Genomic DNA, 144,179 nt, shown 5'->3' with positions numbered 1-144,179 from the left:
AAACATATTTTCTCATGTATTGATATAATCAATAATCCCACATTCAATTTAATTTTTTATTGTAAGTTCTTTTATATGTTATTTATAGAGACCAAGAAAGGTACTGTTTCTTCCATGACAAAAGGAATATTTTTTACACAACAGAATACTCAGACTGGATTTTTTCTTCACCTTATACAAGTATTTTGCTAGACTGAATTTTCAAATAAATCACACTATGTATTTGTAGGCAATGACTGCTTCTTTTCAAATTTTTAATACTTACTACAATGTGAAATTTATGAAGACCTGCCTCAGGCTTGGGATGTAAGCTTAACGTGTATACAAATTATGTGACAAATTTTAGTATTATACTAGAATTATTTTAAGTGCTTACTTTCAGGAGAAGTTAGTTTTACGTTTTCTTTAAGATTGCATAAATCAAAAGAAAAGAGAAAATCTGACAAAGAAGGTGAGCTACTTCAGCAGGTGTACTCTTCCGGGAAATCTTCCGAAGAAAGGAAAGAATAAAGGACGCCAAGAAACAGAACAGTCAAGAGTGGGTTATAGGATCATCTGGAAGTTAAGCCAAGATGCAGAGGAAAAGTGGTCAAAGGAATAGCCAAGAAGTACAGCCTGGAAAAGGAGCAGTCCCGTGGTGTGCTGGAGACCGCGTGGTGTGGCGAAGGCCAGGGCAGGTGCTGGACGATCCAGCCTTTGGCAGCAGGGTTACTGCTGGCTGGCCTCTTCCAGTCACAGGCTCGGTTTGTGTTTTGTTGTCCCTAGAAATTAAAAGCTAGTGAAATAAGAGGTACCTTTCCCCAGAGAGAAAAATGCTGGAGGCCAGAGAAATTAAAGAGAGGAAGGTGCCTGAGAGACTGTGCTTCCATGAGGCATCGTGTACCTGCAGATGAGTTTAACAGTTGGGCTCCCTAGAACAAGGACCTTGTATTTATAGTGATGCAGCTGGAGGCACAACCGCCTGGGGACTGAGTGGGTTTTAGGAGTGGGAACCTACACTGACAATAAGTTGGCTGGAAACTGCACTTATCTTCGAGTTAATCTAACTGTCAGCGATGGATCCTATCCTATTGGAATGAAAACGGCAGAATCAGCTGGTGAGAAGAAGAAGTTGAGTATACCTTAAGCTCTAAGTGTTCCGTGGCACAAGCCCTCCACCCCACTTGTCTCACCAATGTCCAAAAGCCACTTTGTGGTAATCCAGCATGCCAGAAGTCTTCAGGTCCACTCGAGTTTTCCTAAACTTAATAGCCAGGAATGAGCTATTAGGATCATAACTAAAATTAATATGTGGTATGGATAAGCAAGACTCTGGGGGAGTTATTATCTGTCTTCCAGATGCTGGGGGTAAGGGAAGTACAGGAGTAAGTGTGCATCTTAAAATATTCATATTCTCTTGGCTCCTGCCCAGACCCTGACTAATAATTTTGAAATGCTGAGGACAGAAGTTAAACAGGCAAGTAGATCCCTGTCCACTGGGGAGCCCTTGATCAGTGCGCCCAAGACCAGCAGCAAGAAAAACTAGGAATGTTGAAGCCAGGCCAATAAAATAAAGCCCAGTGGATTTGGGCTCATTGCAGGTACTAATGGAGGGACTGAGTTCAGGGACAGCAAAGTCCAGAGTAGAAGAAACACGGGTTGACGGAGATGCCCAACAAATGTGAGAATGCAAGGTGCACGGACTTAAGGAAGGTCGTCATTGTTCGTGGTGACCAAGAGATAGGAGCAGAAGCCCCAAGAGTAGCTCTACTGCTCCTCTAGAAGTGCCAAGGAGATAATGATGGGAATAAATGTGAAGACAGAGAAGCAACGGGTCAAGAGTCAGCTATTTGGAGTCAGCTGTTACAATGTTCCAGCATTTGGGAAGGGAATCATTATGATAATTAACATTCTATTTGCTTGAATCTTCAAGCCTTTTCTTAAACCTTCTCTAAATATTATCCAGTGAGACTTATATGTGAAATGCTCCTGCTTTGTTAAAGACTTTGTCCCAGCTGCTGGTAACATTGACAAGCAATGGAAAGTTTATAAACTGGGCCCTAGTTCAAAGAAGGTCAGAGAGAATGTACTCCTGAGGCTATAGGCTGTTTCTGCTTCCCCCGTCTCTCCCTGTGTATTTCCTAGCCACCATTCAGTGTGCAACTTCCCTGCGCCTCCCGAACAAACTTCTGCTGGTAAAGGTAAGTGATAATTTAAGCCTGGAAAGTATGACCTCAAATAAACCCTCTTAAGTTGTAACCTCCTAAGTACTTTGTCACAGAGATAGAAATTTAACCGGCACATCAATTATACTGTAATTTCCCACAGGACATTTGGTTTTTCACTTTAATATCCTGAAACTCATCAAGGAAAATATCTGAATGTGTTGCTTACTTTCAGTGTGTCAACAAACTATTATGAAGAAGGGAATATTTAAAATGAAAGAGAATACTTAAAAACTGGAGCTGGGTATAACACATAAATTACATATTATAAAAATACATACATTATACAGTGTGCACGTGCTATCTCTCCCTCTCCCTTTCACTCTGTCTTCCATCTACACTAACAAGGATGACAGACGCTTAAGAGGCAGCACCAGAGAAGGTCTTAGGTCTTGTTTTCCAACCCAAACTATGCAATCCTGAAATGTTAATAATTTAAAGAGTAGTAAGCCCACTAGGCCACAACCTAAACAAAGGACTACAGGCAAATAAAATGCTGAGAACAGAAGAAATAGCCTTCTCCAAGGAAGAGCACACTGACTGATTATCTAATACAAAATGGTCCACCATGAAAACATATATACAAGTAACATACAGACTTGGCCGGTAGTTAGGAATATACATGTATATACACGTAAATATTTACATGTCATAACAATTCATGTGAAAAGAGGCCATGAATTTGAACGAGTGCATGGAGGAGTACATGGGAGGGTATGGAGAGGAGGAAAGGAAGGAGGAAATGCCAGTGGTTGAGAGCATTTACTGCTCTTGCAAATGACAAAAGTTCAGTTCCCACATCCACATGGTGGTTAAGGAACCCAATAACCTTCCTGAATTTTGCTGGCATTGCATTCATGTAGTATACATACAGTTACACACACACATGGATAATTTAATTTAAATTTTTATTTTTTAAATTAAAATATAATTGCATCATTTTCCTTCTTCCTTTTTTTCTCTCCAATTCCTCCTATGTACCCCTGCCTTTGTTCTCTCCAAAATTCACGGCCTCTTTTCTTTAATCATCACACACACACATACACACACACACACACACACACACACACACTCATCATTATCATCACCATCATCATCTTTTTTAAAAAGTCAAATGAGCAATTGAATGTAAAGTGAAGAGAAAAATAAGAATGTTATACCAAATCCAAATGAAAAATTGGTGCATATCTAGCTCATGAATGTATTTTATACGGATAATACCCCTTATTCTTACACATACCTAATGAGACAAAGTAAACACAAGTGATCAGATATTCTATTCACACCAGTACATTGAAATGAATTTTTGCTGTTTATTATGGTTCATTAGCCACATGTGATGCTATTATAATTTTCTCAGAACTGTAGATGCCAAATTAATACATTCATTTTATTTAGTATATTATTAATGTTTTCAAATACTCTTAAAAATCAAATTATATTTTACCATCAAAAACATATATGTATAATATGAAAAACTAACAAACACAGAAAAAACAATTATGTGAATGCTCAAGCATCTGTATCTTTTTGGTTCACCCTCTGTGTATCTGAGATAGAAGCTTATGGATTTGATTGTCCTGTTCAAAGAGCCAGCAATTTTTTTCATTATTGTTTCAATGATTTTCTTTTTAATTGATTGATTGTTTATAATTTCATTGATTTCTACTTTTTTGTTCCTTTCCATATGCTTGCTTTGAAATGCAATTGCTCCTTTGTCCTGTTTGCTAAGGTTGGACCTTAGCTTTTCTGAGCTCTTCACCCACCCAGGCTCCAGCAATCACATCAGGCTCTCTTTAGATCCCTTCTTTACTGAGGTCAGTCTGCTCCCTGATGCAATGCACGTCACTATGCCAAAGCCAGAGCGTTCCTTACACCGACCGGGCATCAGCACCCTCTTCCTCTAATTCTGCTGCCTCTCTGGCACAGTGTCACCTAGTGGCTTTGGACTTAATTATCCAAGGAAAGGAAGGAACTGGAAAATGCAAAGTCAGGGGAGAGAATGAGAGGAAATGAGAAAAGGATGAGAAAGAACAGAAATGCCATTAATTCTAATTCAGTAGAATCTCAGACTGAATAATTTTTCTGTCAGTATGTGCTGTGAGGCCACATGTTTTCTGATCTCATATCCTTGGATGATTTAATTATAATTCATAAACTCACAACATGGTTTTCTTTTTGTGGAATTCTGTAGTCATAAAAAGATTTTAAGAAAAAAAATGTGCCCAGTCATTTGTGACTGACACAACAAAGAGAGAAAGAAATTAATTTTTGGATTCTTTAAAAATAAACTTTTATAAACTTAATATTGTACTTTACATAGAAGATTCTAATAAATACCCATTTAATTTCTGTGCCATATGCACAGGCATTGAAATTCCTTTAGTCACCAAAATACAAAAACTGCAATTGCACATTTCTAGAAAATAATTTTTATAGTATCTATCAATGGCACACATTTTCATGTACACACATGAAATTTAACCTAAATTGTAGATTTTTATCACATGTACAGCAAAAAGAAATGTTTTAAAATTTCTACTCCATTTTAAGGTATTAGCAATACCTTAAGTCAGTGCATATTTTATTTAATTGTTAAATGATCTAAGATGACAAAGATATTTCCATGGTAATTGACAAACTATTGAAAAGTATTTATATGAAACTAAATCTTCCCTTTAATTGTGGCTTTCAGCTCAGCAGAGAAAATCACTATTTAGGACAGGAAGATCACTCAGACAGTAAAGCTCTTGCCATGCAAACCTGATGACCTGATTTCAGACACGGGAACCCATTTAAAAAGCCTGGCGTGGTGGCACACACTTATAATCCCAGCGCTAGGGAGGCAGACACAGGCTGATCCATGAAACTCATTGGCCGTCTAGCCTAGCCTGATTGGTGAGTTCCAGGCCAATGCTAGACCCTGTATCAAAAGTCAAGGTGGACTGCACCAAAGAGTGTCCTCTGGCTTCCATATGCATGTGCATACAGGAACACACACACACACACACACACACACACACACACACACAGAAAGAAAATCACAGTTACCAGTTTCTTTGTAATAATACAAATTATTAATACACAACAGAATACATTAACTTAAAAGTTAAAATATATCAACTCATATTTTCAAAATTCTGTGAGGCTTAAGTCTCTCTAAATACTTGACTTAAACTATTGCATAGGCAATAGCTTTCTGTCAGCATGAAAGGACAAAGATTTGAATGAAAGTTGGTATATAGAGACATAAACAGAATTCTCATCTCGTCTCTCACCGTAAGACTAGGCCTGTGGTGGTCAGTTAATAGGAGTGAGAATATGGATACATCCTAAGTGGACTCTTCACCTTTGAATAAAATGCTGCACACAAAACAAATAAACAGTTCCACTATTAAAGGCAAGTTCCATACCCAGCAGTGGATGGTCAACACAAAATAAACTCAATGACAGTTTGGGGAAGTTCTTTCTCTAATAAAGCTTTTCTGGGTTTTTCTCCCCCTACCTTATACCTTACAGTCCTCTATGTGTGAGTGTGCGTGTATGTGTGTGTGTGTATGTGTGTAAATATATATAATATAATATATTATATAATACTATATTATATATTATAGTTTCCTGTTTTGTATTTTTATGGAATTTCTGTGTGTGTCTCTGTGTCTATATGTGTTTTGTGAGCTTTTTCTTTGGCTCTTCTTCTGTTTATTTTGTCCTATTCTGCTTTATCTGTTTGTATTTTATCTAATTTTATTTTATTATTTTTCAGATGCCTGTTTGTATTGTAATAAGAAAGAGAAATATTTTGTGGGTAGGTAAGTGGGGTGGGTATTGGAGTTGGGAGAGAGGAACGTATATTCAGGAAATACTGTATTCAAAAAACCTATTTTCAGAAAAAAAAGGAAAAGAGAAAAAATGGTGCATACAGTGAAGAAAAAAGTGATAAAACAAAAGCAACCAGCTTCACATTATTCATTCATTTCTTGATCAGACAAAACATGAAAACAAACACACTTGGGCTTTTAAGACTACAAAATACTGACTGTTCATGGTTCAGTATTAATAACACAGTGGTGTATGAGCAGTGCGTGTAACACTTGTTTATATTGTAGTGGGCATTTTGTTACATCAAGTGTAGATTTCTTTTGTTCTTTTATTTAATTATTTTTAATTTCATACATGTGTGTACTGCATTACATCCTTCCCTCCCTCCACCTCCTGACGCTTCCCATGTCTCCCCCACCCATCATCTCATCTCAAGTTCAAGACTTCTTTTTCTTCTTATTACTTTTATATCTACAAATTAATATACAAATACAACCTGCTGAGTTCATTTAGTGTTGCTCATATGTATATATGTTTCTGGGGCTGGCCACTTGTTATTGGAAAAGAAATCAGGGGGCTCTCCCCTGGGGCAGGCTGATCCTCCCTCTCTTGGTATCGGTTCCCTGTAGCTCCTCACCATGTGTGCTTTCTCTTTTGTGGTTCTTAGCTCTGAGCTTTCAGTCCTGAGTATGCAATCTGGAGTAACGGCAGTAACTAGGGAAGTAGGAAAGGACCATGAGGCAAGAGGTGCTCTAGAGAGAGTCATAGCACGACACAGGTGCTATGAAGAGAAAAATCAGAAAATAAGAGGAAGTGAATTAACTGAGGGGGAATTAATATTTAGAGAAGGGGAGGGAATCAATGACACTAAGCATACCTGAAAAGGTCATTTTCACTCTAGTTACATATAACATATACATAAGTGTATATGCATACACGCATATATAAATGAAGCTATGCCATTGGGGTGATGCCCTCAAGATTCATAGACTATCTAATTAAAAAAAAAAAAAAACAGTAGCAGAGACGGAAAGCCTTCTTTTGAGTTTCTGGTTAGAGGAATCCAAGTAACTCTGAAAACAATGTACCTACTGCTGTTGTCCTTGGTTTCCTACCACAAGCTGAAGATACTTCTTTTCCTTTCTGTTTTAATGATTTATTCTGATTTAATGTGCGTTGGTATTTTGCCTACATGTGTGTCTGTGTGAAGGTGTCAGATCCCCTGAAACTGGAGTTACAGACAACTGTGAGTTGCCATGTGGATGCTGGAAATTTTTTTTTTTTTTTTTGTTTTTCGAGACAGGGTTTCTCTGTGTAGCTTTGCGCCTTTCCTGGAGCTCACTTGGTAGCCCAGGCTGGCCTCGAACTCACAGAGATCCGCCTGCCTCTGCCTCCCCAGTGCTGGGATTAAAGGCGTGCGCCACCAACGCCCGGCGGATGCTGGAAATTTAACCAGGGGTCTTCTCGAGAAGCAGCCAGTGCCCTAACTGCTGAGTCAGTATTTCTCTTTTTAAAAAAATATTGATTTATTTTATGTGAATGTGCTTGAGTGAATACAGGTACACCACATGTGTGCATGTGCCTACAGAGGCCAGAAGAGGGCATTGGATTTCCTAGAACTACAATTTCAGGTGGGTGTGAGCCACCATGTAGCTACTAGGAACAGAATTCCAGGTCCTCTGGAAGAATAGCAAATGACCTTAACCAATGAGCCATTTCTCAGGTCTCACCATTTATTTCTCTCAATTCTGTCAGCAAATTCTCTAGAACACCTGTTTAACTCACCTCAAGAGTTAGGTAATTAAAACATATCATCCTAAGCCTACCATGCAAAGTGTGTCTATTAAAATGAAATTTAGGAGCTCTCCGTTGTTTGGAAAACTGGCTACAAATGAACTTAAATCTCCACTCCAAGAAGATTCTGCTCAACTGAATTGGTAGCACCACCCCCTGCCTGCTGTTCCTCCTCCAATGCATCCAGGTGTGAAATTGTCTATGAACAAATTTAATTAATAGAAAAAAATGTCAAAATTGGTTAACATTTAAAGCAAAAGACTAAAGTGCTTAAACAAGAAGGTGAAGGGAGAAATGAATTGTGTGAGCACTAGTGTGTGAGTGTGGTGGTAAATTGTGTTCCCCAAAATATTGTGTGATATAAGTTTATCCTAATAAACTTATCTGGGGTCAGAGACAGAACAGCCACTAGATACAAAGGCTAGAAAATGGTGGCACTCACACCTTTAATCCTAGCATTCCAGAGGTAGAAATCCCTCTGGATCTCTGTGATTTCAAGGCCACATTGGAAACAGCCAGGCATGGTGACACATGCCTTTAATCCCAAGAAGTGAGCCTTTAATTCCAGGGAGTGATGGCAAAAACAGAAAGATATATTGTAGCAGGAATCTTAAAAGTTCTTATTAATAAAATCAAACCTGAGGCGAGTTATCGGGGGTCCATGCTGGTAGATCAGAGAGACAGAACAAACCACAGCTATCTCACCTCGCCGGATCCTCAGCTGGTCCTGTTTCCTCAGACTGGAAGCTTCTGTGTCCTCATCCTGAATGAATCTCAGCTGTACTGTGTTGCTCCATAGCCTGAAAGCTTAACCAGGCCACATGCTTAACCAGCCAAATGCCTCTCGTTTCTGGTCCTCACGCCTTATATATCTTTCTACTTTCTACCACCACTCCCTGGGATTAAAGGCTGGCTTTCTGGGATTAAAGGTGTGTGTCACCATGCTTGGCTATTTCCAATGTGACCTTGAACTCACAGAGATCCAGAGGGATTTCTATCTCTGGAATGCTAGGATTAAAGGCGTGTGCTATCACTGACTAACTAGTGGCTTGTCTGTTCTCTGACCCCAGGTAAGTTTATTAAGGTACACAATATTTTGGTGAACACAATACCACCACAATATATAAGGTGTGAAGACCTTCTTGTTGAAAACAAGAAGCATTTGGCTGGTTAAGCATTTGGCTGGATAAGCTTTCAGGCTTCTAGCAGCAGTTCAGCTGAGAGCCATTGGGATGAAGACACAGAAGCTTCCAGTCGGAGGAAACAAGACCAGCTGAGAAGTTGGCCAGGTGAGGTTAGCTGTGACCTGTTCTGTCTCTCTGATCTTCCAGTGTTCACCCCAATAACTGGCCTCAGGTTTGATTTTATTAATAAGAACTTTTAAGATTCCTGCTACATGTGAGGAAGTTTTTTTTTTTTTTTTTTTTGGTTTTTCGAGACAGGGTTTCTCTGTGTAGCTTTGCGCCTTTCCTGGGACTCACTTGGTAGTCCAGGCTGGCCTCGAACTCACAGAGATCCACCTGGCTCTGCCTCCCGAGTGCTGGGATTAAAGGTGTGCGCCACCACCGCCCGGCATGTGAGGAAGTTTTAAGTGAATTAAATTTTTAGAAAATGAAGTGGAAAATCAATCCTGTTGACCAAACCACAAGGATGATCATTCTCTGGTAAAATGCTGCATGCCACTACACCATTACTTTCTGGACACTCTTTTTCATAACTTTTTTTCTAAAATCTTTGTCATTCAGATCAGTGTTATTCAGGAAAACATTTATAATGATGAAATAAACTGTGATGTAGCTTACAGAGTCTGCCAACCGTGACAAATGTATCATGAAAACATTTTGCTTTGAAAAATCAGTTTTTATTTCCAGATTGTTACAATTTTAGGTTTTTTTTTTTTTTTTTTTTTTTTTTTTTTTTTTTTTTTTTTTTTGGGTTTTTCGAGACAGGGTTTCTCTGTGTAGCTTTGCGCCTTTCCTGGGACTCACTTGGTAGTCCAGGCTGGCCTCGAACTCACAGAGATCCGCCTGCCTCTGCCTCCCGAGTGCTGGGATTAAAGGCGTGCGCCACCACCGCCCGGCTTCAATTTTAGTTTTTTGTAATCTGTGAATCTTGAATGGTTGAGATGATTTTTATTTTCCTATGTTTTTCTGTAGTGTTTACCTTCTGTAAAATGTATGACTATTATTTGGAAATAATAACTATTTTGTCTCCTAGCTATATTGTAAATAATACATTTATCATGTATTTAGTAAACGTCAGGCGTTTTAATTGTTTCTCTTTCTCCTTTCAACAACATTTCGTGGTCAGTGCTGTTGTTATTCTCCATCTCTGCCAAACAGGAAAATTAGCTTGAGAAGAGTGACAAGTTCATTGTGCACAGTTAGAACGTGGTGAGACCACAATTAAAACATGGAGTTGCTCGATTCCAAGCCCCATTACAAGCTACTACAGTTTTCCTTTAACCTACACAAGTGATTTCTCTGCAGGCAAAAAATGGCAATGTGTGGACTTAAGAATTTCAATAATGAAGACCACGGCTGTAGATATTAGGAATGACTGCCTTGACTAAGGTTTATGGGACATAGTGCTGTGGGATTTCCTGTATGCGGTGAATATATGTTGCTAAGACTGATTGATAAAGAAAATGCTGATTGGCCAGTAGCCAGGCAGGAAGGATAGTGTAGGTGGGACAGGCAGAGAGGAGAAGGCTGGGTAGAAGCGGGCTGAGGGAGGAGACACTGCCATCCACCGAGATGTAAGTTACTGGTAAGCCACGAGCCATGTGGCAAGGTATAGATTTATAGAAATGGGTTAATTTAAGATATAAGAACAGGTTGCAAGAAGCCTGCCATGGCCATACAGTTTGTAAGTAATATAAGTCTCTCTGTGTTTACTTGGGGGATGCTAGTGGGAGAGATTTGTCCCGACTGCCAGCAGGCCGGGACACAGAAAAACTTCAGCTACAGCACAGTGCCTGAAAGGATGTGTTCCTTGCATGCTTCTATACTTTCTTACTTGCAGGGTGAGCAAGGACAACTGCCCATGGCCGTGTTTAAGGTTTTATATGAAACTGCATCAGACAGAGTTGAGGAATTCATGGGGTGCTGCAAAGTTGAGAATCACTTAGCAGCCTGATCTTATCCGATTACTTCTTCTTCTTTCCCTGTTTTACTCCATATCTACAACACTCCCTATCCACCAGAACATGTTCTCTAAGATAGAAAGATGACTGACCTGGCCTTTGCACCTCCTTATGCTGTTTACTAATTTCTTTTTCCAAGTGCTGATGAAATGATTGCATCACTTGCTGTCCATTGTCTGATGAACCTAAGAAAGAGATTATTCATTTTTCGTAAGGCTCATGGTAGAGATGCCTGGAATAAAAGGCAAAGAAAATTATAAATATAGATAGATGGGTTATAAAATTACCATGATACAGGAACCTTCAGAAATGAAGAAACAAAAAAAGAGAGAATATTTCATGGAAAGTTGGACAGAAATACAACTGAAAGACAAGAGACAATATCTAAGAAGAAACTTGAAGAAGTTTAGGCCAGCCTTTTCAGACCTCCTGTGTCTCTGTGTCCTTGGAAACAAAGACATTCTTTTCCTCTTGGTAAAGGGAAGGCTACTCTGGAATGGAGATTTTTATGGTCTCAGAGGCCAGAGATTCTTTCATGGTCTTTTGAGGGAAGAAATGAGAGAAGAGGTAGAAATCACTTCCCTGCATCTGCTATTTCCTCAACTGCCAAGAGCCCTACTTTGGGGTGCCAAGCCTTTAACTCCATAACTCTCATGCAAATATCCTTCTAAAAGTATATTATTGATCACACACTTAACATCTCCTTTTTTCTATTTCTACTATTTTTGGTGTTTCCTGTTCAGAATCAAAGACATCAACAAATCTATTTTAGAATCTAAGTACATTCCAGATCAAAAGTAAGGACTTGGCCAGTATATATTTGGAAATGTATTTTATATAACTGTTTTTAACAGCACTATCATAAAAATGGTGCATGCTTCATAGGTAAATTTAAATGTCCTAATATATACATTAAAAACTTAAGAAATGAATTTATATTAATAACAAATTTTATTTTGCTCATCAAATCAAAAGTATAATTTTAAATATAATAATTAAAAAATAACGAATAAGATACCTTAGGCTCTGTTTTCCATACTATGTCTTTAAAGTTCAGTATTCATTTTTTAATCACAAAGTGCTTCAATTCACAGCAGCTACATTCAAATGTCCACAATCTCATGACACTTTTGACTTTCGTATTGGAAAACACACATCTTTAATAGACTCTCTCGAGTGACTAACAAGCAAATAGAGGTTCCTGATAGAGCTTTTGTGTGAAATTTTCCATACAAGTTCATCTGATTGAATGCTTGGTCCCCAAATGGTGATGCTACCTAAGAAGCTGTGGAACTTTTTAGTGCCTACCTGGGGGAAGTTTGCTGCTGGAAGATGGGACTAAATGTTTCCAACCCAGCTGTGCTTCCAGTCTCTCTGTGTTCTCTAAGAGACATGGAAGATGAAGAGTTACTGTGACCAACTGTATCCTAGCAAATTATAAGCCCAAGTAGAATAAACCCACCTACTTCACACTGATTTGTGTGACAGTAACAATAGCATAAGCTAATACGATTCTTTACTTCAGACATACTGGAAAAGTCTTAGAAACAAAAGGAGATGCAAAAATAATACTCTAGAATGATACCAAAAATAAGTGAAAAGAATACAAAGAAAAGAACATTAGAAGGGAGGAACCAGAAAGAAAAGAAGCCATTCAATGGCCTTTTAAAAAACACCAAAGTAAAACTAAAAAGGAAAAAAGTTTAAGGTGAGAAATTAGAAAAAAAGAAACAAAAGAGAGAAAAAAATGATCTAGTTGAAGTAAAACTTGGAGAAAGAAGGAAGAAAAGATTAGAATTAAAACTTGCATACCTGTAACCTCACTACTTGGCAGGCTGAGACAGAACTATGAAGCTGAGGCCAGCTGACGTCTCACAACAAAACGCATCTCAAAACAACACAGAGGACTATGACACTCATCCTTGTTGCTGCACTATGTACAATAAGTAGCTAAGATGCTCACCAGAAGATGATCAAATAAAGTAATGTGTACATACTCTGGTCATAGAACATGGTGAAATGAAGCTGGTACTTACCTGGAAGCTTCATCTCTACTTGCTAATGTTCACAGTGCTGTTAGGTGTTATGCATGCTACTGGAGGACAAAAGTAATCAGTTTTCCCCAATTGCAAACCCTGTGAGCTACAATTGACAACTAGCCTGACAAGATACACTCACTGAAGCAATAGTGGTACCAATGTTATAGGAATAACCAATCACTTTCTGATTGGATCTAAGTCCCACTCCATGGCATTGAACGCATACCTACCACTGTTAAAAGGGCCCAAAATCATGGCTAGTTGAGTCATAGACCCTGGGGGAGAACCTAATACTATTATTCTGCTAAATGGACATAGCATTAAAATGATTCCTAATGACTTGTTTCTAATTCCCATGTATCAACACATCTCTCAGTTCTCTTCAGAGAAGCTTCTTTCAGTAGATGACACGAGATCCTTAACTGTTCAACATGTGTAGAATAAGAAACTATGAAGTCCCCAGTCTTAAGTGGAACATACATATTACCCTTTCCCCCAAGGCTCAGATATCTTTAGAGAAGATGGAATGGGAATATTGTAACAGCCAGAGGTAAGAATGACTTCAAAGAAATGATGTTTTCAGGACACAACCAAGCATCATAACATATGATTTCATAGTGATTGTGCAACACACATAACCTGGGGAAACTCAATCCAGACAAAATTCAGCATGAAGCAGAGAGTGTAGGAAAGAAATACTACCACTAGCTGAGGATCTGTTGACATTAACTAGCTTCTGGAAAAGGCACAGTAAGTTTTCTTTAACAGTGTGACTGTTGGTAGGTTGACTACACTGCAGGCTAGACCCTTCACCCAAGAGTAATTGGCCAACACAAACTGAACTCAATTCAGGAAGACAAAAGAAAACTAAGTTAAGTGAGTAGGGAGACGTGGATAGATAGGGTGGATCTGAGAGGAGTTGGAAGGAGAAAAATGAAATCAAAATATATTTGTGAAATTCTCAAAGAATAATAAAATATTTTTTTAAATATCACATAGATAACTTCAATTTTTAGTTAAAATACAATTATATATTCCCCCCTTCCCTTTCCTCCTTCCACTCTCCCTTATCCTCCCCTTGATCTCTCTCAAACTCATGGCCCCTTTTGCTTTGTTACTGTTATATGTACATGTAAATGCCTAAATGTATAAATACAACCTGCTGAGTCAGTTTAATGTTTCATATGTATGTATATATACACTCATCCCTGGAACCAACTATTTCTCATGCTTCCCTCATTCCTTAATTGCTTGTAGTTCTTTGTCTAAGGGTGCAGCCCCATGAAATTCCAAGTTAGCATATCTATTGATGTTATAAATGTTCATGTCTTGTTTAGGGAGCCATATTGTTGGGGTATCATGGAGGGAGCTTCCCTATCAGTTCTAGGAGACACAATTGCACACAATTTTTTTCTGGTCCTCTAGCTTCTACAGTCTTTCTGTACTTTCTTCCACAATGTTCCCTGAACCTTAGGTGAAGGGGTTGTGTTGTAGGTATAGCCACTGAGTCTGGACACTGCATGATCACTTAATAAAGAAAATGTGGTTGAAATACAGTAGAATGTCTTTCCACCATAAAATGAAAACATGGCCTTTTAATGAATGGAACTGGAAATTTGTGTGTGAAATGAAATGAGCTAGACTCAGAAAGGCAAATACCATGATTTCCCTCATATGCAGAATCTTTACTTGAAGTGTGTGTGTGTGTGTGTGTGTGTGTGTGTGTGTGTGTGTGTGTATGCATGGGTGTGTGGGGGGGGTTATGAAAGTAGAAATGGGACCATCAGAGCAGAAAAAGGGACGTTAATGCAGTGGGGAGGGGAGAAAAAAGACAGTGAAGGTATTGATGTGACTTAAAACAGAAAGGGGGACTGTATTCAGGTGGAAGGAGAACAGCCAGAGTGGGGATGGGGATAATAGTGGGCGAGGGAGATGAATAAGAACAAAGTATGGCGATATGTATGTATGTATGAAAACAGCATAATGAAATCTATCATCTCTACACTGAGAAAATTCAGCTTAAGAAGACAGAAAAATATCCCCAAGCAACTCTGTCATTAGACATTGAAAGAAGAATGAGATGTAAAGGGAAGAGTGAAAACAGTCGCAAGATAATACAACACAATGCAATGCAATGCAACACAACACAATACAATACAAGAAAATAAAATATATGTAGGGGCCATAGAGATGGTTCAGCATGAAGGGGACTTGGTTTCCAGCACCCACAGGACAATTCACAACTAATCACCCGTAACTCTGCTTCCAGCAGATCTGACACCCTCTTCTGTACTCCCAAGCTCCTACAGACACATGGCACACATAAACACACAAGTACTCATGTCCATGTGTGTGAGTGCACGCGCGCGCGCGCGCGCGCGTGCACACACACACACACACAGAGTAAAACTTTAAAATTTTTATATGTTAAAAACTCTCAATAGAAAAATGAACAAATGAGCAAACAAGAAGCATAACGCCAAGGAAAAGCAAGCAAGCAAGCACGCAGGAAAGTGCATGTTTCCTCTGCATTTGAGCAATCATAGAGTTCAATCCATGGGAAATAGACTTCTGCGTATGATCGCTTTGGCTCTGCATCCTTTTCTGAGACAGAGGCTGGATATTTTCTTTCTCCGATATATATATTTTTTTTTTTTGCGTTTCTTCTTTGAAAATTTCACAGAGTTTCAAGGCTAAAAAGAAAGGAAAGGAAAAAGCGTTTCTTCCCTGCTGTTGTAAAGTCTTGACAGCATTTGGAGGTAGAATGTCTCAGGAGCCGGTTCTGTTCTCCTTGCTTGGTCTCCCACCACTGTCTCAGAAACCTTGGAAGATTGGGATTCCTTCTCTTCTCCTTCCATTCAGAAGCATCGAGGATGTTTACAACAAGGTCTAAACAGATTGTGCTTAGCATGTTCACTGTAGTGGGGCCGGATCCTTCGTGGAGCTGGGATGCAGGGCTGCGGTTCAGAGCTGAGCTGAAAGCGGAACCAGCGCCCTCTGCTGGATGAACATTCAGCGTCCTGTTAACGGCGGGCCCGATTCTCCTGAGCTCTTAAGTTGGAGTGGTTTTGTGACAAGCTGATTAAACAACATTGTTAACACGGAATCCAGCTTTTCAAACGGAATTCGGATCCTAGGTTACACGGGTAACATATTTTAAACTTTATTTTAGAACAAGAGACACTACTACATATCTGTGGAATATGTTCACAAGAGTAATGTGTGTGTTTCCTACAACATTGCGTGTATATGTGCAATGAGTTTTTCTTTGATTTGTGACTGCTTCAGTTGTTGCTATTTTTGTTTGAATTCAAAATCCCTTTAGAAATAATTAGTAGTAACATCTACAGCAATAGCAACTTCACTGTTAATATTTACTTTTCCAATTTCATGGTTTATTATGCTTAACATATTATTTTCCTTATTCTTTCTCTTCATAAATCCATTTCTGTCATTGACACTGGTTCAAGGTGGGATTTATTTTCTACAGAAAAGGTGATTCCTGGAATAATAGTCTTCATCACAAGGCAGATACTTTTCAATTTCCTTTGACTTTTGTTAGTGGCTTACCAATGGCCATCACAATTCTCTGATAGAGAGATTGTCAGTGCTAGCTGATAATTCGAAAGATGTAAAATCATGACTTTTAAAAAAAGATAAAGTTATGAATCTCATAAAGGTTAATTTTTAAAGAATTTTGAAAACAAGTATCCTTCATTTTCAAACTAATATTAAGGAAACTGACAGAACCTATCAGATCTGACAGAAAGTGGCTGACAGAACTTGTCTCTCTGAAGCATGCTAACTTGAGTTAAGTGTGCAGTTCCTCAAAGCTGTTGTTGGTGGACTGGCTGTGCCTTTAGTCTGAGTGATGAGAACCATGCGTGGTGAGTCTCCCTCACATCTGTACTGTGGGAAAGAAGAGCATCCTCTCTCTCCATCATTGACTCTGGAATTTCACTGCTAGTGCTCTTTCTCAACACACTTGTTTATTCTACTGGAAATTTATTAAAATGAAATAGTCAGTTCTTAGCCAGCAGCCTTATTGATGAATCAGAGGATGATTGGTGGTCTTCTTCAGTCAAGATGATGATCCACCCTTTACAGAACCTCCACTCCGGCTCTCAGGATTTGAAATGCCAGGCAGCAAATCTCCCTGAACAAAAGATCCCCAGTCAGGAGCACCAAGAAGAGAACTGAGAGGGAAGGAAGTTGGAAGCAGTTTATAAATAGGATATAAAGTATGCAAATAAGGAGCTTCTTCCAGGGTAAGATGCCAGGGAATGAGCTGGGCAAGACATGAATGTTCTCACACTTGTTTTAAACAAGAGACAAAGGCAAACTTTGCACCTACTTGATAGAGAGGAAAGGAAATAGAATATGCAATTACCTGAGGGGAAAGCATGTGTTCCTGGAAGACATGGTGTGCATTTAGCAATCTGAGAGCAGTGTACCAGAGGCAAGAAGCAGCAGAACAGGAAACTGAAGGGTGGAAAGGACCTTTATTTTACAAGTAACCTGGGGCTGGAGAGGTGGCTTAGTGGATAAAGGCGTTTGCCACCAAGCCTGATGACCCGAGTTCCATCCTTAGGACCCACATGCTGGGAAGAAGGAAATGACTTCTGACCTCCAGTGTGCCCCATGGCACATGCACCCACATGTGTTGTTTGCCTACACAAGCACACACTAATTAAATAAGGAAAAGAGAATAAATGGATTGACATTAGAACATTAGTCAACAAAACTATGCAAATGGGATTTGTCACAGAAATATCATCGTCTATAATAGGAAAAACAAATTAAAAGAAAGGCGTGACAATAAAATCAAAGGATACTCCTGTGGATAATGGTCCAGACTAACAATCCTTCCGAATCCTCAGCACTTCATGGTTCATTGAATTTGGGGAAGGGATAAATGAGCTGTTTCCTGGAGATTTTTACTTGAATAAACAGAGGGATGCTGATGTGAAAATAAATATGAGTATCTAGTGCTGGCAAAGAAGAAGAAAGAAGCTTAGTTGTTACAAGCTAGGGTAGAAGTGTCTGTGACATAGGCCAAGAGTCAGGATCCCCAAGATACTTGGCACACACAATAAGACTCCTTAGCAGCAGACATGGCTTGTTGACATGTGGGTCATACATGTTATTATGGCCCATCTGACATCCCTTCTCAACTTGCATGAGCCAGTTAGCCACTTCTCTTTGAGAAACCGCCACTATTCTACTGTCAATTCATTTTATTCACCGTTTCTGGTCAAATTCAAAGGCTCTGAGGGGAACACATGAAATTATAAATTCATAGATAAATGGATAGGGCAGAAAACAATCATTCTGAGTGAGGTAAACCTAGACCTACAAATACAAAGGTGATATATTTTCTCTCACAAGTGGATGTTTCTTTTGAATCTTCTCTCTAGCATATGGATATTAATTTTGAATCTTCAGACAGGTGTTTTTTATTTGGAATACCCACAGAGGTCAGGAAATGACTAAGGAACAATGGGAAAGAGTGTTAAAGGGATGAGAGGTAAAGCACACTGGTATGAAGTGTTAAATAGGTAACAATGGAACAGGAAGTGTTAAACTAGGGCAAGGAAGCATTGCGTGGGGTAGAGGAGGGAATATGGAGAGAGAGAAATATCATTAAAGATATTTCAAAAAGACATATGGAAATCTACCACTGTAGAAGCTACAGAGAGGGGGGTATCAAATGGGGCTGCCCTATATGTAGTTTGAAAGAATATGCCCCACAAAGGGAGTGGCACTGTTAGGAGGTGTGGTTTTGTTGGAGTGGGTATGACCTTGTTGGAGGAAGTGTGTCACCTCAAAAACAGGCTTTGAGGTCTTCTATGCTCGATACTGCCCAGTATCACAGACCACTTTCTGTTGCCTGCAAGTCAAGATATAGAACACCCAGAAACTTCTTCAGCACCATGTCTGCCTGCACAACACCATATCACACCATGATGATGATGAACTAAATCTCTGAAAATGCAAACCACCCCATTAAATGTTTTTCATAAAGAGTTGCTGTGGTCATGGTGTCTCTTCACAGCAATAGAAGCCCCAACTAAGACACTATAACAACAATGCCCTTGTTAGACACCGGGGGTAATGAATAAAATGCCCAGTGTCAGAAATGGGTTACTTGTTGTGAGGTTGTTGGCCAGTCGGGTCCCATAGATCTACAGATATTAGAGGCTATTTCCAGGACTCTTGGTTATGCTCCAGTCCTTAGCAGTAAGACCATATTGATGAAAACACCACATACTTGAGTTATAGAACACAGTGAAATCAAGCTGATATGGACTTGGACTTCATCCTTACTGACTAGCTTTCAGAATATTGGAAGGTGCTATGCAAGATACTATGGGAGACAGTAATCATCAGCCATACCACACTATGAACTCTATGGGCTACAATAATGGCATATCCACTAGTGCCATAGGAGCATGAGCACATAGGAAGAACCAACTACTTTGTAGTGGTATTGAAGTCTAGCTCCACAAGATGACACCCATGTCTGGCACCATTATCAAGCTAAGAACTCATGGCTAGACAGGTCATAGGCCCTAGGAGAAACCTATTACTATTATTCTGCTTAATGGGTAGGATATCAAACTGGCTTCTGATAACATGTTGTTATTTCCACAGATCAATGCATCACTTAACACTCATTGGAGAGGTTTCTGTTTATAGTACATGGTTATTAACCCAGGGACTCATAGTTGGTTAAGGTACAGAGAATATGAGACTGCAAAATGATCAGCCCTAAAGGAGCACTTATACCCCATAACCCCTCCTTAGGCTCAGGGATCATTGTAGAAGAGGGAGCAGAGGCAGAGGCAGTGGCTGACTACAAAGAAACAGTGTCTTCTGAAAATAACAGGAAAGCTGCACATATGAACTCACAGTAGTTGGGACAGAATGTACAAGATCTGTGCAAGCTCAAGCCAGACCGAATCCCAGTGTGGAGAAGGGAGCTGGGTGTACAATCTTATCCCTAGCTGTGGAGCTATTAGTAACTGTTGGCTGCCGAGAAAGGGCTGGTTAGTTTTCTCTAGGAATATAGCCCCTGGTTATAACTTGAACAAACTCTAGAAGAAGACTGAATATCCAAAAATATTTGAGTGCACACATTGATCCTGAAGGATTAAAAAGGGGATGGAGACACAAAGTAGTAGGGAAGAGGGAGGATCTGAGAAGAGTTGGGGGAGGAGGGTGAATATAATTAAAAGATGTCTTTGACATTCTCAAAGAACCAATTAAAGAAGAAATTTAAAAACATTCAGATGTATCAATTTAAATGATTTATTTAAAGGAAACATTTTCTTGTTAATTGATTGTCTATCCCTTTCTACCCTTTACAGTGTGACTCTGCTGCTTTTCCCATCAACAGACAGACAAAATCTTCCTCTGCTTGAGGTTCTTGTTAGTTGTATAACTTACTTTGCCCACCAGAATGTGGAAGTGGTGACAGTTTCATGTATGGTTAGAATTCAAAGACTTTGAGTGTAGTACTCTGTCTACTGAAACCCTCCTATCTTATGGAAAGCTCATACCCGTCTACAAGACAAGGAGAAGTGAGATCTCAATTGTCCCAGGACTGACCATTTTGTGGTTTATCAAACTTACAAATTTGGAGGAAGGATGCAATCAACAGAACATTTCAGTCAAACACACACTGAAGAGGGCTTGGCCAAGATGAGGGAACAGAGGCAATTGGATGACCTGAAAGTACCTGTATTCGAGTTAATGTGTTGAGTTCTAAGATCTCAAGTTTTGAGGTAATATACCTATTACTTAGTCTTCCTAATTCTAACTTTTCTCTACTTATTTGAGCCCCTAGAATACATCAAAATATGTTAGGGTATAACACTTTTCCTACCAAACACAGATACAGCTGTAATTTCATTCTAAATAAAAGCAGTGTTCTTATAAAAGCCCACAGCGAATGCTGGCAGGTACCTCACTGTTAGCATCTGTTATTCCCAATAGTCATTTTCTGACATGGTACTAGATACTTCGACATTTTTTTTAGCTTATCTTAGACTCAGCATTTGTGTTTGATGTTTCCTTTGCTCATAGTATTCTTCTGTGGCAATCCCATGGCTCTCCTTCATCCCCTTAACCCTTTGACTCAAATATGCTCAAGGAGGTATGTTCCTATCTTTTAAAATTAGTAATATTCGCCAATCCAGCCCACCCACTGTCTTCTCTTTTTTGCTCTATTTGTCTCCATATAACCTACCCAAATCTAACATACATTTTATTTACATACTTAAATTTTATGTATGTATTTTATGGTAAACTACTTATGTAAAGGCATCAGGAATTGTTAATCAGTTTTCGTTTTCATCCTTGGTTTTAGAACAGTCTTTGTTTTAATAAGTCTTCTTTAAAATAAAAACTGTTAAACAAATGGATATGGTGAGAACCTTAATGTGCTTGAAGCTAGCGTTTTTTTTTTCTCCAGATGATAATCCAATAAATATCTGATTTTAAAGTTGATTTGCCTTCATTTGAATTGGTGTTACTAGCATATTACACATTCCTGACCAGACAATAACTTTTCATCAGACAGATGGAACATAAGGCCAAGCAACAGGACAGGTTCCCTCGGACAGTCTTCAAAGTGGAAGAATAAAGATCCACAGATCCTTGAAACAGTTCAGAGTTTGCAGGTAGAATAGAAGCTTGGATGGGAGGCAAAGTATTCAGGAGAAGAGAATACTCTAAGACAAGACACTCAAAATCATTCCAATCTGTCCCAGGGAGTCAAATAAGATATATTTACAAGCCGGGTGGTGGTGCACGCCTTTAATCCCAGCACTCAGGAGGCAGAGGCAGGCGGATCTCTGTGAGTTCGAGGCCAGCCTGGGCTACAGAGTGAGATCTAGGAAAGGCAAAAGATATATTTACAGATATGATTGAATTTCCAGTTCATAATTTCTTGTCCCACATGCAGTTTTTTCTTTTATGAAAATTGTTTAGGGGCCATTACTCCCCTCTATTACATATGTAATTTTGTGATTTGTTTTTTGATTATCTGTACTCTTCCACACTGGTAATGAACCTCTTGAAGGAACTTTTGATATTTTTATTATTCCATATATAATGTGTTTGGGTTGGTACATTAATGAGAGAGACTATTACCACTTCACCATAACCTGACTTGTAATATATTAGAGACAGAATGAGTCGGGAGGAGAGACTATCAATGAATAGGATTCATTCACACCAGCCACTTTCAAAGACTCCAGGGAAAAGTTTCTCCTTTTAGGATTGTAATTACCATAGTAACCACACAAGGATTCTGTAGATGAAATCCATGAATTAAAAGAAAAGAGAACCCCTGCAGGGAGGGGGACACTCTAAGTGCCAAGTGTTACTTTTAAAAGATGAGCAGCTGGAATTTCCATATCAGGCAATTAAAGTTAAACCCCTGTGTATTAATGCACTAATGCATTTGAAAGATTCTCTGGAAGTGTTTTAAAGTGGAGTCCTGCATACCCTCTCACTCTGTCTGGGAGATTTCAGGTGCATAGCTTCTAATAAAGATGAGTCTAGCTCCCTTCTCCCCCATACCCAAGGGAATAGTTCTGCTGAATAAAATTTCTCAGCTTATCCATCATCTCTCCTTAAGGACTCTGATATGAAGGCTGCACATGTAATCATTCTATCTTTCCAAGTGATAAATTTTCTATTTCACTATGCTCCCCAAAGATAGCACTAGGCCTTGTGAAGGACTTCTTCAAAGTCAGGTCTGCCACAACCTGGGTCAGAGTGAGACTAGGGTCCTGGCCACCACTTCTCCAGAAGTGACCACCAGAGTCCCCTTCACTCATCTGGAGATGGGCCCTGTCAGTAAGAAGGAAAAATTGTGTCCCCATAGCCCGTTTCCAGGCTGATTCTTTTTTGACGGAACAAAGACTGCCATTTGGGCCAAAGCTGAGGTCTTTACTAATACACCGGGAGCTTTAGTTCTCTGGGAATAGTGCCAAGACCACCAGACGCATTGAGCTCACCGAGTTTTACCATCACATCATCAGAATGAGTTCCAGTCCCTCTGGCCAACATTGGATTCTGACCAACGTGAGTCAGGTGAAAGGTTACCAACTTCAAGATTGCCTTGCCCCGCCCCCACCTCCCTGCATCTACTTCCCGTTGTCCCAGTAATTAAATTGTGTTTATCATTCCTTAATACAAGTTTATGTCACTCTGTGCTGAATTTCAGGCTACTGGTTGACAAATGGCTGCTCAGCTCCATATGACTATTTAACTTGAATTCTTACAGTCTTATTTAAGAGGGCTTATTTTATGGGAAACTTTCAAATTAGAATTAAAAGATAACTTGAAAATCTAACTCTCATGTTTTACTCTATTGAATATCACCTTTCTGGAAAATGAAATAGATATAGTGGATTCATTACTTTAGCTAATTTCAGAACTGCTAATAGGATGAAAATGTTTAATTGAGTTTAATGATACTCTAAAGCAGTGGTTCTCAACTTTCCTAATGATGCAACCCTTTAATACAGTTCCTCATGTTGTAGGGACCCCCAATCATAAAATTATCTTCATTGCTATTTCCTAACTATAATTTTTCTACTGTTATGAATTGTGATGTAAATATTTTTGGAGATAGAGGTTTTCCAAAGGGGCCATGACCCACAGGATGAGAAGCACTGCTCTAAAGTCAGTAACGGCATCTGCATTTGTATGAGTATTAACACACCTCACAATATTTTGTGTTGCTATCAAATAATTCTTTAGAGTCACGTACAGTGTGGTTCTCCTATAAAATAAGTGTAGGAAAAGCACATCTTCCATAGGCATGGATTTCAGCAGTAATTTTTATTGTAATAGTCCACAAATATTTATTGACAGCCTATATCTTAACTGGAAATACAGATAGAAAAAAAATCATGTGAGAATATGTCTCCTGGAAATGGCAGAGAAGCTGCACTCATGATATCTCAACGAATATGGCTTCCTAAAGAGGATGTGAACAATGACAACATCAACAGACATGCTAAGGAGGGAAATCTCAGAGAGTCCGATCCCTAAAGAAAGAAGCACTGGCAACTAAGGACTTCTGAGATGTGGAAACTAGCCTCTCCCAGGGTTGAGCCCCACAACTGATTATTCAATATAAAGTAGCCATCTCTGAAATTATATATACACAAGCTGCACCAAACAGACTCAGAGATTATATTTGTATATTTATGCATATATATTTGTATATGTGTGTGTGTGTGTGTGTGTGTGTGTGTGTATGTATGTATGTGTGTATATATACACATATAGAAACAATGACAAAAATGAGGCCATCAATTTGGGAGGGGGTAAGGAGAAGATTATGGGAGGGATTGGGGGAGGACAAAGGGGATGAGGAAAAGGGATATAAATATATTTTAATTAAAAAAGAAAAATAAAATAAATACTTGTAAAGCTAAAAATAGGTAAGTAATATTTTAATAATCAAGAAAGTCAGATAAAACTATTTGAATTAAATTAATACCTGAAAGCTCAAAATAATTAGATTTATTTACTTTATGTCTATGAGTGTTTTGTCTGCACATAGGTTTGTGCATCTCATGTGTGCCTAGTTCCTGAGAAAGTCAGAAGAGGGTATGAAATAGCCCACAACTGGAGTTACTGGTGGTTGTGAACTGCCATGTGAGGTTTGGGAACTTACCCTGGGTCCTCTGCAAGAGTAGACAGTGCTCTTATCTACTGAGCATTTCTACCCTCCCCACAATTATTTTCTTTGTTGATTTGTTCTTTTTATTTTGGAGGTGAGGAAGTTTGTCTGGAATCTTCTAGACAGGGTGGCACTTTCTCCAGCTGTTGCTGTCCCTTTTTTTGTGGTATGAATTTTGCCTTCATATTTCTATTTCAAACAATGAGTAGTATTGTCTTTGTCCTGACAGAAAAAGTTCTCAGCAAAGTCAGACCCACCTATGAACCATGTGTGGATGTCTGAATGGGATGCTAACACAGAGTGATGAAACCTAACTGTGCTCCCCTCAGGAAAATCTCTTATCTCATTTCAAAGAATGCTTCCTTCCCTGGAGAAACAATCTGAGTGTTTTCTAGCTAGGACACATTAACAAGAGATGGGTTCTCTGGCTTCTATTTTCCAGTTACATCATCAGAGTCACCGTACATAATTCAGCTTCTCTGTGGCACTGTGGACAATGCATACCAAAAGCAGAAAAAAGATAGGACATAGACTTAATGTTTAGTCCAAATACCTTGCCTGAAATGTGTAAGCTCTTGAAGAGAGGAAGGTCAGCACATGATGTCATTGCTTCCATCACAGACTCAAATGACTGAAAAAGGAGGCTAAGTAAAACAGCAGTACTTTCTGGGAGGGTATTGGCCAGTATTGAAGGAGGAGTGAGCAGTTAAGTAGGCAGCAGGCTGTTTTCCTACCGTAAAACACAATTTTAGCATCATGTCATTCTGACAAAGAGGAATTTTAAAACTATTTCTAGTAAGGTGTGATGTACATTGGAAAATTTTGATGAAAACATGGGGAAGTGATTGGGGACCTGGAAATATGGACTTGATTTGAACCCTTGGATGAAAAATCTTCCTTTCTGAGCCATTTCCATGACTTGTAACATTACAGTGATGACATTTGCATTCTCCAGCCCAAGATTATCTAGAGGGGAAGGAGGGCTCAGTTGAATTGCTTTAGTGAATGCATAAACCATGACATCTCCTGAAAGATAATTCTGATTAAAGGATCATAAACCCTAAGTCCATTTGCTTCTCAGCATGGGCAGCAGAATTATACACAAATGCAACATTTGCTGGAGTTGAAAGAGGAAATTCCTCTTCATCATCATCTGCATTCTGGTTCTGGGATAGAGAAGCCATAATTTTCAGATGGTGATGTCACATCCATTCCCACAACAGAGATTAGACCGCACCACAAACACAGATTTATGCTTTCATGGGAGAAATCTTGTGTTTTCAAACATTTGTCTTTAACAATGGGCTACCAGCAGGAAGGAAAGCTACCAGTCACACATAAAAGTATGCATTGTGTTGTCAATGATAGACTGCACAGACACGGGTGTTGGTTACTTCTGTGGAATCCACTCCTGTGATTCATACACATTAGCTATTCCATCCGAATCATAAGGTAAGTAGTTTTATAGTTATAAAAATGCTTACCACAATAAATGGCAAAATTGTAATTAAATATCAATGAAACTTCTGTGTCAAGAACTTAGAGGTACAATTTTTAAATTCCATATTTAATAAATGAGGAAATGGCAGCAAAGATAATGTTGTTTTACCCGTAAAAATTCAGTTGGCTAAAACATCAGAACTCTTTCTAGCTTTAAAAGTATTGTATTACACAGGTTTTTCATTATTAAAAGTTACAAATTTTTAATAGTATCAAGACATTGGTCTTAGTGGTTTCAGAATAAATTACCTTGGGAAGTCATTGCTCCCATTTCAGTATCTGTTGATGATTCTGTGTTGATTATTATTATTATTATTATTATTATTATTATTATTATTATTATTATTTCCTCTTCTTGTTTTTGGAATGAATGTATGTGGTGTGTATGTGTGTGCATTATGAGTGTGTATGCAGGTGTCATTGTACTTGTGTACAATGCCTAGAGGTCAATGTTGGGTGTCTTCCTGGTTCTTTGCCTTATTTTTCTTGAGACAGAGTCTGTTACTAATCTTGGAGCTCACAGCCTGGCTAGACTGGCTGGCCAGCAAGCTGCAGAGTTCAGTCTCTGTCACCCAGCTCTGGGATTACCCACTAGTGTTAGAGCACTCAGCTTGCTGATTGAGGGGAATGCCAGAAATCCAAACTCAGGCCCTCATCTTGCATAGTAAACACTTCGTGGGCTGGGATATTTCCTCAGACCTTGTGGTTGCTGTTTCTTTAAATCCTAAGTTCCATCTTATTCTAAAAAGAATGGAAGTGGATTTGTAAGTATGTATATCATATAGTCAGATGAAGTAAACATAGAAGAAAGGAGAAAATAGGTACTGAAATTATGGAGGGTTTCATGATTGATGGACACACTCATGAGGATGACTCTGCTTTCCAGAAATGAGTCTCACATTTGAATCTCACCTTCTCAAAAGCCAGAAACAAATGAGAAAACATTATCAATGACAAGATTTCATTCATTCATGTAAACAAAATGTTTGTTTTTATTTATGTGTATGAGTACTTGTCAACATGCATGTATGTGTACCACATGAGAGCATCAGGTCCCCTGAAACAGGAATTGCAGACATTTCTGAGTTGCCATGGGTGGGTTGGGAACAAAAATTGGTCCTCTACAAGAGTAGGATGTGCTCTTAGCTGTCTCTCTAGCCTTATTTCATTTTCTTTAAGATTTTCAAGATGCTCCTGATAATACGTGAGATTACCTTGGTCCTCCAGGGGCTATAAAAGAGAAACAATTTCTTGAAATAGGACAAAACTGTGGTTATCATTGATTTCTCATTCCTTCATGATTACATGGTGAAGCTCTCCTGAAGACATGGGGCATGTGGTAGTGCCATAAGTCTATATGTCCAAGGAGTATGTGCTGGTATGTAATTTCCTTTCCTTTACAATTTTCTTGTTTCAGTTTTCATTACAGTAAGCATCAAGAAATGTAGCCAATAGAAATAAAAGCACTTTGAAGGTTACAATCATTTTTTAATTAAACAAATATTATCTTGTGTGTATAAAGATACATGTGTGTGGAGGTCAGAAGACAAGTCTGGAGTTGGTTCTCTCCTTCCGCTGTAGACTCAAGAATCAAACTTGGGTTATTGATCTTGTATGGCAAAGGCTTTACCCACTAAGCCATCTCTCCAGCACCCCAGTCATTTTTGAGAGTATGAAAGGGTCCTTCCCAAATGTGTGAACATTTTGCTTATTTTCACTTTCTTGACAGAAAAACTTGAACTGTTAACATCACAGAAGTTGAATATTAGGTTTAACAAAGAACACATAGAATCTTGAAAAGAATTCCATAATGCTTTAAACATTGCAGGGTTTGTTTGTTCACATCAGAGTTCTGAGAACTCTTCCACAAGAAAAGGAAAATTAAATGGATATCCTGGTCCCAAGAATCGTTTGCTTAAATTATATGAAAACACAATTTTTAATTGCTTTAATTTTCTGATATTATAATGTATATTGGGACTTTCTTGTTGGATTTTCTTGGACCACCAAGAATAATGACACAGAGACTTATTTATTACAAAAGCTTAGCCTTTAGCTTAGACTTGTTCCCAACTAGCTTGTATAGTTTAAATTAACCTGTTGTGGGAATTCTGTCATTGGGTTCATTGACCAATTGAATGGAGGTGTGTGTTGTTTTTTTTTTTCCTTAGGGACATGGTCTTCTCTGAAGATAATGCAAACCCTTAAAACTGTGGATCAAGGGTCACAAGCTCTCTCTTTGGCTGGTCAGAGCAGGAGCGAGAGGCGGAGAAGTGTGGCTTGCAGTCTCGCTTCCATCCCCTTGCACAGAGCTGCAAGGGCACCAGCAGCTGAAACAGTGGTGGCGTCTCAGCTCTGTTCTGTGTCGTGATGTACCTTATTGAATTCATTCTTTAATAAACCTTACCTGGTCCTATACTTCAGTGCCCCACATTATTAACCTGCTTTTATTAATCTACATTCTGCCACATGGCTTTTTCCCTCTCTTTCATGCTATGCACTGGCCCTCCTCTGTGTCTCGCTGTCATCTCCCTGCCTCTCTTCCTCCCAGAGTTCTCTCTCTTCCCAGAAGCCCTGCCTATTCTTTCCTAGTTCTCTATTGGCCATTCAGCTCTTTATTAAACCAATCAGAAGGCACCCCGACAAAGACACATCTTCACAGTATACAATAAGATTGTCCTACAACAATAACGTTATATCATTTCTCCCTCCCCAGTCTTTCTTCCAAATCCTCCTATATTCCTCTCCTTTCTTTCAATTTCACAACCTTTTTTCCTGGTAATTGTTATTACATGAATATATATATATATATATATATATATATATATACATATATATATATATATATATATATTCCCAAATATAATCTGTTAGATCAATCTAATATTACTTGTATGTATACATTTAGGGCCGACTGTTTGGCATTAGACAAAAAATTGGTGTGCTCTTCATTGGGAAAGATTCTCAGCATCCCTTAGTTGTCTATAGTACTTTGTGTGTGGTTGAGGCCTCTTAGGCTTTTCTCTATCCACTTCGGTATGCCTCTCATTTTAAATAACCACAGTGGTTAGCGTGTAGAGTGAGGGACTGGGTGGGAGAGAAGGAGCTCTCTAGGAAGAGGAAATAGAATAGATAGTTATGGATTTATTTGGGTGGGTGAGGAGCTGGGGAGGCATTGGAGAAGAGGAAAACATAATAAAATATATTGTATAAAAAATCTATTTTCAATTAAAAATAAATAATATAAAATAAAGTTTAAAACACCATAGGAGCCTGGAGAGATGACTCAATGGCCACTAGCAATCTTTGCCTATGCAGACCTGGGTTTGGTTCCCAGCACCCAAATGTTGGCTCACAACCATCTCTAACTCCATTTCCAGGTGTTCTGGCCTCCATGAACTCCTGCTTGTCTATGGTACATATACATTTATATACTCAGGCACACACATAAACATATAAAAATTAAGCTTAAAGTACCAGCAAAACTCCTTTCTTACTACCTCTCTAGGCATGAATTAAGGTAAAGCATTTCACGTCACACTGCCAGTTAGTTCTTCTATCACAGAAGGAAGTGATGCTTCCAGTTACCCTTGCCTGTAGAAGGCTTGGCAGGTTCAGTTTTCCTTCACTGGATCCTTGTTTGCAATAATCCCATAATATCAAAATAGAAATGCAAAAGCCTCATAAAGTGGAAAAGCATGGCTCCCTTCAGTCAGTTTGGTGAACTGGTATGCAGCAGCAGATGCTTATGAAAGCTGTTAAGTACCAACTGTGGCTTCTGAAATGACTAAAGTAGATTTATTGTTTCCTAGAGTGTAGACCTGGACACTGTAGGGGTTGAATGGAGGATGACATTCGTCAGAGATTCAACTGATTTATAAGATATCATTAACAGGTGAAAGTAACCTTTGTCTGTACTTGATTTGCAATGGACTTATGTTTTTATGAAACCACTGTGAACTGAGAATGTTACAACAAAACTTCATTTTGTACTGGAAAAAGGCTCAAAGTTCAAAGTATGATTTCTACGGAATTTGGGTTGCTCTCATACCTTGGTGAAGCAGAAATAGCTTAAATTGAACGATAGTTATTGAACAATAGTTAGATCAAGGACAGTGGGTACAAGAGAAAGGACAATGTGACCAAAGCAATCTTCCAAAGAGAAAAAAAGTCTCCAAATTCAGAAACCCAAGTGGGTGCTCTCATTTACTAATGCCACTTAGGAAGATTATTTAAATCTTACCAATTGAACTCTCAGAAGAGGAGTGTCACATGTGTAGTTATTGTGAAAGTGAAATGAACACACACACACACACACACACACACACACACACACACAAAGTGTGCTATAGAACAAGTGCTCAGCAAATGTCATTACATCAAGAGTTGCAGAGTGTGCTCGGTGAGAAATAGAATATGAATGCAGAAGAAAAGGCTCACTGGGGTCAGCTTGGAAGAGCTTGCAGGGGAGTTAAATATTCATCTTCGGGGCTACTAAGTGGAGTGGGGAGTTATAAAGGTCTTGGTGAGCTATAAATTTAAAATCTAATGGATGCGGGAGGATCAGTCCCAACTCATACATGCACGAGTGTCAGAAACATGGAAAAGATGCTCGTGTCTCCAGAGATGAACCTGGAAGTGCTAAAATGCAGGGAAATGAGAAGGAGAAAGGGAGGGTGTGGGCTGTCTCAGCGGCCGGAGTGGGGCTGAGTACTGAGCACTATTTATGGGACCAACTTGCTCCATTCATCCCCCCAAATTAAATCTCACTTTACTCTGGGGAGTCTTTGAGAGTCATGTTCCAGAGGGAGGGTTTGCCTTTTGTTTTATTTATTTTATTTTTATAAAACATACATTATGAACATAGGAAACGTACTGACTTTCACAAACACATACAAAGATATAAATCCCAGCAAGTGTTCAAGATTATGTCTATGTGCTTTTTAAGACATTTATACTTCTTTGCCTCCTCATTAAAAGAACTAGAAAAATAAAAAATTATGGAAGGGAAAGACTCGCATTAATGGAAATGAGCATTAATAGCACAAAAAAAAATCAGGGATTTTTAATGGCCATGGTGAAATACCTTTGCTTTATTATTGTACTTTTCCAGGTTACAAAGCATCTTTTACTCTAATTAAAATAACATCCTTGGGTTTCCATAGTGCACAATAACTCTTATACCCCTAATCCCGGGGCTGAAGGAGCAGTCACAATCTGGACCATTTAGAGGTCATACAGTATTGGTTCACTTGGTGGTACAAATTTATGGATTTGCTAGATGTTTCTGGAAGGTAGTGATGTTGAAGTTTAGAAAAAGAGAGACAGGTCAGTAGAAAGTAAGACTAGGACAAGATATGGGAGTGTTATGCACACAGGTGAGATTCTTCTTTCATAATAGAGAACATCAGAGTAGCAAGGACTACCATTTTGTAAAGATACAACCTGGCAATTCTCTAGGAAGTAAGGGCAGCCACCATTTCTGTTGTTCTTGTCTAAATAGAAACATCACAAGCAGAAAGGCTGAAGCGGGGGAGACATTGAAATTTAAGGATCCAGAGAAATAAGCGTGGCTGGAGGGGCCGAAGAGAGCAAGAGAGGCAGGAAGTGAGGTCAGGAAGAAAGGCCAGAGTGTGCGATACATGGAAGCCAGTTGACTGGCCAGAGTGCACAGTACATGGAAGCCAGTTAGAGGCAACAGGAGCCCTTGAGTACAGGTAATAAAAAATTGTGTGACAATTCTTCCTTAGTGTTTCAAAAGGAAAACACCTGCATTGATACTAAAAAAGGAAAGTAAAGGAAATTGGCACATGGACTAGCAGGTGGTGGACTGTTGCTGTAGGGCTTCTCTCCAGGTTCCACCAAGCCCCGCAGTCCCACAATCCACGTATAAAATAATCACTCAGACGCTTATATTACTTATAAACTGTATGGCCGTGGCAGGCTTCTTGCTAACTGTTCTTATATCTTAAATTAACCCATTTCTATAAATCTATATCTCGACATGTTGCTTGTGGCTTACCGGTGTCTTTACATGCTGCTTATCCTGGTGGTGGCTGCAGTGTCTCTCCCTCCTTCTTCCTGTTTCCCCAATTCTCCTCTCTCCTTGTCCCACCTATACTTCCTGTCTGGTCACTGGCCATCAGTGTTTTATTTATATAGAGCAATATCCACAGCAGTGGACAAATCAAAAGGTAAGGCAATGTGGCTCTCTCAGCACTCTCTAATATTAGAAGAAATTCAGGATCAGAAATTTCCTATTTTGTTTTGATTTCTGTTTTGTTTTGCTTTGTTTTGTTCTTTAGGCACACCTAAAAATCCACATTTTACAGAATAAATATGTAGTTTTCTAACTGTTGTCAAATGGATACAACGTTTCTTATAATTGGCAAATAAGGCAGCACTCTGTAGATAAAATAGAACGTTCTTGGAAGCCGGACAGAGCCCTGGTTTTGATTATCTATCAACCTGATGATGTTATGTCCTGACTCTCATAGATGATGAAGGAGAACAATGAGAGGGGAAAGATCGGAGTCAGGTTTCAGTGTGGCATCGGGCAGGGAGCATGAGACAGACAGGCACAGAGGGAGTGTGGGGCTGATTAGAGAACTGTTTATATGATGGGACCAGGATTGGGAGCAGGAAGTAAGGGGGGCTGAATTATCAGGACTGAGAACACAGGATGTACTGTCACTGGGCCCAGAGGAGCCCATGCTGAAACTCACTAGGCGCTGCACACCCCAGTCTGTGCTGATCTGGAGTACAGCCTCCACCAAACTACACAGGTCAGGGATAAAGCTCAGAGGTTGGGGATTCTCAGTCCACTTTTCTCACTCTTGGAGCTTCCATGGGCATTTCCTGTTAGCCAAAATCAGTATGCTTGAGGAACAGGGAGTCCTGGGCATGAAGCAGGTATCCATCACTCTCCCAGGATATAGGAGACAAAGATAGATAATCCAGCACAAACAGATGCCTTTATCATTTCCACATTATTTGTTTCAAGTACAAGTGACTTCAAAGATACTAGTATTTCTAAAATGATATCAGTTGAATGAGAAATAAAGAGCTTTAGAATTTTTAAAAATAGAAACCAGTTATAAACTGGCCAAAACCAGCTTAAAGTTTTACTTGTTTAACATGCACATTGTGGGAAAATTATGGCCAGACAAAGCCTTTTTCTTTTCCAAAACTGATTCTTTAAGTTTTTCCTTTCTTTGAATCAAAACAAAACAACAATAACCTACTTTTGTGTACACCTTTCAGATTCTAGTGAAAAGTATTCTTCAAATATATTGCTTACATTTTTTTTTAATTTTTTAGATTTGGATGTTATGTATTGTGTTTGTGTGGGAGTATGTAAACATGAGTGTATGTGCTCACAGAGGCCATCAAAGGGGGCCAGGCCCTCTGGGGCTAGAGTTTAATGTAGGAGTATGTGTACATGAATGCTTGTGCTCACAGAGACCATCAAAGGGAGCCAGGCCCTCTGGGGCTAGAGTTTAATGTAGGAGTATGTGTACATGAGTGCATGTGCTCACAGAGGCCATCAGAGGGGGTCAGGCCCTCTGGGACTGAAGTTTAATGTAGGGGTATGTGTACATGAGTGCATGTGCTCACAGAGGCCATCAGAGGGGGTCAGGCCCTCTGGGGCTGGAGTTTAATGCAGTTCCAGATGCCTAGTGTGAGCGAGGGGATTGAACTGGGGTCCTCTACAAGAGCAGCACATGCTCTTAATCATGAGCCATCTTTCCAGCCCCCATCCACTGCTTTTAAGGAAGCAGCATCTGAACTTATGAAACAGTCTCACTTCCAACTCACAGAGCTGAACTGACTTGGTGGCTGATAAGATGCTACCAACAAAATGAGGCGAGAAACCTCTAGCCTCTCAGAAATGGACGGATTTTTTAACCACGCTATACTATATAAAGGAACAAAAAACAATGATTTTAAAGCCTATGGAAGAGAACTCAGCCTCAGGTAAATTAGGAGTGTGGAGTCCAAGCCTATGGGTCATAGTTTGGGGACATGTCCGTCTCTGCTTCCTCTGACCCCCAAGCCAGTGACCTTGGCAAGTCATTTTGTCCACTCGGCATTTTATTTTCCCTCACAGAATGATATGCAGGCAATTGTTTTCATTATGTTTAGTCAATCTGTGTGTTCCCTAAACAGAAATTGATTTGAAGATGGCCGGCCATTGGACAGAGAATGAGGTCAGTGGAATCTTCGACTTTTGAAAAAAAAATGGTATTTTCAAGGAAATTTTCTAAAAATATTACTTTTAAAGACTATCTGAAAATCTTCCAGAATTTTTCAAAAATTTCAATTAATGTTTTTAAAATGCAGATTTGGCTTTCTGCTGAATTCTGCTGTCACAGCAGCAGACTGTGGTTGAGGTTCAGCGGCTGTCAAAGAGTCTTGGCCTTAGCCTATTCCTAGCTACATACTGTAAGTCCCATTTGAAAAATCCTATTGCGGTTTTTCACTAGCCTTGCAAAACTTGGAACTTTTAGATTAGCCTTCAATTGCCTTCATGTCCGTTGATTGCAAGTTGGACACTATTAATACCCTCAACCTGCTTTTGTTAACACTGTCCAGAATACTGACATACAGTCAAATTTGTCCTCTGAAAACAAACCACCAAGAAGGACTATTTACTAGGTAGTGGAAAGAGGGAAGTATGTTTGCCCTAATTTCAGCTATAGCTGCTCTGTTTTTGGAGAAAGTTCGGAAAGATGCTTTGGAAAACAGTGATGGTACAGGGCAGTGATAGCTATGGACCAAGACAGCCTTAAGCATACGACTCACATGACTGTGTGACAGCAAGAAGGCCACATAAAAGGCCCAGTTACTTCAAGTAGAAACAGCCTAAGTTACTGAAGCCATGGCCTCAGAGCATTACAGTTTCAAACTCTGACTCTACTTCTTTTAGCTCCAAGATGGTTGCTATCAACAATAAAATGTGGTGCTGCAGATCTTCATCAACCTAGAAGTGTGGCGCACAGTAAAGGATCATCAGGAGGAAGGACTGGCTCCTTGTAAGCACTAGTGTAGGGACGCAGAAGCAGTGTGAGGTAAATTCAAACCACTACATCAGTGTAGGGTTACTGTCACTGACACTGTGCCTGTATCCTACAGATGAGTCCTCGTGAACACTCCTTGTTCGTAGAGTGTGAGAAGAGTTAGAGTCTCAGTAAATGACTGCTATAATCAGAAAATCGTATTGAACCATAACAATATGGTTAGGTATTCCCTAAGTCACTAGATGTCCTACAGTTCCACCCCTTGTATCCAGTGTTTCCATGTTCAGTCCTGTTTAGCACTTCCTTCTTTTGTCTTGTTCAAGGCTACTGAAACTTTGTTCCTATGAGGAAAGTCTGCATGCTTGAATAGTTTCTTGGATCACCTTTATCTACTTGTTTCTTTCAGAATGTCCACCTCTTTGGCCTTTTCTACTATTAAACTGAATACATTTGCTGTGGGGCTTGTTTTTTTTTCCCTGTATGAAGTATCTATTTCTGTAACCTGAAAACAGTATTTTGAGTGATGTCATACTATTGAAGAAAGACCTTTAACCCGTATTCTGCACACACACACACACACACACACACACACACCATCTCTCCATAGCTAAGGTTAATTTTTAAGTCTCAAATGGAATTCCAGAGTATACTGGAGTGTTTACTACCCATGAGAATTCCAGATCCCTTGGAACATGTAAAAGAATCTTTCTGTGTTTTCTTCTCAAACATCATAAAAGGATCTTGAAAACTTGCAAGACATGAATGTGTGTTAAACCAATTGAATATGAGATTCCCATAGACATTACTTGGTTTTACTGATGTCTAAATCAGCTTTAAGAAGTATCCAGTTGGCACACAACTGGGCACCAAATCAACAGCTGTTGGAACAGAAAGAACACAGCTGGCAGAAATGATAGGGTAGAAAAAGAAATGGAAGATAAAATGATCTAAATTTCAATGTTCGTCTAAAACACTTAAGTAGGACTTAGAATATCTTACATGTGGTATGACGATCTGATGGTCTCCATCTGTTATGAGACCCCAGAGGCTGACTGGCCATTAAACAACAAGATGATGACTGGTGGAACAGGTGCAGTGAAGTGGGAAGGTGTGGAGCAAATAAAACAAGTCCATGGCATCTATAAGAAATGGTGACCCCCAGGAAATTTTAAAAGGTTGTGTGCTGCGGTATTCATGACGTATGTGTGAGAGGCGTGATGGCAAGTGTATTTCTCTTGAAAGCACTTCAATTACTTGCATATTGTTATTTCTTTAGAATTCCCAGGCCCAGCACTATACACTTACTTAATGCTCAAAGAGAGCTATGACTTGCTTTGACAAATTGGCCTTTAATGTAATTCATTGGCGAGATGTCAATGGGAATGTTGCCTGAGCTACACCCTTTGCTAAAGTAATTTTCTAAACCTACCGCTGTGAGTCAACTGGTCTCGTTGTGAGTTTTCCTTGACACCCTTTGACATCTGTATCAAATTGAAATTCCTTATTAGCACCCTTCAGGACTTCCAGCCTTAAAACGATGCATCTCATGTTATTTCCTCACTTGAAATTCTGCTTGGCCCGCGCTCTATCTTAGGTTTCATGTCTTCCCTAGATCATCTTGCCCCTCTCACATCCATCCCTCTATTTTTCCACAACCACTTCCTTCAGTACATCTAACAAACTATTTCTGAATAATATGATCCATTCTGCATAGAATCTTTTCAGATATCAGGATGGCCTGTGAAAGATTTACTAATGGCAGCTTTATAAACATTTATTTGTACTGTACTAAGGTAATTATTTTATATATTAAACACATAGAATATTCATATAATAACTATACAGTGAGAGGATTGTTTAAATTCCTCTTGAGAGCAGTTCCTCTTCCTCTGTTCTTGTTTATCATACTAGACTTAAAGGTTTCCTTCTTTCATGAATAACTTTCATCTAGTCTAAAAGTCCAGGTAATTCTCCATACCCTAAATCCAGTCACTTCTCATGAATACTACCTTTCCTTACTACTGTACGCAGCCATGAGATCCTGCCTACGTGTCCGACTGTCCAACCTCTGATCATCAGCCCGATCCTTGCAAACCATGCCAGTTTATGTCGTCCCCTTCCAAAGCCATTACCAGCTCCATCTCCTTCAAAATAACACTGATGGTAACAACACAGTTCTCTACCATCTGACCCCAATCCTGCTTTCTTTGTCTCATTCACCTTGTCCCAATCTTCTCCAGTCAGCTGCATCCCATTGACAAATATATGCATTTGTTCTTCTGTGGTCTCATTGTTCCTTTAGGTCTTCAATCATCACCCCTTCAGTTCTCTTTTAGTTCTTCGGTTTGCCTTAGTTCACTCCATTTGTTGCAAACTTTATCCTAAGAGGCATTCATTGACTAGTAACTTTAACATGTAAATACCAATCATTTTCATTTTCTTCTCTCCCTTACTCTGGCTTCATTCATAGTGTTCATTGTTGTCTCCTATATTGTTAATATATTTGCTATTTAGTTTTTTCTCCCTATCCTTCTTGGTAAAATATTAACTGCTATATAAGGATGAAATCATTGACTTCATTAGTTTGCATGGTGCCTCTATCATTTCAGATCTGTTTAAAGACCTTGTGGCAAAGGGTGGATAGAGATGGCAGCGTGTCTGTCAGAGTATGTGGCCTCCAAAAGTCACAGAGGATCTCACAGTCCCTTCTGTAGGGCATAACCTCAGTGGCCTAAGGACCTTCAACTAACACTCACCCGATACTGGCCCACATCATCACTGTAAAGATCAAATTCCCCAAGATGTAAGCCTCTTGGGAGTACAAACCATATTTAAGCTACAGAGAGAATATCCCCTGGGATCATTGGAGTATGTCATTTCTGAAAATATTTTTTCCAAAATATTAGTAACAATTTTAGCTCAGGAATATGTCAATGAACCTTACAATGAGAACAATGTAGGAATGATGGAATGCATGTTTCAGCAACATGAGTCACTGAAAATTCACACAGAGACATGGACCTAAAGAAATCAGCTCGTAAGAGATTATGGAGGCTTTGTCATTCGACAGAACCTATTTTCAGTTAAGCACTAGCTGTACTCTGAGTATGTAGGCCTAGGAGAAGGAAACACTACTAAGATTACCACCATGGCAAATCCCTAAACTTGACCAGTCTTGTGTAAAAGAAGGAATAACTCAAAGCCTACACATTCTTAAAAGGAAAAAGATTGTATGGGTAGATTCTCTTCTCGCCATACCATGTGTTCAAACATAGAGCCATCATGCAGGTTTAATAAAGCAGCAGCAACTTCACCAGCCTGGATAATTGGCGAGGTTTCCAGTACCAGGCATGATTTCCCTTGTGGTGAGCAGCTCTCAGGTCTAATCAGAGAGCTGTTGATTACTGACTGCCAAAGTGTATGTGCCACAGTTAAACCCTTGGAGTAATCATGCTGTGCTGGGCATAAATATGGTTCATAGGTTCCATGGCAAGATAGGACAGTTACTTGTTTCCCTCCTTTGGAAGCTTGCATGGTACCTTCTGGTACCATGAGAGCTAGTCCTCCCAGAGAAGGCTTTCAGGTCAGAGACAGCTCAGGGACAACTAAGGAACACTGAGGGCAGAAGAAATAGTCTTCCCCAAGGAAAAGCATAATTGGTAATCCAGTATCAAATGGTCAGCCATGAAAACATATCTATAGGTGTAACATTATACAGATTGAGCAGGTTATATCTATGTGTTTAGGAATATATTATATTTTGTAAGATATATTAATATGTAATCAATATTATATATATATATATCAGAAATTAAAGAAAAAGTGATCATGAATTTGAAAAAGAACAAGAGGATACATGTAAGGATTTTGAGGAGTAAAGGGAAGGAGTAAGTGATGTAATTATAATATAATGTCAAAAATACTTTTTAAAGAGAGAGAGAGCCATATTTGTTTGATAAAACACCCCCCCACATACTTTTCAATTAATATGTCACAGTTCCAGATACCTGATTTAGATCAGTAGACAATTTCACAGAGTAAAAGGGAAGACTTATCTTCAATCAGTGCTATGCACCTCTATGGCAGCCTTTGAGAACTCCTAAGCCTTACATGTGCTGACTGAACTTTGACAGAGATATCAGAGAACCAGAGAACACAGGTGGAGCTCCAGGAGTCCAATTGATGAGAAAGAGGAGGGTTTGTATGAGCGAAAATTGTTGAGACCAAGGTTGGAAAAAGCACAGGGACAAATATCCAAACGAAAAGAAACACATGAACTATGAACCAATAGCTGAGGGGCCCCCAACTTGGATCAGGCCCTCTGGATAAATAAGACAGTTGATTAGCTTGATCTGCTTAGGAGGCATCTAGACAGTGGGATCTGGCCCTGTCCTCAGTACATGAACTGGCTGTTTTGAACCTGGGGCTTATACAGGGACACTTGGCTCAGCCTGGGAGGAGGGGACTGGACCTGCCTGGACTGAATCTACCAGGTTGAACTCAATCCTCAGGGGAGTCTTTGCCATGGAGGAGATGGGAATGAGGAGTGGGCTGGGGGGAAGGCAGGGGGGGGGGAGAACAAGGGAATCCATGGCTGATATGTAAAATTAAATTTAATAAATAAATTAAAAAAAAAAGAACCAGAGAACAACTTGTTTTCAGTGTGGTAGCACCTTTGTCTCAGCATTTTGTGCCCTCAAAATTCACCAGACTTTATTGATGGCTGGCAGTGTTAGAGACTAAATGAATAAATTCTTGATGTCCTACTGGATCGTCAGCTAGAAGAACATCTTGGCCACAGCTGCTCAAGGAGTTCTAGTTTTGCCACCAGGAACCCTTCAGAATACAGAATAATGATGAGAAAATTTTGTTATTAACATGAAGATTTTGAAGTTTGGTTGTTTGGGACTCATTTTAAAAGGCAGATAATGATTGCACAATTTAAATCCTTTGAACCTCAACTTGTTTTGACTTAGTTTAACATGCAAGATAATTTACTTTTTGAAGTTCAGTTCCTCTCTAAGGAATTTTAATGGAAGAGATTCAGTTTTCAAATGTGGGGTTTCTCTGCATTATAATTTTATTGTTACTAAAATACACTTGTGCATTCTATTGTTGGATACTTAATGTAGTATTTTTACTGCAAAATCTCTGAAAGGTTATGTTAGATGATGTGACAAACATACTTGATATGGTAAAAAAAAAAAAAAAAAAAAAAAAAAAAAAAGGAATTGGAGGTTATTTTCCAGATCTGGAAACAAAGCAATCTTGGAATTGGTTTAATTAACAAGTTTCATCCAATTTGCAAGCTGAAAGTTCAGCAGTATAATACAAGCATGTTGTGAGGACTCTCTCGGTACTTTATCTTCATTGATAATAATGATAATTGATAATAACGGTGGGTGTACATCTGGAAACAGATTGGTATATCTCAAACCAGAAACCAAGAGAGATTTGAGTCCTACTATACTTCCTGAAGGCACGCCGCCACTGACTTATGGGTATTCCACTAGGCCCATCTCTTAAAAAGATTGACACCATCATCAGGTACTGCCCCTCAGGACATCAAGTTGCCATCACATGGATTTTGAAAGGGACACAAGTCATATTCAAGCCATGGTACTTGGCTTGATGGCAGGTCACATTTTAGTTTAAAGCCACGTCTTTCATAATATAGGAATGGTTTTATACAATGGGATGCAATGGGGAAATGGTGTATTTGGTGTGGTGGTTTTCTTTTATAACTTGAATACTTATTTAATATGGAGTATAGTAGTAATGTCCACTTCGTTACATCCCTCACTTACTTCTCAAGATGAGTTTCCAGTGTAGGGGAATTTTGAATAAAATTCTTGCATGGGAAATGCATAGCTCACTTTTTCACTCCTTCACCTTTGATGCTAACTCTGGAAGGAAGTGTGCCATTCTGATCTGCCTGTGCATGTTGGAAGTTTGGAGGGAAAGTTCACACAGTACAAGACTGATGTAGTTCAGTGTCACGTGCTCACTGTCTCATACTAGTGCTTAGTTTTTGGAAAGACCCTTGTCCATAGATGTATGTCATGTTCTCTAATTAATTTCATCTACAAAAGAGTACTGGTAGGTCATCTGGCCTTTTAAAAGACCTTTGTTCTTAATTAGCCTGAATTTGAAGGAAGAAAGAAATATAATTAAATAATTGTTCCCCAAATGATAAAAGGCAGTAAGGTACTTTTTGGTTAAAAAAGGAAGATGAGGACATTTGTCACTCCTCAGAGCATGTCATTTAGTGGAAAAGAACAAGAATGTCACTCATAGGATTGCTGGAGTCTAAAAATACATTTTCACAAGGAAATACAAGTGGTCTCAATTTGAGGGAATGAATGACTGAGAATACCCTAAGTGACTGATTAAAATGATGTGGGAATTGTTCAGTCATGCTTCTAAGATCTTTAACTCTTTCCTGCAGCCCTGGGACTATTCTGGCTTCATTAAGCTGCTATAGCTACATGTGAACCATCCCACTTTGTCACAGAATGTCTGCTTTTTGCATTTCTACACACAATATAACATGGGCTTTTATATCCACCTCAGTCTCATGCTGAGCATTGTCAATCAAACATTCCTGACCCTTAAGGCTCAGAAAGCAGCAGAAAAACCAACTTGCCAGGAAGTAGATTGGGGTTAATACTGATTTCCCTCCACAATTGTAGCAATTTCATAGGATACAGAAATGAACGAATACACTAAACATACTAGGTCTCCATTTTGGAAAATTTCTCCTAAGAGAGAAGATTGTATGGACTATGGCAGCTGTCTTCAAGTGTATTTGAAGAACTTTGTGGAGAATGAATGGATGAAATCACAAGTGGGAGTATGTTGGTTTAACTTTATAATAGCAATTACAGCCATTTTGTCTTGGTAACAATGAGCTGGGCCACCCCGTGGTGCTGACATTCAGATGACTCCCTTTCAGGCTGAAGACTCATCCCACAGCCAGTTGAAACTCTAAGAACTAAGGATTCTGTGAGCATTTTTCCCCATAGGAAGACACAAGGCACTTTGCATTCAATTTTTTGAAAGAGAAAAATTTAATATATTTTATCTTATTATACATTTCCCCTAAATTACAAAGTCGACAGCTGCAAATATATTCTGCTACAAAGCTTTCTGTAAGAAACATCTCTATAAGAAAATACATCTCATTAACATTTCCTGTAAATAAATTATTTCAAATAATAACTTTTGGGAGGGTGAATATAAGGGAAATAATGGGGGAACTAGATTGTGTCATTGCTGTGTAGGAAATTCTGACCCAAATGTTCCATTCTCACCTCACCAGGCTCGTACAACAAATTTTGGCTTTTGGATACATTAGCGTATGATTTTTTGCTCTAGGATACATATGTGGAGCACAAATCATCATCATCTGGGCAAAATGCATGTCGGAACCTGAAACTCCTAAGGGGCTGTACTTTGAGATTGCACATGGGATTTAAGTAAAGCAAGAAAGTGATGTGGGTATTCAAGACCTCAAGTGATGGCATGATAACCTTATGTTTTTTCCGTCTTTTGTGCTCTATACATAATATTTAGAGCTGTGTTAAATCACAAAGTAGTAAAGTGGTTTCAGAGAATTTCTGTAGATTGGAGATATGTTGATTTCACTTGTTATTGCTTTTAAATTCTCTCAATAGTTGCAGAAAATAGAAACAATGTCTTTGGTAAAGAAATTCTATTGAAAGGCTAGTGTAGAAACTTCTGAAAGCATCATCATTTCAAAGCTTAGGGGGGACATTGGTTCTTCCTGTATTACTTGGTGTAAGAGAGCCCACTCTTTAATGGCCTCTCATATTAGATTTTACAACCTCAAAACTATGAAGTATTTTGAGGCTAGGGAGGGCAAGTTTCACTGCACTGAACTCATTTGCATGGTAAGTATTATGAGGAGAACAAACTCTATACAGAGCTTCGAGTTTGCTTGTGGAGCCTCTGGTGTCAGCCATAAAAATTCAGCCTGTGCTTCAGACATGTGAAATTAAAGCCTGGAAAAATGATGAGGTTTCCTCCACTTCCCCGCTGTGCTCCACACAGTACAAATATCATTCAAGTCCCTAGTGTCAGCCTCACCCTACTGGTCTCTAGCTATGCAAAGATAAATGAATTTAGCAGTCTAGTTCTATCACGTGTAGGGTATGTCAAAGCTTTGGCAAAACAATGGTTACTTCATTATTCAGTTCCCCACATGTGTTGGACATCTTTAATGTTTTTGCAATCTGTGAAAATTCTGCCCTGTGCTTGTACCACACAATTAATAGCTCTAGCTTAGATAGTCATACATTTGAAACACAATGCCATTCCTTCACAATGCAGGATCTGTTTGTGTCTTATATCTGTCTTCATTAATTCAGGTGAAATTAAGTTTTGGAGAAAAGAAATGAGTGGTATGAGGAGACACGTGTTTATCTTTTTCTAATGTCTAAAAGACATGCCAGTGTCTTGAAGTGATATGGGAAATATTGACTGCCTTTTTCTCTTGTCTACCAAGGCCTTTATTTGAGAAGTCAAAGCAAAGTTCCAAATTAAAAGGTGCTTTTTTGTGATGCAAATTAATGATGTTGCATATTTTCACTTCCTGTTTATCTTCTTTTCCATGTTTTAGAAATTATCTTATGTCAAGGGACAGTGAGAATAATTTATTAAACTATAACTTTGAGCAGAAATATGGCTTTAGATTATTTTTATAGCCACTGCCAGTCTGAAGAAAATGTCCGCTCTAGCTCAAGCCAAACTCTTGGAAAATCCCATGGCATTTGTCAGTAATTTCCGTGGTGTGCTTTCTTTTAATAATAGCATTTTCACAAATGTGTACATTATTTACATAAACAAGTTGCATAATGGAAACACTGGTTGTGCTTTGGTTTTCACTGTCTCGACTTCATTCAGTCCCACCTCTCTCTTGTGCTCCAGATTCTTACCACATTCCTCATTCTTCTGTGTTCCAAACTGGATTTTTCCATCATGCCATAATGCATTAAATACACAAATTCACAGTCTGATAGGGCTAACTTTCCCAGTGTCTGTCAGATCTTCTGGCACACGTGGAGTCTGGCTTTGGAGGAGTAGGTAGCATCTTTCCACACTTTGCAGGACAGGCCCTTTGCACAGTCACACCTCTGGAAAATCTCCAGCCCGTGAGAACCTTTCTTGCGTTGTTTGGTACAGACTTCCCCCTGATGGAGCACGGGTTTGCAGATTTTGGTCCAGAAGTGGCGAGCACAGCAAAATCCATCAATGCAGTCTGATGATCGCAGACAGGGGTCTCCTTCATGTCCTACAGAAAACATGAGCATAAAGGAGTACACAGTGCTTGAGAGCAATTTCTCCTTTACAATCAGAATCACAGGAAATGCTTTCACTTATATTATATTGCATTATATGGCCACTGATAATGAAAAGTTTTGGATTCCTACCAGTTTGCTATCTCTTTATTCTCATAAGTTTGCTTTTGTCTCTTTCCATTTTCTGCCATCTGACTATGGCATTTGTCGAACAGCCAGACTGTGTTCATTTTCAATTTGTCATAGTCTACTTTTTTCTATTTTTCTCTCTCTGTGTGTTAATGTGTGTAGTGTACATACATGCATGTTTTTTGCTTGTGTGTGAGTGCATGTATGGGGGGGTGTGGAAGCACGTGTGTACATGTGAATGTGAAGGACCAAGTGTGAAGCTAGGAAGTACCTTTCATCATTCTCTCATCTTATTCTTTGAACCAAGATCTCTCAGTCCAAACCAGAGCTAGCGGATATGGCAAGATTTGCCAGCCAGCTTGTTAAAGGGATCTCCTGTTTCAGTTTTCTGAGACTGGAATTACAGACAAGCTGCCACGCCTCACCTCGTATTTATAGGGGTTCTGGGGATTGAGACTCCTGTCCTCGAGTTTGCATGGCAAGCAATTTAACCCTGGAGTCAACTCCCCAGTCTACAGTCTAACTTCAGATATTTTCCTGATGATTTTTCACGTACGGGGTGAATTGGGGCGGGGGGGGGGGACTTGGTTTCAAACTAATTAACTTGCTGTCTTTTCAACAGGCCTAAACAAAGCTATGACTCAAGAAAGCTGAAATTTTCAGGGACTCTTGACACCATTTATCAGTTGAGTCCAGCTGTGAAAGCAGAATTATTAGCACAGGTTATTTAATACAGAGAATTGGTCACATGTGTGGTGGTTGAACTAAGAATTATAAGAGATGGATCAGCTGCAGGAATTTACTAGCACATTTAGGCCAAGAGACCCCCAAGGAGCAGGTGATGTCAGCATCCAGGGGCTCGATTCACTAGCCAGAACCTAACAGCTCCACCTGGAAGCAACTGGAGACTGAACGAAACACAGTCACACTAGAATACCAATGCAGGCATTGAGAGTAGAGAGTGGTTTAGAGCCAGCTAAAGGCATCTGACAAGGGATGGTAGGAAATACAGCCTACAAGAAGCTGTGAGATAGAACAGAGCCAGCTGAGCTCAGAGCCATCAGGCTCAGGAGCAACCAAGAACTTGGTTAAAAACATGTGAGATTCCAAATCGGGTTAGTGTGTGCACACACAGAAAGATTAAGTCACCAAATAGCACCCTCCCACACACATCTTGGCTGTATCGATTTGTGTTTCAGTGTAAGGCAGGAGTTGTCAGACGTTTGTGTTAGTTGCCCAGCTAAAAATACATTAGGGTTCTGAGGCTAAATGATCTGTTACAGCTACTCAGTTTTGTGATACTGTAAAACTTAGCCATAGAAAAAGTCTATATGAATGGGTAAGTTTGTGATTTTATGAACCGTTATTTAGAAAATCCAGTGATGCAGATTAGGTTCAAAATCTGTCATGTGACTACCTGTGGTCTAAAGGATTCTCTAGCATCCTTGATGTAACTACTTCCACTGTAAAATTTTGATGCAATTCACTAGCCATGCAATGTGGTGTTATTTTGTTTGTGCTCTGACAAATAAAGCTTGTCTGGAGATCAGAGTGCAGAGCTAGCCACTGGAGGCCAGGCAGTGGTGGCGCACACCTTTAATCCCAGCACTTGGGATCTCATGCCTTTGATCCCAGTACTTGGGAGGAGGAAACAGGAAGTGATATGGCTACAGGGAGAGGGGAAGTGATAAGGTGGTATGGAGACAGGAGCTGGGCCCCTTTTGGTCTAAGGATTTGGCAGAGATAAGTCTCTCTAGTGGCTGGCTCCTTTACTTCCCTGATATTTCAGCATTTACCCCAATATCTGACTCCAGGTTTTTATTAAGACCAATTAGGATTCATGCTACAATGCAACACAAGATTTCTAGTTAGATTGGTAGATTTTGAATAGTGCTGTAATGTAGATATCTAATGGGATGAGGAAAGACAAACATAATGGCAATTATATAGGAATTTAATGAAACAGAAATAAGAGGTTTGGGAAATAATTCAGGGTCTTGATAGGTAAAGCAAAATAATAAAAGAAATTACTTGTCAACATCTTTAGCATTATACATGTGACCACTATTGGTCCAAGCTACACCAGTGGGTCAGATCTTGTCCAGGAGACTGGCTCTTTAGAAGATGAAAACGTGGAGAAATGGTTGTGTGGTGAGAGAAGCTATGGAAATAACAAGTTTAGGAAAGGAAACTAGGTTTTCACATCATGGATTCCCAGAGCACCACAGGTCATCAAAAATTCTCAACAACAGGGAGATTATTTATTACAAAATTCTTGAGAACACTGGGCATTTTTAATCATGGACATCTTGAAAGAGGAGTGCTTCACAGATACACATATAAAAAGCTCCTTTGAGTATAAGTATATTTCATGTATTCAAAATTTTACTATTAGTAAAATAATTTACTATTACTAAAATAATTCACACTATTCAAGCTTGTTATTGGTGAGTAAGAGGAAGAAAAGGACTTTATAATGATGCATCACTCCACTACAAACCAACTGTTCCTCATAGGTTGGCTATGATAACATGTCATATGATTGCTTAGTGATATCTGCTTCCTGAATCTGCAAAGGTGAAAAAATTGGCAGAATTTAATTGCCAGCAGCAATATTTCCTCATGCATTTCCCACATGTTTGGACCATACAAGTTTGTTTAGAAGGTTTATTCTCAGTTTTCATATGAAAAGAGAGGCATGCTTAGAAAATAGCATGGCAGGTCAGGCTACTGCCTTTTTCATAATATATACTTTTCAACAATTCTATGAAATCTCCAGCATTTTCAAAATTAAAAATTAATAAACTCAGTTTAAAATTGCCCATTAATGAACATTTTCATAATTTTCTATGGATTCATAGAACCAAAGAGAATTAACTATCTATGTGTGGTGGTTGGAAAGAAAAATGGCCCCCAAAGGGAGAGACACCATTAGGAGGTATGGCCTTGTTGGAGTAGGTGTAAGTTTTGTTGGAGAAAATGCATCACTGTGGACATGGGTTTTAAGGTCTCATATATGCATAAGGTACCACTTCCTGCAGCCTGTGAATTAAGATGTAAGAACTCTCAGCTCCTTCTCTAGCACCATATCTGCCTGCATGCTGCCTTGCTTTCTGCCATGATGATAATGGACTAAACCTCTGAACTGTAAGCAAGCCACCACAATTAGATGATTTACTTTGTGAGAGTTGCTGTGGTTATAGTGTCTCTTCACAGAAATAGAAACCCTAAGACACTATGTTTTCTTTTACTTCTTTATAAAAGAAAGAAAGAGTAAACAAACATGCAAGTAGAGGGAGTCCTACCTTTTATATGAGACATCTTGGTGTGTGGCCTTCCTAGATTCTGCCATCCCAGGTCATGGTTGGAATAGTGACCATGGTTCCGATCTCTATGCCGAGTGCCATCCAGAGCTGGAATATGAGGGGTCAGGATGCTCTCAGTGACTGGGATGCAGATACCTGGAAATGAGATTGTAAACAGATCACTATAACTGGTGATATAACCTGTAATGTTCATCCTGGTCTGTGTTAGGACATTTATATCTGTGTATAGACATTTATGTGTCTATTTCTTAATCTACCTACTACTATGTATCTATCTTTTTTATCTGTTAGTTCATTCATTCATTCATTCACTTACTTATTAAGGATAGAATAATTTGGCTCTGGAGCCAAGCTTCCTAGATCTGAATTTTTCCTTTTCAAGATCAAATGACATTTTGCAAAGAACAACAAAGCAGAATGAATCTCATCAAATTATTGTAAATATATGAAAAGTACTTAGAATAGTGACGTGGTGTAGAATTAAGTCAGTGTCCACTGTTTCTTTTTTCAAAAGTCATCTGACCAAGGACTTGTCCAAGGTCCTTTTTGTTTATGAGCTAAACAATCTCAATCCAGCCTACCCACTTCTCACATGGTGTGAGGTCTTTGTCTGCCCCTTCAGTTCCTCTTTAAGATATTCACAGTAGGTTTATTCCTAGAGACCAGAGAAGGCATGACAATATGAGCCTGACTGTGTCATTTTTTATGACTAATGCTTCTAACCATGTTCTGCAATTATTTAATCAAGTGTCTGTGATTGTTTTCAGTACATTATTAGTGCTGAATAGATGTTTGCCTGTCAGCTCATTAGGCTTGAGTGCAGCCAGGCTGCAGGTGGACCAGCTATCCCCTCACCTACTAAGGATGCCCCGGGACATCTTTAATATAAGAACTATAATATAAAATTCCTGTGAATCTGGTCAAGGGACTCACAACTACATTTCTTGTCTTGGTATTCATGTGTTTAGGAAACAGAACATTTTGTGATTTTGCACACAACACTGCAATTTTGCAATAAGAAATAGCCAGACCTCAGGAAGCCTGTTTGGAAGGTGACTCTGGTATCTAACGCTACCCAAACACTCAAAGCCTCCCAGTCCCAAAAGGCTTATAACTCAGGAGTCCGGATAAAGAAGCATTAAATCACCTTAGCACAAAGCCTTCTGAGAAAGAAAGAGGCTGTCTAACACTTGATGAGATCTCTTACCATTATTGCAGCGGGTACCAGGGCAACACATGCCATCTCTATGGCATCGTTTCTTTTTCCTCCGACACACCATACAGGCTGATGATCCTTGGTGGGGACTGTGACAGTATCTTCCAACTTCACATTCCTTATCACTGCTGCAAGGGTAGGCCTGTCATCAGATAGGACAGCAAAGAGAGAAAGGTGTGAGGTCCTTGGACACTGAGAAGGCATTCAGGCAGCAACCTTAAGAGAAACTCAGTCACATTTGCAGGGCCTGAATGAAATACACCCTAAAGTAAAAAAGCACCTTGAAATTAACATGCCCTGTGCATTTTCACTGGCCACCTTTATACTGCATACTGGCAGGCACCTGCCGTGAGTGACTCCGGAGGCTCACGAAAAGGTAACTGTTGAATCGCCACTAATTGCAGAACACACAAGCAACCTCTCACTCCATTCCCACCTGCTATTGAGAGACAAGGAAGAGTAAAATGGACAAATGATTGTGCTGATCGGTATCTGCCCAGAGAACAAATACATCTAAGAAAAACTCACAATCCCTGCCTGTGAAAGGTAAGGAGAAACTGTTACAGATGATCTGAGAAACAACCTGTCTGCACACAACACATCCCTGCCCCTCCACCCAAAAAAAAATAAAGGACCTTGCCCGAATCCCTACTTTCTCTACAGAGCAACAGCAGTGTCCGCATAACCAGAAGGATGCTGGACTTCAGTTACTGAGAGTTCTCAGGAAGCCCAACAGGGTATCCTCTCACGATCTCCTTGCAGCAACTATAGCAACTATGTCTTCAGTTTGTTCAGAAAAAACAGGTTATTAATGCATTTCTCCACAGTAGTAAGTCCTGAAAACTACGTGAGCCGTGTGTGATAGTAACTCAAAAGATCAAAGTCAAATACGGACTCCAGTTACATACAGCCTGCCTTTTGGAAGTTCTTGGAACATTTGACATGTACACATTCAGAGACTGTGATATCATACAGCACACTTAGACTGAGCATTGAGATAGGTTCCCCACCCCGACCCCCTTTTTTTTTAAAACAAGGTCTAATTACGCAACCTATGATTGCTGGAACTCACCTTAGACCAGATTTGTCTTGAACCTTAGACTTGTGACAATTCTCCTGCCTCTGTCTTTAAGTAGTGGGATTATGAGCAAACATTACCAGGCCTGGCCTCCTTTTATTTCATTTTTCCAATTTTTCGAGAAATACATTAATTTTTAACTACAAATACAAATCTTATTTTTGAAAACTTTGACTTTTGCTTTGAAGTGTGCACAGATGATATAAGGATGAAACTGTGGATAAGATGTTTGTGTCTCTAAAATAATTATTTTGGTTTGGGTGTTTTCATTATGAAATCCCACTTGATGTCCTAACCCCACACATTGCTTATTTCCTTTATCCTCTCTGTCTTCCTTCCTCCCTTCATCCCTCCCTTCTTTCCTCCCTCCCTCCTCCCCCCTTTCTGCTCTGTATCTGCCAGGTATGTCTGTCGCATCATCTTCAATTAGAGACAGGAAGTAGAGATGAAGTTTATGTGTGAGTCTGAGGGAAAATGGATTTTATCACCATTACAACATCTTATTTACCCTTGAAAAAGTAGCACTGGGAGCCACTCACTTGCCTTTGAAAGCGATTTTAAATGATTGCCCAGTGGCAGTGTGCCATGAATCCATAAGATGAATTTGTGCTATCAGTCCACTTTACGATTCCTAGGTTGACTTTCAAGAATCTGAACGAAGTTGAATACACAGTAGTGGGATGTTTTTCAAGAACCCAAGACTGAAGAAAACCAAACCAATGTCACTTCCCGCCTGGCCTTGCCACACTCTTGCCCCCAGGAACTTTGCCGTCTTCCTATTTAGAGTCATTAATTTTAATTGAAACACAATTCACATGTTTCTGATTCATTTACATTCATTTCATCAAATTGTTTTGCAAGAAACATTTGATGTCTTACAAGTCTTTCCTTTCTCAAAAATAGGACATGTTCTCTCGTCCGAAATAAACATGTGCTACCTAAAACATCATGTGCTGTTCACAACTCAGCAAACTCTCACACAGTTCTGACAAGAAGTAACGCTGGGCTGCATTCATAAAGAACAGACCGCATTGGAGGAACAAGCTGATTGCTAAATTTAGTTTATTTATCTGGAAAAATATTCTTAGGTTGAAGAAACAGTGACAAAGGCAAAGACAGTATTTGGGATGTTTTTGAAATGTTATAAATGTTCTGTGCTTGGGACTGAATGCCCATACCAAGATTCTAGAAGGAAAAGTTTCAGAATTTGAAAGCGATGTTTAATAATTTTAAATAAAAATATAACTTCTCCAAAGCTCATAAAACTTTTGGCCACAGTAAACTATATGAAATAAAATATATGAATATGAACACACATATATTCTATAAATGTTTTCAAAAAAGGGGGCATAATAAATTGAATGAAGTGAGTTTGAGAGAAGCAACTGATCTTAGGAGACATGCCTTGCTTTCAAAAATCAGTGTCCCCAGCACAGGTTTACTGAGGCATAAAGCCTTTTTAGCCTGATCATTATCAAGAAAACAACATAAACTGTAGACCTAACATATTAGTGATACATATGTACCAGCATTGGTGCATCACATTTCAGCAATTTTGATTCCCCCCCCCCCCCCCGCCGCCCCCGGAGCAAGCGCTCTACCACTGAGCTAAATCCCCAACCCCACAATTTTGAATTTTGGACAAAGGTATTTCAGCACTACCATGAGGGCTCAGTCACGTCATTTCAGAGGTGTTCTTTTGTGTTTGTTTTTCTATTATTAAACTGTGTCACAGTAGGAAAGCAAGGGGAGACATGCAGACAGAGAAACAGGAGGCCTGATGGAATGATGGGCATAGGAGTGATTGAAAGGACTTCTGGTGAGAAAAATATACATAAATATAACTGCCACTTAGGAACTTTCACAAGAGGATCTTTACTTCCCGTTACGTTTGGTCTCGAAAGGTTGTCACTTGGCTCCCACTTGAGGGTAGCGTTGTGGTTAAACATAGAGCAAGCTTAAGAGCCTTAGCCAAAGTGTCAATTTAAAGTTAATCACATGCTCGCCTGGTACTTGTTTTAGAGATTTAAAAGTAAAAGGCAGATATGTTTCTTACTACAGCAATTAATAACAGTGGTGTTTTCATGGCTTTCTTGACTTGGTCTTTAGGTGAAGAGACTAGATAACCATGGTATGTGAGGACCAGTGGCAGTCTACTGGAACACCAATAGCCAAGTGTAAGAGCCAGAATGAGACTTGCATTCTCTCTCCACTAACTACTTCCAGAACTGATTAGAAATCCCATTTTGTCAGCATTCACAATCACTCACTACCCAGACTCAGGCATGGTTAGGATGTAAGTTAATTAGGGGCACCTAAGAAAAGGAGATGATTTGCCATAAATTAAGAGTGTATAAAAGCAGTCCAGAATCAGGCCAAAAAACAAAGACATTTGTTTTGCTTCTTTTTAGTCTAAATATAAAGTCACTTCTATAAATAGCTACACCAGTGATCATTATAACCATGACAGGAGCTTTAAAAACAAAAGAGTAAACACATTGGACACAGATTGAATTAAAGTCTATCAGAAACCAACATTTCTCCTTAGTATGAAGAGTTTGAAGTCCATTTCCACCATGCTAGTTTGGAATAATTATTTATAGTTTTAGCATTAAAGTGAGGAAAAGACATTATGTAACTTTTAGAGATAAATAGTATGCTCAATGGTAGAGAATTTGAGTGTGCTGAACTTGCCATGGCATCAGGCCTGGGATATCAGAACCAAGAGCATGTTATGGGGAAGCTTTCACACCCATAGAGATGAGGTTGTGCATTGGTGACCTCTGTGCTGAACACAGAGATTGTGAAAGTAAACTTGCCCACATTTTTCTAATGCCAACAGCCTGTCCTGCAGCAGCTCTTGGAAATTCAGAAACCTGTAGGGAACCACAGCCGAAGCTATAACAATGATTCCAGTTCCTGACAACAGTTTTAACTGATTGTAAAGCAGAGTTATAAGCAGAAGCCTGCCATGCAAATAATGACAAATAGAATTCTAAGGAGCAAAGCAAAAAGGAAATGTAGCCATTCCCTCTTATTTGAAACAATTAAGTCCTTTCCCCCGCCCCCCTCACTTATTGTCAAAACTTGCCCTCACTTATTCCAAGAGTAAGGGTCTATTAATTCAGTTTTACATATAGGATTGAATTTATTATTGTGTGTGGTTTTTTTTAACTCCCCATCCCTTTGAAATGTAACCACTAGATCAGTTCTCTGAAATCATGAGGAATATTGCTTCAGGTTTCTCTACAACATTGACCAACAAATAGACCTTTGGCCACAACCGAACCTCCCACATTCTCAAAATAATGATATTTTTCCTGTTTGATGATGGGGGTTGGGGGTGGGAGAGAAAGAGACAGAAACATCACACATTGTTCATGTGGGATGGCTGGCCACCCATCCGGATTCTTGCAAGATCGACCTACTTTCGTTGTTGTTTTAATCTAGACAATCTTTTGTCCCCTTGAGCACTGTTTGTAACAAGCACGGAAGTTGGCTGGAGCCAGGAAAACGTCATCAGCTGGGCAGGCAGAAGACAGCCTGTGGGGGTTGGGGGTGGGGTGGGGACAACCCAGCTGTGTGAATGAAAAACATTTGAGTGGATAGAGGGCGTAACAGCGGACGGAGGGCTGGGGGTAGGAACAGATCTTGGGGCTCTGAGGTCAAAGCAGAGCAAGGCTGGCCGTCACACATGGGAAACCACAGCCTTTTCCTAACTTCTTAGAGGAAAGGTTAATTTCCCAGGTTATGACACTCCACCTGGTAGATTTTTGTTTCTTCGAGTATATAAGGCACACTACTGCCAAGACATGCATTTCAAAACTGCGTGGGAAACCTGCACCACGGGAGTTCTGTGTGGACGGTACCCCAGTCTGGCTATGGGCAAAGTGCTCATTATCTCCTCTGTCCACTGTTATCTCTGGGTAAAGCACCTTTGAGGACTCATGAGTCAGGATGGGAGGAATGAGCAGTATTAAGTTTGAGATAAAGAATTCAGATTCTCGTGGTGCTATGAAAGCCCGGGTTCTTTCAGACAGCTGTCTGGCTCTGCACTCGGCAGTCGGCCGTCACTGAGCCCAGGTGGACAGACTACCAGCTATCTCCCGGGTACTTCTAAGAGCTAGATCTGTAATCTGCAAATGTGTGGCTGGCTACTCCGAAAATACGCTCTTACACAGTCAACATCTAAAATTTGTCAACACGTGTTTTTTTGTTTGTCTCATTAATATAATGCTTAACGTTAGATATTTTGTTAACATTAACTTCCCAGTAATTTAATATGGCTCAATAAAATAGATAAAAAAAAACAGTATATTCATCATAAAATTAATTGCAGTGTATTTTCCCCTGATCACTTCCCCTTCAATTAAATATTGTGGCTCACATTTAGTTAAATTTTGAAATGCAGAAGTCATCATCACAACTTTGAATGCTTTGCTTCCAGATTTTCCATGATTTCACTTCAGAATTCAGGATAGGGGCCAGCAAGATGTCTCAGCCTCTATGGGCACTTGCCACCAAGACTGATGACCTGGGTTCCATCCCTAGTGGAAGGAGAGAACAGACTCCCCCAAGCTGTACTCTGACCTCCACATGTACATGTACGATATGGCACATGCACACCCATTCACACATATAATAAATAAATAATAAATGTGGCAAACATTTTTAAATGAATGATAACACAATGAGGAAAAATTTTTTAGAGAGACTATTAAAAATAATCATTCTGAGATCTCCTGAGTAAACTGGGGTGGGGGGGATATAGAGGGTAGGGTATGGGAAATGAGAACATAATGGAACTGGATGGTTGAGCTGGAATAGGGACAGAGCAGGGGAGCAATGAAAGAGCTATCTTGATAGAGGGAGGCATCATGGGGATAAGGAGAAACCTGGTGCTAGGGAAGTTCCCAGGAATTCACAAGGATGACCCCAGCTTAGACTACTAGCAATGGTGGGGAGAGGGTGCCCGAACTGGATTACCCCAGTAATTAGATCAGCAGGTACCCTAACTGTCATCATAGAGCCTTCATCCGGTAACTGATGGAAGCAGATGCAGAGATCCACAGCCAAGTACCAGGTGAGCTCCAGAAACTCCAGCTGAAGAGAATAAATAGGGATTCTATGAGCAATGGGGATCAAGATCATGATAGGGAAACCTACCGAGACAACTGAACCAAGCTAGTGGGAACTCATGAACTTTAGACCAGCAGTTGTGGAGCCTCCATGGAACTGGACTAGGCCCTCTGCATAAGCCAGTTTTATACCTTGGACTGCTTAAAGGGCCCCTGGCAGTGGGTGCATGAACTGGCTTTTTGGAGCCCATTACCTATGGTGGGACACCTTGCACAACCTTGATGCAGGGGGAGGGGCTTGGACCTGTCTCAACTGAATGTACCAGGCTTTGCTGACTCCCAAAGGGAGGCCTTACCTTTTCTGAGGAGGAAATGGAGAGTAGGTTGGGGAAAGACTGGGAGAGGGGGGGAGCAGAGGAGGAATGAGAGGGAGATCTGTGGTTGGTATGCAAAATGAATAAAAAAAATTCTTAATAAAGAAAAAAATAAAAAAAAAACATTCAAGTCAAAATTTCAACCAGGTAATACTTGTCTGTAATTCTAGCAATAAGGAGGCAGAACAAGAGGATTCCAAGTTCAAAACCAATCTTGGCTACATAATGAGTTCAAGGCCAGTCTGGACTATATGAGACCCTATAACACACACACACACACACACACACACACACACACACACACACACACACAAATACATAACATTAAAATGTTTAAGAATTTTTTTTTTTTTTTTTTTTTTTTGGTTTTTCGAGACAGGGTTTCTCTGTGTAGCTTTGCGCCTTTCCTGGAACTCACTTGGTAGCCCAGGCTGGCCTCGAACTCACAGAGATCCGCCTGGCTCTGCCTCCCGAGTGCTGGGATTAAAGGCGTGCGCCACCACCGCCCGGCCTATGTTTAAGAATTTTGCCTATATTTCCATCTATAAAGTGTTAAAAGATGCGTAACCTCAGATGTAACTCCAGGCAATTTCAAGAAGAACCATGGATGCTGAGGATCTGGAAGCTAATTTAATTAAAATAATGTGTGCTTCCGGCATTGCTAGGAGACACAATCTCACAGGAAACTCCCCGATCCTCTGGCTCTTATACTCTTTCTGCCCCCCTCTTACACAATGTTCCTCGAGCCTTGGTGCAGGAGTTGTTTTGTAGATTTCATCTGTTGGAACTGGGATATGCAGCTGTGCACTTTGGTTGGACATGGTTTGGCTGGTCGTGGTTTTATATAATTCTCTTTCTGTGTTAGAATGAGATGTTTCATGGATGAGGGTTGAAGACTACACTTATATCTGAAGATGTGGAGCTATCCCACAAAGTCTCACCAACATAACAGCCTGAATATGAGATGAACAAGACAACAATAGACGTGCGGAATTGGAAAGGGGAAAGACCACAAGGCTGCCACTTTACATAAGAAACCACAGGACACCTACAGAACTACAGGACTACAGGAATGCTCAGAGTGGGAAAATATAGTCTTCCTCCAACTAGTTACCTAATACTGAATGATCACACTCGAAGCATAAATACAGGTGATGTTATACAGACTGAGGAGGCTGTATTTGAGGACATATATGTATACATAGATGCATGGACAATAATCAATAAGAAAGAAGCCATGAATTTGTAAGAAAGCAAGGAAGGGTATATGGGGAGGCTTGAAGGGAGGGAAGGAAGTGGAGAAATGATGTAATTATATTATAATCCCCCAAAGAAAAGAAAACAGTGAAAAACCAACCAAACAATGACAAAACAGCCACTGGATCAACATGACTGAGTCTACATTAAATTTAGTTTCCTAAGAAGAATAAAAAAAACAACTTAGGCTGTTCATCCCATTACATATATTTGTTTTAAAGAAAAGATAGAAAGTTGAATTTTGACACAAAGGTTACAAGACAGGAGAATACTTGCTAATGCTGCCTGGGTTATTGACTAGGAATCATGGATTTTTTTCTAGTAGCTTGGAAATACATTAGTTCCCCAATTAATTCAGAAAGTCCCACCAAGTCCCAAGAGGAAAGGTTAATTCTGTAGAATAAAGACTAGGTAATCTCTGGCTTGTTGTGCTCCACTCTGTCATTTTTCTAAAATGTCTTTTGTATTTGAGATTATAATAAAAATGTATCATTTACCCCCTTTCTTTCTCTCCCTCCAAACCCTGGCATATAACACTTCTTGTTCTCTTTCAAATTCATGGCTTTTCTTCATTGATATTGCTGTGTGTGTGTGTGTGTGTGTGTGTGTGTGTGTGTGTGTGTGTGTACATATATTACTAAATATAACCTGCTCAGGCTGGATAATGGTACTCATACAATACTCACATGTCTTCAGGGCTGACCACTTGGTATTGAATAACTAATTGGTATGCTCTTCCCTGGGGAAGATTATTTTCCAGCTCTAGCATTTCTTAGTTGCCTGATGCTCTTTTAAGCAAAAGAGAGATTCTAAGAAACTGTGTGAACACATCTCATATTCTCCGCTGTAGCATACATTACCCATCATGGAGTGAATGGGAGAACTAACTTTTCTGTCTGGTCAGAGAACTAACGGAAACCTAAAGGATGCAGTTTACCTGGATCTTCAATTTTTTTAAAAATTTTTTCATCCTTTCTCCCCTCATTATGTTTAGCCATTCCCTCTCATTCAAAATGTATAGAGCAAACTGCTCCTGTCTGTGACAACAGCAGTGCCTCAGCATGTGCACAGCTAAAGAGTCCTGTGTGTTCCGTGTGTCTATTACCAAGTCCTTTATAACCCAGTGACTGCCTGAGTATAATTATCCAGACTTAAACAGAGCAGTAAAGTGCCCAACTTTAGGTTCTCTTCAAAATGTCTGGTTGACATCAATAATAAAAAAAAATGTCATCGTAGTCTTACAAATTTGCCTGATTTCATGTCTTTAGAAAAATATTATGGTAAAAAAGATTTTATAATTGTACTATTTGAATTATGCCTCCAGATTAATTTGTTTCATGACTCTAGGAGAAGTTGGTAAGTTGCATATGTCCCTTGATAAAATGGACATATTTCCCTAACTTCAGCAATGCTTACCTGCTTACTTAATCATGAGCATTCCATAGATTGCCTTTAAAAACTACGTACTCATGGAATTTTTTCAGACATTTTATTTCTATTCTAAGATTAGATGGGGCCCAGGAATGTCTTTTAATAAATTCTGTTCTGATGAACACACAATAAGGGAGGATATGGGAAGAGGCATGGCTTCAGAGATGTTGCATAGATTAATGGTCCATGTTTTAGAGGTATCACACAAATGGCAGCAAGCTAGACAAGTTATGAACCCAACCCCTTCTCCAGACAGACAAGGGTCTAAGTGGGCATTGTTTACATGGCAACAAGGGGGGCTAAGAAAGTGACCTACTGGCAACAACTATTTCCAGAAAGGTTCATTTTTATTCCTAGTACTCATCCACTGTGCTTGAGGGAGAGCTTGGGAATTTCTAGAACTCTATGAAAAGTAAAGGAAGAGAAACACACACACACACACACACACACACACACACACACACACACACACACACACACACACACCATCGTGCTGTGGAAGAAGACACTGTGGACTCAGAGCTGTCAGCACATCCATTATTGCTCCATTGTTCCATATCCTCATGTGGTATACACCTGTGTCATGTTGGCAATGCATAACTATGCAGCTTCCTTTGTATTTTATATCCTGAGGGGAGACACAAAACAAATAGCTTTCGTCCTCATACAATATATGAAAGACAGGTCATGTGAACATCCGTTAGTTTGTGTGCTTAGTATGGCATTTTTCATTTCTCAATGAAAGGTGCATTTATATTTAAAAGTAGATATTTAGGTGGATATGAAAACATATACTATTAACTTACTGCTTTAAAAAGACTTTCATGATAATAAAACAGACCAAGGTTGGTAACTATTTCTGTAACTATTTTCAAAATATAAATACTTGGTAATTTAAATGTCAAATATGTTGGTGACCAAATGTTTGCTTACATTATCATGAATTTAAAAAATGATGACATGACAGTGCTGTGTTGTATAATTGCATACATGAATATGTGTGTGTAGAAATCCTATCAAATTATCTCAGGAAATGTACCAAAGAAATATAGTTTACCCATGGGAAGGTAGACAAGGTTAATACTGAGAATAGAAGAAAAGAGAACATTTAGGTTACATGTAAGCTTTTAAAAATATTTTATAATTTGCACTAGATACATGCAGCTCCAATTATAATTAATACAATATCTTTAAAAAGCTAGTATTTGAAAATTTAAAACAGAGTTTCTTAAGTTATGCCTTATGTTTTTGTTTTAGGAAAAAACAGTTTTCCTTAATCCAAAGCTTCCTACAAGAGCTTCAAGTAAAGGCTCCCCAAGAAAAGTGTTCTGAATGAGTTCATAAATTTCACCTTCTTGGAACAATAAGACTTCAATTAAACATTCAAAACATATTATCACAAGCATACATATATACACAATGCATTGCTCTAACAATTGCTTAACTGGGCTAATGTTTGTTAGTATCTTGGCTGATTTCACTTGATACAGAGCAGTCAAATGGGAGTACCTCTCTAATCTTGTTGAATTCTCTTTCATTTCCTCCAGGAATTAGGCCAGACGAATTCAAGTAGCCACTGGCTACATTTTATTCTAATTTTGAGGAAACAGCTGATACAAGCAGATAAAATTTGAAAGACTGCTCATTTCTGGTCAAAACGATGAAAAGAAAGCCCAGAAAAATACCTAACTTAAGGCACAAGAACTTTTTCCCATATCTGTTAAGAATGCTATGAGTAAATGCTGAAAATGATAAACGGTTCCTATAAGAGCTTAGAGCCTGTAAAGAAGATGACACACAATGTTTATCCCTCCAGGTGTGCCAGTGTGGAGAGGCAATGACTTGAGGAGAAGCTCTCCCAATGTTTATACAGAGCATTACAGCAAGAGCCAGACTCTGCAGCTTGCATCAGATTGCACTGACTGAGAAACCTTTTATTACTAACACAGGGCAAAGCTGTGATTCACCGTTTACCACGGGGAAGTCTGGGAAAAGCAATTAAACCAGAACTAGATCTCTAGCCAAAATATAGGAGCATGTAGATACCTTGTTCTATCAGCCACAAGATGGAGGACTAGAATAAGCCACTTGCCATTAGGAAGAGAAAGAAATGAAGCTATCTCATATGATAAGAATTTTACCCGCCTTAGTCTTTTGCAATTTCAGCCTGATGCCTGAATTTATGGTGTTTACAGAATACATCCTGGTATCTCCAGTCTGTCCTGTGTACCTTGTTAATGAAGGCAGAAACGATCCCACATAGCAACCTATGCACAAGACATGCAAAGTACACTCACTTTGTCCATCAAATCACTTCTGAGTTCCACAATCCAAGACAACTGTGAGTGTTTGAAGCAACTTCAGAGTGTCAACTTCTTGCTAGGGTAAAAGCCTCCCAGTGGAGGAGTGCTTGACTTTCTGACAGATGAAATGTGACAGTGGCCAGGGGCATTTTTTTTTTTGAGACATTTTAAAGATGACCGAGTGAAAAAGCCTTAGACTGGAGAATAGTTTCAGTTTCTGATAATAACAATAATACTAGCACATGTTATTTATTAAAATAAAGCACTTTTCCAAAAAAGTCAGTATCTCAATATACATATGGACTTAGTTCTCAGTCTCATACCCCTATGAACCAATTTAAATTCTTACTGTGTAGAAAAAATGAAGGTCAGCACACATGAGGTAAGGAGATACGTGTCTCCAGAACAATATGGTATAGAGACATCACTCACTGGGTTAGCATCAGTTTCTATGAAAAATTTCTTTCAAAAACTTTGGAAAGGAAGGAAATCATAAGCCAGATGATAGATGTTTTGGGTTTTGGTGACCCTAGTGTTCAAATATCAGCCTCAGAAATGTGGTACAGCTTGTGATGACATTCTCAATGTGTTAGTAATCCCAAAGAGAACATACTGAAGACATTGGTCCCCCCACACCACCCACATCCCAGGGCCTCTGCTTTAGTGTGGTGACCCAAACATTCTCAGTAGAGCAAAGGGGGTCAGAATATTTGTTACCAGCTTAAACGACAAAAAGAGAAATAATGTTTTGGGTGTAAGTCATTTTCCCCTCATTCCATTGGCTCTTTCTGTCTGGGCAAAGAGTATCCTCCTCTGTATTTCTGCAGCTTCTATTTGTGGGCCCCTGGGCATTACTAAGGACCCCCAGATGTACTGGCATCGAACTCTTCTTAACACCTCCATGTCTGACCTTACATTCCAGCAGCCTTTGCAACAATAAAACAAAGTATGGGGTTTTAAAATGTGAGTACAGGAGAAGGCAGTAAGGAAGAAGTAGAGTGCAGCTAAGAAACAGGAGTTCCCACAGGAATAGAGATGGGCTTGCATTGCCTCGAAACAACCATAGTGCTTCCCTTACCGGCAGGAGGTTCATGAAAAGGGCAAATGAAATTTTTAGACAACAATGCTAGGGTCATTCTAAAAATCTTTCACTTTAAAAAAAAAATTTCACCTCGTGCCATACATTCAAATGTGTCCAGAGCAATATTTAGAATGCTATACAAAATCTGTCCAGTGTTGTTTGATCATTTTAGCCAAAGAAGAAGAAAGCTATATTACAGTTAAGATTCCCAGGAAACATTTGTTCTTGGCTTGGTGAATCTGGTTTCCATCTACCTCCCTAGAGTTTGTGTCCTGCACTCCAGTTACATGGGCTTTATGCATATCCTCTAGTCAACCCCATCCATGGCTCTCTGTTTAGAAACACATTCTTTCTGCCAAGTACACCTTTCCTCCATCCCATTTCATCATTAGGGTATTTCTAGCTCGTCACTCAAAGATTACATCAACTTACTTCACTTTTGAGCAACTATCCAGGTTGAGTAGCCACCTCCAGTGGAGAAGGATTTGACAGTTATATCACTGATATAGGGTGCTTATCTGTACCAGGACACAGAGCACACTCTGTTGAGTTCTTTGTCTATTTTCTTTATATTCTTTGAATAAGGACAACATTTTTTTTAATCTCCATTTCCGCAGTTACATAATATTTGGAATGAATTCACATCCCTCAACATGTCTTCTCTTGAATTAATGAGATTTTGTTGTAACATTGGTTAAAAATTTATAAAATTACATTGACAAAAGCAAATTTATAATCAACTAGGAATTCTAATAAGAAAAAGCCCAAAATGAGGAGGTTGTATGTATTTTCACATTGATATTTAAAGTCAGTCAAATCTTACTGAAACCATTTATAGCCTAGGAGACTCTCTCTCTCTCTCTCTCTCTCTCTCTCTCTCTCTCTCTCTCTCTCTCTCTCTCTCTCTCTCTCCCTCTCTCCATGTATATATATATATATATATATATATATATATATATATATATACATATATATCTTTAAAAAGAAAGGACATTGGATGATGAGATATTTTCTGTCTAGGAATTTGTCTACAAGTGCCTCACTGAGCCACCAACTCCCCTTTCCTGAGTGCTATCATTAATACCTTGCCTTATAGCCTTCCTAGTTTTCATGTATAAGTTATCTATAGTGGAAAGCAGAACTCTTCATTTCTAAGCAGCTGTAGATTGTCTCTACCATGAAGGTAATGATGCCCTGATCTCTTTCCTAATTGTCCTCTGGAAATGGTTAAGAGTTTTGCTAGGTTGGAACACTCACAGTGGATATTTCTTGGATAAGGAAGCTGGTTCCCTCCCACCACTAAATACTTCTATTGCTTCTTTGCTTTTGTTCTAAATATTGTCTTTTGATTATGTATCATTTGTGATAGTTTCCTAGTTAGCTATCACCACTATGGATTGTTATTGCAAAGAAGAATGTAACCCAGGATAGCATCCTCCAAAATTTTAGTGCTATACAGACCTAAACAAAAGGGCTCTCCAAGACTCTCATTTTTGCAAGAATCAAAATTCTCATTTAACAACTAATTATAATACTGAACAAATTGATTTCAATAAGATAGATCCCTATCAGACACATTAAATTAGTTAAATATTATTTGTGTGTCAGCTCTCACCAAACATTATATATATATATATATATATATATATATATATATATATATATATATATATATATATATATATAAATAATATATGTAGTGTTTATAGGTCTTGAACAAAATGCTTTTTAGATAATTTCTATAATTCTTGTTCATATGCCCCTCAACTTCCATAATCATGCCCATATTTATTGGAACTTTATTCCACAAGTGTTAGGTCCTGCTTCTAAATTTAATAGCATACAGAAATTTGCAAAGGATTGTTTTCTGCTTTGTCTGAGTTCATATTTGATACTTGGAGAAAGATACTATGAGACTATTTGCTGGACAAAGGGGTAAGAAATAAAAACTCTGCCTTCTAGGTTGAATGTGTCCTACACAGACAATAACATTCCACACAGAATGTCAGTCTGTTTTGAAAAGGTTGAACACTTGTAAGGCTCCTGTGCATTCTGACTGCATAGAATAGACCAGAGTGTTGGAGTCTCTAATTCTGTAGGAAGAGGAAAGACTGTCACACCTGGGCACAACAGGTATCAGGCAGGATGGATTACATCTGATTACAACATTTCCTGGGTTTAAACGCGATCACCAGAACTTCATTCATACAAACAAGTCAAGTTGTTTCCATACTAAGATTAGATGAAGTGGGTTTTTTTTTTTTATTATTAGTATAAAACCCAACACTAGCCAGGCTCCTGTCTGAGAATAGATCAAAAGCATAACAATCCGCTTGCAAACTGCTTTTCATCTGCCCTCCTGGAGCACAGCACTGTACATGCTGATCAAATGCTGACTGGGCTTAGAAATAGGATGGATGGAAATGCCAAGACAGTCCCTGAAATCAAACCACTCATCCCGTAGCAATGAGAACTGGACTTGTCTTTTCATTACTGACAGATCAGAAATCCTTACAACTTTCAAATTATGCTTCCAAGAAACATTAGAATGTCTTTCTTATACAGAAGCCATTAATAAATATCAACAAATTCAATTCTAAAATGTCTAGTCTTGCTTTCTGGAAATTATTCCAGTACAAAATGTGGATTTCAAAATACAGTTCCACAGAATGATCAATTCAAGGTGTAATCAGCCTGTTACTTATTATAAAACAATAATTAATATTTAACAGCAACTGTTCATAGACCTTTTTGTCTTCGAAGTTAATACTAACAAATTAATTATCTGTCTCAAACTACCAGCACGTGTTTGGAGAACTCCAAGGACTTCAGCATCCATGTGTGTCATTTTGTCATGTCTACAGTGGGATCCCTCTATGGTTAGATATTAATAAACATTCTTGCATGTACGCAGATGGAGAAGCAACACACCCACATCGCAACATCTGGCTGGCTCCATGCTGAATCCTCAACTCATACCCACTCTAAGGCAAAAAACATGTTGGGAGTGATAGAGTGGTATGGTTTTCATTGAAGACAAGTTTAGCTGAGAATAATAGAGAAATTGTCTGGGAATTTGGGTGCATAACCTGGGTGTGGTAGCAATGAGCTTTTCCCATTTCTTACTAGAGTTCTGTAACTCTCCACGTAAACTCAGCCCAGCCACAGATCCTGAAATCCACCATCTCACAGGCCAAAATGTCTCCTCCTGCTAACAGATGCCCCAATCACAAAGCTTCACTGCAGACTGCTCCTATTTCCATGAGACCTTGACAATAGCAAGGCTCGGAGACTGTAGATATTTTACAGATGCGCCTTTCACAAAATGATTTCACAACTTCCCTGGACATTTTACTGTGTGAGTTACTTTATAGAAAAATACAAACTCCAATCTTGATTACAGACTACAAATGTTAATTGTAATCAGTTTTCTTTGTTGATTTCTAAGCTTGTGAAAAATTATTAGTTCCCTTTGCTATATATAGAAGAACATGAAAAAAAATTATTGCTAACTCTTAGTTTTGGTGGTGGTGTTTTGGTTGTGCTTTTAAAGTTTGTTTCTTTTAAAGATGTGGCTGAAGTGTTTGAGGATGAAATAATGATAGCAGTGAGCTAAAAATGGTCAAAACTGCAGGACCAGTATATGAGGGTTCAAACACACTATTTCCTCTATTTTATGTTTACTAGAAATTTCCATAAAAAAGAAGTTGTGTAAATATAGACAAAAAGTGAAAATTAATCTAAACTCAATAAACCCCATACATACCTCACATAACTTGATTCCTGCACACAGAGCCTGGGCAGAATCCTTGGGAATATGCAATCAGAATTGTCCCTTGGCTTCATCTTCTACTTGGAGAGAAGGCAACCTTTGAAAGGCTGTGTCAGGCTAGAAAGACTTTTGATCTTAAAAGAAACTCCAGAGGTTCCAGAATCTGGAACATTCACACTATATAGAGATAGTTATGAGTTAACTGGGCTTAGATATTGATATTCTCAACTCTACCTAGAGGCACGGGACTATAATCCTAGTTACTCAAGATGCTGGGGTAGAAGGATCGAAAATCTAAAGTTTGTTTGATTACATACTAAGTTCAAGATCAGCATGGGCAACTTTGTGAGACCATGTCTCAGAACAAATAGTAAGATTTAGAGGTATAGCTCTGTGACAAAGTATCAGCCTGACATAAACAAATCCCTGGGTCCAATCCCTTGTGCCGAGAGAGAGAGAGAGAGAGAGAGAGAGAGAGAGAGAGAGAGAGAGAGAGAGAGAGAGAGAGATTCATAGACTGTCATGTATTCCTCAATCCATAAAGATCAAATCACCCAAGTAGCCAACAGGGAAACATACACATCCCTAGCCACTGGAATCCATTGATGACTTTCCTAAAGGCTTCTTCAGCAGAGGTAAGCATGACTAAGGGAGGGTTAATGCCCCACAGAGACCAATAGAACACAGGAAAGAGTCAAGACACCACACTTGTAGAGAGTCATGACCCCAGAACTGCTAAGACACCCTCAGTACATGGTAATCCTGTTACCTTGATGTAGAAAAAGAAGAATTGATATGACCAAGCTGGGTGATAATTTTCTAAGCATATAGAGTGTTTTGTCTCTTTTTTTTTTATTACTCTTTGGGTCTCGGAATAACTATGATCTGCATATATAACATGTGATATGACAAGGATTATATCACAACATGTGTGCTGTGGAATGTCGTCCTGTATGCTGTGAATGTGTGTTGATAAATAAAATGCTGGTTGGCCAATAGCCAGGCAGGAAGTATAGTCGGGATAAGTAGACAAGGAGAATTCTGGGAGGAGGAAGGCTGAGTCAGCAGTCACCAGCCAGACACAGACGAAGCAAGATGTCAAGGCAGAATTGAGAAAAGGTACCAAGCCACTTGGCTAAACATAGGTAAGAATTATGGGTTAATTTAAGTGTAAGAGCTAGTCAGTAATAAACCTGAGCTAACGGCCAAGCACTTACAATTAATATAAGCCTCTATGTGCTTACTTGGGGGACATGAGTGGGAGAGAATTGTCCCAACCATCGGCTGGCTGGGACACAGGAAAACTCCAACTACACATGTGGACATTAAACACAGCTCCAATAACCAGCTCTCCTCCACCACCCCAGCCTCACCATGTGATAATTCCATTATAAAAAGTGTTCTCTTTACAGTATTGCATTGTTGGCATTACTTGCAAAAAGAAAAACAAAAGCAGCTCCATATCTGTGCTGTGTCTGAACAACCATCACCTGAAAACACATCTGCATAGCACCTGTGGATGGCACACATTCTCTCACGGAATTAGGAAAGGGAGTTGAGTTGGATTTTTGAAATAGTATTAATATAAAATTCATATAACATAAAATTAATCACTTTTAGATGAATGTTCCAAGAGATAATGTATTCATACACTCACAGTGGTTCAACCACCCCTTCTGGTTCCAACATGTTTCAGGGCTCGCCAGAAATGTTGAGTGTATAGGTGAGGGGGCCTACCTCAGAGTCTGTTAATGGCCTGTGGTTAGTTCATATAAAAACTAGTAACAGAACCCAGTTTTTCAAATTCTAAATTCATTAAGCAGGCTGGAGGTTCTCAAATATTCACCTTCACCAAACAATGAGTTGTATGTTTCAGACACAGACTGAAGGTTCCACTTTCAAAGTCTCTGAGTCAATATGCCTGCAGTGAACTAGAAGCTCACTCTGCTAACAGATATCCAAACATTGCTGATGTCTCTGTCTCTACACTGCTCTTCAAGAACCAGTGAGGTGTGGTGAGTTGTCTCAACTCTAATTTCCTAATTCTAGATTTTGCTAAATTTAACCAGAAATTTGTATATTCAAACAAAGTAGGCCCACTGGAAGCACTTACAGTCTCTGTGTTGTAAGATTTTCCTTGTTCGTTTTTGCTTTTGTTTTAGGGTTAAATCACCACACAGACACAAATCTGTAGGTAAATGTACTTTGTCAGCTTAGGAGTTACCATTTAGATGAAATTTTCATTTCCTGCTGAAGACAGAACTTTCTCTTAAGCCTCTGAGCTTTTCTCTTTCAAATGTCTGGGGGAAATATTTGTAACGTATGTTTGTAGGTCAGCACCACCCAGAGGTCATTTCCCATAATAATCGGACATGGTGCCTGGCATACAGTGATCACTGACTACCTGGTAAATGAACTCGCTTATGTAACAATTAAAGGTAAGCTTCATTTAGTATTACTTGAAGTACTTTCAAGTACATGGCCACAGAGCAAACTACATGTTTTGTATTATGGGCAGGGATTTCTGCACTGGTCCACCCTCAGCCAAGTTTCAGGCTGGCATCGTAGTCTACCAGCACTAAGAGGTTTTCTTCAAGGCACTGATTATACTGCCAGCGGCATCCACTCCTCTCTTGGGTTTCTGTATAAGTTAATGCCAATGATTTAGCATCAACTCAAGACCACCACCCATGTGTGCGCCTGTGTGTAGATGAGCATTCCAACATCTGCCCAGCAGATCTGCCTGTGCCCTCCTGGTGAGGAAGCTAGAGGTTGGGTGAGGTGGAGCATTGCAGGAGTCAACAGTGGGGCTGAGGATGTCTTGTTTCTAAAGTGCTTGGATCCTTTAATCTTTCTTCCTTTGATGTCTGAGATTTCCTTCTCTAGGCAGTGACACTGGGACCAAAGCAACACCAGGAAACCATTTTCCAGTAAAGGGTGTGTGTGCTACAAACACCTGCAGTGCCCCTGGAACCAGGTGACTTGAATTACACACACATTTCTACATTTCTGCTTTGTACGTGGGTGGCAATTCCAACCTTTAAGGAAAAAAAAATTGGATAAAAAGATGATAGCTCTGGTCACAGTGTTATGACTTCTATTTATTTTCTTCACATATATCAAATAAAATCACAATGATCAGAGGGGGGAAAGCTTTGTAGTGCTTATGAATATAAAAATAATGGCTTGCAAGCCAGTAGGAATTTTCATACAAATGGTTTGTGGATTAAAAAAAAGGAGAAAGAATAGTTTGTGGTCAAAGTCATTATGCAATTGAAAGACAGAATCTGGGGTTCAAGGTATGATTGTTATCAGCTAATATGTTTGATGTATTGGGGCTATTGACTTCTTTCTCATTTATAGAATGAAGGTCAGCTTTCAAAATGTTAGGTTTGGGTTTGTTTTGTTTTTGTTTTCAGAAGCCATCTCTTGAGATTGCTAGTGGGGAGTGGGTGGGCTACCATATTCCCAGGAACTATTTATTATTCTTCTGCTTTTCTTTTGCATTACAGAAACACTATAAATCAATGCCAATATGGGCAACAGAAAATGCATCTCTCAGACCTTCTCAGTTACCTAACGGTTAAGTGTAAGGAGTTCCCTGGGATGGTATAATTTTCTGTCCTTTCTGTAGGATTTCATGTACAGACAGCCATTTCCTGAGCTTCCAGTACACAACACCCTTGTTCCCCTCCTGTCTCGAGGGAGCCCTCCATTTCTCCTCACGTTCCCAGCATAGTAGACCTCATCTGTTCTATCCTCAGGTTTCTTCCTGTACTATATAGCATGTCATTCTGGAGCTCTAACAATGCCTTCGAATATCTCGTGCCACTGGCATTCTAAACAAAGAAGAAGAATTGTTCCTCAAGACTAAATATTTCCTGTCCATCTTCAAGTGTCTTATAGATCTCTTCTTGTGCATCAGATGTTGTATGCCTGTATCCACATTTACTAAGACTAGGATAAAACCACCTTTTCCTCGTGACTCTCTAACTAGCCTTAAAATTAGGGAGGTTTCCAAGGTTTAAAAGATGGCTGCAAAACTAGTGCCTATGGGAGCTGAGAGGAGCCAGCAAGGTAGAGAAACCAAATTCAGAGTATTCACAGTAGGGAAGTTAAACGTACTAAGCTCTAAACATTTTGCTTTGAACAAATACGGCAAAATTTTAGAAGTTATTATCTCTGCTTGGTAGAAATTGGGACTTGAATATTTTAAAAATATTTAAGTGTTAAGAATTTTTTAAAATATGGCTCAAACAAATATAGTTGATTAATCTACCATTTTAGAAAGCATTTTTTATTAAGTAAAAATAACAGAGTCAATTTGTCCTTTTTTTTAAGAGTGCCATTAAAATCAAGCTCTTTTGGAGAAGACTGTTTGCTGCAGCATTGACTATACAGGCTACAGAGTCTTCACTGTAGATGTAAGCTTCATCCTTATTTGACTCCTTCTGTTACTCAGCCCTTGACATGTGGTCATCCAGTGTTGGCTGCAGGCAGGAAATCATGACTTGGAGGGGCTGTACATTCCATTTCCAAATCGAATGGCTGCTTTCTGTTCTCTGCATAACATAAATGTCCAAATCCTTTCTATTCTGATTTTTTTCCCAGTAAATCCATTCAGAATAAGTCTTACATTTAACTTTCTGTGAAGTTAATTTTGCAGGTTTGTCTGAATGTACAAGACAATATCCTTGTGGTTTTGATTCTCTTCTCTGGAGGAAAAGACTTTCATTATGCCATTTTAATGTTATCTGCTATTATAATGGGTATAGCAGGACTTCCCTCAAACTTACAAAAATGACAGCATTATGAGCTGGCTAAGTTAACAGAGACGGAGGTTAACAACGTTCACTATGACTCCTTCCTTAATATGCTCAGTGACTCAACAAAGTAAAACAACTTTATCAAAAATAAAAAACTGGCTTCAAAGCCTTAAAATATAACATCAGTATTCATGATTTCATGCAAATAAATCAAGAGTTATCTGTCAATCGCTTCTAGAGCACAATCTGAATATTTTATTTGTAAACACTTTTTCTTGCACTGTAAAAGAATTGTACATATACACAGTTATTATCTCTGATAAGCTCTAAAAAGATGTCAACATTTTTAATAGCTTAAATTCTCTAAAATTTGGTCATTACTTTTCATACCATGTGGTAGTCAATTTGCTTACATGGTCGTATATTCTGTGTCAAATAAAGCTTGCCTGAGAATCAGAGGGCAGAGCCAGCCACTAGATTAGACATAGAGGTCAGGCAGTGCTGGCACACAACTGTAATCCTAGCACTTGGGAGGCAGAGATCTGTCTGGATCTCTGTGAGTTCAGAGCCACCCTGGAAGAGAAACAGAGCCAGGCAGTGGTGGCACACACCTTTAATCCCAGTACTTGGGAAACACATGTCTTTAATCGCAGCACTTGAGATCTCATGCCTTTGTTTGTTAAGTACACATGCCTTTAATCCCAGGAAGTGATGGCTGGATGGAGAAAGGTATATAAGGTGTGAGGAGACAGGAACTAAAGCCTTTTCTGTTGAGGAAGCTCGTTCCGCCAGAGGCCTATCCGCTGAGACTTTTTCAGGCTGAGTCCTAGAGATAAGACATGGCAATAGCTTGTTCCTTTGTCTCTCTGATCTTTCAGCATTTATCCTAATATCTGGCAATTTTTTTTTATTACAAGACCATTTAGAAATTCGTGCATCATCTTACAAAAAATAATTCAAATGCTAGGTACAGAATCTTCATTTTATATCCTAGAGTCAACATTCTCTTTTATCTATTTTTACAATCCCTGATATACTTTTGCAAACTTCATCTAATTTCCTGCTTTAGCTTAGTTATTTTCTAGGATCCCTCCTAGGTAACCTCTTTTATTTTGTGGTATTCCCATCTGTGTTTCAACTCCTTGTTTGCATTTTCTGTGGATAACCAGCTGTTAAGCTTCAGAATACCAGATGTTAGTGTAAGATTTGAGAGGCTGTTTCCAGAGCAACCAGCATAGAGCACTGAGCCCTCTTCATCATTATGTTTGCTGCTCTACAGAGGGATCTAGACCTCATCTTTCTCTATGAAAATGAAACAGATAAAAACACTCCAGTAACACAAAGTAAAGTGGCTACAGCATCTTCTGCTGTGGCTTGTTTTCTACCATCTTTTATTTTTATACTTGTAAGAACAAAGTATAAAAAGCTCCATTATATGGAGGGCAGAGAATGTTTTAATGATTACCACTTGAAGGATCAATTACATTTTCATAGTTTCAAGGTTGTGGGTCATTGCATCCCTATGCAGATTCAAAGGAGGAGCTTTGTAATTTCCTATCCATCCTTCTTTTTCAGCATTCATGGACAAGCTGTCAGACTCACGATGTTCCCCAGGGAAAGGGAATACCTTAGACTCATTCTGCCATTTTGAAGTCACAAATTATAGGACACAAAGCCTCTACTAATGGACCTTACTTATGGTGTCAATCATCACTGTGTTCTTGACATCTAGCATGGTGATTTTTATACTAAGGACTGAACATGTTAGCCTCAAGCCTCAAACATTTAACCACTTAACTCCTCTTTTTTTATTTTTTAAATAAGGTACTACCCTCAAGTTTTTCAGGTCAGCATGGAACTCAGTCTGTGACACATGCTAGCCCTGAACTAGTAATTCTCCTGTCTCAGCCTCCACACTCGACAGTAGTGAGAATCACAGGCTTATGCCACCAGGAAAACACACACACACACACACACACACACACACACACACACACACACACACACACACACTATAGTATAAAAGTCTTGTGCAATGTGATGAGGAAAATCCAGGTCTTGGGTTAATACTAAGTGTTGTTTATTTCAATTTACTGATAAACCTCAGATTTCCACAAACACAAAATGAGTTCAATAATAACTACTGTTCTATGTTTTGTACCATCCAGTAATCAACCGACCGATCTTATTCACAGTGTGTTATAAGCGAGTAACAATTCCCATCAATTTATAAGCTTTACTGTGTTCAAATTAGCCTGCGATACAGAAATGTTGCCTCCTCTTTCAGATGTGATTGTCACTGATGCGCCATCAAAAGTGTCACAAGCAAGACAGTTTACAGATGAGCTGATATCTAAGGAATCTAGAACAGTGGGTTTGAAGTTCTGGGTTTGGTGGTCTAGTTTTGTTTTTTTGATTCATTTTGCCTGGTCTAATATTATTGTCACTTGCCTTCTATTATACATTTAGTCTACCTATATATTCTATCATTGAATACCAAAGAGACTAGAGAGATGATTATTAGTATTTCATTTTAATCAAGAGCTGTTCTTTAAGCACCACTTTATTATTTCAAATAGCAGTCTAAACCAGATTTGAAAAATGACCATTACTGTGTGTCAGAAAAATGGGTCCTTTGGCTGCTCATGGTGTGCACAAACCTGTTACCAGTGTTAAACAGAAGAGCATGTCAGTAGAGTGGAGGCACTTCTGGACAATGTGGAAGGCTTCCTCACTGTGGACCATGACCTCACACATTCATAATTAAGAACAATGCTCTGTTTACACTGAAGAACCCTGGGAAACTGTTCAGTGAGGCAACTCAACATGTCTTCTCAATGGAAATTTGTTTTATTCATAAATCAAGTAATAAGAACAAGACACAGTGTACTAGGCTTTAATACTAATTATCTTAAAAATAACAACTTACTGGAAACGTGATGAGCTGTTAGTTTCTCTTCTAATGTTATACTGAATCCCCCCCCCACCAAGAACTGAAGGCTAAATAGTTTTTGATGCCACTTCCTGCCTAACCCAAATTCTCAACCTGCCCTTCTGAAGTTAGGCAAAGCATCTCATACTGAAGAGTTTCTTTTTTAAGCAGGCTCGTTTGCTGTGTCCATTTGTTAGGCAGAAGCATGACCTGGGGCTGAGAAGCCATAGGACTGCCCAAGGAACACTCAGAATAGTGTGTCTGGGATATACGTTCCCGTCCAATGGACTCACACCCAGCAGAGACCAACACACCACCCATGAATTCTCCACAATTAGTCTTTTTACACCAAGGAAGAACAAAATTATTACTATTTCCCAACAATGCCCAAAATATATGACATCCCATAGAAGCCTTTGGCAACATTTGTAGCTAAGCCTAGATTTACTAATGGTTTTATTTTCCATAATTGTAAATACAGAAAGTAAATTAAAACATTTCTCAGTGGTAAGATGTTTTTCCTAGAATGCTGATTAAGATGAAGCACTTCATTTAAGCCAAGTCACAGGCCAGTGAAGATTTAAATGAATGTCATGGTATGGTTGGCTGTCAGCTTGACAAGATCAAGAATCTCCTAGGAAACGAATGTCTGGACATGTCTGAGAAGGCTTTCTCTAGGTTTGATTAATTGAGGTAGGAATACCCACTTTGAGTGTGGATGTCATCATTCCATGGACCAGAGAGTCCTAGGATGAGTCCTAGGATACCTTTAGGTATCCTAGATGGATACCTAAAGTCCACTACTCATCTCTCTGCTCCCTGACTGCGCATGCTGTGTGACTGGCCGCCTCCAGATCCTGCTACCATGCTTCCCTGGCATGATAGAATATACCCGCAAAGTATGAGTCAAAAGAGCCCTCTGTAAATTGCTTTTGTTATAACAAGAAAATGAATACAACTGCCCTTCTGTAGATCTTCTCTTCTATGCCTTCTCTCCATACTTCAGTCCCAGGAAGAAGATTCCTATCCACATTTCCATCTAACTGTTTTCTCATTGCTGCAGCATTTGCCACAGTGTCCTGCAACAACTGAAAATTTCTGCTCAGTGGCTAAGGTGTTTGCCTCACCTCTGTAAATAAGTGCCCAACACAATTTCTCTGCGTGTGGATGGCTCAGTACATGATTACTGAATTTATACAGGAATACTGAACCCGAAGGATAATTCAGCCAGAAGTCAGAAAATGTGGCCCACGTTTGCTAATAACATGTCAAAGGAGTTCAGAAAATGTAGCTGATAACATGAGATGAAATCAAAGAGTTGATCATTTATTCAGAATTGTCTGCACTAAACATCACCCACACTTATGAAGTTTGAACCTGTATTCAAGAAGCAGATTATAATGTGATAATTAATCTCAACATCACCCATATCTATGAAATTTGAACCTGTATTCAAGAAGCAAACTATAATGTGATAATCTCTATTCATAGATACCATATAATAATCCTACCACACTGAATATGTAGCAAACACCATGAACTCTCACTGCACAGATACATGCCTAGCAAAATGATCAAATGATAGAGTTGGTAAGATCTTAACAATAGAGGACAAAAATTTTTCACTTCTAATATTTGACATCCAGTTCACCCAGTTGCTCTAATTCTAATAGAGTCCACTTTCCTAGTATTTGCTCTTATCCTTTAAATAAAACACAGTGAGAGCCAAAGCCATTCAGAACCTAAGATGAGCCCCAGGGGTGACTCATCTGGCAAAAATGCTATTTCTGCAAGCATGAGGACCTGAGTTTGAACCCCTGGGACTCACATAAAAACCCAAACTTGGAAATATGTGTCTGTAACCCCCAGTACTGGGGAAGCAGAGACAGTTGACCCCAGGAGCTCACTGGCCAGTCAGCCTAGCTACAGACAGTAAGCTCTGGATTTGCTGAGAGACCATGTCTCAGAAATATAAGGTAGATAGTTTAAATAAAAAAGGACAACCAATAAGCATCTCCGGCTTTAGCATGTACATGCTGGATGAGAGAAACCTGTCTCTCACACTACAAATAATAATAATAATAATAATAATAATAATAATAATCAAGAACCCAAGAGCTAGAACAACATTAAGCCTGAACACAAACACTCTTAAAATTTCTCAATACTTTAGATTCTACCAAGAAGATAGTACTTTGGAAAACAGAATAAAACATAAGTTCAGTTGCTGTACTTGACTCTTCAAAATCACAAGATGTCACAGAGATTTTATTTGCCTGTATGGGAAAATATTTTAGATATGTAAAATGGTTTTCCTAGCAGATTAGAAATGCAATATCTTAAGTCTTATATCACAAAAATTCTGTTTACTAAGCAGTCTGGTTACCTCACAGAAGTTGATGTTCTGATCAGCCCCTTTCTTCCTTCGCAGGGACTTTAGAAAGCCGGCCTCCATCCAGCAGCACAGTTGGCTGCTGCTTTCAATGCAAGGAAGTTACTCCTTTCCCTTTCATGTAAATCTTTTCATTTACCCGAGAAATCAACTCAGTTCTTTATTTTGTATTTCCTAAGAGGCTATAGAGATGAAACCAGACTTAGACCCTTGGTATTTAAAATTCCAACAAGTAGCTTTACCTGGACCAGAATGATCAGACTTTAATGGGAATTTCAAAAGTTTTATTTTTGTTTTTAGTATGGACTATGCTTGATAATGACAAGAACAGAAGTTCAACATATGAGCAAGTCTCTAACTATAAAAGTGTGCAAAATTAAAGGATATTGGAAAAGAGATGTCAGAAACTCCTTCTCTCATTCGTTCACTCACTCATTCGTGACTTAACTCTCCAGACGTCTTTTTCCCTGGACACCTGTAGCCTTGGTGATACAGGGAAAGTGTATGGAAGGTGCGCTGTGACCCTAGTCAACACCAACCTCAGCAGTGTTTCAGACGCTGGTTCTGAACTTGCCTTTTTCACTGGCAAGCTAATGGGAAGGCATAAACTTAAACTCATATCAACAAGACCGTGCAAAGAAAGAAACCTGGGCATGTCTAGATAGTCAAATTATCAGTGATTCATGTCTCCCTAACTCATTGTTCAACTAACACAGAGATAGTGCCTGGCTTTCCAGGACATTTCCCATCACAGCCATAGTGTTACAAAATGAGGAAGCTTGCCTTTGCAGTAGTCATACTTTATAATTAAAGGAAATAATTATAATTAATTAAATTCCCCTCTCCAGCTAATTCACTCTCTCACAACAGTTAGTAATTAAACTGTAAAAGGACAATGAAGTGGGCTGACTCTCCTGCTTTTGTTCTTTTTCATTGGGTTCTTTATCCTACTGTGACAGGCCCATTCTAGTTGGGGAGAATAGTTTAATGACAAGGTCACTATGTATATCTACTCTTCACTGTAAGTATACACATTTAGGGGGTTGTGTCTCTTTAAATATATTTTTATAAGTTAATACATAAAGAAATTCAGTTTTTAAAATCCTATTTCTTTGAAGTTTAATACATTGGTAAATGAAAATGTTTATGGATCAATATTAGATAATTTTTGATATGTTATGATAAAGGAATGCTTTTGACATTTTGGGCTTCTCCTTTCTCTAGAAATCCAATAATCACTAATTTTCTGTGTGTTCTAAAATAGTAATTCTGCACTCATTAAATCTTTCAGGGAAAAAAGCTCTAAATCTGTTGAAAAGTTTGTACATTTTGTGGGTTGCGTATTTTGTAAAATGTTTTATAGTTGAACAATATTTAATATTTAATTATAGTAACCATGTCTTCACTCCGTGTTAATTTTTAATCTTATTAAAACTTCTAAAACCCTGACATTTCACAACAAAATGCTGTTAGAATTCCAAGAGTCCAGTAACCATCAGACCATAAATTTTAAAATGTTTGAGCTTTATAAATAATTTCAAATGCTAGTATTTGTAGCCATGAACAGACTGTTCAAAATTTAAAAAAAAAAATCTGGTAATGGTTAGGAATTCCAGACTTCCTTTGCAAGCACAGGGCTGTGGATTTTCTCTTTCTGGTGTTACTGACATTAACAGTTCAGTTACAGTCATGCATAGGTTAGGCAGACAATCATAACCACCTCATGTAAATTCATAGATACTCAAAATAGGCTTCATATGTTTTTCTACTAAAATTATGCTCACATAAGCCTTCTCGTGTATAAAATGCTGCACAAGTCAGACAAATCAAAGACACCAGCTGTCCACTGTACAGGTGTAAGATCATATACTACTGCTTTATTCCTGTCTCCACCTCTCTCAAACTGTGTGGCTTGGAACTAGTTGCTGTACCTCTTTGCATCTCGAAGTCTTACTCAGCAGAGCTTCTCTGAGAATGAGGTGATGTGATAAATGGGATCTCCTTTGAACATCACCTCTTGCTGCTGTCATCATCATGGCCCATGTGAGAAAACAAACCTCCTGCAGATGACCCTCATATCTCAGCTGGGCACAGCAAACCTTGAACTGATTCTTGATCAACTTAACTGAAGGTGACATCTTTATTTTTGCTATCCTCTAACTCCATGCTCTTTACCTTTGAATCTGCAGAATGGGTCGCTACTGTGTCAGCGATGGCTGTGACATCTTCAGCAACAAAGATGATGAATATCTGCATCATACGAAACATCTTTCTGAATCTTTTTTGTTTTAGGCTGTCAAATCTCCCATATGTTTAACATTAATCTTCCACAATTGCATAACAAATTGTTGACAAAGGTATATCACAAAGCTTCCTTTATCAATTTAGCCCACAAAGCTTCCTTTATCAATTTAGCCCATTACTTACACAAATTTCTACATTATTTTTAAAGATTTGGTATTATATGCATGTACATCTAAATTTTTTCTTCTTCCTGGAGAATTATTCCTTTTAGCATTTAGTAATGATTTTTTTCTCTCATCACGATTTAAAATTATGGTGTTCATTAAACCTGCAACTAGAGCTTCTTAATGGGCATACTGCTGAAGTTTCCTTTAATCTAGTATTTTGTGCAATATTATAGTTCACACTGGTCCCTAAGCATCACTAGGCTGCTGGCCTATTGTACTGATCTATTGACCTTTATTTCCTTTCTTTTCTAATTAGTCAGACAATAGCAGACAACTAATGGGAGAAGAGTTACAATTATCAGAAGTACTAGAATTTTCTAAGTTGTTCTGGTGTTGAATGTAAATGAAGACTCTCATTTGAAGGGGAAACTGAGGACAAATCATTTAAAAACCTGGGAACTACTTAATTTTGAACAAAATAAAGGTATCAGAAGAAATATCATTTTCTTTCTCTTTCCATATTTTATTGTTGTCACGTTCTCACTTTATATCTTATAAATATTGTTGTTTCATGTTTATATAGGTTAGAGACCTAGGGGAAAGCAAATACTATTGTTCTGCTAAAGAAATGTAGCAATTAAAAAAATGACTCCTCTGCTGTACCCATAGATCAGTGCCTTGTGTAGTTATCATCAGAGAAGCTCCCTCCTGCAGCAGGTGTGGTGAGGGGAGGTGGGGGGAACAAATATTGAGACACACAGCCAGACATGCAGAGAGTGAGAGACCTTGGAAAATTCAATCCTATGTCTCCATCAAATGCCTCCCCTTGGAGGCCCACAGCTGCTACAGAGGAAGAGGCAGAAAGAGTATAAGAGCCAGAGGGGATAGAGGACAACAAGGAATCAAAGCCTTCTAAAACCAAAAGGGCTGGCACATATATGAACTCACAGAGACTGAGGCAGCATACACAGGGCCTACATAGGTCTGCCCCAGATAAGGTCTCAGAGCTGAAAGAAGTGGACACATACCCCATTCCCTATCCCACAAACTGTCTCCAATTGAAAGCCAATTTTTCCAAATGAAAAATTAGTTTTCTCCAAGCAAGTTTCAATGTGGAAACAAACTGCTCTTAAGGATAGGCCAGATGCCCAGCAGTAGATGTCTAACAGAAAATGAACTCAATGGTATCTTGGGAGATTCTTTAGTTCATATTGTTAAATCAGGGCCTTTCATTTCTTTAGCTATATAGGTACTTTGCATTATATTATGGCTTTTCTCTTGGGGTTCTTATGGGATTCTGTATGCATATCTTTTTGTTTATATGAATTTCACATGCTTTTTCTTTGACTCTTTTTCTCCTTTGGTTGTTCTGTCATATTCCTATTTGTTTGTTTTTTTTTATTTATGTTGCTGTATTTATTGTTATTATATAGATGCCTGTTTGTTTTCTAATGAGTGACAGAAAGGGTGTGAATCTGTATGGGAAAGGAGATGGGGAAGAACTGGGAGGACAGGGGGAGGGGAAGCCACAGTCAGAATATAGTGTATAACAAAAATCTATTTTATTTAAAGGAAAGAGAAAAAGGAGCCAAGTTCTATCCAAGTCATCTCAATTAAAAAGCAGCAAAAAAAAATGTTCAGTACCCCATCAAAAGGAAGATTGAGTGCATATAGAACCCATGTCCCTTATTTTTAATCTTTCATGGAATTCTTTGGTTTTCTTCTGGACAAAGTCATTCCTCTGAGAGAAAAAGGCATTGGTTGTTTTTGAAGTCAGTGAAGTCCAAGGGTGTATATATATATATATATATATATATATATATATATATATATATATTAATGTAAGATTTTGAAATTAATCTGGGAACCTGTAAAGGATTCTTAAGTTCGTAATTTCAAATGAAGTTAGATTTGGATTTCTGCACTCCATCCTAGAGAGTTAATTTACACCCACAGGATGATGGGAATTATTAGAAAGTAACTCAGCAGAAGCCAACGCAGTGCTTCTAGCAAAAAGTTGGCTTTTGTGAGTTAATATTCTTTCATGAAGAGTAAACACGTGTGTATCCCTTCAGAATCAGGCTCTGGCATTTAGGAAAAAGCATGCAATCCACGGATCTGTTCTTGGACTTTTCACACAAAGAAATTCATGCAAGAGTAAGCCTGATAGGTCAAAACCTATGTAGCATCAACTCTGAACTCCTGTCACAAATGCTGCTGCTGCTGCGCACACCAGCTCCATCAATTTCCTAAGCATGTGCTCATTAGTCTAAATTCTCCACCCATCCTAAATTTTTAACAATTCTAATTTTTCCAAGAATGTGCTTGTGTTTTTTATTTAAACCTCATCTGCCAGGAAGTACACAGCTGTCTTGCCCAATGTTTGCAAACAGTCATGTTTGAACGGGCAGATTGTAAGCCTCTGGGTTCTTCCTTTCTTTAAACAGCATGCATCATAATGAGGGGCCTGGAAATCATCATTCTCTGAAGGCGGTCTCATGCCTACCCGCCTTTGCAGCCATAGTTCTCTGGCTTATAACAGGGTACAAGCAGAAAAACGGTCACAAGGAACTGCCTTCAAAGAATTATCTCCATTGTTATAATCTGAGTATTACAGAAGCATCATTTTTTTTTTGTTTTTAAGTATTTAATTTAAAGGGAAGAACTGCCTTACAGAATTATTCATAATTACTCATCAGAAAATGAGCTGGTGTCGGCAAAAGCCCTCGGTGGTCCTATTCATCCATCCAGTTATGTGTTTATTCACTCATCAACTAACAAACACTGAGAGCTGACCATTGGCCGAGACTTGAGTTAGGCGTGGGCTACCCAGTAGGGAGACAAGCATGTTTGGTCCTATGGCAGTCACCATTTTGAAGTCTGAATAGCCAATAATAAAATAAATGTGACATGCTTAGATAAAATGTTCTAAACAAACCCTGAACCTGTACGGAGCAAAAGGATCTGCCATAGGTAGAGTCAGAGAAAACAAACCTTGAGTATAAGTTTGAGCCAAGATCTGAAAGTAGCCTTGCAGTTGACTGGCTGAAGTACAGACAAGCTGAGGAAAAACTTAAGGAAATGGAAATGCATGTGTGACATCCTTATGACTGATCCAAAAAAACAGCAAAGTGATTCGGGAGAGAATATCAAAGCGCAGACATTGTGTGGTGGCTTGCTCAGTCAGCATAAAAGGATTATAAAGAGGATGATCCTATGAGATCTATGTGAACAGCCTGGACGTGAATGGGGGTAATGAAGGGCGAGGGTCGAGGGAAAGAGAACTTGGGGGAGCGGGAGATCCCAGCTGGATCAAGAACAGAGAGGGAGAACAAGGAATAGGAGACCATGGTAAATGAAGACCACATGAGAATAGGAAGAAGGAAAGCGCTAGAGAGGCCCACAGAAATCCACAAAGATACCCCCACAATAAACTGCTGGCAATGGTCAAGAGACAGCCCGAACTGACCTACTCTGGTGATAGGATGGCCAAACACCCTAATTGTCGTGCTAGAAACCCCATCCAATGACTGAGGGAACTGGATGCAGAGATCCACAGTCAGGCCCTGGGTGGAGCTCTGGGAATCCAATTGGTGAGAAAGAGGAGGGTTTATATGAGCAAAAATTGTTGAGACCAAGGTTGGATAAAGCACAGGGACAAATAGCCAAACAATGGAAACACATGAACTATGAACCAATGGCTGAGGGGCCCCCAACTGGATCAGGCCCTCTGAATAGGTGAGACAGTTGATTGGCTTGATCTGTTTGGGAGGCATCCAGGCAGTGGGACCAGGTTGATCTCAATCCTCAGGGGAGGCTTTGCCCTTGAGAAGGTGGGAATGGGGGGTGGCCTGGGGGGAAGGGGAGGGGAGTGGTGGGGGGGAGAAAAAGGGAATCCATGGCTGTTATGTAGAATTAAATTATATTGTAAAATAAAATTAAATTAAATTAAAAAAAAAGAAAAAAAAAAAAAGGATGATCCTAGGTCCTGGGTCTGTCGTCTTCACTGGGAGCTTTGTTAACCCTGGTATCTAGCACACAATGCCTGACACAATGATGGACAAATATCTGTCAGAGGGAAAAAAAAGGGAGGAAGGAAAGGATGGTAAGAAAGAAAGGAGTGAGGGGTGGAAGAAGGGCAGGATACCTTCCCTCTGAGTATGACCTAAGATCTGAAAAGGTCTAAATCTAATACAGCCCAGTCTGGTGCTGCATGCACAACATTTTGCAGCACTCCCCAGGTAGACTTATGTAAGTTACTGTTATCCTTTTATCCTTAGGAATAATAAACACAAAATAATTAAGGAACTTACTCAAGGTGGCACAGTTCCTCCTCCTCCAGCAGGCTCTGCAGTAGACTCTAAGCACGCAGAAGAACATGCATATCATACAGAGAGAGAGGTGGGAGTCATCTTTTCCACTGAGGTTCATGATCAAGATTTTAAAAAAAGAGTCAAAATAATGAGACCCTGCCTCATACACTCTTAAAACTGTCACAAATATTGTTTGCTTTCAGCCAAGTTGTTAGAGATTTTATTGATATATAAAAAGCCTGACAGGGAATAACTGAGTCTTCATTTTCCTTATGAATGTCTGTGAAAATTCTCCAAATCTTCTGAGTTACTAGGGTTTGCTAAAAATTTCACGTCAGAAGGTGGGGTCACTATCACTGACTGTCCCAACCAGAGCAGGTCAAGTGACACTGTTCCAAGTATACAGCCCTCCTCTTCCTTTACACATTCCCCATGTAGATTTCACAGAAGCATTATTGCTCAACTTTGAGAAATGCCCATATTCAAACAAAACTATTCAGAGACATCTTCAAGTTTGACCCAAAGAAGTCCCAATTCCTTTCTGGAATTAAGTATGTGGTTCCTGGAGGATACAGCTGATTTATGTTTCCTCCTTTGTTTTTAATTTAAGAGTCAGTTGCCTCAACTAAGCAGTTTTATGATCTCTGCTCAGAATCAAATCCGGGATTCCTGTATATTCTGCTTTTGCTCAAGTTTCAGGCTTTAGCTTGGGACTCTAGTGGTTTCCCTGTCTCACACAGCTTCTTGCCGGGACTAGCAACTCTCTTGATCTGTGACTGTTTTTCTGGGTTCCCCCACTGTCTAAAGCAACTCTCCCAGGAGTGCCAAACCTTCTCTGTCATGCTTGTTCTGTCACTTGTTATCCTTCCTGGCCCTGCACCCAGAAATTCAGTCCCATTTCAACTCCAGAATGACACAAAATATTTCATTCTGAAAACCAGCAAGTTGTTTGAGCCCAGGGTCATGTTTCAGTAGAGGCCAGATCAGAAAATCAATACTAAAAGAAGAGGACAGCGTGTCTTCCCCTTTGGTAGACTTTCACCCCAATACTTCTTTTGTTTTCTGACCACACAAACTTTGAAAGCTTTGATACTTACATCGAGTGATTGTTTCAGATGTGATATTGCTTCTGGCTTTCAACAGTAGAAAGACAAACCATTATGTAATTGACTGGTATGAGAGGGAAAAGGAGCAGCCAAAAGGAAAGCCCAGAACCCTCAAGGGCACAGAAAAACCCCGGGATTTCCAATGGTCCCATTCTCCTCCCCCTCATAGTTGCAGTTTCTCTCTCAGTTCGAAACTGAGAGACTCCTCCTTCAGTAGCTGAAGACCTGGAGAACCCACAGTGGGCGAGTAGCAGAGGAGAGAGAGTCTTCCTGAGAGTTTCATTTTCAGGAATTGGTGCGAGTCAAAACCCAACTACTAACTTTTGAAGATAGGATTTTCCTACCCAGCTCAGATTGGCCTCTAAAGCTTTATCCCCCTGCCTCAGCCTTCCAAGTGCTAGCATTACAGGCATGCACTGTTACCTTCTGCTTGTCATTGTAATTTTAATCAGGCATCTTGATCTTGAGTTGAACTGCTGTGCACTCAAACCAGAGAGCCTGGGTTTAACCCCCAACCCTCCTGTTTAAAAGATGCATGATCTTTACTGTTTATTGGACTTCTGTTTTCCACTGAGACACTGGCCACCCACTTCACAAAGCTATTGTGAAGACTGAATTAATTAATGTAAAGAACTGGAAATACTTCCTAGTATTATAAGGGATTGTCTAATTATAACGGTAACACATATTTACAAGCTTTATGAATGAGGTGTGTGTGTGTGTGTCTGTGTGTGATGTGTATCAAATACAATCTGTCTAGTAATGTGTAATGGCTATCTAGTTTTGCCATTATTATTTTCATCTGATTGGATGATGTGTTGGTGACTTTCCTGTTTGGCATAGAGCAGATCCTCAAGCATAGCTGTGAACACCACTGTCATTATTGTGATGGCCCTGTGGCTGCTGTCTTTCCCCCATGCACAGGAACCAGTAGACCTCCCAAGGAAACCCCTTTGCTAGTACAGAGCCTCTCAAAGGACTGGCCCAAGTGGTGCACATGGGCTTTGGTTCCAATTCAGTCTTTCTACTACTATGTTGGCCTAGTTTGTGAATTCCTCTTAGTGGATACAAAGGTTTATTTGACTCAAGCTGTGGAATTGGAAAAATTCTAGCAGTTACTGGAGAAATCTTCCAGGCAATGCAGTTATAAACTCTAGGTCCATAGCTCGTGTTTCCCTTGTTCCTAACGAGAGGGAAACCAGTGGCCACCATTCACATTTGTGTTTTCTGAGAAATACTGCTACTAAATGCAAGTGAACACATCTTTGAAAAGGACCAGAAGTGAAATTTCCAAAATGTCAATGCAATTAACTGGAAACAGAAAAGAGAATCAAATAACTACTGTTGTTATGTTTTAAACGTTTCAAATGTAACAAATCAGATTGTGTTTGGCTTTGTTTTGCTGTACTGATGTAAACATTTATTTGGCAGCCATATTACAATTGCTCCCAGGACTGATCTTTGTCATAGTGCAGAACTGTTTTCTTGTTTGATGTTCTCATTGGGGAAATATATAGAGGATGAGATCTACAGAATGCATGAGTCAAGATAAACTAGGACACTAACTTTCTTAATGATAATGAGCAATTCCTCTCAAACTGATTTCTTTGTATTACACACTTACCTCTTGTTAAAAAATTGTTATATTCTTCATAGTTCATGTATTATCAAAGCCATGTTAGCCACCTACTTTCTAATCAATGTATTTGAAGATAAAGTACTAAGAATCTTATATCTTCCTTCTGTTAGTATTGGAAGGATAAAAGACAATAGAATAAAGAACACACAGATGGAATACAGCAGAGGAATATCCACCACTGAAATCACAAATCAAATAAGTATACACCACTACCTATAACATAGGCCAGACCACATAAAGCTCATAAATCTGAAAAATGCACTAAATCTCCCTCCATGCATAATATGAATGTTGCTATTACTAATTATTTCTACTGTCTCCCATCTATTTTTATAACATTGTTTGATCCATTCTTTGCATTCTTTTTGTCTGAAAGTAATATTCTTGATATACTTAATAAAAGACCCCCTCCTGTGTTCCTAGATGCCTTGGCTGCCGATCAGCAAAAGCCACGGACACACTCAATCCTTTAAGCTTGGCATCACATCAGTCTGGAAGCAGTTTGCATGCAGAGCCCTTTGTAGTAAATACTCATTAGAGGTTCCGTTGGCTCATTTGGTCACCCACATTTTGCAGTGGGTGGCCCAGTTGGCATCCTCATTATTTTACTTTCCACCACTGCAAGTACTCCAGATGTAGTAACCTGACCCTGCTTGCTTTCTGCTCTCAGTGTGTAGTTACGGAGCATCCATTTCCCTCTAACACTGGTTAATTTATCAGTCGAGGTAAGTAGACGTGCAGGCTATGACCACTTCTTTTTACAGCATCTTTTGTAGTGAAACTTGTTGAAGTAAAATTGTATTGTTTCAAGGGTAACTCACAACTAGCTTCTCACATCTGAAACTAAGAAGAGTTCTCTCTCTCCTCCTTCCCTTCTCTGTCCTCCCCACCCACAGCTTTACACAAGCAAACAGACCAACCAATGCACAGAAACACAATTTCCAAAGTTATTCATGAATTACAAAGGAAATCTCTTGTTTTGTTTTCTTACCTAAACAAATCTTTATGACAAAGTATTGGTGAGTGCTTTGATGAAAGAAGCAGCATCTATAGAATGCCATTATCTTTCTAGGATTAGCAAGGAAAACCTCAACCAAAACAAAAGAACAAGAATTCTGACGTTTCTAGGCTAGCTATTAAGTGCAAAGTAAGTTACCTTTAAAGTATAAGGACTTTTAAGACAGAGCTTAATTCTCGCGGGGCAAACATTCTGGTTAACCACTGTTTATAAAGCAAGCATGAGTACCTTCATATCTACTACCCCTGTTAAAATTATGTTATAGCTCTAAAAATGCTTGTAAAGATGTTCACTCATATATCATAGTATCCAGGTGTTTGTTTGTTCAACTTTGACATTTGACCACTAATAGGCTAGGATTCTTATTAGTATAAATACTAAAATCATAGTATATATGCAAAGCTCTTACAACAGTACTTGTTTCTGTACTTCCTGACAGATGAGAAGTTGTTGTGTGATGTGAATTAGCATCAGTTCTTCACACTTGAGAATTTATAAAACTCTTAATTTTGCTGTTGTTGACACCTTCATGTATGAACAGGATTGAGAAGGGATGTAGAATTAGAGGGTGGCAGAATGTAATCATGTACTAGATGTAGGTATCATATTTATATATTTGCATCCATTGTTCCATTAAATACTCAAAGTGACCATGCAAGGTACATATTTTTAAGTCTGCAGAGTAAAACCTAAAGGTTCAATAAGGAAGCACAATACAAAAGCAAATTCATCCAATTGAAAATATGCATTCTTTCCATTCCCTACGTTCTAAGCAGTCTAGTTAATCTCACTTTTTTCAGACAGGAAGAGTGTAGGAAGCACCCTGTCAGCTTCCACAGAGTCATTCTGCATCCTGGATTCTAACTGCCGCTAAGATTTAATAGCTGTGGGGGGAAAAACAGCAAGGTATCCTCTGGTGTACCATAAATAGGCCAGTCCACGGTAAATTACACGCTCACCAGGCATCCTAAAAGGAGCCCCACATCATGGCTGGACAGAAATGCTGAGTGAGGCCAACACTGTGAGGGCCTGCACGTGCTCAGGGTTCTAGTCTAAGTGTGCAATCCACATGCAGATGTCAGCCTCACTACTCACTTCCTCCAACTCACTGCACTCTTGCACAAATCCAACTTCTGTCTTTACTCATATATCATAGTATCCAGGTGTTTGTTTGTTCAGCCTTGACATTTGACCACATAAGATTTTTGTTAACAGTCCCATCGATCAATCAGAAACAATTCATAGTAATGGTCATGTGTAATAGTTTACTATCATAAGTCTTAAATTACTCATACATAAACCTAGGCATAGAAATTCCATCTTGGTGGATGGATTATGATCATTGACTTACCAGTCTATAATATGGAAAACTTCTCTCAAGGATGTTACAAGAGCTCTGGAGGGAAACTTTATTTAAAGAAGATAATTTCTGCAAAGTTAGACAAGTGTATAATTTTGTTTTGTTTCATTTGAAACTCAACACAATTTTGGAGCATATTGATGTTAAATTAGTGTTTTCATTTCAACATAAAATGTTCATCTGAAATGCACACAACCTCCTTTTACCCTTCCAACAGCATTATGAAGCAAAAATTTTCATTGTCTGCCACTGGAAAGAGGCAGCTGACATGAGTAAGGACTCCACAAACATAAGGACACCAACACTGGCACTGCAGCCCAAATGAGTAAAAAGAACTTCCTCTTAATTTCATGCATTCAGTATTTATGATAGTCTTGGTTTATGTTAATCTGACTTGCTATCTTTCAATCTTAAAATGGTACAAAGCACCTACAGCACCGGGGCACATTTAGAAGGTAGCATATTTGGAAGAGTGATGGATTCCCGGATCAATCATCCAGTGTAAGAGCATAGACTCCACTAGTGCTGGCTATTAGGAGTAAACAGTCACACTGCATCAGCTACATGACCCCTCTGGAGCACAGGTGCTCTGGTGCACTGTGTAGTCAATCTATGTTGCTTCGGAAGCTAGGTGCTCTCTCTATACGCAGTTTCTGCCTTGATAGCTTATCAGGCTGTAACTCTACTATGAATAAAGGTGTATCTGTAAAAGCCATTTAAAAATTATTTGAAATGTTGATTGTCTTTACATAATTATCAGGGGCTAGGCTATCTAAGGAAAAAAATGTAAATACAAGCAAAAATGTGCCCTATGGACACTTGAAAGAATAGTCTAAATTTGAGGAGAGATGAATTAACAATAAAATCTCTATGGTTTCATGACGACACATTGTATAAATAAGTATTTCTAGCCAATGTTTGAAATGATTTCTTCCTTAGAAAACATCACATTTGATCTATGCTCCAGTCTATGATTTTGGAAAGCAAGCTACACATGGGGCAAAATCATGAGTTTCCATCCCTAATGAAGAGGTTATCTCTAGCTGACAGCCACTCACAAAGGAAAACTTAGGTTTTTTCTGTTTGTTGTCTGTTTTGTTCTGCTCTGGTTTGTTTGTTTGCCTGGCTGTTTTTTAAAGAGCGAGAGAAAGAAGGCATGGAGTTGGGTAAGTAGGGAGAGATAGGGAAATCTGAGAGGAGATGAGGGAGAGGAAACCATGATTAAAATATTGCATGAAGAAAATTTATTTTCTATAAAAAGATGAATATATATACATATACATACATATACATGTATATAAAATCTCCATGCAGGTGCACACACACCGACACAAATTATTTATTTATTATGTAAAGACTGTTTTCTTAATGATTTCCTTTGGCAGGATCAAGAGTAAATAAGGCTTCCCTAATATATTCCCATATGTTTGTTTGTTCTTGTGTATTCCAGTCTCTCCTTTTAGCTCTCATGACTAGTTATTACTCTTTCTCTCTTCCTGTACTCATCATGCCGTCTGTCTTCCCTATCACTGTCCTTCCCCTCCTCCATAGCCTCTGCCTCCGTGAAATTCCCTCCTGTTTTAGGTTTGTATGAAGCCCAACTTTCAGATGGTGTTTTTCATGATCACTTCAGAAAAAAAGAGATATTTTTTCCTCATTAGGGAATAATTCTTATTTTACCTTTATTTGTGATTCATCTTTCTGATATGATGCTTATATAATAAATATCTATTTATGCATAATATCTCTAGATAAATTCTAAATTCCTAAAGATGAGAAATTGTAAAATTTAGGATGGTGGTTTGTAGTAGTCCCTAGTACAATTCCACACATGTTACTGTATTGAGTAATTATTAAACAAATTGATAAAAGAATGGAATTCATTCATTGAATTCAATCAACATCACTACAATGATCTATTTTGTAATTCTGTTATAATAGATACAGTGAATGCTCCCAACTAAGCAATATTCCATGTCTGCAACATGGATGAAACCACATGAAACAATATTTACTCTAGTGTATGATTATTTTATATGTGTATTTGTTTATTTTCTTCCTCTTTGATTAGGCTAGGGATTACCTACTTTTTTTGATGTTTTATTCTCAGGTTATTTCTGTTTGTTTTAGATTTTCCAATTTGCTAGAGTATTTCTTTTATTTTTTTTTTTTTTTGGTTTTTCGAGACAGGGTTTCTCTGTGTAGCTTTGCGCCTTTCCTGGAACTCACTTGGTAGGCCAGGCTGGCCTCGAACTCACAGAGATCCGCCTGGCTCTGCCTCCCGAGTGCTGGGATTAAAGGCGTGCACCACCACCGCCCGGCCTTAGTTAGGTTTTCTATAGCCGTGATAAAACACCATGACAAAAAGCAACTTGGGAAGGAAAGGCCTTATTTCATCTTAGGACTTGTAGTTCATTGTTGTAGAATATTATTTTGAGGTGTGTTACTTTTGTTTGTGCTCTGGAACATTTGTTAAATGGTGCAAAGATGTGTTTGATTAAATAATATTCACCTGCAGTCAGGAGGTTGGGCCACAATTAGCTGACTGGAAGTGGTAAGGAGGAGCCAGATGGAGAAGGTTTATAAGGAGAGGCGAGGAGATGTACGAGGGCTTTTTGGAGGATGCAAATCAGGAGAAGAGGTGAGGTACTTGCTATGCAGCCTCTCTGAAGAGCAAAATTCCACCTTAACCTTTGAATCTTGAGTTCTTTAGAGGGACAGATGTTAGTTAAGTTCACCTCATTTTTTTGCAAGAGTCAGAGCCGGGGTGTGGGGGACACAGAATTCCCTACAGTTAGGGCCCTTGAGGTCCAGCCGCTGTTGGTAGCGGTGGAGTTGCCATTGCTGATTCTGAAAGCCATGGCTTAAAACGCAGCAACAATTAAATAAATGGACGACAGTTCATTATCCAGGGAAGTCAGGGCAGGAACTGATAAAGAAACCATGGAGGAGTGCTGTTTACTGGCTTGCACCTCCTGGCTCCTTTACTTTGCTTTCTTATAGCACCCAGGACCACCAGCCCAGGGATGGCACCATTCATAATTGGCTGGGCCCTCCCCCATCAATTACTGATCAAGAAAATGCCCTATAGGCTTGCCTACAGCTGGACCACATGGAGGCATTTTCTCAACTGAGGTTTCACTCTTCACAAATGACTCTAGTTTGCGTCAAGTTGACACAAAACTAGCTATCACAACATGCATCTGAAAGGTGAGTTTGGGGTGCTTCCCTTTTTTAGCTAGTATGAATCATCCTTCTATGACTATTAATGTTTAAATCCCTGGAGCAGTTTTATTCAGCTCAAAACTGAACATAAGCATACATGTCTTTCAACAGGTAAATGGTTAAACAAACATATTCATAATGAAATACTACTTAACAATAAAAAGAATGAACTGTTGCTACCCCCCAACAACCTATAATATACATAAAAACCCTGAAGAAGAAAAGTCAGTTCCAAAGGATTACATATTATACAATTTCATTTGCACAGCGTTCTTGAAATGGTGGAATTAGGACAAGAGAGAAGAGAATGTAACTGGAGATGTCAACCTGATAGTTACTCTTAGGAATGGAAATAGTTTGACTCTCCAATGCCAGTATCCTACTTGTTTATTGTCCTGAAGTTTCAGAAGGAGGAAACTGATGAAGGGTACATCAGCTTATCCATGTCATTTATTATAACTTTACACCAAACTTACAATGACTTCAAAATAAAAAAGGAAGGAAAGAAGGAAGGAGGGAGGCAGGGAGGGAATGAATGAATGAACAGTGGCTCTCATTAGGAGTCTGTTTAGATCCCCAATCTGGCATGCCTCTTATATATGTTCCCCTCATGGTGACTCAGATGCAATGTGTGCACACTAATGTATTCACAGACTGGAATGGGTGGAGATTCAGATTCACTTGAAGACCTACAGTGTACTGTGTGCAGTGTGGTCATAGAATGGCAGAGTGTTCAACTTCCTCATATTCATGAACAGAACTCCCTAGAGTCTTGGCATCCACCTCACCTTTTGAAATACTCACCTCAGCACTGGGAGACTCTCTGAGCTGAGACATACTACAGAAGCTGATTTTTTACTCCTAAATGTCATATTGTATAAGTAGTTTGTGTTTCACAGAAGATTTTGGAGAGAAGGGGTAACTTTGAGTCTTACTTGATCTGTTTGAGACTTGCTTTTGTAGTGTGATTGTTCAGTTATAATAAAGACATGGTCTATTGTGGAATGAAAGAAAAAAGCTTCAGATCACAGTCAGTTCGTAAGCAATTCCTGAACAAGTACATGATAGATTCTCTCTTCCTATTATTTAAAAGAGGAATGGTTTTCAGTATAGAGTGGAAATCTTCTTGTGGAATAAGTTTATCAAAGAAGATATTCCTCTGTAAGCTAATGGCTTGGGAAAATATTCCAGATGTTCTATTTACACACAACTGGAATAATTACTCACATACACATATCACTGTCATTGTCGTCAGTTGATTCATGTCAGAAGTGTCTACAGTCTTCCTAATTGGACACAGCTGGTACATTCTAAATACGGAGAACCCAGGATTCTAAAACCATTATTAAGAATTAGAATCCTTGATTTAAAGGTTCCTTATCATTCTCTCAGAAAGAGAATTTATTATCACATAGCTGTTAGCTTTTCCCCTATTATTCCCAGACAATCGTGCTCAAAATCAAGAGTATATTTCATTCATGCTCTAAAATTAAATCCTTTATCCCACAATTAGACATAATCATGACCACATATGCCTATGATTTACCATAACTAAAATAGATGGTGTGAGATTTATTGTTGGCTTATGTTTGAAATAGCAAAGGCAGATTTCTGAATTAAATAATTGCATGCTAACTGTGTGGAACATAATTATTACTCATTTTGTTTTTCAAATACCTTCATCTAGCAATCAAATTGTTAAAATGTTCTGTTAGAAATTTTTTAAGTTATATCCAAGATCAATCCCTGAAAACCAATGCTTTCCATGTACATTCACAAACATGTGTGTAGAATGAGCTCTTTGAAAATCTGGTCAGTATTAGAGAAGAATAGATGGGATGATGAGAGCTTTCTAATATATTTTTAAATTATCTTTGTTGGCAACTTGGTATTGTCACTGCGTGTGTCTAAGTCAATTATCCCATTTGAACATCTTAATAACTCCAAGTAAGGAGTGTGCCGAACATTTCTGTTTGTTATTCTGATCTGCAATCCCTGTCCTGTCCTTGCTTATATCACCTGATACTACCTTTGAAATCTTGGCCTCCAGCCTTGACTTAAATCTAATATCATTATCAGTAGAGCACTCTATCTTTTCCTACCCTGACCAAGGAGAGGCACATGTGACCCCTAGCTAGCCACCAGAACTCAGGAGAGTTTATGTGTTGAGTAGAGAGGCAGGGGTTGTAACTGCACCTCAATAATGTCAATATGTTTTTGGTCTTAGTAAGCCTAAAGCTCCATGAATTCATGTCCTTTCCTTTCAAAGATGAGTTTGGTTCTCTACTTGGACTTTATCCTATAGCTACCTCATATCCTTGCAATCAATTCTCCTTGAAAAAAAATACTGATCACTTAAGAGTTGATCTCTCTTTCCTATATCTCAAAACCTAACTGACATGAAGTTTCCCCTTCTTGCAGATGATGTACCTGGGGTGTTGAGCAGTAAAGAAAGTAGACCACAGTCACACAGCTAAACTCAGATCAGTCTGATTTGAAAGCTTTGCTGTTAAACTCTAGGTGACTTCTTTTGTCTGTTTCAGAAGGGCTTTAAAGGTAGCTACAGAGAAAGTATTAGACTAGATGGCAACATAAAGAGCACATAGTAAAAAGCACTTCTTGCTTTGTTATATTCAATTAGACAGTCAGTATTTATTATGTACACAAAGGATTCCTTGTAATAAATAAAGACTGCTAAACCATGACAAATTTTGCAATGACCCTGGAGGCTCTTGTCACTCTTCTTTCAGTGTTTAATGTCACACAGCTGTACATAGTTCCAGAATTAGCATGGGTTCAATTGCAGAGCCTACCTGCATTTAAAAATATTTTATTGCCAACTCATTTAGCAAGGGATACACAAAGTCTAGTGCAAAGAATGTTAACATGTGTGTAAACAGCATTTTAAAACTCCCATGAAAAGCCACACTGGTGGTAAGTCAGAGTCAAATTCAGAAGGATCAAATTATGTCTAGATTGAAAATAAGACTAGAAGGCACATTGTGAAGTCTTTAACCCTCAGGTCTAGGACCTCCATTCCACTTGTGACTTGGGTACTGTTTGCATTGTGAGCTGCTCTTTTCATTCTTGACCAGTGGCTTACAAAGGAAAACAATACTCTCTAGTGGGATTCAAGGTAGAAGATGAGAATGGATAAGATTGCAGTTGAGTTTAGGGCTAGCTCAGTCGCAGGTAGTATGCTGGAGTTGTTGGATGGATTCCAGTAAGACTCTGCCTCTCCCTTCCTGGAACTGACCTGACAAGCCACCCTAGAAGCAACTTCTAATGGAAGTGTGGTAAGCTCCAATCTTTTCTAGGTCTGTTTCAAAGTGGTTACGCCTGGAGTCAAGGAAGAAATGGAATGCAGTCTGAGGCACTGGTGTAGGAGGAAGAAGACATGCTGAGGACCACCTACTCTTCAAGAAAGTTTTAGAATCAAAATCCAATAAATTCAACAAGTCTCCCCATAAATTTTGTTTAAAATGCCTTGGAGTGGGGATATTTGTTGGATAGTGTGCCAGAACAATCATGGACAATGGAAATGAATAAGTCTGGTTTTGATTTGGCCTTCTATATTTACCAGCTGTGTGACTTTAGTCAAGTAATTTCTCTGGGCCTCAGTTTCCTGGTTTGTAAAATGAAAGTATATCAAAGCATTGCCCTCCCTTGAGATTATAGAGAAAGTTGACTAGGATATTCAAAATGTATCTGGTGAGCGATAACTACTTAATTGTAGTAATATTTCCTGCCTAGTCTGGAAATATTTGAGAATATTCCATTATATCACACTGTAAAAATCCTACCAATTGTTTCAGAAATATCACCAGAAGCCAAGTATTCCTGAGCTAATAGTACCCATTGACTAAGTCTCCTGTAGAATAAACCTCCTTTTCTTTAAGAACAGAGTGAAAATTTAACTGTTAAAGTAGATGATTTTGCATTTTTGTCGCATTAACTTTTCAAAATCTGGTGTGTATTTTGCATTTATAGTCCACCTCTGTGCAAATAGTAAATCTTGAACACAAGGTGGCCTGCCAGAACAATGAAGTTGCATTTAATGGAAAAATGTTATATACTTTTTGTAAAAGGAAATCATGTTTGGTTTTTTATTTAATTTTAAATTAATTGATTTTAGCTAAATCAAAGACAAACCCCAGCACCTAGATTAAACTATGATGACAATTAATAGCCACATGTGCTTCATAGTTCACACATCAGGAAATCCAGGGTTATAGATCGGACCCAGATGGAACAGCAGCCTGAAGTGAACAGGGCAGAAAAAAGAAAGAGAGAAAGAAACAAACAAAAGCATCATTTTTTTTCTTTAAACTTGAGAACGCAGGTGAAGTGTGCTTACAGAATCTTGAAGAGTGCAGCCTCAGCGCTACTCACCTGTGGATCAGAAATTCATCCTTGTCATCCAAACAGAGGGAAACAAAGGAACACGTGCCCACAACCAAGGCCCATGTAGGATCTATTGGTGTGAATTCATCCACCATGGTTGATTGGTAGCTAATGACATGGGAGAAAGCAGACTCCAGGAAGATGTGCAGACTGCCTTCAGTCTCCTTCCAGAAACCTGCTACCCAGAGGCCTCCCAGAGCACTCACTATGATGGAGAAGGGTCAGGACAGGCAAGAGAAAGACACTTGGATTCTAAGGAATAGTTCATCCTTTTCTTTTTGCCTTCTGCACACATGAAGAAAATGACCGTCAATTGGAAGCTGAAATCGGTAACATCAGCTATGACGGCAAGATGGTGACATCATCAGCTATGATGGCAAGATGGCACCTAGAGCAGACTTCAGACTGCTTACCTCTTCAGTGAAAACATTTTGCTCTGTTAGCATAGAATGTACATAAAAGAAAAAAGCTGCTCCACTACAGAACTTTTGTGAAAAGAATTCTAGAAAACACTGAATTTTGTATGTTATTTGAAGCATTCACTTATATTGTATCCATACTTGGCACGTTGACAAAAGTAAGGAACCACACATACAAAATCCCACTTGTTAATAATCCCCATTTCTGACTATAGGTGTTTGAACACGTGAGTTCAAACACTGTCTCCCTTCCATAGAGTAGTCTCTCCAATCCTTCTTTCTTGTTCCACCCACTGCTGTAAAACCCTAGGTTTTCACAGGCTGTACTGTGTGCTCATCCACACCATGGATCCCTCTATGCCCTCATCCTTTGGAGTATCCCATACAGTGTCTCCCTAAACACTGCTTTTCATGTCACCTCACTTCTCAAGAGCCTTCAAGGACTCCTCTTCCATTAATAAAACCAGTTCAAACCTAGCCTGGCCTTCAGAAAACTCTATAATTTGAATTTAACTTCTATTCCTGAAATCTCAAATAAGCAACAGCTATGTAATAAGGCCAAATTACAACTGCATGTAGATAGACCTCAGGCTCAATTTAAATAAGGCTTATTTCATTTTGTGGTCTCTCACACTCATCAACCCATGCATTTATGTGCGCGCGCGCACGTGTGCGCACACACACACAGATGCATGTGTACACATCAAAATACAACTTCTCTGTGACTGTGATTTTCTAAGCCCCTGTGTTATTGAGTTATCAGCTGTCTGAAGCTCTCACAAACAAATGGCCTTATGAAGCACCAGGTATATGCTTTTATAGCCAAGGAAAGCCAATCCCAACTCATTTGCAAGTCAGATCCTTGTTCCATTTGTTCCTCAGGCTTCCTCACATCACTCCTTTTGATTTCCATCCTATCATGAGGCTCTAAAATTGATCCCATTATCTAGAAGGTAGTTAGATTTTTTTAAAAAATGAAAGTCACTTGCTTGAGTCCTAAGGGAAATAGCAGGGTAAGAAAGACAATCACTTGAGAAGGTAATATATATCCTTCCTGCTTGAATAGATTTATCCTGTCATTAAAGGCTACATGTGTCGGTCTTCCCTTCCTAACTCCTGGGATCACCACTTTAATAGATGCCCTGTGAATTGTATTATAATGTTAGGGATCTGAGTTTATAAGTGTTAACCTGTGCTAACATATTTCTCCTCCATGCCCTTTGCCCTCCCCAACTTCTCCTGACCATTGAAATTTGACTTCTAGATCCAATCTCTCATTGAAAGTCTGAAGCAATAGATTTCACTGTGTGTTCTGGGAGATATTGACAAGTCCTAAGTAACATAGAAGATGTGTGTTAAAATAAACTTCAGATATACTGGCTAAAATAAAGATAAGCTTATTCACTGCAAAACTTCTCAGAGTCTTTGCTAAGCAAATAAATACAAATCAGTAAAAAGGCAGTATGGTAGGCAGCATTGCCATATCTGAATAAAGAGCATTCCTTCTACTACACCCAGTACCCAGAACACCAGAACTGACCCTGGAGGGATACAATAAAGCCCCATCCATGTGAGTGGTTATATGGAATGCACTCCAGTGTCTAGAAGAATAATTGTAGTGGGTTTTTTTTTTTGCTTTGTTTTGTTTGTTTTTATTTTTTATTTTGTTTTGTTGTACTCATTGGAGGTCGACCACCCAGCTTTCAGATAAATACATGGAGACTTATTCTTACTTATTCTTAGCTTGGCTTGTTTCTACCCAGCTTTTCTAACTTAAATTATTCAGTTTCTCTTTAACTACAGTTTGCCTCTTGGCTTTTTACCTTTCTTTCTTTTTATTTTCTTCTTTCTTTGTTTTTTTTCTTTTCTTTCTTTCTTCTTTTTCTTTTCTTTTCTTTTCTTTTTTTTTTTTTTTTGTTGTTGTTCTTTGGTTTTTTGGTTTTTCAAGACAGAGTTTCTCTGTGTAACAGTCCTGGCTGATCTGGAACTCACTTTGTAGACCAGGTTGGTGTTGAATTCACAGAGATTCACCTGTCTCTGCCTCTCAAGTGCTGGGATTAAAGGCGTGTACCATCATGCCTGGCCATCTTTCTTTATTCTATTATCTTTCTTTCCTTCTTACTCTGTGGCTGGCTGTATGGCTGGGTGGCTGGCCCCTGACTTCCTCCTATCTTCTTTTCTCGCTCCTCTCCCTTCTTGTTCTTCTTTGGAGCCTAAATTTCTCCTCCTATTTATTCTCTCTGCGTGCCAACTCCACCTATCCCTCCCTCCTGCCTAGTTATTTGCTGTTCCGGTCTTTATTAGACCAATCAGGTGTTTTAGGCAGGCACAGTAACACAGCTTTACAGAGTTAAACAAATGTAACATAAAAGAATGCAACACATCTTTGCATCATTAAATAAATATTCCACAGTATAAACTAATTTAACACATCTTAGACTAATATTCCACAACAAATGATGCTCTTAGTGCTTGTTCCTACCATTGTCATCATACTGTTATCTAACTGGTACATACCAGGTGCCTCTGTGTCCTCTGGTAAAGAACCAGACTTCTATATGAATTCAATAGGCTCTTTCTTAAGAGTATGTGGATATTACACAGAATGAGAATAGACTTTTCTAAGGTCACTTGTGTCAGAAAGTAGGCCCAATGCAGCTGTCTAAAGGAAAGAGAATTCAGAATACAACCTCCACTGTCTTGCTTAAATCTTGGAGTTCCATGAGTGGTCATGTATTTCTTTGAGAAAGCCTATAACTCTGTGATATTTGAATAATTTTATTAGCTCTCTGAGTTGTTATCAGTAGTTAAACTGATGCTACAGATGAAGCATTGTTTTTATACTTGGTACATGATGGAGTGTTGAATGCTTGTAACTACCTCACATTTATTCAGACCATGAAATACCAATTGACTTTACTTATGAAGATATTGCCACTATATCCCAGAAGATCAATCAATTTCACAACTAATGCTTTATAACTACATTGGCCACTTGAATGACGGGCTGGATGATATTCTCTTTGCTGCTTTGAGCTTAAGGAGGAGGTTACCCAGGCTCTCAGTGGCCATTCTTTTAAAAATCCGAAACAGAAATTGAAATTTCACAATTCTCACAAGGCAATCTCTAAAAGAACTCATATTCCTCTATTTTCTCTAAACCTTTTAAGGATTTCTAATTTAATGCATAAAACTTTGGTTCCTAGTTAAAGTTAAAAGTCTCCCCAAGTTCATTGCCTTGTACATAAATGTTATTAATAGTGCTGAAGTTATTTACAATCCAGGGATCAGAAGCTGTGGGAAAATGATCTCAGTTTTTGATGTCTCATGCAACACTTGTAATGTTATCTATTCTGCTTGGGCAGGGAGAAGACTCACAGGAGTGGTGAGACGGGGAATTTATTTGAGTTAATGGAAATGTTGTGGCTGACCAACAAAGGAACTTCCCCAGCCAAAATCAAAACAATGATATTGACTTGGAGCAAGAGAAGCCTGCGGCATACTAATGTCATGCACTATAACCTTATCTAGTGGTTGGAGTAACGTGGTTTAAAGGACTTAAAAAGCATTTGTGGTTTCTGTAAACTGCCAACAGACAGTGTGTTAGCAGGCTCTCCATGACTAAGTTCATTATACATCCTTTCCTCATCTCATCAAAGAAGGCCCCCCTCTTTCTTTCTTCCTTTCTCTCTCACCCTCCCTGCTCCTCCCCCGCTCAGCTGTACCAACATGCACAAGACAAAATCCATGCCCTCAAGAATGCACAAATGTCCATGCATTGCTGCTTATTTCTGAAGGTATCCTGCCCCTGTCCATTTGCTATATTTTCTCAGAGTGTACTTACACACCAGTCTTAGAACCATTCCTCTCTCTTCCAGGAAAGTCTATCAAAACAGTCACGTGCATACAGCAATACTGAGAGAAATTCACAGTTTAAGTTTATGATAAAGGTACATTACATACTTCAAGAGTGGTTATATTTAGTAGATTTTCTAATGAAGAAGATGGACGTGAGAGAATAGTAAGCGGCTTTCATTTCTGTTTTAGGATTAAGTATCATGACTTTGCGTAGATAATAGGACAGTGACCAGGGAAGAACAAGAGCCCTTGCTATGAAACTTAAGATGAACTCTTTCACAGCTGCTGCTGGCCCCTCCTGCTCTCTCTGGAATGCTGACGCCCCTGGTGGATGTCCTGCACAGCTGATACTAGAGAACTGACACTCCCAACCATCACAGATGTGCTGCACCAACACCTTCCAGAACATGATGGGACTTATATCCTCACTCAATTTTCTACTGAAATCAACTGTCATTCTACTATAGAAGCTTTCTTAAAACTTTTTAGTAGTTTATAAAACTATAACTTCATAGCTTCTAGACAGCACTGTAACCATGTTAATTATAGGTGTGTGTACATATATATTAAAACTATAACCTAACATATTAACTTCCTATAATCCAATTTCTTAGTAATTCTTCTGGGAATTAATATTATTAAGTTTTTTTTATTAAAATTAGTAAGTACACACCTGTGATCCAATTATTCAGAGCCTGAGGCAGGAGAATGGCTAGTTAAAGGCCAGCCTGGATTGCAGGGTAAACCTTTGCTTCAACAAGGAAAAAAACAATAGCAATACCTCTAATGTTGTTTTCTAGGGCAAGTCTTGAGAACTGAGTCAGAACTTGAAGTGGGTAGTATGTTCATCGATCTTTTCTTTGTCCTATTAGCTGTAGACAGTATATGAATAGCATGAATTTGAGCACAAGTTCATTTTCCTGATTGGGCTGCATTATTCAAGAATAACAAATTGAATTAAAACCTTGTATTGGAAATATCGCCGATGTTTTATTTGTTGCCCTTTCTCTCCTTTTTTGTGCTCAAAGTTTCAATGATTATTCTGTTGCTTCATGAGCACAAAAGTTCTGAAAATAAATTTACCAAAATGAATTTGCACAACTTTTCATAATGTAACTGAAAAACAAACCAGTCTCATGTACAGAATGAGGTCACCAAGGCCAGAACCCACAGAACTTTCCATACTAAGAATTCAAAACAATTTGACTTCCACAGTTTAGTTTTATTGAGCATGTGAATATTTATCCTAAATTTTTACTTAGGTAATACTGAGAGAGCTTGAGGGGTGAAATTGTCTCAAAGAACTTTTTTTTGTTGTTTTGAGATTTTTTTATTTTCAAGTGAGTGTTCGGGAGGAGTTAATGTGCACAGGCCTACAGGTGCAAAGGCTGGGGCATAAGCTTCCCCTGAAGCTATCATTACAGGCCATTGTGATATGCCTGACATTGGTGCTGGGTATCAAAATTGGGTCCTCTCCTAGAGCAGTATGCACTTGGAGAGTGCCATCTCTCCGGCCCAAGGATTACTTTAAATCTGTTTCAAATGTATTTCATTCATCATATAAACTAAAGACAGTGTATATTAGAATGTCTGTTTGTTAATTTTGCATCTTGATAGCCATGGACTGTCTCATGCATGCAGTATGTGTAATTCAGTTTAATATAGTATAAGGCTTAATCTATGCAAGAATATGCAGCTCAAAGGGAAAATGGTACAAACTGGGAGATTTCTTATTCCAATTGTTCTGACTAGGATTCCATTCTGTTTCCAGGAAGGTAGCTATACACTCCTAGTAGACAGACATCAGATTGTGGGGTCAGTGTGCTATAAGGAAAGGTTGCTGTATGAAACCCCTTTGATCCTATAATTCTAAAGTAAACTCTGTGACATCACATAGATTTTCAATTTGACAGACCTCGGAAGCCACATCCACATCCAGATTTTGAAGTCTGGGCCCTAGACCTCAAAGAAAGTATAAGATGTGGTGATCAACCTCATGGACAAAATTGCAGGATCGTACCACACAGATAGCTTTCCATAGTTCTGTTGGTGACTTGTTTTCTTGCCTAACCAGTAAGAGGGGATAAACAGCTGCATGAAGTGGCTTTCTCCCTCATCAGGCAGTTGTGACAGGAGGCAACCTGTGGGTTTGGTTTCAGACTCTGAAAACTCTCTGCAGTACACTTAGCCCAACTTTTGGAGGACAGGGGTAACTCAGAAAAATCTAATTTTAATTTGGCTTCAAATAAATTATTGAAAATAATCACTGAAGTGAGTAGAAACTAAGCCATTTCCTCCACCATTTTCATATATCCCAGATATTTCTATTAATAAAAATGTGTTCTTTTTTTTATAAAATCTGTGATGTTTACAAACTTTTTACATATACAGAGTTGAAGACTAGATTTCTTTCATTTATTTATTTATTTATTTATTTATTTATTTATTTATTTATTTTGGTTTTTCGAGACAGGGTTTCTCTGTGTAGTTTTGGTTCCTGTCCTGGATCTCACTCTGTAGACCAGGCTGACCTTGAATTCACAGAGATCCACCTGCCTCTGCCTCCTGAGTGCTGAGATTAAAGGCACCCGGGCAAAGACTGGATTTCCATAATGCCCGTTGTTGGTTATAGCTCTATGAGTTGCAAAAAAAAAAAATAACTATTTCCATCATTCTTATAAAGCAAAGTAGAGCCCTTTCTAGAATTTTGGCACCCAGCACAGGACCCAACAGATAGCAGACTCCCTGTAAATGTTTATTCAGTAAGTGCTGGGTGAGCAGTACTTCCTATCAAGACTTTAGGTACTGCCAAACATTCTCTCCTGGTTAAGAGATTCAGTTGTTTGTACATCTTGTGGAATGATTTTTAGAATTCTTATTAGCTGAATACTGTATGTGACTATGGAATAAACACCAACCAGATATGAAAAGAAATTAAATCCCTTCCTTGATATAGGAGATCACCTAGAGTGTCAACAAGACAATTTGGGGCCAAACAGCTATGTGGGCACCCAAGAGATATATGTACAAGTTTCCATGGAGTTCAACTATTTTTTAACCAATCAACTGAAAACTTCTTTATAGTTTTATCTGAAAAAAATTAACTGGGGCAGGAACATAGAAAATCTACAACCAACAAAATCCATAATAAAGCTTTTTGTAACCTAAATCTAACTTTTATTCTCAACAATCTCCAAGACTTCAGGTATACTGAAATAAATATTTAGGTCTACAAATATGAATGAATTTGAAATCAGTCACTACAAAATGATTTAATAGCCTTACACTTGCCTTCCTCTTTTTAAATAGCTTCTTCCTTTTCTCTTTTACGGTCTACCAAATTACAACTGACTAAATGTACCTATTTAATGAAAGTGGATTCCATTAGAGTGTAATCTTACCCAGCTATTGTTCTCTTCTGGAGGATATAATGGAAAACACATGCATATGCTCAGAAACAGGCTCCTGTTTCTAGAATTATGGTCTTAAAGCTGTCAGAGCTGCTCAAGAACAAGGAAGATCCAGAGATTGCTGGGCATATGAACTTGGTGAACATTTAAATAGATGAGGCAGGAGAATGCTGAGCAACTGGCATGGAGGACAGAAAATATCCGAGCAAAGGAACTTTCTCTTTTCTTCTCTAGTAACAAGATACTGTGTCTTTTTTTTTCAACAAAATAATTGAATCATATTCTTCTAATCTATTTTTAAAGGCACTGTATTTTCAATTTCTTTTCTAATCAATTGGGTTTCGACTTCAAAAGATGTAATCTCTCGGGATGTGCTAAGTGATATGGTGGAGTAGGAGCTGCCTTCTTGTGACTTGGTTTAATAAGTGTGAGTGTGTTATGTGCTGCATGGGTGTGCATGTACATGTCCCCATTAGAGGGAAGAAAGAAATCTTACAGGAGGGAGAAAGAGAAAAAATAGGGTAGTGAAATTGATGGCATGAGAGCAAAAGAAAGAAAGAAAGAAAGGAAGGAAGGAAGGAAGGAAGGAAGGGAGGGAGGGAGGGAGGGAGGGAGGGAGGAAGGGAGGAAGGGAGGAAGGAAGGGAGGGAGGAGGAAAGAAAGAAAAGACAAGAAAAAGAAGAGAACTAGAGAACTTTTTGGGTTAAGAAAGGAACTCAGGAAGATAGCAATAGGGAAGATGGGTGAGGGGAACAGGGAGGGAGACCAATAAGAGCAAACCATAAGGGCACAGATGTATGAAAATGATGTATGGAGCTCATCACCTTGCATCCTACCTTAAAAATTGTTAAAACAAAAGTCTTAAAAGATGATATCCCCATGTTTCATTCTCAAATAAGCAATTTTGCTTTAAATGCTTCTGGATTAAAAAAAAAAGTTTGTAACCTGCACATTGACAATATCAATTAATAGACCAACTTGTATTGGGATGTCTCATAAGGCTCAAGGCCTAAATGGAGAGCTACAGGTAATCAATGGCTGATGAGAAAGAGAGAATCAGTCTTCTCCAGGGATAAGCCCCTCTCATAGGTCAAAGGTTACTGAATCTCAAGTGGTCAGCCCTAAAGACATACATATAAACAGCACTAAATGGATTCAGCAGGGTGTGTGTGTGTGTGTGTGTGTGTGTGTGTGTGTGTGTGTGTGTGTGTGTAGATAATAATTAAAGAAGGCCATGAATTTGAGAGGGGACTGGGGACAGGAGAGGAGTTGAGGGACAACGAAGGGCTGGAAATCATGTAAGTACAGTACTCATGTACTAAAATTTCAAAACATTTTTTCTAGATCCATCCATTTGCCTGCAAACCGTATGATGTCATTGTTTTTCTCTGCTGAGTAGTATTCCATTGTGTATATGTGCCACAATTTATTTATCCATTCTTCAGTTGAAGGGCATCTAGGTTGTTTCCAGGTTTTGGCTATTACAAACAATGCTGATATAAACATAGCTGAGCAAGTGCTCTTGTGGTATGATTGAGCATTTCTTGGGTATATGCCCAAGAGTGGTATAGCTGGGTCTTGGGGGAGATTGATTCCCAATTTTCTAAGAAAGCGCCATATTGATTTCCAAAGTGGTTGTACAAGCTTGCATTCCCACCAGCAGTGGAGGAGAGTTCCCCTAGTTCCACATCCTCTCCAGCATAAAGTGTCTTCAGTGTTTTTGATCTTAGCCACTCTGACAGGCGTAAGGTGGTATCTCAGAGTTGTTTTGATTTGCATTTCCCTGATGAAGACCACATGAGAAGGGGAGGAAGCAGAGAGCTAGGGAGGCCCATGGAGATCCACAAAGATACCCCCGCAAAAGACTGCTGGCAATGGTCGAGAGACGGCAGGAACTGACCTACTCTGGTGATGGGATGGCCAGACACCCTGATAGTTGTGCCATAAACCCCATCCAAGGACTGAGGAATCTGGATGCAGACATCCACGGCTGGGCCCCTGGTGGAGCACTGGGAGTCTAATTAGTGAGAAAGAAGAGGGTTTATATGAGCGAGAATTGTTGAAGCCAAGGTTGAATAAAGCACAGGGACAATAACCAAATTAATGGAAGCACAGGATCTACGAACCAAAGGCTGAGGGGCCCCCAACTGGATCAGGCCCCCTGAATGGGTGAGACAGTCATTTGGCTTGATCTGTTTGGGAGGAAGCTGTGCATTGGTGCCGGGTCCTGGGCTCGTTGCATGAGTTGGCTGTTTGAATCCTGGGACTTATGCAGGGACACTTGGCTCGGTCTGGGAGGGGGGGAATGGACCTGCCTGGACTGAGTCTACCAGGTCGATCCCAGTCCTCAGGGGAAACCTTGATCTGGAGGAGGTGGGAATGGGGGGTGGGCTGGGGGGGAGGGAGAGGGGGCGAGAAGGGGAGAACAGGGGAATCTGTGGCTATTAGGTTGAACTGAATGGTGTTGTAAAATAAAAAAAAATTCAAAACATTAAAAGATATAAACAAAAAAGGTGTATCAGGCCAGACATGGTAATGCATGTCTTTTATTCCAGCATTCGGGATGCAGAGACAGGTGGATATTTATATTTGAAGCCAGTCTGGTCTACATAGAGAGTTCTGGGTCAGTCAATGCTATATAGTGAGACTATATGCTATATAGTGGGTTAAAAAATTTGTCTACCCAAATGTCTTTATCAAAGTGGCAATGCTTCATCCCCAAAGTACATAGTCTGTCAATGTTCTGTCACAGTCCCTGAAGCTGACCCGTATTCGGATAGGTATAGCTATAAAGTCAGAAAAAGATAACTTTATTTTTGAAAAAAAAAATACATCTGTTTATTTGTGCAAATCCAGGAGACCATACTAAAAAAGTTTTCACTTGAGGAAATGAATTTTCAACTAATTTCATGTTACCTCACAGGCTGATCATCTTACAAGTATGTGATTGCTGATAGAAATGGGCTTCTGAATATTCTGAGACATTTCACAACAGAACATCTGAGGCACTAAAACCTGGGAGCCTCAAAGTTGTATCTTCAGTGCTCAGGAGCAGAGCCAGGAAAGACTATGAGTTGGAGGCTAGCCTGTGCTTCATAGGAAATTCTCTATCAAAAAAACAGAGACAGGAGACACAGCAACCTCAAAAGTGAATAAATAACATAAATAAATAAAAAATTTTTAAAAATATAACATCACTGATGCAGCCACTGCGGCATGATAGGCATCTTCGTGCAATCAGATGCTCTAAGTTTCTTTTTGGAAAGTAAACAAAAAGAATTGGCTTCAAGGAAAGTATACAAAATTGGATTAGCAGCCTAACTCTATAGCTCAGTTTTTGTGTTCATTGACACCTTATTTTATTCCCTCTCTATGCCTACCTCCTAGAACTCCTGTGAGAATTTCAGTTGAAGCATGAAGATTGCCAAGCAGGTACTGCATCGTCATGTACAATAGGGTCTTCAGAATGCCATTCTTCATAAAGAAAATTTTATTTAAAATTATATAAATGTGCATATATATCTATCATTTTAACTAAAGTTTATTTCTGATTTGATTTTCTTTAATTAGAAATGATAATGCTGTGTGATGAAACAAGTAACTAATTAAAATAATATCTTTTTTAAACTGATGTGTTCTACAAACACATTTAATTGTGATTTTTTTAGTGCCAACTAGAGTATTTAGAGTCTGTTTAAGATTTCAACCCTTCTGGTGAAAAGGACTGTGTTGTGAATGGAAGGAGATTGTTTTGAGATCTTATCATTATGAGAATAAATAAATGTGATAAGGGACTGTGCTGTGTGAGAAGAAATACAGAACACGACGATAAGAGCATGCAAGTGGAGGAAAATGCGTAACTGTGATAAAAGCAGGAGCAGCAACAGCCCAACACCTCAAACAATGCAGTCTTAGGAGGAGCCAGAACCAAAGCTCACTTTATATTATTTACTGGACTTAAGACTGGCTGTACATGTAATGTATTATTACTTTAAAGAATCACAGGTCTTGATTAATAGCAATTTTTTCACTTTACTGTGTATTCTTCTCTGCTGCTATTATGGATTTAAAAACCACAGGTACCAGTTTTGACATGATGCTAATGACTGGAGATTAAATTAAAGTGTTTCTGTTTAATTCATCAATAGTACAGCACTTATTTAAATTATAATAAAAAATGTTGTTTACAACATTTGGACAAAATGATTATGAGTTTATAAGCTAAACTTTGTTGTACAATAGGCCATAAAGCAGTTTAACTACCCGAACCATTACTCATACTGAAGCATTACTCCACTTATGGGGCAAAAGGATAACTTACCCTACATATTTCAATGTGTTAGAAACACTTGGTAACTATTTAGTACCTTTTCAGTCTGTTACATCCTAATCTTTTCCATTTTCCTGCTTTTCCTGTTCTATGTTTGTCTCAAGATTCCTAAATAGTGACCTCTTCACAATGCAACGCACCTATCTAAACCAAACCGCAAAGGGGACAGATTTCTATGGTCCACTGTGTGCCAGGGATGACATCAGACTGTATGCATTGTCTCATAAAATTTCACACAAGGTTTATATCTCTATTTTACACATGGGACTGAAATGTGAATAATTCTTGTCCATGGCCACACAGCTGGGAAGTTTAGATCTCACTCCCTTCAAACCCCTGAAATGAGGTAAATATTCTCAACTCCATAGCTACATGAACCATCCCAATGGTAACTGGTTGTCATGTCGTAAAATTGACACTTCCTAGGAAAACTAGATGTGACTAGTTTAATCTCTCTCTCTCTCTCTCTCTCTCTCTCTCTCTCTCTCTCTCTCTCTCTCTCTCTCTCTCTTTCTCTCTCTCTCTCTCCCCTCTTTTATGTTAAGCCTCACTTAGACAGGCACTATGCCTTCTCTGAATCACAAACCCACACAATAGGAAAAGAATATCGAATGCCAATAATTACTTACAGCCGTGAGAAGGTGGGCAGAGTCAAGCAAGAATACTGTTCCATAACCTGCAGGGGGAACAGGGTTATAACGCCCCTTTGATATCAGGCATCTCTGAGTCACACTGATAGAAGAATACATACACTGAATTAAACCACATGATGTTCATAGGCACTTGAATAATCCTAAAGCTTTTTCTTTTCAACAAGAATTTCTTTTCTTAATTTTTTTCAGATTCATTTATTTCAATGTATATATATATATATGAGTGTTTGGCCTGCATGTATTTACGTGTACCATGTATGTTCCTAGTGCCTGTGGAGGTCATAAATGGGAATCAGATCCCCTGAAACTGGAGTTATGATGGTTGTATTCCACCATGTGGATACTGGGAACTAACTGTAGGTCTGCTGCAGGAGTAACAAGTGCTCTTAAGTTCTGAGCTATCGCTCCTGCCTTTCTACTAGAATTTCTATATTAATAATTTAGCTCTCATATGATGATATTCTTTCTTTCATGGTTAAACAAAAATAGTTTGGAAGCAACAGAATTTGAGTTCATGTTATTTACTTTCTCATTATTGTAAAAAAAAAATACATAACAATAACACCTTGAGCAGTGAAAGGCTCATTTTGGCTCAGGGTTTCAGAGGGTTTCATCATGATTTCGGAAAGTACAGCTCATCATTCCCAGGAATCCAAGGCAGAGGCTTTGTAGCGGTTCAAGTGTAGAACTGTTGCTTCTCACATAAGCAGCCAGACCAAGAAGCAAAGAGCACTAGCCCAGAACCTATGCTGAGTGTATCCTTCAGAGGACTGCCCCCAGTAGCCAGCTAGGCAGGTTCCAAAATCTGCCAAAGCAGCACCAGAAGCTGGAGACCAAGCATTCTGGCAGAGGCAGCTGTGAGGATGCACACTTTCCAGGCAAACCACAATAGTGTTTACATCAACTACAGATTGATTGTCAGGTAAAAGAAGATAGCATCCTTAAACCTCTTAGGGCCAATCCTCCATGGGGCACAGGACAGAGTACATTATTTGTAGTTTCTGCCTATTGTATCCTAGCTGCAGGTTTTAAAGTCACAAAAGGCCAGACCATAACTTACCATCCATTACACCATATGATATGCTGCCTGATTTTCAGAAGATAATGAACATTCAATCATTCTCTGTGAGAAAAAAATACGCATATAATAATGCCTCAAAGACCATTTCTGAGATAATTAGTAAAAAAATCAATTATTCCAGAATTAAGGCAGAAATAAATCATTTTCACTTAAAGTGAGATAGTTATCATTCCAATTTCTCCATCCGTCCAACTACTGTACACTTTAACCCTGAAAAACTAACTTGTCTTTATTGACAAGAAATGCAGTCACTCAATCAAAGTTAAGCAGGATGTGAAATGTTGCATTCCATGAAAATCTTGGTCTGAACTTAATTTTTTGCACTTGAGTACATAATGACTTTTCCATCTTCCTTCAAAGAAAAGAAATCTTCGATTTCAAAACCATGTGTTGGGTAGCAGGGGTTGGGGGATCTGTCCTGAATTAGATCTTTCTGAACTAGTTGCAAGAGTCTTCCTCTACAGCACTGGATTTCACACAGTGTGGAGATACGTGAACAAATTACTCAACCCCGTGAAGCCCTCATTTTAGTATTGCTGCACCCTTTAGCTTTGTCCTGTGGCTGTACAGTCAGCAGACCTAGTGATTGTCTCATCCATTTACTTGCTTTTTCCCATAAGCAGAAGCTGGATCTAATTTCCAAATGAAAGACCTCTTGACTGAACATTTATTTTTATGAAGGAAGGAATGGCTTTACAGTGTTTGCCATTTAGTTGTGTTTTTTTTTTAATTTGGCTTTTTTATTCTCTGAAAAATGCGAATGGAAAATGTTTATCTGCTGGAGGGCTTCACATGCTTTTGCTTTACTGGCTTCATGAGTTCTCATGCCAAAGAGGAAAAGAAAAAAGAGAGAGAAGTGTAAACGACTAGTCTCTGAAGAAATGTTGAGTCAAAAGCAAATTATGATTAGCATTCCAAACTTAAAAATCAATCCTATCATACCATTCTACCTACTGTCCCAAAGTTTTGGCAGTACTTTCTGTCAAAATAATGTTATCACTGATTAACAATATAGGTTCTGCAATACATAGACATGTTTGAATTCAGTTACCACTAAGTATGTGGTCTTAGATGATCTGATTTCACCTTTACCTCCTTTTCTGAAAATGGAGATGATGCTCACACTTTGTCCCTCTAATTGGTCATTAAATTAGATAACATGTACAAAGTGTATCAAAGATCACCAGATAATCACATTCTATAGGGGTGATGATACCTAATTTGTGGCAATTATTACAGGATTGTGGATAGGCAAAAAATGAGTCTTCTAAGCTCAAGTCAGTAGAAGCTTGTTAATTAAAAACTTGTGGCAATGTTGGTTCCTTCTGATGTACCTGAGGAAGGAACTGCCCCGTGACTTTACTATAGTTTCTGGTGGTCTTCTAACAATCTTTGGTAGCCATCGGCGTATAAGTTTCTGCCTTCACATTTTCATATCATTCTCTTTGTGCTGCCAGATACTGTGAAGGGCACTAAGAAAGAACTAGCTAGTAGCTAATAAAAGATTCAGTCTTTCATTCAATATTCAGCTTAGATGACTGATCATCAGGACCACTACAGATCTCTACCAGTTTCTTCCTGGTTCCCCCTGCCCAGGAGCAACTCCCCATCTTTTGGGTTTATACTATTATATGTTTCTGTCTCAGTTAAAAATTTTACTGTAAATCAGTGCTTGTAAATCAATTCATCTATTTATCTATTGCACAGACATTGTTGTGGTGATTTATCTTGGATGTCTGTGTTGGCTATTGTTGATAATGAATTGTTCCTAAGAAAATTTCAATTGTGATTTTAAACTCCAATTGAAGTGTTCATCATGTGTTGGACCATAAGTCAACTTAATCCTGATAATTCACTGCAGATGAAATCACTAAAAAAAATCTAAAAATAAAACCTTTGAATTTACCTAGTTTCATAAATTATGATTCTTTGAAACTATAGAAAATGTATCAAAACAAAATAACCACTTAAATGTCACATATAGCATATGATATCAGCAGAATAGTGGACTCCAACGACGTTCATAACCTGATTTCTGAATATTGTGAATATGTTGTCTTACGTGATAAAGTGGATTTTACTGATCTGGTTTGGTGACTTGAGTGGAATATGTGAATGGGTCCAATCTAATCACAAGAGGTTTTAAAACTGGAAAATTTTCCAAGCTAGAGACTTAGTAAGATATAGTGTTGCAGAAAAGGAGTTTGGAGAGACCTCAATCTCCTATTGCTGGCTTTGAAGATGAAGGAAGAGGTTTCTGGAGGCCAGTTCGTTGAGCAGCCTTTTCATTTTAGATAAAGCAAGAAACTGGACCATGGTCATCCAATTAGCTGAAGAGCTCTGTAAAGGATTTCCCTTCACAGACCGAGCTACCCTCCTGGGATGATCTTATTCAGCTCCTCCTAAAATAACACTTTGCTCTAGTGCAATGGGTCCCTAGCTCTGGCCACAGCCCAGCAGAGAAATTCTCAAGAAAAGGCTACTATCTTATTTTAAAACAACTTATATGCAAAAGCTAGAATTGCAACAACATTGAGAATTTAAAATCAATGTCACCCATGACTTCAGCAGCAACATCTAAGAAAACATCAAAAGTAAGTATAGTAAGTACTAAAGTGCTAGCAGGTAACCAAAGACCCAAAGTGTAGCTAATGACTTAAAAGTCAGATGTTAGAAATCAGAATGAAAGAGCCGGAAAATTATAGTTTGAACCAGAATTATACGACAATGACTTTTACAAAGACCAATAGTCTTCCCTGTATTGTTAATGGTAATTATGTTTTCATGTATGATTTTGGTAATAGGGGCAACATGGTTCAGAAGGAAGAATTTCAACATCTCAAAGAAAGTTCAAAACAGTTGGGTTTTCTGAATTCTTGACTAAGCTCTGGGGCGGAAGCCCTCCCTGGCCTCAGATCCTGCCTCTGTGCTTAATAGCACCTGGCTGTGGGAGGGCGGGGGGGGGGGGGCGCGGGGGGAAGGTGACAGTGGTGGGGGACTTCAACAATCTTTTGGTATCCATGAAAGTTTGTTTGCCTGGGTTAAATTTCTAGGAGCTGGTTTCTAAAGTCTTTTAGTGATTTCAAGATCATGTTAATTGTACGTACTTGTCAAGATAAAATTCTATGTGAGTCTCATAGTGGCTGAGTTGAATGCAGATATATTTTCTTTTTAAGATTTTCTTCTGTCCCTGTGTCCACTGCATCTCTCAGTCATGTTCAAGTGAAGGACAAAGGAAAAGGTGGGTGATGATCTGTGACTTGTGTACTGGGCGGATACAAGACAACTCAAATGAAAATTGAGGAAATAGCTACTATTAAATGAGAGTCAAAATGTTGCTCCCAAATTTTGCTTAGAAAGTACAGCATCTTGTCTGAGCTGTACTTAAATTAAAGCTTAAATTTCCCTGATGATAAATGCACCCATTTAAAAAGAGGGGTAGTCAGGTGAGTTAAAGAATATTACTGGGGCCGGGCATGGTGGCGCACGCCTTTAATCCCAGCACTCAGGAGGCAGAGCCAGGCGGATCTCTGTGAGTTCGAGGCCAGCCTGGGCTACCAAGTGAGTCCCAGGAAAGGTGCAAAGCTACACAGAGAACCCCTGTCTCGAAAAAACAAAAAAAACAAAAAAGAAAGAAAGAAAGAAAGAAAGAAAGAAAGAAAGAAAGAAAGAAAGAAAGAAAGAAAGAAAGAATATTACTGTGATAATTATGTCAAACATGGATACATTGAGCAGCCTTTGGGGGCTTCAATGTCCCAGATGTACAGGGGAGATACTGTTTAAAATAGAATTTCATTTTCAGGATTAATAGATGGCACAGATGCATTCCCATACCCTGAAGGAGTGGTTCCTATAGCAACTTTGCTTTTCTTAAATAAATAATACTTTTTCTCCAATAAATTATCAAGGATTTTTTTAAAAAAAAAATAGATGATGTCTTGTGTTGAGTTTTAAAGTTTTTGCTTAAACTGGAGCTCCTGCGTGGGATGTCTGTGCCATTCTGAGCCACGAGAGTTGGGAGCCATAAAAGCTGTGGTTTTTGTTTTTGTTTTTTCATTCAGTCATGCAACACTTTAAATTCTTTGTTATTATAGCTTAAAAGATGGCATTAAAGAAGTGGGCTGCTTTAAAATACAAATAATTTCTATGTTACTGTGCTAAAAATAAGAAATGGTTTGAGAAGGAATCAAATACTGGAGATATGCTCACAAGTTGAGATGATTTTTCTAACCCGAGGACACCCGTCATTTCAAACCAGCAGTCCTGCCATCATCCGGAAGCATGTCTGATCTCACGTGGGTGACTTTGAGATCTGGATCTGGGACAGAGGTTAGCTAAGTTGGCCTACGCACAACCATAGGTTACTCGGAGGTGTCAAGTATACCTAAATCTAGGAGCTGGTGATGTGCAGTGAGTGAACCCGTGTTATGTCATTTGCGTCTGATGACACATTAGATGTTGCTAAGAACGGAGGGAAAGAACAGTGAATGACTCGGTTGCTCACTGTTGCACAGTTGTGCTGGTTCTCTGGGGCACATCAATTGTCAGGATGAGAAAGTTCCCCAAACGTGACCCTGTTTTACCCCTTGACCCATTACTCCTTTTCTCGTAGAATGTTGAGTCAACTCCAGTGCTCTATAAGTTATGCACCTACTGATGCTTCAGCCTCTGAAAAACAAGGGCACAATGAAATAGATCATGACAACCACTCATTCCTGAGTAGGCCATGTAGGTTTCAAAAATTCTACTTTCTGGTTCACAAAAAGAATTTGGGATTTGTAATTCAGTATCCATTCACTCATTCATTCAAGTCATGGCTGACATTTCCTATAGGCCTGCTATTGTGGGTACACAATGGGTGCAGATCAGTAACACTGAGTCTGCTGTGGTGAACAAGATAAGATCTTTCAATGAGAGTATATAGTATTACTCTTCGGTAACATTGACCCAAAATGTTCGGAAAGATACAAGGTACTGTTGGGACATCTAGAAGGGGATCTGGATATGTGAAAAGTTATGAAAGGCTTTCTGAGAAAGTGATGTCAGTTGGCAGACTAGGATAGGAAAGACTGTTGATCATCAGGAAAATCTGTAATGGGAAAAACAAAATCACCATTTTTCTTTTAAAAGAAATAATCAATTTGCAATTTTGAGCATGCTATCACGGCCATAATATAGAGGATCAAGAGAGAGGGCCAAGGCATCTTGAATGTTTTTCACACACAAGAAGTATTAAACACACTCACACACATGCACACAGACACTCACTCAAATGGAACTTTCTCTAGACTTCATATTGATAAGAACTAGTGAGACAATTTGGTCAGTTAGATCAAGGACCACAAAGCTGCAGTCCTGAGAATGTTCCTACAGGAGACAGAGCATATCAGAAGAGAATTCTGGCTCCTGGGTTCTTGTTATGTCTTCCAAATGAGCACCCACTACCTGGAAGCTATGAGGATGAGGACATGACCCAAACCAAACGGAAGCACCTGGCCATTTAGGGGTGGTCAACTTGACTGATCTCACGCATCACCAGTTTCTGCCTTCAATCTACAAATGGACCCCAGACCAGTAGCCTTTTGGCAACATTTCTGGGGACTCGGCCATGTTATGCAGGAGCTCTGCCTTCAGTCTCTCAAGCTCTTCAAATGCAAGAGACAAGAACTCAGAAGCAATGGACTCAACTGAAGTGTTATGGAACCATGAGCATTCAGCATTCTGACTACCCAGAGGCTGGGAGGATGCCTCCATTGAGTTCCCCACTGTTTCCCATAAACCATTTAGGCCTACATGTGTTGCCAAGCCCCCGCTCTTTAAAACTCTAAAAAATTCATGTCAAATAAAAATATTTGCATAGTAATAAAACAGAAGATGTGATTTTATTATTCAGAAGTCAATGCATAGTAATAAAACAGAAGATGTGATTTTATTATTCAGAAGTCTACCTAGGAGGGCAAGTAAAATAGTAATAAATAAATGATATTGGGTTATCTAACAGAAATACCAATCCTTTTTCAATATCAGAAATACTTGATAATTTGAAATTCTTTTTCAGAATTGACTGAACAGCAAGACATTTTCTGCCTGTAAATGTAATAAATTAATAAAAACCATCATAAACATTATGTGTTATTATAGATGAACCAAATATATTTTTCTGGCACCTAAAATGTTTACAAACACATGTCTAAAATGAAGAAATAACAAATAACTAAGCAATAATTCAAAAGATAAACTCTGCTGATATATTCAAGCACAGAAAAAAAAAGTTCCCATCGTTTCACAAGAAGTTCTTAACGTGCACTTCCTTGACTAATGCTTATTTTGTCATGTTTTTAAGGTCTGAAATGCTCAAAACTAAAAAAAAAAAAAAAAAAAAAAAAAAAAAAAAAAAAAAAAAAAAAAAAAACAGTGGGATTCAAAAGTAGCCCTGCAACTGAGGAAGGGCTTGGGGTAATTGCCACTGGCAGCTGTCAGAACTCCTGAGAATTGGCACAGCAATGTGGGCTTGGAAAGAGGGATGGGAGAATCTGGACTGGTTTATATTTTTGAAATATTATTGCAAACAAAAAACTCCCTAAAATCCATTAAAAAATACTAGAAATGTGCAGCTGGTAGGAAAGAGGGGAGATGTGCTCTTATTTTAAGCATATGTATTAATTATTGAACAAAGCTGGGTAGGAGTTTGCAGCTGGAAAGTGCAGGAAACTGAAATTTTAGTTCAGAATAAATTCATGAAATTACACTTTCAACAAGGGAACTTGCAGCTGGGTGGGGGCAAAGGGACAGTGATATTTTTTCACTCAAATAAAGTATCTGAGCCCTTGCTTTGACACAGTATTGGAAAGGACGTTCTGGCGTTCAGATCAAAGTGGAATCAGGCATTCTGTTGAACACAAAATAATCTCCGGCTTCTTGGCTAAGCTGAAGTGTTCCTTTAAATGACTATTTGCTGTCCGTTTTCTAGATCTCTGTAATCTGTGAGAATGCTCCTAGAATTATAGAATAATAACATTTTAGCCCATAGTAACTGTCCCTCTTTTCCTAAAATTGGTAGTTCGAAGGATTTATTTTTTGGGGGAGTCCCCAATTTTGCCATCTGTGAAGTTTACCATCACCTTGCAACTCAAATTATGTGTGTGTGTGTGTGTGTGTGTGTGTGTGTGTGTGTGTATGTGTGTTAGTTCTCTCATTTAAATTATTTGATTTATCTACCAGTAAACTGTATTCTTGAAAAGCAGGACACTGTAATACTTAAATGTATGTACACAATGGGTTAACTTTTTATCTAAATTACAACCATGATTCTTGAGTAAATCCCTGTTTATCAAAAAATTGTTAAATGTCCCATGGTTCCTTTTCAAACCTTTAACAAAACAGCTAACTGTGAAAACCATGGGGCAATAGACAATTTTTATTGCTGTTTTTCTAGATCAAAGTAGTCTACAAGTATATATACCAGTGTTTTTCTTCTCTTGTCTTTTCTTCTCTTTTTATTAGACAGTGTTTCACAGTGCAGTCCTGGATGACCTGGAACTTGTAATGTAGTCCTCGCCGGCCTTGAACTTCTGCCTCCCAAACCCCTAGCCTGTATCACCATCTTTACAAAGCCTTTCCCTGCTATAATTTTAGAAAAATAGTGTTATGTTCAAGCTTATTTAAGGGACATTTATGTCTTTTCTATGTCACTGGTTCTTGGACAATCATCATGTCAAAATTTCTAAACAAATATTGAGGGAATGCAAGGGAGTAAAATCTTATTTCCCACAATTCAGTCTGATTTTTTTGTCAGCATCTGCTGATCATTTGCAAAATATTGGTTCATATGATTGTGTAAAGCCTGAAAGCCCAAATTAAGCAACCAATAATGCTAGTTGTTGTCTTTGAAGTGATAGATTTTCTTTATTCATTTCTAAGAAAATACTTCAGTGTAGACACCCTTCATGTATTTGCCTGCCATTCTTTCAGGTAACATTTGATGTTCATGAAGAAAGTACCAGTTCAGCTGACTGCCCAAGTAGTCCTCCTGAAATGCTTCATATGCTGTAATGCAATGTCATGTAAACTTTAAAGTTTATCTTAAAATATTTGAACTTTTTTTTACTGCAACTTAAGAATTATTACCCTCTGCATAAAAGAAAGAAGCAGGTTTAGTAACATTTCAGCACAACAATTCAGGAGCATTATTTGTAAGCATATTTAATAGACTTCATCATGTTTATGACAGTTTCAGTGTTAGGCGCTCACAATTTTTCTCTGCCCTCATTCATTATAAGTTATTTCATATTTGTGTAGTTTCCTGGGACACAACAGCCAAAGGGGAGCGGCATGCCTTACGGAGGAGGCTGCTTCTGGGAGCTATGAATGCTTTTCTGAAAAAAGGCTGTTTCCAGGGTAGGTGGAAAATACTCAGGACATCATTTTGACAGAGATGGTGAAGAATCAGAGGGATACAAGATTTATACATCAGGAGAATGTTCCAGAGGCTGGAGTGTGTGGGAATGGGAAAGGGACTCATCACTAGCCAGGGAGGAGACTCATAAAAACTTTAGCTGTATTCTCTAAGTTCCAAGTTCTTTCACCCAACTTTCCCCCAACACTGTTTATCATGATGCTTTCAACATATGGCCTCTAAAAATACTTTTACAACGATTTCACTTTTCTCCCAACCTAATATTTTTATTCAGTATTTGGGAATTTCACACAATGCAACCCATTAGATCACACTCCCTTCCTAGTCTTCCCAGGTCCATCTTCCACCTTTGTCCCCTCCCCACCCACCAAAAAAAGAAGAGAAAAAAATATGCACCAAGTCCAGATGTGTTGCCCATGTAATCACTGGGGCATGTACAAAATCCTAGTGGCCATCCCCTTAAAGAAAACTGAGTCCTTCTCCATCCCTCACCATACACCAGAAACCATCTACTGTGAAGAGCTATGCTTCAGCACTCCCATGTGCTCAAAGGTATTTCCTCATGCTCTCATCCACACTTAACATACCTGAGGGGAAGATGCCCATGTTGCCTAGTAACTCTCAGATTCTTTCCTTGTGTTGATTTTTTTTAATCATAACAGTATGCTTACGTGTTTTAGGTTAACAATTAAGACTATGAGGCCACCATCCAACCCAAGAGCTAGGATGTACTAGTATCATGTTTCTATTTAGAAATACCTTCCTCACTCCAACTCCCTTCACTCTTTCCAAAATTAACACTATTCTCCATATTAACTATTCTTTTATTAACTAATTTGAAAATTTAATATGCTATATATAATGTCATAGTCACTGTATTTCTGATCCTCATTATAGTCTTCTCTACCTGTAATTCACTTACACATGTTCAATCCCCCAACACATCATGGTGTGACTATACCATAACCTGTGTAGACATTTTCTCATTGTAGACAATAAACTTTTAGGCAGTTTCCTGTCTTGATATTACAAGTGGTACTTCCATAGTCAACCTTGGGTACAGCTTCTGAACATGCTCAGAAGAACCCTACCTAGGTCATCATGTATGGAAGTAAGTATTTCAGTGTTTAGGGTTACAAGTCATGACAAAATGACTGAAACAGTTTCATCCTCATGAATCATGCATTAAAGTTTCATACATACACCTACTTACTTCATGTTACCAGTTTTAATATTTGAAAATCTAATGTTATAAATTGGAGGATCTATATCTCAATTTTCATTTGTTATTTTAAACTAATACAATTAAGGCTCTATTCTAATACTTACTAGATACTTTTATTGGTCTGATAAATGGTTGTTCATGGGCTTTACCTAGTTTTACAATTGTTTATCTCTGTAATAATGGCTAGGGAGATATATATATCTCCCTAATAATGCCTAGGAGAAATGCCTAGGGATTTACAGAGATTTTTTGTATACTCTGGACAGTAATTTCTAGTCATACAAAAGTTTGTTTGGCTCTTTGTGCTAAATACAAATCCAAGTTAGTGCCAATTTTCTACCTTTTTATAGTACATTATTGTTATTATTGTTATTATTATTATTAGTATTATTTGTTTATTTGAGACAGGGCTTTTCTGTGCAGCTTTGTGCCTTTCCTGGAACTCAATCTGTATGTAGCCCAGGGTGGCCTTGAACTCACAGAGATCTGCCTGTCTCTGCCTCCTGAGTGCTAGGAGTAAAGGCATGTGCCACCACTGTCCAGCACATTCTTATTTTTTAAAGGAGTTATATTCAATTTTTATATATAGTAAAATTATGAGATAGTATTCTGGTATAATTTTTCTCACATGCTACCCAATGTTTTCAGCTTCATTTTTAAATGGTACCTTATTTCCTCACTGATCTATGTGTTGGTTTAGATCTATGTATTCTGGTCTGTTTTATTGATCAGTGTTAATGCCACAGTGCCAGTTGATAACCTGCACTTTTTTTCACCTAAGCATCCAAATTCTGGTTCCTATAAGTGGGATGGGAGATTGACTTGAGATTGAGACAAAAGAAAATAGTTCTAATCATTCAGATGAGATATAATTTTCTTAAATGTCTGTGAATAAATAACATGAGTAGAATTAAAGAAGAGACTTAATACTTAAGATAAAAAATTGTTATCTACAATAGGGAATGTGATGAAGATGCCCTGACACTTCTTAAGTGAGATAATTTTCCTTAACCCTAAACAAGGCTGCCTGCCTATTAAATAAGTCAAATTGGAACAAAGGTATTTGGAAATCTTGGTTTAGGGTCTGAGTCATATGTTACCATAGCACTTCATGATGTTAATCTACCAATACACAATCATCATTGTTTAGCTGCTAACATTAGCTGGATGTATGCCCAGGATACAGAGAAACTAAAACATACACAAAAACTAAAGACAAATTTGGGAAACATCAAGAAGATAGTTGTGTATGAGTTTTGATGTTGGTTCGCCACTTCAGGCAATGTTTCACACTTCTCTTTCTCGCCACCACAGAACAGGCTTTTCACATTCCATTCTTTTTATAGGATATGGTTAACAAATGATATTTCAGTAATTTTTCTGCTTTGCAGTGGTAGAGTTGATGATTTAATTGGTTTCTAGAATATCCATTTTTAAATGTTATAAATGTAAACAGATAGAACAGATGCAAGACCATAAAATAAAGATGTTTTTCACATTTATCTGAAGCTATTTTCTTAGAAAGATCTGCTTTGTCCTGTGTGTATCTCATCAGCCTGATTTAAATCCCTAGGGTAGCTCCCTGTAACCTAATATGAAGTCACACCTTAATAGCTAATGGCCCTTTTAAATTTAAGAATGTATTTCGAAGATAGAGCTAAGAGACTTAATTAACTCTTAGCTAAAGAACTTTCCTAATGGGTGGAATATGGATGATGGGTACAGATGCGTACAATTGTTGTAGAGCAATTACCAAAGCAGATCTTCCTCAGTTGTGATAGAGAAATCAGGGCTAGAGATTGCTAAGGAAAAAGATGGATTTTTGGATGTGTTCAGAAGGGATTATCGATTCCTGTATCTATTATGTGGCTACTTGAGTTCAAGAGAGAGAGGTTATGCCTAGAAATATGAGAGTCAATGGTATGTATATACAGGCGTTTAAATCTAAATTATCATTAAGTCACAAGAAATGATACATATGATGAGTTTGTCTGGTTTATTCTGAATAAGCCTATGTTGTTTTGTTGCCATCCATTTCCCTTAGTACTCAACTTTTAAAATGAAACCGTGCTTTGTAATGTGGTTCAGAATGAACTTCAAGCTCATCATTTTATTCAACAACCCACACTTTTTGAGAAACAGGATTGCTCTTCAATAGTAAATGATCCTTCCAGAATAAGGGCAAGGGAGGGATGAAGTCACTTAGAGAAGATGAACTTTCTGTTCCCAGTGCAGCCAACTATCTGCCCTTATTAGTTTAAGCAGGATCCCTTGACTCTGCATGGCATAAATGAATGAAAATAGGTAGGTTTAAGTAATGAGATGTACTTTTCAAATTTGTGTTTTTGTGAAAGAGAGAGAAACAGAAGCAGGACATAAGCAAAATCTGCATGTCTGAGTTGTGGTCCACACCACTCCCCTTTTGCATCTCCAAACTACGTTTTTCCTACTTGGCTATACTCACTATTAACAGCTCTTACAAAGATAGGAAGGAACGGGAAAGTCCTGAAATATTGCTTTCTTAAAAAAAAAAAAAAAAAAAAAAAAAAAAAAAAAAAGCCACAGTTTAAAAACATCTGGGCTCTGGGAAATAGTTTTGGTGAGACTGAAATGATTATGTAAAAGATTATGCAGAAGGAGCAGACAGTAGGTCTCTTTGTTATTCTATTTATGAACCTTTTACTTTCACAGTAGCGTTTGTCAAATGCTGTGAAATGTGTAACAAACCTGTCCTGTTTTCCTCGTTGAAAAATGAGCCTCGTTTGAAACCCTTGAAGACTTCCTAAGCTGGGCATGGGATTGCTCAATCATCACCCGTGATTACAAAAGCCACCCATTCCTGTGCAATTTTTAGCTCTGTTTGTTTGCTTGCTTGCTTTTTTGAGTACTGCAGTATTGTTTCTCTCAGTGGGACAGCCCCACCCTGGTGAGAAGCACCCCAAACTCTAAGAGGTGAAGGAATAAGTCACAGTGGACAATACAGAATATAAACGAAGAAATTAAAACCAAACACTTGGTCCTGAGACTGAGACCAAACCATCCACATCCTCTGTCCACGCTCCATCTAAGTCAGAGCTACATTATCACCTAGGTTGGTCCAAGCTGATTTGGTTAGGGAGGTAAAGCTGTTGTACTGGGAAATTAGCATCACTGTCAAGCCATACATCCCCATGGAGGGGAGTGTGGTGTCAGAACTGCAAGAAGGTCCAAATCAGGACACCTGTGTGCCAGATTCACCCAGCTGCACCCGAGGGCCGTCCAGCGCTGCCTGACACCATCTGCTCAGCACATGAAATGCCAGTTTCTTGCTGAAGATGGGTTTGAAGGATGAGAGTCTTTAAAGAGAAAGCTCACAGCTCGGCTGTGACATCCTTAAACTTTCTCACATTTTAAAATAAACAATTTTAGGAAGAGGGGATTAAAAGCTTATGTCTGAGAGATGACAAGGAGGGTATATTGTGGGCTCCAGAAGCATTGCCTCAGAAGTCCTCCTTCAGATCGGCACTTGGCTTTTCACTCTGGTGACGGATGAAGTATGACCATACTCTAGGAAAATTCCAGGTGTTAAGCATGTGCAAATTCCAAACATACTCTGTGTTCCTGTGCCTGGGTTTGCAACAATCAGACCAGCAAGGGAATAGCTCTCTTCTCTAGCTCATCAGACACATAACAAGACTCTTGGCCCACACCTTCACTTCCTGTTAGAAAAAAAAAAAGAATATGGCGGACAATCCAGACTCCATAGGATCGTAAGTACTTCCTGTCCTACCCCACCCCACATATCACCAACACCTAGAGCAATATACTTGTTTGAATTTAAGGGTTAATTACCTACAAACCGTCAGCATATACCTATTTAATAACCCATCTTTCAGTAGCTATGAGTAATTATTTTGTATTTAAAATATTATGTTTTTTTTCTTTCACTTAGCCTTTGGGGGTGTTTTGTTTTGTTTGTTCTAATTTTTATGGAGATTTAGAACATGCATCCTTTTTATAATTGTCTTCCAGGACAGAAGACAGGAACATTAATAATTTTCAAAGTTTACAGGCAAAATTCTATTAAAGTTATTTAAATTTATAAATCAAACCAAAGCTCCAGTATGGTGAAAACAACCTTTTCCACTTTTACAAAAACGAGAAACAAAGTAGCCTTCCCATTTAACCTAACAAGGCAAAAACATCTTATATCTAAATGGAAAAAAGTAATTCTGACTGTAAGGCTGAACCTCCAGAGAATCAGAGGCCTTTGTTCCCTCCTCCTTCAGATTTTCAGTGAGTGCTTTGCAGGACACACAGAAGCTGGTAGGGTACAGACAGATTAAGCCAGATTTAAAGAAAAACCCTGGGAAAAAGTAGGTGTTCAACCAATGTTAGTTTCGTACAGCTTCTAGACGACAGACAACATCTACTTCTTCTCAGATATCTGATGATACTGACACTAGCTGGGAGGGTGTTGCTAAAAATATACAGGATTTTTCTAGTGAAACCACATTTAGTGCCAGGCTGCTTTATGCATGGATAAACAATTACTATGGTTTGCATTTATTCTATTTGATTTGTGTGTGCTTGAGTCACAAGCAGCTGTCCGTGGTTTTGTTCCGACCCCTTTCATGTATCTTAGCTGCAGACTATCACTCCTTCAGAACCCTGCATTCAAGCCCACTGTGGTGATTACTATTGGCATTTTGCTAAACCTGATAGCATGGATTTGAAATCAATCATCTGTTCACTGCTTTGGCCATGCACTTTCTTAAGATATTTTAAACAGCTCCTTCAATTTCCAGAATTCCCTCCTCCCACCATCAAAGCATCCTCTCCATCCAGTCCTTGGCTTTCCCAGAAGTGAAATACGTTTTTTCAAATAGAATAATTGGTGTGGTTGAGCCACACTATTCTTTTTTCATGTCCTCAACGAACCACTGCTGTATTTTTTTGTCCTTCATATTGTAAGCTCTAGGCCATCAAATATAGTTGTTCTTTTGTACTGAAAGCTTGTATTTTCTAACAAGAAAAATCACAGTACACTCTCCGGTGCAATTTGTAATCAATTAGTGGGTGACCTGTACCCTAAGACCTGCACATCAGCCCCTCATGCTTTTTAACAACCAACAGACCCTAAAATTCAGCTACAATGCCCTGCAGCTGCTGTGGCTAGGACCCCCTTGGAAATGTCACTTCAAGAGGATTTTTCTTGTTTAAATCTATTTTCTTTTAAAAATTGTCGGAGAATATACCTGTGGAGCAAATAGACAAGCAAGAAAGTCTACAAGGATTTCCAAAGTATTTTGGAAGCATTGTGTTAGTTAAGCAATTTCAAAGACATTTTTACAGAGTTAAGAATTCCAGATTTCCTCTGAAATTATAATATGTTTACATTTAAAAAAAAAAACCAAAACCTTCTTACAGACATTGTTTTCTTTCATTGGTGCATGTGTTTTAACTAACAAGTTACACGTGAAGTACCCTGTGTCACCAGATTGGACTCCAGGGAGTTATACTGGGTGTGACTTCTTCCTGCCTCTTTCAGGGAGAGTGGGCTTGGGGTGGGGAACATATTTCTAGCCTACACTGGAACATGGTGATTCTCTCAGAAATGGAGAGCATCTTATAAAATTTCTTCCCAGGTTTTTTAATGGAGACCAGTTTACAGGATAATACTAGAGATCTTCTTTTTCCAGTTTCAGATTTTATAAAGCCAAATGAGGCTTTCCGTGTTAAACTGGCATTGAGAGGATTACAGTCACAATACTGCCTTGACTCGAAATGACCTGGGGAACTTTTTGGAATTGTTTTTGGAAATAGACATCATTGAGTATGGGCATTGAGTTTATGAAAACAAAAAGCCACTATAAGCCAGGTATTTTGAATGTGATATACTAATCAATATGCATGACATTGGTTATAGGGCCCAGAAGAAATAAACATGTGAGTTTCTTCTGAAGTCAGTTTCAGAACAAAAGTCTACATTCTAACGTCATGAGAAAGAAATTCCATAGTAGCTAATTTGGAAAAATATATGTGAATGTACTTTTTAAAATCTATGACAAAGTTTAAAATATCTCTTTCTATCAAATTGCTTTCTTACTATATTTCAGCCCACATTCTGCTCCTGCACTTCCCAGTGGTGAGATCTTGGGTCCTTTGCTGCCGCCATTGCCTCCATCAACCCACACTGAGGTCCCCACAGACTTCACACTCCATCTTTGTTATTTCTTCTCATACTTCTAATTCCTTGTAAACTGCCTCCTCCCACTAAAGTTTCTTTGGTATTTTGTAAATTATCAAATTAGAATCAGACTTTCTTGGGGAACAGCAAAACATTTACAAAGAGGAAAACAGTTGAACTTTAACTCCTGATAAAATGTTTGGGAAATGAAAGGCAGAGCTCACTTCTTTATTTATCACTGTAGTATTAGGGACAATCAGATCTTTGCTGGCTGTTTGTAGTGACAGTCTTGTTCCTACAGGTCATTCTCACTGTCTATTGATGCTTCTGCAGCATAGTCTGTCAAAAATGATTAAAATGGCTTCATTGCATTTTATATTAATCAGTAAAGTTTTTTCACAGTGGTTAAAATCCAGATTTGTGTCATTCATGTGTAACAGAAGGGATAATGGACTTAGTTTTAGATAATTGAAGTGAGATAGGTAACTAAGAGAGTCAGATTAAGTATTCATCCCTAGAAAGCTTGATGAAAACTTATTAAATTTTCTAGGCCCATTTCTATACTACGTGAAACTGGGAACCTCTGTCAACCTCAATATTTCAATGGATTCCTCAAGAATGCTACATTGGTTTCATTGCTACATATACAAATGACCCAGTATAACATATGTGTCTAATAAATGCTGGTTAACTGAAATCACAGTGTCTAAGTCTCTAAGACACTTAAAAAGAAAGCAATTACCAAGCTGATTGATTTACCTAAAGAATTGATTACATTTGAATTTTCAGGTGTATCAATGAAAAGATCTTTAACTTGTTTCTCTGGCCTCTGATATATATGAGGTGGCACAGTATAATAATAAACCATACAGACTCAAGGAGGACTATTTGACATTATTTTGTTTAATTTTTTGCAGTGCTGTGGATTGATCCCAGAACCCTGTGCATTTAAGACAAGTACTCAAACACTGAACTGCATTCTCAGCCATAAGACTGCTTGGCTTACACTCCAGTTCCGCCACTCATGTACTATATAATTTGAGGGCCTAAGTGGGGGAAGTAATATAACCATATGAAATACTAAGGTTAGCTTTTATGCTTTAGAAATGGTCAGATGATGGAGAATAAGCTAATCAGATTTTAACTTTAGAAAACTCACTCAGAGATAGTGTGGAAGACATCTTGCAGAAGTATAAAACATTGATAATCCTTTCTGGAGAATGAGACTGATGTCCTGTGAATCTAGACAGCAACTAGATGACAACTAAGCAGCAAAAACAACCAGCAGTAAGATAGGGGAATTAAAGGAGAGTCGCCTTGGTGGAGGATAAACAACAGAATCCCTAGCATGTTTCTAGATTGAATTAGTTGGATATTGACAATAACAAAATTTGTAAGGAGTATAATAAGCAAAGTAAGTTTTGAAGAAATAAATAATATTTAGTTTTGAATATACTTGATTTAAGTCATCTATCAACTGTCCAAACATATATAACTCCTAAGAAAATAAATGCATAGATCTGTGCCTGAAAATCTAAACTTGTAACCAAATAGCCTAGATTACTTTCCTGTACTTTTGCCAGTGTAGAGTCTCATTTTATGGTTTTTTCAGTAGATTGTAATCATTTTATTTTCTTTATTTTATTGAAGAATGATCATGTTTATAAAAGCCATTACATGTTCTCATTTAACGAGGAAACCAGAAGTCATAAATTGTGCTCACAGTAACCTGAATTAAGACTGTTTACTTATTTTGGAGAACAATTTTACCTTACAAAAGCCCCCTGAAAAGGCATGGAAGAAACTTAAATGCATGTTGCTAAGTCTAAAAAGGAATGAGCAGTGTGCTACATGATTCCACCTGACTAAGATTCTGGAAAGCACAAAGTTATCACTAGTTGGCAGGGGACAGGGAAGAGTGAGAAACGCAATGACTTGGAGAGGGCAGAGGCTAAAGGTCTATTGTCACGTTACTTTACGGCTCCATTTTCCTATAATACTGAAATTGTTCTGAATGTGAGGTCTGTTAAATTAATAATTTTTAAAGAATCATATCAATTTTCTGAAAATAAATTTAACCCCAATATTTGTGTGTGTGTGTCTCCATTATATTTATGACTCTGAGATTCCTGCTCATGTAACATGGATAAAGAGTCACTATGGAATTGAGGAGGATATTACTCAACAGAGTAATACATTTTCAACAGCTTTGAAAAAGAGCCTCTCCCCAGTACACCCACTTTTCTTCTGTCCTGGTCGATGTTGCTTCCCATTAATGAAGTTCAGCTTTACAAGGAGTCATTTCCCTGAAATTTATGCATTCTAAACCTGACATCTGTTATGGGTCCAAAATACAGCACTCAAGGAACACATCTTAGGTATGACGGTAAGAAAGCAGGCTGCTCTTGAAAGTCACAGACAGAGTTGTAGTGGCGGCCAGGGAAGCTGCTTGTGGGAAACAAGCATGCGAACAAATAAGTGTTTATCAGAACTGTGAATGTATTACCATGATACTGATATTTTAAAAGAAAATTTAAGAAAACCCAAACCCATAGGTCATAATAAAAATAATTTAAAACCTGAAAATACTTTCCACTTTCATTTTCTTATACCTATACCTGTTTTTCCAGAAAAAAAAAAAAGTGTTAATCATCAATGTGGAAACTATAGTCATGATTTCAGAATCATAATTTACTTAGGCTGATTGTCTAACTTGGAATTAACATTCATAAATTTAAGATGAGAAGGTCATAAGTTTCTCTTTAAAGCAGCTTTTAATGATGTTAACTGCAAAGAGGTAACACTTCCTGGTTTACAAAGACAGAACAGAAAACTACTGAAGATGCAATGATAAAAAAGCATTGGGTGTGAACTGATTTCCTTAAGATCCAACACATATGGGTAATTCTGACTATACTATACATGTGTCTGTCTTCTTTCTGATTCACCTGCTGTGCTAGGTAGAAAGTGTAACCATCTTCAATAGCAAATTCTGAAAAGCTGTAGGATAGTGCAGATGACCTGTACATAGAAATAGGATGCTAATAGAGGGTTTACAGATGCCTGCCAGAAATCTTGAAATAGCAAAGGCCTATAACTATTACTCACATCTACTGGTAGTGAGAGAGAAAGACATTAAATATATCTGCAAGTGAAGAGATCCAACATATCTGGGCCCAGGGCTGGCTGAGTTATAAGAGAATGGAAGAAGTTTAAGAGATGGATGCTTCTCTTCACAAGACTTTCTAATACTACCATGGTGAATTCTGAATGTCTTCAGTAAATGATGCTGGCTGCCAAGAATAGTGCCTGAGGCCTCTGCTGAGCACAACTAATAGTTCATTGGCTCAGTGTTATTCAAACAATAGGTTTTAATCACTAATTCAAGAAGTGATAACCAGCATTTGTAAAAGAGGTGGATGAGGGGGGCAGAGGAGGAAGAAGAGAAGGAATTGATGATAAAATGGGACAGAAAAAAAATGAAAGAAATGAAATTTTTAAATGTGCTTCATTGCCAATTATAATTGAATTTATACTTGAAACATTTTGAGGGATTGTGACAGTAGAAGGTCATACTGGATCACACTGTAAAATACATTTCTGACTCAGGAAGAAGTTTTAAAGCCATTGGCCCCTATCCTGGTGAGGCTTGGACCAAAGTCAATTAATTTGCATCGTCTGTAGCATCCATCCCAGCTTCCTTTGTGATGCCCGCCATTGAAGTGCGGATCAGCAGATCAGCAGATCAGCCAGGCTTCTTGCTAATCACATTATGAAGTGTCAGGCCTGAGAAAGAAGTGAGGACAACACAATCCGAGCCATTTCCCTTCATTAATTTTGTTTAAAAGCTATGGGTACAGTTGTCACCACGACACTGTAATCTTTGATAACACATTTGAATATGCACAAGCTTGCAACCATTGAAAGATCTATGCATAATTTATCGCCCACCAGTTTTTTTTAAATCAACTCAAGAGGATGAATTTAATTTTTACACAGAGCTCAGATGGCACAGAGTTCACTGAAAACATGGCTTTTACTTATTTGAAAGGTTTGTATTAGAGTCGGAGGACCCAAGATCTAGTGAGAATTCCTTTGCCGTGGGTACCATCTGTACACCATTGATCTCAACCTCACTCCCTCAAATATAAGAGGATGAAGTAAAACTCAATGATTGCCCATGTGCCACTCGGGTATTCATTTAATCTCTTGTATGAGATCTTGCAGCATTTAAATTTGTAGATGATGAAATTTATTTTGATTTTTTTCTATAAATACATCCATCTTAACAATGGTTAAACACACAACAGTGACTTTATTTGGTTATCAAATATTCAGCATTTTTTAAGAGTCAGTCCATTTGAAAAAAAGTTGAGTCTTCACACTGAAAATAACAACTGATCTTATAGGATACAGCAAAAAAATAATAGTCATTCTTTACTATCTCATTCAAGCTATACAGAAAAATAATCTGTTATACACAATATTTTTGGATATTTTATGATGTGGAACACTTTATAGCAATAAATCATTGCTCTGTGTGCATTCTAATCAAACAAACGCCATATGCAACACAGGACAAGGTTAAAAATCATGTAAGTCCCAAGATTTCAAAACAAGAGAGATTTTAAAAAGACAAAAACGAAGCACCTGTCCAGATAGGCACCCCCTCGCTCTTTCATCACCAGGACAGAGACAGTTACACAAAGGTGGGTGCTTGGTGGCCTAAGTGCTGGCAATTTGATGTTAGGAGCAAAAGCTTTGCATTTTGTTACTGAGGGTTCATTTGTTGTTGCTGTCATTTCTGATGTGGTTTCCAAACTTGGGTGGAAGGGGGGTTATCCTCTTAAAGGCAGAAATCTGCATAAGTAGCAAATGATTCTAAAAAGGGAAGGTCCTGTCTTTCAATGAGTGAAAGCAGGAGAGAAACAAACATAAAGAGACTGTGAGAAGTGCCCATGTTTACAGGTAGATGGCTACAGTTGGCAATCAATAGAGGAAATAGAGAAAACAGAAATAGCACAATATTAGAGATAGAGAGAAAACTTAAGCATAAGGAATTAACAGCAGACCCTAGAATACAAAGATAATTGTTGGGGAGACAAGGACTTTAGGTTTCAATAGACCACCACCAATGCAGGTCAAGCCTCACTTAAAGGGTGTGCAAGAGAACACCACCGTTTGCAGATGACCACAGTTGCAGGTGCTTTGAAACTGAAATTTTCCTCTATGCTCCCATTTGGATGAAGGCTTATATGTCATCCTTGACCAGATAGAAACACTATCAGCTGATACTATGGTTTGTAAGAGCCCTGTTAAAAGAAATTTATTTATTTATTACACCCTTCTGTGAGTTGGATTTATTTCTCAACATTATTAAAAATTCTTCTAATTTGTATGAATTATGAAAACATCATTCAAGGTGGAAATGTCAAAGCTAGAGGAGATGGTGTAAAAATAATACACCTCCAGTTTATGGATCCTTCTCATAAAGACAGCAGATATGCAAAGACAAACATCAGTTCTCTGAATTCTGAGCACAATATGTGGGTCCAGACATTCAAAAGCAATTGAGTCTTACACTTCAGGGACTGTCTTAGCTTTAAACAGCATCAGATTAATGTTGTTGGAGAAGACTCTACGAATATGCTCAATTATTTTGATTCCTGTGGTTAAGTAACTAATATTGCCTTGGGTATTAAAACCCCAACTTATTATGATTGTATCCTTGAAGTCTGAGCTATTCTTGCTTCCATATTCATTCCATAATTTTGCCAGTTAACCAGTAATAAGCTAGCTTCCCTTCTATGACAGTGATGTAGTCACACTTAATGCCAGCATTCAATGAGAAAAATGTGACAATATTTAAGTTGCTTAGTTAATCTTTCTTGTGGTTCTCAGCCTCATATGAGTTTGATTCTTCCCTCCATGCACACCACATAGTTTAGTCACTTTTCCTGTACTTGCTAAGGAAGATTAAACAGACTCTTCTTTGGAACATGGATACTTGATTGTACCTGTTTCTGTACAGCCTGAAGTAATGACATCAGCATCCTAAGATGTTTTTATACATGTTAGGCTGCATGATTCTCATTCTTATCCATTCACGTTAATTAGTATTATTATTATCTAGCTGTTGTTATCATGATGCTGTTATCATGCTGATTATACATATATAAAAAGAGCTAGAGACATTAAATGACACTTTCCAAAATATTCAGCTAGGCAGTAGTAAGCTGCCACTCAAAACCAGTTAGGAAACTGTAGAGCCATCTGATACTCTAGCAGGAGGCTAGGAGAAAGAAACCCAAGGAAAAAGCAAAAGCAATAAAAAGTCTAAATACAGATCATCCCTCCATGTACCATGAAAGTAAGGGATGCCCTAGAAGAAACACCATGGAGGAGGCCTGGTCTCATGGAAATGTTTATGTTCTGAAACATGTGTCGAAGGACATGTGCTATTGGCATGAGAAAATAAAATCTACTCAAGAACATCCCATGCTGCTGATGGCACTACTGTAATTAGGTGGGAAAGGGGTGGTTGTGTATTTTGTGTGTGTGTGTGTGTGTGTGTGTGTGTGTGTGTGTGTCTGTGTCTGTGTCTGTGTCTGTGTAGCTGTGTGTGGCTGTGTATGGCTGTGGCTGTGGGTGTTTGAGTGTTTGGACACACATGAATTTTCCTTACTCATAAAATCTGAGAGGTAAGTAGAGGCAGAGATAAAATATACTGCTGTGTTGTCTGCCTTTATAGTCACAAGCTTTGGACTACTTAGAGTAGCAGTTGGCAGCCACGGATGGCTTGTTTTCACTGTGTGTTGTAACACAGCTGTGGGTAAACCCACATCACTACCCAATATAAGAGACACTAGAAAAAATGGCTATGTAGTCTTCTTAAATACAGAATAAGAATAAGCTTATCATACTAATATCAGAGGCTGGTGATTAAATATACTAGCTCAAAAATCAAACATTCTAGGCCCAGGAATTTTGCTTTCTGCACTAACCACTTTATAAACTATACAAATTGGATAATCTCTAGCTCTAGCTATTGTTTACATTTGTGTGTGTGTGTGTGTGTGTGTGTGTGTGTGTGTGTGTGTGTGTCCTGTGTGCAGGTACTTAAAGAGGCCAGAAGAGGGCATTAGATCCCCTGGAAGTGTTCCTAAGGCAAATGTGAGCCACTTGACTTGGGTTTTAGAAACTAAACTCTGGTCTCTGAAGATCACCAAGCACTCTTAAATGCTGAACCATCTCTCCATCTAGCCCCATGTTTTCTCCATGTATCTTCATCATTTTGAAAAGTAAGAATATTAATGTTAGCTTTGGACTTTCTAGAAGATCAAAAGAGTTAATGCAACTAGGGGTTTGGAGTCATGTCTGACACAAAATAGATGGTCAATCAATAGTACCTCTTAGTAAAATTTAATATGTGCTCTAAGTATTTGCAAGCTGTTTAAGAAATTAATACATTTGATGATAACTAATTCTTCTTGTCTCCAGGAGAAAGAACATATGCTTTATCTTATCCACATTATAAATCATAATATTGAAAGTTGATATCTCTTTCCCTCATTGTGAGGCTTTGATTCATCTTATTCACTCATTGATTTTTTTAAATTTTTGTTTTGTACAGGATAGGGCCATTTAATGGGTAATTGTGAGATACTTGAATTTAAATTATTATGTGTACCAAATTATAATATATTAACAAATAAATTAAATTAGATGCTGCTAAAGGTTTGAAAGAAGTAACGTACATTGGTTCTGTTACTTTGTTATATAAACAAGTTAGCTAGCAATCTCTTAAAATTTTACTATTTCCATGTAGTCTTATTGACTTGATTTCTGCAATTCTAATTTGTAGTCCAAAGCTGAATCAAAACTAATTTTAAGTTCTCACAAAAATAATCTGCCATATAGATTCAGTGGTTGTGGAACAATGTTATTATAGTTTAAACTAGTTACTTAATTAACAGTACAATAATTTTGGTATCAGATTGAAATCACTAATCTTAAAGATCTCTCTGATTCAATTTACCATTAACCAGAAAATAATTCACGGCATAAACACTCCAGAATGATTCTGACCAGATATTGGTGTTGTCTGCGACCTTCTTATTATTGAATCAGAACCAAAGTAGGCAGTGACCCAAAATTGTCATCATGAAACACTCATTGAAAAGCCATTATTTTAAATATTTGGATGGTGACATTTTATCCTGTGGACAGATGTTCCTATTTTAAAAAAAAGGAAAAAAACTTCCCAAATTTTATATCAACTGACCTCTTTGTTTGAAAGAATGGTTTGGATTTGTTTTAGTAAAACCAACAACAAGGGAAAATAAGATGTTCTGTTCCAATTTCTATGCCTAGACGATAGAAAAAGAAGAAAATATTGATAACTTACCCGAAACATTAATACTAAATTTCATTATGCATTCTATATTAAATCTTCCTATGCAACCTTAAAATGTAATGCCAGAGAATGCAAAAACAAATCCATTAATTATTACTAATTTCAGTCTGTCTTGATTTTCTGATTTTAGGGTAGGGTCGAGAAAGAGAGAAAAAAGAACACCAAGTTGGGTGGGTAGGGAAGTGAAGAGAGTCTGGGAGGAATTGGAGAAAATGGAAGAATATGATTAAAATATATGAAAAAATAATAAAACTTACTAAGAGACTCATGCAGACAATTTGTGACATGAATCTTACTAATTATCAGATAAATAACAGGAGGTGGGTTTATCTCTTTTTATAGATGAATACAAGCAACTAGAGGTATAATGAAGCAAATCAACTTTAATATGTTTTCAGGGAGTCACCGGAAGAAGTAAGACTGTAATTCACATTGACATTATTTTTATATTAAGGAATAACTACCCGTGAGAGGGATGACTTTAAAGGGTAAATCTAATAATTATTATAAATCTCTTCTAAAACTCCACAGATGACTTTAACACACATTTTAATCGATTGCATGCTTAAAAGGAGTGGACACAAACATTCTCCTGAAATGGAATACACCGTTACTGTTATGACATCACTAACTTTAACCATAGATTTGAAACAGTCGGGAAAGGAGGGAAGAGGGCAGAAATCTGTATCTGACGGAATAATAAAAAAGTCTACACTCAGTCAGAGTCACAGCTGGAGTGAATTTAAGTCACCTTGTCCTCTTGTTCACTCTTGTCTAGCACAAAAATAAAATGATGGATGCTTATACTTAGATTACCATTGAAATCTTCTCCTGCTAGTCATGGTGACATTCCCAACTGTGTAGGACTTACCATGAAAGTGATGGAATATAAATGTAGATTCTTTCAAAATATTTTAAATTATTTTTGAAAACTTGACTACAAAATGACATACTTGAATTGTGATATCCAACAAGTGTTAGCAGGTTATTTATTTCTTAGCAGGGAGAAGGTGGGCTAGGGTTAAAATAAATCTTGGATGATTTCAGAGAGCGAGGTGAGCCGCTACAAAGAAAAGACGGTGTAGTTTATTTTAGTGGGTGCTCTCGTGATTCTTCACATGTGCAAATAGGTACCGCATTTTTATTAAAGAAAATGAAATCTACCAATATTAGTGATCTCTAACCAAGTCTCCCAAGTTCTAAGTTCAGTGAATTTCAATAATTCTTTACTAAAAACATAATTTCTTCCAAGCAACTGCCCTTCAAGTATCCAAGTTCTATTCAAAAGTCATAGAATTGGGATTACATTGAACTAGCTGAAGATTCTTTTTAAATATGTAAAAACAATGCTCTTCAAGTTCTTAAATATAACCCTTTGTCACTGATCAATCTACCTATCGCTGTTAGAAATATTTGAAATTGTATAGCTTGCATTCAAGTTAAATACATCTACTAAGAAGACCAAATAAGATGTAACAGAAATGCTTAGAAACACAAACCTAGAAGATTTTTCATTCATGCACAAAACACTGTGAAATGTAAAGGATACAATGATTGTTTAATTGTGTTGGTATATTTTTAAGTTCATTTCAAAGGTGGCCCATATTGTTCAATATGGAAAATGGGAGAGGAGCTATCGGGCAATAGCATAAAAATGTATTTATTTCCATGATTTTGAAGGTAGTATTTAAAATTACTTCTGGTTCCAAACATGTGAAATACTCCCCCTAGGAACTGAAATACATAGACATATGTATCAGTTGTGGAACTTGATTTATCCTGTACACGTATACGGCAAGCACTATTTTTTAAAACCCATTCACAGTGTCAGAAGAGAAAGTTAAGTTAAAAATTCAGAATAAATCATGAAAATCACCTGTCCTAGTTAACTTGCACCAACCACCTACATGGTACTGCCCTCAATTTTCCTTGTTGGTTCCCACCATAAGCCTCCATGGTGTCTTGGAAAGAAAGCTGAAGTGTTTCTTTGTCAGTTCCCACCATCAGCGAAACTAGGGCCCTACAACACCTCTGGTCAGCAATGTGTTTTTTTCCCTCTGTGGTCTTTCTTTCTGAAAATGCAAGGGTGTGTTTTCTAGGAGTAATTTACAACCCACCCACAATTCCTACAGAAGAGAAAGAATCTATAAATTAAGAACGCTTCTCTTCCATGAAATTGGGCTGACCCGATTCTGGGAAACCCTGGAACTTCCTCAGTCCTATTTTCACTTTTGCGGATTAACGAAAATTATTACATTTCTTTAAAAAAAAATCATTCTGCAATGGCAATACAATTTACATTTTAACTCATTTTAGCCCCCTATTCTGAACTTTTAAAATAGATAGTTGTTAAATTTCAGTTTACTAAAAAGAAGATCAAAGACTAAGATTCTAATCTCCTGATTGGAGTGGGGTTTTATTCTAGAAAAGTCGCCCCTGTATCTTAAAGACGGATATTTCAATGTCGCCAGTCCCCACTAAAGGCGATGGACAGAACTGAACTTCGTAGGCCTTGGGTGGTAATATGTAAACAGTTGTTTTCAGCAATTGACACTTTGCTTTCAGTCTTCTCAACTGAACTTTGTTATCATGGCAAGCAAAAATTTCTGGGCACCGACATCGCTGTTCTAGAGATTCTCCCTCGTCCCTGCCTTTAAAAAAAAAAAAGCAACATCATTTCTCTTGGGTTGATTTTCTAATTTATATCCTATTTGTGAAATTATGAATACCAAGACTTTTGGAGACTACATATTCAGTGGAATAAAGAAGATAGAATAATAAATGTTAAAATAATTCACTTCTCTTCTTCAAAGAAGAATCACTTCTCTTTTGATGCGAATACGTGCTTTAGACCAAACCACAAGTGAGAAGACAGAATAGATATGATAAGTCCTCCTGGATATCGACTCTCCTCCTGCCACATACCCTGACATTTTGTTTTGCTTACTCTTAATTCCAGCTGGTTAGACTTTTTCACAAAACTACTCTCATATTTTAAGAATCTCTTAAATATAGTTAAGAACCTAAAACGAAATATATTTTATATGCTAAGCTCTGAAGGGCATATCAGTAATTCAACTTATTTGGAAAATAAATAATTAGATATTCAATTTAAGGAGTTGAAGTGTGGTTGCAAACTCTTTAAAAAACATAGTTAAGAAGGTCTTTGAGAAACAGAAAAGATAAACCATAGCAAAATGTTAGCAAAACATAAAGGGTAAGTTAGACTCAGAGATACGTTCTTTAAGTCCTGTCTGTAAGGCACAACAGGTGATTTGACAGAGGAACATCAGGAATTGGGGCCCAAAGTTATGTCAGAAGTAAAGGTACATTGTAGACTCTCCGGATATGCACTGGCTAGAAGAGAGAGCAGCTATGTCCTTCTGTTCTTGGGAGAGCCAAAACTCTCTCAAACTAAGATGGAGTGAGAAGTGAGCACTCTGCAGTAGATTATCTGTAAATGTCCTCTCAGCAAGGACCCCAGCTCATGATGGCCCCAGTTGGTGATGAGCTTCCAAAGAGAATGTTAGGTTAATTGCTGTTAAAAATGTTGGGGTATATGCCATTGAAAAAGAAATAGAGAAGTGGCTATGTTGCTGTACTTGTGTGTCAGAGAGATAGGATGTGCAAAGATTGTGTGTGTATGTACTCATGTACATATATGTATAGTTATTTTTTTTTTTTACTCTCCGTAAATTCTTCTAAAGTCCTGAGTTTGAAGACTTTGCAGTCTTTGAGAGAGGAGTTGAAACCAAACACACACACACACACACACACACACACACACACACACACACACACACACACACACACACACACACACACACGCCAGGCATTGCAGACCATGAGAGGGCAGTAGGGGGCCAAGTTCAGGCCTGAGTGAGAGTTCCCTGGCTGTCCAGCCTTAGCTGCCAGTCTTCTCCCTGCCTCCTGGGCTGCGGGCTGCCACAGCTGCTGACAGCGCGCTGAAAGCGGGTGCAGCCTCAACTCTGAGGAACCAGAAAAACCCGCATCTGCTGAGCTTGGAACTCCCCCTGTGGTTGACACTTGTGCGAGGTGCTTGTGCTGCTTGGCAAACTGGCTTTCGATTTTGGCTTCCCACAAAAGGAGCGGAAGGTGGAGCTGTGGTGGTTCCCAGTGCCCACAGAGCCCCCTCCCCTGGCCACGGCGGCGCACTGACCGCACTTGGTGCCCAGTGCGCAGGCTTGCTTAGCTCTGGGTGTGTGTAACCCTTCACAAATGACTCTCAGTCCATCTGCCTGTGCGACAGACACCGAGACACCCGTGGCAAGTTCCCTCTCTACGAATCAGTTTTGGTACCCCTGCTGTGTTGCAGGCACCTAAGAGGCTGTCACTGTCCCTTAGTTATTTGCTTCCTCACAGTTGATTTATGCGCAGTTCTGCTTGCGTGAAAAATGAGAGTATATTGGAGATCTTGCTTGCCAGTGCAAAGAATTTGGCAGAGAGAGAACGCGAAAGAAAGCAAGTCCCCTTCTAGGCAGTGTGAAATGTGTTGGGCGCCTGGGTTTCATATTCTCACTGCACTGTTCATCCCGCGCTGTCACTTACACCCGTTGTGAGTTTTGGGCGCACACAAACATTTCATTTGAAGCTGGGGAAGCAACAGGCCCTATTTTCCAGAGTTGTGAGGATTAAACCAGTGAACACCCAAAGCGCTTAGAATCAAGTCTAGCGGGCACATCTCAGTTGCTGTGCCAGCTGCTGCTCACATCCATTGCACCCGCTTCTTAGATGGAAGGACCATTCTGGCCACTTTGCCAAAGAAACGCACTAGATCTTGTAAAGTACCCATGTCTCAACGCAAATCTACCCCGTTCCCTCTATAGACAAATATCCCAGAGAGCAGCAAATCTCCCAGGTCGGGGTGCCCATGCAGACCCAGCTTCATGAACCCCCTCCCAAGTAGCCAGAAGCGCCACACCTGGCTAAGGTAAGGCTTTGATTCTTTCAGGGCGCAAAGGCGAACTGCAGGCGCAAAAGCTCTGGTCCCTACCTCTCCTGGCTGAAAGTGTGTTTGAGGGGGTTTCCTACCTGCCCCAGGCTTTTGCCCTTCTTACTGCCGCCGAACGCCAGTCCTTGGTTCATGCCCGCAGATCGATTGGCAGCCTGAGCAGGAGTCTCCCCTCCCAGAGAGGACTTGATGGAGTTGAGTTTGGCCCGCGAGCTGCCTATCTGTGAGCTCTCCACCATCAGCACCGCGGCCAGTAGGAGTAGGCATCGGGATGAATCCTTGCCCCGCATCAACGCGGCCATCTCCGGGTGAGGGGTTCCCGTGGTGGGGTGGAGCCCCGAGATGTGAATGCCAGGAGAGGGAGGACGCCGACACTCAACCCCTCAGGTGGGGCGCGTGGGCTCCTCACAGACACTGTTCCCCCAGCCCTTCTTGGACCAGGCGCCCAGGACTTTTAGAACTCAGTCTCGAGCCTCCAGCGGGGAGCAAACGCGACCCTAGAGAGACCCGCTCCTCTGGCGGGCAGGAAGTTCTGCAGTCCCTGGAAGCAATCAAAGGCCAGGCGCCTTCTCGCCAAGGAGGCGTGACCCAAGGTGCTAGGAGACCCAGCCCTGCAGATCGCACGACGGGCGTCCCTCTGAGTTCTTACACCTCTGAGCTCTCGCCCGATTTTCCGCGGTTGAATCCTTCTTCTTAGCCGCTCACGAAGCTGGGTTCTCCCCAACTTCTTTCCCTTCGGCCTCGGTTGCTGTTCCTTCCTTTCCTGTGCTTTAGCTCTCAACCTTTGCACCTCTCAAGTCCCTCTTTTCCAAGTCAGCACGCTTTATAACTGGTGATCAAGAGTCACCCGTCCCCTGACCGGACTCCGGAGACCTGAGGCTAGCCGAGGTCCCTGAACGCACACTCCCACTGGTGCGGTGAAGAATTGTCCCTTGGTTCACACCAAACACTGCCAGCGATGCAGTGATGCGCTGCGCAGAGGGCCAGTGCTCTCTCTCTCTCTGCTCTCCCCCGCCCTCTTCTCTTTTTATAGCTTCCACAGTGGGTTTTTCCTCCGCCCCCAATTCAAGAGTGACAAAGAGTGAAAACGTTTCTCTCACTCCCCCCCCCCCGCACCACGCTCCCACCTCCCCTTCCCCCAGTAGGCGCTCTTTCTGAGACTGTCCCCCCTTTTTCCCCACCTTTCCTACCCTCCCACCCTTCCTTCACCCTGCAACTGAAAACTTGGGGTTCGCCTCCAGAGCCACGTGTGGGGAGCTCTTCGTGGCTGATCACAGCTCTGGGAGTAATCGGGAGTTTGGAAACGGGCGAAAATGAAGAGGAAAAGTTGTCCCCGTTTGTGATGACTGCCACCAACCACCGTTTCTTAATTCTCCCACCCAGCTCCAGCCTCCAACTAGGAGCTCTGGAAAAGCCCTGGAGAATATCTGTAAGTTAACTTAGTGGATTGTTTGCAGCCTAGTTTGACTTTAGCCTGTTGCCTCTCGGTTAATGTGCTGTGTGAGGCTGACCGCTGTAGGTGTACCATGCGGGTGCACATCGGATCCTGGGGGCGCGGCGGGGGGTGGGGGGTGCTGTAGAAACCGAGACCAGAGAACTGAGGAAAGGGAAGGATAAGGGACTATTCTTTCCCATTTGAAGTGCTGGCATCTCTTTGGTTTCCTCATCCCCTGCCCGTTCCCAAACACATATTACACATTTGTCTATCCACGGAGTGGGAGGAAGGGGATAATATTCCTACGTGTGCGACCTCACCGCTTGATGAGGTACCTTTATGATGCCAAAGCGATCTCTTTGCAAAGAGGAAATCCCAGGCAGGAATAAAAAGCCTAATGGGGAACCCGGTGAGTGACTAAATAGGCCGGAAGCTTCTGGTACTGCCTCCTGCGCTGCGCCCTCCCTCTCATTCCTTGGATAGCCTTTTGGGTCAGTCCTTGAGGCTGGGAGTTCTGTACTTTTCTAAAAAAGCCACGGACAGCGCAGGGAGCTACCCGGACGCGCCTACCGGCTTGCAGCACTTGGGGGCGCCAGCCGCAGCCATCAGCCGGGCTCACAAACACTGCAGGAGACAAGCATTGCCAGCAAGCTCTGGGTTTGGAGGAGTTCCGAGCAAAGGTCTTTACTTGTTTCATTAGACAGAGTTCCCTCGTGCAATCACTAACAGTGTCCTTGAGCCACAACTTGGAGTCAGACAGGGGTGGCCTTCTGTGAGGAGCAGATTCCAGCAGCACACTCTGGAATTTTTGGATTTAACTCTCTTCTGTCACACCTAATTCTGGCATATATCAGTCTGTCCAGGAGCCGAATTTAACATGTCGCTAAGGGGAAGGTTAGCGACTCCAGTATTTTCCACCAAACATGCTAAGACCTGAGGTGTGCATTCAGAACTGGGGTGTCCCGGGCAGAGGCAAATATGCACTTTGCTTCCCTGATCTGTGAATCAGCCTGTCCTGAAACTTTCCATGAATACGGGGTGGTGGCCATGATTTTTTTTTTTTTTAATATACAACCAAACAGGAAATAAAGCATGTCTTATCTTTGGATGCTTATTGCCTTGTAGTAAAATTTATTTGTTTGTTTGTTTGTTTTTGAGGCCATGTTCTGGTTATATTGCTCAAGCTGACTCCAATCTAGTAATCCCCCTGCCTCCTCCTCCTCCCCCTCCAAAGTACTGAGATTACAGAAAACTGCCATGATTTCATCAGGTCTTCTAGTTAATGGTTGCTTCTCTTTTTTAAAATACATAAGAATAACATGCATAACTCTTGAAGAAACGATGCCAGTGAAAACCAGTGGCCATACATATTTAAGACAGTCAAAGATGGTGGTTATCAAGGGCTAGGAGAAAGGAAGGGTCAGGAGTTAGTGTATCAAGAGGCACAAAGTCTTTATATATCAAGATAAATAAACTCTGGATATTTGCTAAATCACATAGCATCTAGCGTAAACAGCAATTAAATGAACATCTAACATTGTCTAAAGGGAAGATCTCTTGGTGAATGGCCTTACTACAATAAACAACACACATGAGCGTATAATTTTTGGCAGCAAAACTTGTGTGTGCATGTGTGAGCCCAAGAATGAATTTGTATGTCTTTAAGGATAAGCAAGTCTTTACTGGAAGACAGACAGAAGAATGGTCTGTATGTTGTGAATAAGCTCTTAGTCTTTACAAATGGATAGTATTTTTTGTTTTTGTTTTGATTTGATTTGCCAATCAGGAAACTGTAGCTAGAAGTTTCTCAGGTCCCGTGGCCTGCTTATAAAATAATCACCCAGAAGCTTATATTAATTAAAACTACTCAGTCATTAGTTCAGACTTATTGCTGACTAGCTCTTACACTTAAACTCAGCCCATTTCTGTTAATCTATATGTGGCCATATGTTCTGTGGCTTTACTTGTGTGCCATTACATGCTGCTCCCTGGATAGCAGGCTGGTGTCTCCTAACTCAGCCTTCCTCTCCCAGAATTCTTCTCTGCTTATCCCACCTATACTTCCTGCCTAGCTACTGGCCAATCAGCATTTTATTTATCAACCATTCATAGCATACAGAGCAACATCACCCATCAGGAAACATTACAAAAATGCAAGAAATTAAGTTACAAATGTATTGATTCAGATATTTGAAAGAACATTTTATTATTTTTTACAACTTTTACTTGTTATCAGTGCATGTATAAGGGGTGTCCATGTGTCATGGCATCTATGGAGGTCAGAGGAGAGCTTGATGGAGTTAGGTCAGTCTTTCTATCTTTGCATGGCCTCCTGGAATCAAATTCCAGTCGTAAGACTCACACGAAAGGTTCTTTTATTAGCTGAGCCACCTCTGACAAATATTTTAGAGCAAAAGAAGAAAAACAATGTATTTAAATATATATGCAACATATCGCCATATGTTCATTTGAAAAGAAATAGAATTTGACCCTAGTTGAAGAAAAAATCAAGTTAATAAAGAAAAATAGGAAGAATAATTGCCTGTTTTTTGTCACTTCACACTTTATATCCAATCAAAATTATATAATACACACACACAGACTCTCTCTCTCTCTCTCTCTCTCTCTCTCTCTCTCTCTCTTTCACACACACACACACACACACACACACACACACACACACACACACACACACATCTCCATATGCACTCTGTTCAAAAAATTAATGTCCATCACAGTGTACTTACTGAATAAATCCCTCTGATCTGAGGACCATGATAGTGAATCTATCTAGAAGTCAACACAACACAAATAAACTCCAGGAACAGACAAAAGTACAGTTAAACTCAAGATTCACATGGTCATATCAGGCATGGCAGTGGCACAAGGACCCAAGAGATAGAGGCAGGTGATTGTTGTGAGTTCAAGGCCAGCCAGATCTACATAGTGAGTTCCAGGCCAGCCAAAAATACACAGTGAGACTCAGCCAATAAATAAATAAATAAATAAATAAATAAATAAATAAATAAATAAATAAAAAGAAAAGTTCACATAAAAATTTCTTTTGCAAATATTCTCCTACATTAAATGAAATCAAATATATGGGAATAAAACACTTAAATACAAACAACCACACCTTAGACTAAAAAGGAAGCAAAAACTGATTTCATCGGTGACTGAAATGCTGTGTATATGATTATTTGGCATACACAAACACACATAATTTATAAATACAAAGAGATACAAAAATAAAAAAATTCAATAACTGAATAAGCCCATGCCTTGGGCTTCTGTCATAAATCTACACATATTTTATCCTTGTGTTTTCTTAAATAGGAAGAAACACCATCATATTTCACTTGGGAGAATTGTTTTTAGGTCCTGGGCAATAACATAATTAGAGAGAAAATGCATTGTACATAGAAAAAGTCAGATCTCTCCTGCCCAGAAGAAAGTGTGTATTATTCATTGGCTACACCTGCCCTCTCCTCTCTCTTCCTCTAGCTTTGAGCCATTTTGGCTCCATTAAAAAAGAAACAACTTTCTCAGCAATTGTTCAGAAACCAGGTTTCCTTCTAATACTTAACCCTAAAACAACATTTGCCCTTTTTATTCTCATTTGCAGCTCCTTACTATTGTACTCTATCATCCAGCTTCCTGGATTAGTACTTCCCTTAATGATTCCTTTAGCAGTCCCTTATGATATTGCTGCACAATTAGTAAGTGTGGGGCCATGTGAAAACAGAAGTGAATGGATGGAGTCCATGACATTGTTGAGGCTTACAGCCTACTGTTAAGCCCTTGACATCTACCTCTAGCACCTGTGAGGGTTAGCTGCTCTGAGCTCTCTTCTATTCTTGCCCACTGTTGAAATTGTTTTTCCATTAATAACTTTTTTTATTTTGAACCAAGCAGAGCAGAGACAGCTCTTGGCTGAACTGTTCTGTATTACACTCATAGCATATTAATAATTCAGCATTTATGTCAGTACAGGTCATGGTCAATGCAAGAGTTACAGACTGAAGAGGGCAGTGGGTGAATTTGCATAATAACTCATGAAAATCTTCTCAAAGAATGATGGATGCTCACTGGATTGTGGGGGAATGGAGAGATGTGAGAGAATAAAAGAGAAAGATATCCCTAATAGTGGGAAGGAGATGGACCATGCCTCTGGGAAGAAGTCACAGACACCTGCATGGCATCAGCCAGTCTGTTCTTTAACAAGGAATGAAGCACAGCTGGTATGCAGGTGGTACGTGGTCAAAAGTACTGGCCAATGGGGTAGTGTCAAAGGCCTTTGTGTCAACCAACAATTTCAGATTAAAATTTTGCACAATGGTGGTCAGAAACAGAATTCTCTGAATTCAGTTTCTCCTAGGTTATCTACAGCTTCCAAGTTAGTGAATTCATGTGACTGTGGAAATAAAAATGATTAAAGACATCCCCTAGAGATTTTCTTCCCATAATGCTTTCACATGCATCTTAAGAATGGCCTATACTTCACATGTTTGAGTTTGAACCCTCACAAATAGCCACAGTAAGGTCATTAAGAATAAAGTATTAGATCTTGGCCAACTTGGGAAGGGAGGCTACAATACTGCAGGCCCACAGGATTCCAAACCACCTTGCATAT

At 38.9% G+C, this 144,179-nt stretch overlaps 1 protein-coding gene across 1 annotated transcript; it reads right to left on the bottom strand.

The window, feature by feature from the left end:
- Positions 1–42,282: 42,282 nt before the first annotated feature.
- Dkk2 (dickkopf Wnt signaling pathway inhibitor 2) lies at positions 42,283–139,114 on the bottom strand. Its single transcript, XM_006970367.4, has 4 exons — positions 138,192–139,114; positions 49,214–49,364; positions 47,986–48,141; positions 42,283–44,544 (listed from the first exon to the last, which is right to left on the bottom strand). The coding sequence occupies exons 1-4, from the start codon at positions 138,411–138,413 to the stop codon at positions 44,294–44,296; spliced, it is 780 nt and encodes a 259-aa protein (XP_006970429.1). The 5' UTR covers positions 138,414–139,114; the 3' UTR covers positions 42,283–44,293.
- Positions 139,115–144,179: the final 5,065 nt, after the last annotated feature.

The sequence above is a fragment of the Peromyscus maniculatus genome, chromosome 6 (assembly GCF_049852395.1).
Source record: "Peromyscus maniculatus bairdii isolate BWxNUB_F1_BW_parent chromosome 6, HU_Pman_BW_mat_3.1, whole genome shotgun sequence".
Classification (NCBI taxonomy): domain Eukaryota; kingdom Metazoa; phylum Chordata; class Mammalia; order Rodentia; family Cricetidae; genus Peromyscus; species Peromyscus maniculatus.
The sequence above is the reverse complement of the archived record's forward strand: the minus strand, read 5'-3'. Positions and strand labels throughout refer to the sequence as shown.

Excerpts from the sequence above, each read along its gene's own strand:
- Dkk2 (XM_006970367.4), bottom strand. The coding sequence starts at position 138,413 with ATGGCCGCGTTGATGCGGGGCAAGGATTCATCCCGATGCCTACTCCTA. Across the intron at positions 49,365-138,191 it reads AGGGCAAAAGCCTGGGGCAG|GCCTACCCTTGCAGCAGTGA; the intron begins GTAGGAAACCCC and ends ATCTGATGACAG. Across the intron at positions 48,142-49,213 it reads TGGTACCCGCTGCAATAATG|GTATCTGCATCCCAGTCACT; the intron begins GTAAGAGATCTC and ends TCTCATTTCCAG.